At 36.5% G+C, this 142,021-nt stretch overlaps 9 protein-coding genes and 1 long non-coding RNA gene across 21 annotated transcripts in view; 4 read left to right on the forward strand and 6 right to left on the reverse strand.

The window, feature by feature from the left end:
- Positions 1 to 41,450: 41,450 nt before the first annotated feature.
- Positions 41,451 to 43,887, reverse strand: LOC110769957 (large ribosomal subunit protein uL1). Its single transcript, XM_021974019.2, has 6 exons — positions 43,780 to 43,887; positions 43,488 to 43,527; positions 42,682 to 42,901; positions 42,339 to 42,504; positions 41,867 to 42,072; positions 41,451 to 41,684 (listed from the first exon to the last, which is right to left on the reverse strand). The coding sequence occupies exons 2-6, from the start codon at positions 43,490 to 43,492 to the stop codon at positions 41,631 to 41,633; spliced, it is 651 nt and encodes a 216-aa protein (XP_021829711.1). The 5' UTR covers positions 43,493 to 43,527; positions 43,780 to 43,887; the 3' UTR covers positions 41,451 to 41,630.
- A 6,846-nt stretch (positions 43,888 to 50,733) lies between these two features.
- LOC110769961 (Endomembrane protein 70 protein family) lies at positions 50,734 to 55,429 on the reverse strand. Of its 3 annotated transcripts, none has more exons than XM_021974026.2 (8): positions 55,153 to 55,429; positions 54,635 to 54,845; positions 53,688 to 53,728; positions 52,764 to 53,352; positions 52,556 to 52,684; positions 52,030 to 52,186; positions 51,424 to 51,908; positions 50,734 to 51,079 (listed from the first exon to the last, which is right to left on the reverse strand). In XM_021974026.2, exons 2-8 carry the CDS (start codon positions 54,793 to 54,795, stop codon positions 50,863 to 50,865), a joined length of 1,779 nt encoding a protein of 592 aa, XP_021829718.1. In that variant the 5' UTR covers positions 54,796 to 54,845; positions 55,153 to 55,429; the 3' UTR covers positions 50,734 to 50,862. The 3 variants fall into 3 exon arrangements, with proteins under 3 accessions (XP_021829718.1, XP_021829716.1, XP_021829717.1); XM_021974024.2 differs by having other exon boundaries at positions 54,635 to 54,861; XM_021974025.2 differs by having other exon boundaries at positions 54,635 to 55,429.
- A 6,723-nt stretch (positions 55,430 to 62,152) lies between these two features.
- On the forward strand, positions 62,153 to 64,565 carry LOC110769950 (F-box/RNI-like superfamily protein). The gene is made up of 3 exons (XM_088254061.1): positions 62,153 to 62,382; positions 62,469 to 62,647; positions 63,000 to 64,565. The coding sequence occupies exon 3, from the start codon at positions 63,165 to 63,167 to the stop codon at positions 64,422 to 64,424; it is 1,260 nt and encodes a 419-aa protein (XP_088110187.1). The 5' UTR covers positions 62,153 to 62,382; positions 62,469 to 62,647; positions 63,000 to 63,164; the 3' UTR covers positions 64,425 to 64,565.
- Positions 64,566 to 69,696: 5,131 nt separating this feature from the next.
- Positions 69,697 to 76,882, forward strand: TGA9 (bZIP transcription factor family protein). Of its 5 annotated transcripts, none has more exons than XM_088255201.1 (13): positions 69,698 to 70,439; positions 70,589 to 70,750; positions 70,939 to 71,021; positions 71,401 to 71,477; positions 71,620 to 71,898; positions 72,747 to 72,794; positions 72,880 to 72,939; positions 73,078 to 73,155; positions 73,268 to 73,316; positions 73,736 to 74,007; positions 74,178 to 74,399; positions 76,088 to 76,230; positions 76,482 to 76,882. In XM_088255201.1, exons 2-13 carry the CDS (start codon positions 70,635 to 70,637, stop codon positions 76,567 to 76,569), a joined length of 1,515 nt encoding a protein of 504 aa, XP_088111327.1. In that variant the 5' UTR covers positions 69,698 to 70,439; positions 70,589 to 70,634; the 3' UTR covers positions 76,570 to 76,882. The 5 variants fall into 5 exon arrangements, with proteins under 5 accessions (XP_088111325.1, XP_088111326.1, XP_088111327.1 ...); XM_088255202.1 differs by having other exon boundaries at positions 69,698 to 70,333; positions 70,574 to 70,750; XM_088255199.1 differs by having other exon boundaries at positions 69,697 to 70,750.
- A 5,633-nt stretch (positions 76,883 to 82,515) lies between these two features.
- LOC110769952 (spectrin beta chain, brain) lies at positions 82,516 to 91,611 on the reverse strand. 2 transcript variants are annotated; one of them, XM_088255069.1, is made up of 16 exons: positions 91,358 to 91,611; positions 90,820 to 91,161; positions 89,630 to 89,867; positions 88,933 to 89,210; positions 88,584 to 88,754; positions 87,626 to 88,390; positions 87,435 to 87,529; positions 86,849 to 86,911; positions 86,631 to 86,719; positions 86,463 to 86,528; positions 85,670 to 86,299; positions 85,458 to 85,529; positions 85,243 to 85,313; positions 85,084 to 85,141; positions 83,583 to 83,847; positions 82,516 to 83,336 (listed from the first exon to the last, which is right to left on the reverse strand). In XM_088255069.1, exons 2-16 carry the CDS (start codon positions 91,092 to 91,094, stop codon positions 82,690 to 82,692), a joined length of 3,783 nt encoding a protein of 1,260 aa, XP_088111195.1. In that variant the 5' UTR covers positions 91,095 to 91,161; positions 91,358 to 91,611; the 3' UTR covers positions 82,516 to 82,689. The 2 variants fall into 2 exon arrangements, with proteins under 2 accessions (XP_088111195.1, XP_088111194.1); XM_088255068.1 differs by having other exon boundaries at positions 89,624 to 89,867.
- Positions 91,612 to 97,411: 5,800 nt separating this feature from the next.
- Positions 97,412 to 100,900, reverse strand: DPBF2 (Basic-leucine zipper (bZIP) transcription factor family protein). Of its 4 annotated transcripts, XM_088254312.1 has the most exons (6): positions 100,798 to 100,900; positions 99,461 to 100,145; positions 99,129 to 99,376; positions 98,232 to 98,303; positions 98,118 to 98,147; positions 97,412 to 97,787 (listed from the first exon to the last, which is right to left on the reverse strand). In XM_088254312.1, exons 2-6 carry the CDS (start codon positions 100,089 to 100,091, stop codon positions 97,701 to 97,703), a joined length of 1,068 nt encoding a protein of 355 aa, XP_088110438.1. In that variant the 5' UTR covers positions 100,092 to 100,145; positions 100,798 to 100,900; the 3' UTR covers positions 97,412 to 97,700. The 4 variants fall into 4 exon arrangements, with proteins under 4 accessions (XP_088110438.1, XP_088110437.1, XP_088110435.1 ...); XM_088254311.1 differs by having other exon boundaries at positions 98,235 to 98,303; positions 99,129 to 100,145; XM_088254309.1 differs by having other exon boundaries at positions 99,129 to 100,145.
- Positions 100,901 to 127,109: 26,209 nt separating this feature from the next.
- LOC148293976 (uncharacterized) lies at positions 127,110 to 128,209 on the forward strand. Its single transcript, XR_015836827.1, has 2 exons — positions 127,110 to 127,363; positions 127,969 to 128,209. It is a non-coding gene; the product is annotated as an uncharacterized LOC148293976 (long non-coding RNA).
- Positions 128,210 to 131,686: 3,477 nt separating this feature from the next.
- On the forward strand, positions 131,687 to 132,850 carry LOC110746768 (uncharacterized). Its single transcript, XM_021947009.2, has one exon. The coding sequence runs from the start codon at positions 131,794 to 131,796 to the stop codon at positions 132,745 to 132,747; it is 954 nt and encodes a 317-aa protein (XP_021802701.2). The 5' UTR covers positions 131,687 to 131,793; the 3' UTR covers positions 132,748 to 132,850.
- A 2,828-nt stretch (positions 132,851 to 135,678) lies between these two features.
- On the reverse strand, positions 135,679 to 137,921 carry LOC110746769 (uncharacterized). 2 transcript variants are annotated; one of them, XM_088255469.1, is made up of 5 exons: positions 137,664 to 137,921; positions 137,352 to 137,545; positions 136,675 to 136,958; positions 136,318 to 136,579; positions 135,679 to 136,130 (listed from the first exon to the last, which is right to left on the reverse strand). In XM_088255469.1, exons 1-5 carry the CDS (start codon positions 137,668 to 137,670, stop codon positions 135,795 to 135,797), a joined length of 1,083 nt encoding a protein of 360 aa, XP_088111595.1. In that variant the 5' UTR covers positions 137,671 to 137,921; the 3' UTR covers positions 135,679 to 135,794. The 2 variants fall into 2 exon arrangements, with proteins under 2 accessions (XP_088111595.1, XP_021829697.1); XM_021974005.2 differs by having other exon boundaries at positions 136,675 to 136,886; positions 137,664 to 137,908.
- Positions 137,922 to 140,739: 2,818 nt separating this feature from the next.
- The window catches only part of LOC110769959 (uncharacterized), a gene marked incomplete in the record, with an annotated part of 3,552 nt that continues 2,270 nt past the window's right edge, over positions 140,740 to 142,021 (reverse strand). The window contains 2 exon segments of the mRNA XM_088255471.1: positions 140,740 to 141,354; positions 141,736 to 142,003. Of these exon segments, the coding sequence (XP_088111597.1) occupies positions 141,061 to 141,354; positions 141,736 to 142,003 (562 nt within the window).

Genomic DNA, 142,021 nt, shown 5'->3' on the forward strand with positions numbered 1-142,021 from the left:
AATGAGCTAAAAGTGCATTATTGATTATATATTCTGATTTTTGTTCATTTTCGTAGGTCAACTTCGTGGCCTTGGATCAGCATGCTCCGGTGCTTGGATGAGGTGATGATCTTCATGAAACTTGTTCCAATGGATGTTGACTACAACATATCCAAATTTGAGCTCCATTGGACACTTGTAGCCTATCCAACTGATCTAACAATTGATGCTGGCTCTGGAAATCTGTTTTGGGCCAGTTTTACTTTCACTTGGTGCTACCTCATTTCTACTTGTTACCATGCCTTTTGGTAACAAGAAATCACTTTGGTTGAGTGGGATTTTCTGAGACATAGAGCATATTTACAATGACAAAACTTCATCATTGACAAGGACAATGGGTGAAGGCTTTGGAAAAAGAATGAGTTTTATATTAAAAGGGAAAGCTGGAAAGTGAGCTGGAAATGATGGGCAAAGGCAAAGGGAGTGCAATCTGAAATGGTTCAGCTTTTGAACGTGGGATTCATCCTTGGAGAGATTGAGCAGGTTTTGGAGAGCTTGGACCAAGAGAGGAAGGAGAGGTGCAGCAAGGAAAGAAGCAAAGGAAGACTTCCACCATTGAAGACTTCAAGCTTTCATCATTTCCAAATCTGTAAACTCTTTCTAGTTATATTTCGAATTTGTGTTTGAAAATGATTATGAGGAACTAAACTCCATAGCTAGGGCTTAGGTTGAAGCCCTAAACATGATTACTCTTTTGTTTTGGTGCTTGAGTGTATGAATTTCTAGATATTGTTGATGAATTTCTAGATATTGTTGATGAATTCCAATTCACCAAATTAATCTATCCTTGATGTGTGTTTTTCCTTGGTTGGCCATCTTTGAAAGCATGCTTCTTGAGATTGTTGGGATTATGTGTATCTTCATGTTATCCTAAGCAATAAATGGATGAAGTAAGAATCATCCATGTGAATTGGTTTCTTGAATACCTAATGTAAACACCATGCTATTAGGATTCTTGTGATGTTCATATTCTCTTTGAACTTAATGGGTTTTCCTTGTAATTGAATCGAAGTACGAACCATACCTAGGCTCGTTTATGGGGAGGGCACAAGTATTGTAGCACGAACCATGCACTTTACGTATATTAGAGAGAATCAATGTGTCTTGAGCCACGACCCATGGTCTTGATTGCGAACATCTTAATCAACCACTACTACAATAAAGTTAATAGACAACGGTTTTTAGCCGTTGTTGAAAGTCTTCTAAAACCGTTGAGGTTAAGCGTGTCGTCGTTTCTACCTATTTATGACAACGGTCAAAAACCGTTGTAATATGTCACTTTCAACAACAGTTTTTAAGAAAAACCGTTGTAAATTCTCACAAATAAAACATGTATACAAAAGCAACCGTTGTAAAATGGCCCTTTCAACAACGGTTATTGAGAAAAACCGTTGTAGTAAGTCACTTTCAACAACAGTTTTGTCTAATAACCGTTGTAGTAAGTCACTTTCCACAACGGTTATTGATAACTTTGCACAACGATTTTCAGAATAACTGTTGTAAATGTTCTTATTATACAATGGATATTGGTTCTAACCGTTGTAATAAGAGGATTTCTACAACGGTTTGAATGGGTAACCGTTGTAGTTAATGATATTCCTTCAGTACTGAATATGATTTAAAAATTAATTAATATTGTTGCATTCCAAAGTTAACGAATATAGGTAGAACAATGATGTATTCATATTTCAATACGAAAAGTATTCGAACCTGTTCAATTACAACAATTTGAGGTCTACATGCAATCTAAAGCTTTGAATTTAGTACATACATCCCAAAGCTACCAACCACAGAATCTAAAACTTTGTACATTCTATGTGAAAATTCTACCATTCACAAAATGACAATCAAAGTGATTGCCACGTAATCATGTTCAAAAGAAACCAAAACAGTGGTTGATAACCTTGTCCACTAGTCTAAGCCAAAAAACCTTGTCCACTTTGAGGTCTGAGCTACACATAATTGGTCATCACACAATCTGCCCACTCATGCCATACTTCATCAATTTGATTTTGTGTATCTGTACAATAATTTGTTTTACTCCGCTGTAACAAGATATCAAAAATAAGACTTAATGATTAAATAGATAAAATAATTTCATAAAACTTTCAATTGAAGTCGAATTAGTAGATATAGCCAACAATGCTTTTAGCAGATATAGCCAACATTCAATAGAGTTCTAGTGTATACATTTAAAGCTGCTTTTCAGACTGAGTAGAGTGGAATAAACTGATGGATGAGTTGGTGCTTCTAAAAGTTACAAAAATTAATTCGAATTTTATTGTAAAAAATTCTCTAGATGCAAATACTAACCTGCATTTCTTCAATAGGTATATACTTTATAAGTCCACACACAACTGTTCTAGTGAATCAGCATTAGGATGGTTCTGAGCTTTCGTAATGAGGCCACACACAACTGTTCTTGCTGAGTATATCAACTTCCAAATTCACCTTTTGCCCAACCTTCTTCAAAAGAATCACCAGGTTCTGCTAAGTATAAGCCACAGTCAAACTACAGAAAATTTCATTCATGACTTCGTTATAGTATATGCTGCTGCTAGAATTTATCTATACATATTTGGCATATGTACAAGTTACAAATCAAAAAATTTCTAACCTGTCTAATCCAGAAAACCTCATGCATTATAATTTTTTAGGTGTTTCTGTTTCACACCGAAAACCTCATGAATTACAAACCATCACCAAAAAAATAAAAATGCGTCAAAAAGGAAGATGGGAGCCATTAAAGTTACCTCAGGCCTATTAGTTAGCAAGTAATATCACCATACTTCAACAGGAATTTCTGTAAGTACTCCCTAACCATAGGAGCAATAAAACCATTTCAATATCCCCAATTTTTCCAAAAGAAAGAAAAAAACTAATATCCTAAATTTTATTTCAAGTACCAAACAGAAATAGCAGATGCGTAGAGGTACTAGTTTTCTGTATATAAGGTTCCTGACATGTTGGTTAGTGACCAATGTGCAATGTGCCATGACAGTAATCCCAGCAATATGTTCACTTATCTTATCCATTTCTAACAAGCTAGACATGATTATCACTATTGGTACAATACAATCATTAAATATTAATTGTTTATTTTTTCTTTAACATTTGAAACTAGCACTCAGATCTCTCTTTTATAGAAACAATTCCAAGCAACCCTTTTTTTTTTCTAGAAAAAATTACCCACCCCATTGTTCTTAGAAAAGAAAATACAAAATAACCCCTCCTGTATCCCTTGCATATCCATCATGTATCCATGTAGTCAACAAGATACAAATTCAGAGTATCTTATGCGTTTTGAGACATACTGGAAATTTAGTGACACAGATTATCTACAAAGCTTTGAAGGAAGACAGTTCCTGAAAGCCAAATAGCAGAAGATCACATTTCATCTAAATTGGTTTTGTGATGAGGCTCCTCCTTACAATTTTGTACTAAAAAAATTTCCATGTTTGAAATGTCACGGGATAGCTAAAACGTCCATTATTGACAACTCCAAATTCCATAAATAACAGGCTATACAACACATTATCAAAATTCAAAGCATGAAAGCAACAAATTCGCATACCAAAAAAAAAAGCAAAATAACCACATTTGAGAAACACAAATAATTAATTAATTAAAAATAAGGTATGGTCTCAAATCAAGAGAAGAATGCAAATTCATGCCGCTGGGGATTGAAATTGACTTGGTTAAATAAGATATGAAGCATTGGTCATATCTGAATCGAGTAAAGGAAGGGGCAAAACAGACAATTCAGATGAGAGGAGGCAGCCATCGTGATTGAGAAACAGGGAAACAATGGGAAAATAAGAGAAACATAAACAGAGAAAACAATGACAAGAATTAAAGACAATTTGAGACATACCGTGGATCAAGAAAGAGAACCCAAAATTAAAAAAAAGACAGAGATATCTCAAATGAAATTAAAATACACATATGAAATAGCTGCAGCATTAGCAAGACTCAACTGAGATTATCTGAACCCCAGCTTCAAATTTGCAAACCACAGTGTTCTTATGAAAGAAAGGGGACTGAGAAAGGGGACTGGCCAGAGTTCTTATGAAAGAAAAGCACTTCATAGTTCTTACCTATCAAAGCTTCAGAGTGAGCGCAACAGCCGTAGAGGGCAAGAGAGATGGAAAAGCTAAGCACCTGCAGAGGAAACAAAGAGAGATGGTTAACACCCAAATCACAACAGTGTCGAAATAAATTGAAACCCTAATTTTTTTTTTCTTTACCTTTGTTGATCGAGGTAGAGCGACTGCAAGCCAACACCCAAATGGTTAGATTAAAACCCAAATCAATAACCCCAAATCAGTAACCCTAAAATTACAACCCAAATCCCTCTGAACTAGAAGGAAGAGAGAGAGAGAGAGAGAAAGAGACGGGAGATGGAGAGAGAGAGAGAGAGAGAGAGAGAGAGAGAGAGCGTTGAGAGAGGGAGACACGAGAGACAGGGTCTCTCTGTCTATGGCCATGGCGAAGGCAAGGCGACGAGGTGGGAAGAACAAGACCGTGGAGAGAGGAGACGCGAGAGACAAGAGATAGAAGAGAAGAGAGAATGAGAACTATCGAGCCTTAAGAAAAAATATTGAGTCACTGTTCACTCCGTGTTTTTTTTTTTAAAGCTTCAATTACAACGGTTGAAACGAAAACCGTTGTGGAAAGTTGTGAAATAAAATTAGAAAACCACATACATTAAACCACAACGCTTAAAAACCACTTTTAACAACGGTTACGTAATAACCGTTGTGGAAGAAACAACTACAACGGTTTTGGAGCCAACCGTTGTGTATTCAGCGTTGTCTTTTTGAATATTTGTAGTAGTAAACACGTTTAGAGTTCATCACTTGAGTATCCATGTGTAGGAATTTCAAAACATTTTTCCAAAGTTCATTTGAATATTAAACATGCATTTAATCAAATTAATTGCAGCGGAAGTCTAAGGTGGTTGTTTAAATCCAAAAACAAAACTTCTTCCAAGTATCTTAAGCCATGAACATTGATATGTTTTTCATAAATGAAAATTCAAGAGAAAAGGATAAGATCTAATTACCCTTGAAGCAATTATATGAACCAATTTGTGTTTGGTCTTCTCTTGATGATTTCCTCTTTGTTGATCTCCTCCTTGATCTTTGATCTTTGCTCCTTGATCTTTCTCCTCCATGTGAGCCACAAAAGTATATGGCCTCTAAGTCTCCACAACCAATGGAACCTTGAAATGAGAAGAAGTATCTTGAGAATACTTGGATGCTAGTGCAAGATTCTCAAGATTGGTTTCAATCTAAACCACTTTGAAAGATGAAAGTATTTCACTCTTGAAAACTCTCTTTTATCTCTCTTTGATCTCCCAAACCCATTTGGTTGATGTTGGATTGTGTTTTTGTGTTAATGAGCTTATGGAAACAATTCCCATACACATTCACTTAAGCATTTTCGGCCAAACCCCATTGGGCTTCCAAAATTGGGCCTTATGACACTTAAACCATAATATTTAGTTGTCTTAAGCCCTTGGGCTTGATACCCAACCATTTGGGCTTTCCGTTAACTATTACTTAGCCCAAATACGGTTTTACACGTAGTAAATTATCCACATCAAATCAATCAAATTGATTTCCTCATTCTCATTTGTATTACTCAAAGTTAACCATTTAAGGTGTGCGATCCATTAGGTTCTAATTAGCAAGGCAGTGGGAAAATATTAGAACTCTTTCTAACCAACTGGAATTAAAACCCTCTTTTTAATTCTTCCTTTATTTGGATCGATCACAATCAATCCTAGGACTTCCACAAGCCAAGAGTGACATCTAGCAATATATCAAGGCTACCCAAGCTAACCAGAATAGATGAAGAACCTATTCAGTTGGAATTGCAATGCAATACGATCCTTCTCTTATACAATGTTTCAAATCATATTATTAGGGTACGGATTGTTTATGTCAAACCCCTAATATGATTTATAACCTCATGTGATTCAAAAGAACATGATTAAGAACAACTTTCTAAATCAAGCTCAAAATACTTTGGCCAAAGATTTACTGAATCACATCTTGAAACATTCTCCTTCTTTATCGAAAGTAGAGATTCCTTATTGTACATTCACATGCCCCTATGATGAATTAAGAGATCCCAACAACACTTAAGACAAATCTTTTACGGCTTGTTTTTAAGAGCTATCAAAGATCAATAACGCATCACAGGACAACCATGATGCCTCAGGTCTAAGGACTAATTTGCATTATTGCAACTATGAGTTCTCATTTGACATATAGATAAATACTCCATATGAGAACTACGGTTGATCGCGTTCAGTGTACTCATTCACTAATGAGCACCCACATACTTGTATTAGTGTCAACTACACAAATGGTTTGAGACTAACCATCCTCCCAATTGAGCATACATAATATGTGCTAATCTTGACGGTTTATCAATGCTCATTTGATAACCTATGATTAGGAACATTTTGGGATGCTACAGTTAGAGATTAAAGGTCTCCCGAATCTAATCTTCTTTAGATTACTTTATCTCTTATTTAGCATACCCGGGACATTTGTTTCTTTACACGATGTAAAAGATAACAAATAAGTTTGCCCTTTATATATCATATACGAAATGTGTTCTAAGGAGATTACATCAAATGTATTGGCTCTTAGGGCACATTTCTAACACCATGACCATGGGTAGAATTGTTTAGGGTGGATTCCGAAACCCTAGTGTTTGTTACTTGATACTTTCACTTTTTGATAATTCATCTCTGCCATTCTCATTTAAATTCAAAGTTCATTTACTTTCATGCATTAGAATTAGGTCACTTGAACCAAACCCCCCCAAGTGTGTTGTGTGTGTGTTTGAAACGTTGTATATATTTTTTATTGAATTCTGTTTATTTTCGTAACTGTTTTGGACTTTTGGGCCACATTGTGTTCTTCGTTTTTCTGTGCTGAATCCAACCGTATAAAGAACGTGAAATTTGGATAAACAGTTGGAAAGTTATAGGCAAAACACTGGACAGAGGTCGAAACTGGAAAAACAGAGAAACGAATCTGCCAAAAAACGACCGGTCATCACTGTTCACGACCGGTCGCACTGTTTATTTTCACTGTTCACGGCACTGTTCACAGTTGATAAATATGTGATAAAAGGGTGATAGAAAGTGCTGTTTCTGTTTTTCTTTGGTTTCTTATTTTGTTTCTTTTCTTTTACCTTCCTTTATTCATTTTTAGTTCCTAATTTGTACTGTGTTTGTGTGTTGTGTAAAATAAGTGTTCTTTATGTACTCAAATTAGAACTTATAGGAAGCCGACAAGTTCTTCGTGGGATCGACCTCGTACTTACATAATCTATACCTCAATAGATTCATGCACTTGCTGGTATTTTTAATTGGTTGTTTGCACATTAATTTGTGTCCTTTTACGAGTACAACAGACCAGCAGTTGAGGATTGCTCTTACTGAAGATTTGGTTCAAAAGATCACTGTTGTCCCTGTTGGGTTTGGGAACTCTGTACATGATGCTCAAATCTGGGGTATGTCTTCAAATGGCTTATTCTCTATTAAATCTGCATACTCTTTTTTTTTTTTTTTTTTTTATAGAATTGGGAGATGTTGATCCCTTTTGGAATGACTTGTGGAGAATGAAAATCCCTCCCAAAATTCATATATTCATTTGGTTGGCTTATCAAGGTAAAATCTTGTCCAATGAGCAAAGAACCAAAAGGAATCTAACTTCTGATCCTTCTTGTCTTCTGTGTGGTTGGCAAATTGAATCTGTTATTCATATTCTTAGGGACTGTCCCAGGGCTAGGATGGTATGGAATTCTGTTGTAAATTTACATTCCTCTCCTCACTTCTTCCTATCTGAGCTAAAACCTTGGTTCCTAGGCAACTCGCTCTCTAAGGTTAAAGGACCTGATGGTATTGGTTGGAATATTATTTTTGCCATTACTTGTTGGTATATCTGGAATTGGCGTAACAAGCAGATTTTTAACATTGAAGTGGATTTGCCTTTTAATCCTAGGAAAACCATCTTTACTGCGGTTGTTGAGTGGGTTAAAGCCACTAATGGTTTTGGCAAGAAACCTGATAGAGTACTTGTTTTTTTGGCTTGGGAACCTCCTACAATTGGTCAACTTAAGCTGAATGTGGATGGTTCTAGAAGGGTTGCCACTAATATTATTGGAGCAGGAGGTGTTATCCGTGACTCCTTAGGTGACTGGATTGCCAGGTTTGCTATGAATTTGGGCCAAGGTCATATCCTGGAGGCTGAGGTTTGGGGCCTATATTTTGGTCTAAAGCTTGCTGTTGAGAAAGGTGTCACTAACCTTGCTATTGAAATGGATGTTGCTGTTGCTGTCTCACTTGTTCAACAAAACAATTCATTGCAATGCCATCCTCTTGCTGCTTTGGTGCATAGTTGTTGTGATCTGATGAGACAAATTGGAAATTGTCACCTTGTCCACATTTACAAGGAAAAGAATTATGTTGCGGATTGTTTGGCAAACTGGAGTTATAATCTGGACTTGGGAATTTGCTTCTTTGATGAGGCTCCTGTCTAGGTTAGCTATCTGTTGATGGATGACTTACCTGGTCTTGCTAGGCCTCGACTCATGTGTGGGGTTTAGTTGTTTCCTGGGGGTTTCCCTTATTTCACCACAAAAAAAAGACTCATTTGACCCTCATTGAGTGGTCAAATGATATCGGATTCATGTGATTTTTTTTGCAGAGATGATCTTTGAATGAATATCTATAAAATACACGGTTTGTATTAGTAAAATAAAATACAGAGTGGGCCCTATAAGGGTGTCCCTCAAAAAAGTTATTTAAGGCATCCCTCAACTGAAGCTATATGTATATATATACAATGCCCTTCTATTGAGAGATCCCTGAAATTATTTAACAAATTTTTTTTAACGATCCAAACTGTCTATATATATACTTTAAGGAACTAACGATATTTTATACGATCGTGGTTTAGGTGTCATATCGAAATGGGCATGAGGTTTCAATTTCATCAATTTGGTATACAACGTTTTAAAATTTGACCAATTTACACTGTCCGTTAGATTTTCTATGGTGAGATGTTAAATGCTGATGTGGCAACTAGGACCCACTCTTTGTAAAAGAGTTAAAAGAAAAAGAAAATCACAAATTAAAAATAATTATTTTTAAAAATAAATAATAAATAAATAAATAAATAAACCCAGTCCCTCTCCTTTGACCAACATAGCCGCACGTTCCCCAGCCCCTCCTTCTCCAGAAAGGGATTGATCTTGTTTGGCTGGATCAAATAATAATCAGGAAATTTTTTGTATTAATTCACAAATATTTTAAACTTATGGGTCTTTTTAATTTTGTTAAGAAAGATGTTATAGGAAGTTTCCTCTTTCACGAAAATAAACAAAAATATATACGTAATGTATTTATCAAGTTAGAAAATAAATACGGAAATATATATTGAAACTTCCTTCCTTTCCTTTTTTTTTAAACTGAAAACAAGTAAGTAGATATTTGAAGTTGATCTCCTATTCCATATCTCATGCATGCAATCGAGTAAGAATGCTAGTCAACCTTTCTAGTTTTAAATTACGAAACTAATTAAATATTGAAAGTTTTGGGAAACTAGTTTTCTAAAGTCCTATATATATAGGAGCATAGTGCAAACCCTCTACCACAACAGTTCTCTCGCATACAATTAAGGTGTGTTGTGCTAGCTCAACCTCAAATCTTCAAAGATGGTGGACTTTGCATTGCCTGAGGATCTGAAGATGAGAATAGTAGAGTTAGTAGGCTCCAATGTGCAACCAACGCTCGTTCGCAATTTGACGTTTTGTGAGCACGATTTTGGGAATCGTTTGGTGCTAGTGCTACCTGAGTCTTTGTCTGGCGTGCCAATCAACCTTAAGAAAAGGCAGTCGCTTACCGTACGGATGATCGGACCCTCGCTTAATGTGTTTGATATGACTCTTAGTAGGAGTGCGGATGGTGGGCATGTTTTAAAAGATTGGAGCACAGTGATGCAAACGGAGAATTTCGAGGAAGGTGACACTGTGTATCTGTGGTCCTTCAAATGCCCTGACGAAATTCTGTGGTTTGTTATGCATGCGTAAAAGATCTACAATTAATTAGCTAGGGCTGATTATTATTTATTATTATTAGGGTTTTATATATTCCTTACCAGAGTTATGTGGGGCCTTTTGTTTTTTCTTCTTCCTATTAAATAATCCAGGGAGCTAGGTTGGGATGAGTTATCAATCATCCTTTCTTAATTGTTACTTTTGGTTCTTCAATATTAAGTGTTTGTATTGTTATTTAATTTTCTAATAAATTTCTATAAACTGTTACAATAAGTTTTACTATGTGATAACAAGTCCAATGATCAATGAATTTTGATAACACGCGCAGAAATATATACGATTTATTGTAAGGAGAGGAGTGAATTGTGCATTAAAATTCATAAGCTCATTAACGTAACAATGATCATCTTCCCAGTCATAGTCAAGCTGTCAAAATTAGCTCAGCATGTCAATTTCTCTTGGAGCTAAACAAAAGGCATTTGACTTCTGGGAAAGTCATAAGACTAAAAAGGTTATGAAGTAGTAAAGATTCAGAAAAAGATAGGCAGGTCCGCAACAACCTAATGAGATACTTCTTCATTATGGTTTTCAAACTCACAATTTGTTCTTAAGGGAGCATCAACTTCTCGAGGTGGCTAGTATACATGCTTCCTCTAATCATGTTTGCCTTCGACTCAAGAGAAGCGAAAATATTTTACTCCTGCCACCACTGGGACAGCTAGCCTTGCTCAGAGAGCTTGAAATTGATGGGTTAATTAATGGAGTGGTCGATTGACAATGAGTTTTATGCTGATGATACTTGTGCAATTAGGCCAGCGTCTTCAAGTGTTGAGAATAAAAGTTTTATTTACAACAGTGCCCATGAAATTATGGTCAAAGCCAAGGGCGGTACCAAGAGTTGGAGAGTTAGGGCTAAAGGCTAAGGGCTAAGGGCAGAACCACAAGAACAGTGGAGAGAAATCAATGAAAAAGATTAAAATTGGAGAGTTAGGGCATACCCTTACATTGGCGATGAAATCGATTTTGATAGCACAAAATACAAACTAATACTAGATACTTCCTTATAATTGAGGTCATATTAGAATATTTTATTATATGGGAACCTAAATTCATGCCAATTCCATGTAAATTGTTATCCTTTCTCACTCTCACTCCACTATCTATAAGAATTAAGAAATAAAATCTGTAAAATATTTTATTCATATATAGAATTTAACCAGACATTGAAAAAAAAAAAAAGGCCAACAACACCACAAAATGGATTAGGCCCAGCCACAAGTAGGGTGAGAGTAGAGGTGTCAAACGGGCTGTGTCGGGAATGGGCCGTGCCAGGCCCACCCATTTAGGAAAATCATCAATTCCAGCCTTAGCCATGGCCCGAGCCTACATGGGCTCGGGTCATGCTAGTATCGGGCCACTAAACGGGTCGATATGGGCCCACCCCAAATTTGACTGATGTATTGCATTTTTTTGTGTAATTTTTTTTTTACTACTTCATTTAAATCTCTTTTACAATTATGTATATACTAATAATATTTATTATTTGTTCTCCATCTCTCTCTCTTTTCCAAAACAGCTCCAGCGCCTCTCCACCTTCTCAGCAATGCCACACTGCCGTTGGGCTACCTTCTTTGATGAGACCAATAGGAAAATGACCGGCTACTTTCGGCGACCATGTCTGGGCTAAAATCCGTTCACCTAAGTCCAGCACGACACCGCTTTGAGCTCCAAAAGGCCGATGGTTTCCATGGTTTCAGTCGCAGTTTCCGACGACTCCGATGGCTGTTGACGTCAATCTAGGTATGGATCGATCCTCTCCTCGTGCTCTTGCTGATTGTGTACATGGTTTGGGTTGATTTTGAGATTGGAGAGTTTGATTTAGACATCCTTAGAGGCCAGTAGTTTTGGCCGTGTTTCAAGCACCTTCGGCCACTTTTTGACTATCAAACGGTTATTGCACCTATTATGCAATATTCGGGTTCGATAGGTTCGAACCCTTGGATCAGTTCCAATTTCAATGTTGTTTCATGTACCTCTAGGATCGTGTAGGAACTTATGTATCAGAAATCGGAGGTTGCGAGCCCGGTTGACCAATATGGAAAGTTTGACCGCTCGGTTAACCATGAGTCTTTCGAGACCGTGTCATCCTTCGGGAAGCACTAGAATGACCTTATAAACCTTCTTAAAGGGTGTGCACACTTCGAGACCCAGAAACTAGAGAATTGAGTTAAAGTTTGTTGTGGGGTACTTTTATTAACTAAGTCCGTTTATCTTCTCAAATAGGTGTTCATTCTTCACGTACTCCACCGGAAGAGCCCTTTTAGGGTTTAGCAACATTGGACTTGTTGTGAGTGGACATTTGTTTTTAAATGAGCTTTGTTTTTTAAATATGGAATTGCTTGCATAAATGTGATGTGATTGAAAATTGGTTTATTTTGGGTTATTGAGGTTATGAGATTTTATTATCGGGCTAGTCTCAGCTTTTACAATTTGATATGGGATTTCCAGGGATTATTATTATTATTATTATTGTAATTATTAAAGGATATGGTTTTGGGTTTCGGACTATGGTGATTTGGATTTGGTGATGTTGTGTTTATTTATGAATTTTGAACATGAGATTTTGGTTTATATGGTTTTGGAATTTTAAATATGGTGTATTGGATTTTATTATCGTTGTCCAATAGGATTCTTGAAAGTTGTTATATTTCCTAAGTATATGTAGTATTTTGGATATTATTGAAATCAAATCAGTTTATTTTAGTTTTGATGTTTTTCTTGATTAGGATTTTTTATGGTTTTCATAAAGAAATTACGGGTGTTATTTTATTTTATATATATATGTTATTTGGAAATGTAATTTTGGAAATTGGAATTATGGATTGCACCATTACATGTACCTCCCCTTGGATACGATGGATACTTGGATACATTTGACAGACGGTAACTCTTTGGAGGTGTGTCGGGGCTCGGGTACACTTGACGGGGCCGTATGCGTGCGCAAGACTTATTTCGTCCGCACATGTATTGAGGATTCTGCCGTGCGTGTCTAGGGAGCAATAGTCCCGCGGTTGGACTGCTCGTCCCTAGCCACATGTGTATTGAGGATTCTACCATGTGATCTAGTTAAAAGTTGTCCCCGTGTTGGATTGTTTTTCCCCTGTACATAATGATGGTGTAGTGACGATGGTGTAGTGAGTGAGTGTGTGTGTGTGGATATATGTGTGGAGTTATTTCCAAGTTGAGGTTTCTTGAGCATGTGCATTAAGAGTACTCTGCACAGGTATGAACATTTGAAATGAAGTTCGGAATTGAGATTGGATATTTGGAAATTTCTTGGCATATTGTATTTTTGCAAGGGTATGGTTGCAGGAAAAAAGAGTTTGAGTTTTTATGCTTATATTTTATATTAAAGGGTTTACTTTGGTGGTGTTGAATATACGGTTTTACAATAAGAATTAAATTAACAAATTTACATTGTTTTCCAAGAATTTGAGAAGTATTAATTAAATTATTTTCCTTATCGTATGTCATGATATGAAATTTTATTGAACTGGAATACTTTCTTTGGATGATGTTTTCATACGTTTACCGAAGAAATCTATTGCATGGTGTTTTGGGCATTATTTTCTAAAACGTAGGGGGTTATTTATGTTGAATATAAATTGTGTTTAATGCTTTGTTTTCGTCCACTCACATTTTCTGATGTGCGCCCCCCATGTTCTAGGCATTCGAGGTTGAGATCACCACGTCGAGGCATCATCGTTGTCGGCTTCGTAGGAGTGTGCTACTATCACTCTCCACCTTTTATTTTTCCCGAGTTGCAAACTAAATCTTTAGTTGCTCTTAGTTGCTCGTTTTTAAGTTTTGGTAGATAGCCTAAGGCCCATTTAAATAGTCTCAACTGTTGTGCATGCTGGAAGTTGGGTATGTTCTAGTGCTTGTTTGCAGGTACTTTAAATTCAGAATGTTCCAATTATAGGGGAGACTTTGCCGAAATTTCGATAAGAGTCGAATTGTCTTCAAGTTTAAATTAGGGCTTAAGGGGCTTCTTAGTAAAGTGGGTACGGCATTAGGTGGATGTCGGATGGGCAGTAGGGTTCATCACAGATTCCAAGGGGGAATCTGGGGCATGTCTTGTCACCCTTCTTCTCCAGCGAACCCAATCCCCCTCCTCTTCTGGCAAACCCAGCCACCCTCTCTCTCTCTCTCTCTCTCTCTCTCTCTCTCTCTCTCTCTCTCTCTCTCTCTTATGATCCGCACCAATGCTCCCCCCTCCTCCTCCTCCTCCTCCTCCTCCTCCAAACCCAGACACCTCCACCCACGTCCTAATCGCTGTCTCTGTCTCTCTCTCTCTCTCTGTGTGCATAACAAGATTAATTTCCCGAGTTTTTCTTTAGGACGGAGAAATCTCAAAAAAGATAAAACTCAATTTGGCCTCAATTTCAAAAGGATTAATTGAATAGAATATGGGCGGGAGACTCCCGAATATGTTGGTCCCTTCTCCTTCGGGATTGAGGGTGGATGATTGCGTCCTGTGACTTTCACAGAGGAGCTAAACTCGCCTAATCCTCTATTATTTTAATAAAATAATATTTACAAGACGGGCTGATTTACCTTGGAATATACAGTCAATTGCAAGGGATATCTGGTAGTTGATTTCAAGATTTTCTTAGATTTCCTACACTCACATCTTTTTGGAATCCAATAGGGTAGCAGATATTCTGGCTAAGAAAGAGCATCAGTATCAACACTCATGTATATGGTTTAGCCAATTTCCAGTATAAGTTAATTATACAATTTGTATGGATCTTTATGGAACAGAGAACCCTATGGGATCTCTTATCTAATGTTATTTTGTTTTTAAAAATAATATATATATATATATTTCAATGACAAAACACACATACATACACCTTGATCACCATAAATATAGAAAACGTGTATAAGCCCTTTCAAGGTTTGTTAGTTTTTCTCAGGGAGGTGTACAATTTCATGTCAACCTGATCGAACTGCTCAACCTGATCATTAGAGGGTTGGGTTGGCCTAATCATGAGCATGTCTTGGATTTTAAAAATTAAATCGTTATGTACGGGTTGGGTTGAATTGGACAACACACGTGGACAACCTTAAGAAAAGGCAGTCACTTACCGTACGGATGATCGAACCCTCATAGCCCATGCTGACCGAGACCTAGTGGGCCAACCCATTTCTATTCCATTTATTATATTATAGTTGTTTTTAGAGAAAAAAATATTACATAATAATAATATTATTATATATATCTTAAAATTTAACCTTTTTTTTTCTTTCTAATAATAAAATTTTAAAATATCTTTTTTATAAATAAAATAATAATTTTATTATTTAAGCTACAACTTTTTAAACCCAAACAATAGTAAAAAAAAAAATATATTCTTTTTTTTTCAATGACAAAACACACATACGTACACCTTGATTACCATAAATATAGAAAACATGTATAAGTCCTTTCAAGGTTTTTCAGTTTTTCTAAGGGAGGTGTGTACAATTTCATGTCAACCTGATCGAACCGCTCAACCCGATCATTAGAGGGTTGGGTTGGCCTAATAATGAGCAGGTCTCGGATTTTAAAAATTAAATCGTTATGTATACATTGGGTTATGGATTGGAACTAAAATTTAAATGTGGGCTTAATTTTGAGTTAACCTTATCAAACTGCCCAACCTGATCACAAAAAAAGTTGAGTTGGGTTGGGTTTCCCTAATAATGAGTGGGTCTTGAGTCCAAGAAATCATAAACCACTATGTATCGGGTTGGGGCCAAAATTGATCCAACCTAACCCATGCCCACCCCTAAGTTTTTCAATGTGGGTATTTTTGTCACCTTCACATTCTCACGTGCTGCCGCATGTGTGATGATTTTTCAAGCCTAACACGTGGACAACACATATTGGATGACTACCTCCAATCAAATGGTCATAAATTTTTTGATTTCGGTGATTTTTTAAAGAGATAATTCTATGAATTAAAACTTAAAAATTAGATAATCAGATTATTGAAATACAATGCAAAGTATGGCCCATAATGGTGTCCCTTAAATAAGCTTAGAGGGATCACTCAATTAAAACTCTGTCATAAATATCCATGTGCTTGATTCACAGACTAATGGTATGACATACAAGGAGTTAAGGACAACACATCTTCATTACTTGAGCCTTTAGGCTTATTGAATTAATTGTGGTGACTTAATTTTGTTTAGTAGGTACCCTTCTCGAACTTGACCTCTATTTGTGCTTTTGGAGGTGCTTGTATCCAGAACGCTGCTAGTACTATTCAACCCAATATGTTTAACACTCAAACCCAAATGACTTTGTTTGGTGGTAAACACGTTTACACGCACCAAAGCCTGTCTTTGGACGGATGCAGTAGTAATATGAACTTCTTTGTGCATCGAGAAAGGGATTGATCAAATAATAATCAGGAAAGTTTTTGTATTAATTTACAAATATTTTAAACTTATGGGTCTTTTTTCTTTGTTAAGAAAGATGTTATAGGAACTTTCCTCTTTCACGAAAATAAACAAAAATGTTTACGTAATGTATTTATCAAGTTAGAAAATAATTGCGGAAATACATATTGAAACTTCCTTCTTTTCCTTTTTTTCGAAACCGAAAACAAGTAAGCAGATATTTGAAGTTGATCTCCTATTCCATATCTCATGCATGCAATCCAGTAAGTATGCTAGTCAACCTTTCTAGTTTTAAGTTACGAAACTAATTAAATATTGAAAGTTTTGGGAAACTAGTTTTCTAAAGTCCTGTATATATATAGGAGCATAGTGCAAACCCTTTACCACAACAGTTCTCTCGCATACAATTAAGGTGTGTTGTGCTAGCTCAACCTCAAATCTTCAAAGATGGTGGACTTTGCATTGCCTGAGGATCTGAAGATGAGAATAGTAGAGTTAGTAGGTTCCAATGTGCAACCGACGCTCGTTCGCAATTTGACGTTTTGTGAGCACGATTTTGGCGATCGTTTGGTGCTAGTACTACCCGAGTCTTTGTCTGGCGTGCCAATCAACCTTAAGAAAAGGCAGTCGCTTACCGTACGGATGATCGGACCCTCGCTTAATGTGTTTGATATGACTCTTAGTAGGAGTGCAGATGGTGGGCATGTTTTAAAAGATTGGAGCACAGTGATGCAAACGGAGGATTTCGAGGAAGGTGACACTGTGTATGTATGGTCCTTCAAATGCCCAGACGACATTCTGTGGTTTGTTATGCATGCGTAAAAGATCTACAATTAATTAGCTAGGGATGATTATTATTTATTATTATTAGGGTTTTATATATTGCTTACCAGAGTTATGTGGTTGCTTTTTTTGTTTTTTCTTCTTCCCATTAAATAATCAAGGGAGCTAGGTAGGGATGAGTTATCAATCATCCTTTATTAATTGTTACTCTTTGGTTCTTCAATATTAAGTGTTAGTATTGTTATCTAATTTTCTAATAAATTTCTATAAACTGTTACAATAAGTTTTAGCTTCCACTCCAGTAACCTTTTTTTTCAATGTTGAAATTTTGTTGAAACAAATTAAGGGAAGGTGTCTTATTGTCTTCTTTTCTCTAATAAAGAAACATCTCTCTGTAGCATTCAAGCCAACCGAAAAATAAAAAATAAGAAAATAAGAAAATATGCGCTATATTAACTAATTTCCTTAATAATATTCTGACATGAAAAGTAATTTAACAAATCCAATGATCAATGAATTTTGAAGTCCAATAATAGACTTAAAATATCAAAAGCTAGACGCATATATATACACCTCACGTAGAAATATATAAGATTTATTGTACGGACTAAGGAGAAGAGTGAATTGTGCATGAAAAATTCATAAGCTCACAGCCAATTGACAACTTCAAGCCTCTGCATCATATATCTGCTTTGTCTCCAAAAATCATGCCTAGAGTATGTTCTCTGTTATATTATATGGGTAAATAGCGGAAAACCTCTCTGGACTATTTCGACTGTCGAAATGTCCACCTTGAATTATTTTTTCAGTCAATTTAACCATCATACTATTTTAAATGGTCAATTTAGCCCCTGCCGTTAGTTTCCATGTAGTTCCATTCAATTTTCTGTTAAAAGTAATTAAATCTTTAAAAACTAAAAAAACGAAAAAATAAAAAATAGAAAAAAAAAACCCTAGCAATCAACGTCTTCCCCACCCCATCCCCCAGACCCTCTCTCTGCAATCCCACATCCGCAAGGTTTTCCAGTGAAAAAGCAGCAGCGGAGGTGGAGAAGAAGGAGGACTTGAAGATATACCCACCTCTACAACACTGCCATGGACATTGCTATGTTTTTCTGAGCAAACCAATTTGGGTTTAGGGATTTCTTCTCTTTCCTCTTTCTGGGTTTTGGGTTTGGGTGATTTGAGTTTCAAAGGTTGGGGGCTAGAGTGAGTTTCTTGTAAAGGAGATAATCCCTTATTTAACAGGGCAATCAAGGAATAGAAGCTACCATCCTAGGGGGAGGATCTATTATCTCTCTACCCAGCTCCTCGTCTAGCAGCCAAGAACAAGAGAGCTACTTCGAACAACTTCTTCTATTGAATCCCCGAAAAGCCCTCTCCTTAGCCGACCCAGAACCCTCTATTTTGTCTTTATTATAAAAAGCCCAGAAGTCTTCATTCTATTGAGATGAGTTGCTGCGATGCCAAAATTGAGTTCCCAAAACCCTAACAACAAATAAGCTTAAACCCTAACCTCAAATCCAAATGAGGGTTTGCCATTCGGTGAGGACGCGAGATGGGGGGTTGGTGGGGGAGGACCTTACTTGGCTGTGGAGGGGATGGGGTTCTGCAGCATGCCCATGTTTACTTTTCTTCTTCTTTTTTCTATTTTTAATTTTGTTTGTTTACATTTTAAAAAAAAATTTGTATTAATTTGTATTTTGTAAAATGACAAACTTACCCTTATAATTGATGGAAAATTGGATGGAAGTGTAGAAACTTAACGGTAGGTGTTAAATTGGCGATAAAATTTATTATAAGGGCTAAATTGGCTGAAAAAATAATTCAAGGTGGACATTTCGACAGTCGAAATAGTACAGGGGGGTTTTCCGCCATTTACCCATATTATATTGTTCCAAGAATTCTCTATGTAACACAAACTGAAAATGACTATTCAATACAACTAGGAAGAGAGACCAAGAGAGAGCATTACCTACTTCGTTTTCTCTTTCTTTTAGATATAAATCTCCCCAATCTTATTCCTAATAAAAATTGGATTCACCAACCCTTAGGCTAGATGGCTTACTTTTGAATAATTGTTGAATTGAAAGGTTGAGGGAAGGTGTTGAGAGTGTTTGTCCCACATTGAAAAGTTCGGGATCTAGTCTGGGTTTGTAAGGAGTTGAGCTACTCCCCCCATTACCAATTTGTTTCGGGGTGGAAAGAATGGGACGGAAGAGTTGCTGCACTTCCTCCTCGTTGTTGATTCTTTTTCCTTTTTCTCTTTAATACCTACAAAGATATTTTGGCAACTTTAAAAATAGAGAATATTATGTGTTTTTTATTTTTGTGTAAGAAGAATTTATTTCTTTTTTCGTTGTTAAGAAAGATGTTGGGAACATGGATCTTGCACGTGTCTTGTGTTCTCTAACGTAATGGGGACAATAGGGACTCAAAATGGAAACACGCACCCTATTTTGCCCCAATAAGAACATTCCAATATTTATTTATTAACAAAAATTATATATGTTTGAGTTGGTAGAACTGGATTCCTTTGATCATGGGTGGTAATCGGCGCTACTGGCAAAGAGGAGCGGGTGGGTGGTTGCTGTCGAGTGGGTAAGATGCGTGTTGTTGTCGGGTTGTGAGATGGTTGCTGGGTTGTTTGATTTTCATTTGATTTTTTGTTTTTATTTATTTTCAATTATTTATATTGGAGTTAATTGTTTTTATCTTAATATTAAATATTTTTTAAAGAAAAATTAACGGAATGAGGCATTAGACTGAATTTGTTAACTACTACAAATACAGTGATGAAATCAAAAAAATTGAAATCACAGTGACCAAATTTGATTTTGAGCCAAAATCCAGTGACCAAAAATGTAATTAACCCTACTTATAAATTACAAGAATTACAAATATTTAATGCATAAGTTACATGAAATTCAAATAGTGAAGTAATAAAGATTAATGAACTAAATAGGGATAAATGTGATGCAGCTCACAAGTAGGAATCTGACTGAGGGTCGGTTCATTGATTTTGGAGGCCCTAGGCAAAAATGAAAAATGAGACCCTTTTGGTTTAACACTTACCTCATTTTGAACAAAAATTATAAGAAAAAATTTCAAACTTAGGTGGTAAGTAGTTTAATTTAAGTTTTTTTTTTTTAAAAGGCCCCATTATATGAAAAATAAAGAAAAAGTCCCAAAAAAATTCAAAATAAAACCCAAAGAGCATTAGTTTCAACACATCAAAGGCGTTTTTTGCTAGTATACTTAGCAAACTGGAGGTGTGTAGTAGGCCCCCATTTTCAGGGGCCATGTGCGGTCGCCCAGTCCTCGTACCTTGTGGGCCCAGCCTGATCTGACTCATTAGCTTATTAAGTTAAGGCCCGGAACAAAAAGAGCATAATTAAAGTTGGGTTCGACACGTTTTTATTTTTGAGCGAGTCGAACCAAGGTAATTCAGTCATTGCGAGCTCACCATCATAGCCCATGCTGACCGAGACCTAGTGGGCCAACCCATTTCTATTCCATTTATTATATTATAGTTGTTTTTAGAGAAAAAATATTACATAAAAATGTTATTATTATATATATCTTAAAATTTAACCCTTTTTTTTTCTTTCTAGTAATAAATTTTTAAAACATCTTTTTTATAAATAAAATAATAATTTTATTATTTAAGCTTCAACTTTTTAAACCCAAACAATAGTCTAACCATTGGCTTCGTTTTGAAAAAATATAAATGAAAAACTCCCTAACAGCTTCAAACGTCTGACAAGTACTATCATAAAGAATTAATTTGTTCTGGTCCAATCGGGTTACATGTCATAGTAAGCCGGTCCTTATTTATATTATTTTACAAGTTATATTCCAACTTTACCCTTATAGCACGGTCATGATCATCTTACCATGAAAACAATACACCCCAATGGACGCCATGTGGACGGTTTTTCAGTAAGGGTGGGTTACACGTGGCGTGGAGACCTTATAGATAAAGACTATGGCGGCTCCACCATGGATTGATAACCCAATACGTAAATTTTAAATTATTACAAAGTTATATTTTTTAGGTTTATAAGAAAATGACAAAAGGAATATTAGCAATATAACATTAAATCTATCACCACAACTACTAGAGGTTGTTTTACATATCAAAACCTATTTATATAACTATTGGCATGCTAACCTTATTTCTTTTTCTTTTTTTTAAATGGAAGAATAAGAATGCTAATCTTATGGTTGGAGTCCGCCTTTTGATGGTTATTGTAAAATCAATTTTGACGGTTATGTTTTATCAAATGGTGATTCGGCAGCAAGTCTTGTTATTAGGAATGCATAAGGTCGTCTAATTATTGCATGATCTTATCCATTAAGTTACTCCTCTATGTTACAACATTTTATTTTATGAACTTTGAAAGTAAAAACAAGTAGCACACGATTTATATTAAAAATAATGGAACCATATGAAAGTAAAAACAAGAATCAATGCGGTCATAGCATCAACAACATCTAAATCTATAGCCCCTAGAGCAGCTACTTCATAGAAGCCATTACCATAATTGTCTTCTATTTTTTCTTTATACTCTTCCAATGTTAAATGAATTGTGTCATTATCATGCTTACGAACTACAAATTTCCCTTTGATGATCTTGGTGTTGGACTTTGGATATAGCACAAAAATAATCCCAACTTTCAGCATACACAAGATAAGGGACACACAACAGTTAAGACTATTCAAATGAGCCTCAGGCCCTCTACCCAGACATAAAACGAGCAGGTAGAGCAACTAAAGATTAAACTTCCAACCCAAGAAGAAAGAATGCATAGGATGTTAAAAGAAAGTCCCTAAGGTGCAGATAGTGGTGATGCCTCAACATGGTGGTCTTCAAGATCTAAAATATCGATGGTTTCAGAAATATCTCCAAAAACACGGATATTTCGATGGAAATATTGGGATATTATCGATATCCTGATCTTCAAGAATCTGGATGCCTTAAGCGCATTTCCCTTAGTAGTTAGGTATAGATGTTTGCCCAAATTTTATTTGTTTTCCCGATGAAGGGTTACATGCACCCAACTTGACGAAGTTAGATTTCCGTCAATGTCTACTAAGGTCACTACCAGAACAAATGCCCACCCATTTCCCATCTCTACATACTATGTCTACATAAGATTGTCTAGACCTTCAATATTTTCCGAAAGAGGAATTGTCGTCAAATTAGAATCACTAGAGTTGTTTAATTGCAAAAACACTTGATGCATATCCTATGCAGTAGGGTCTACGAACACTCACTTCCTTAAGATAATTAAGTATCAGCTTCAAAGCATGTGAAGAAGTAGATTCATTTATGGAGGAGGGATGTTGCCCATACTCTCACTACTCCAATATTTTGAATATGAAGACCATGGATAACAAGTGCTTTAGACACCTTGCCTCTCTTCATTTATTGCTAAAGCTACAATGTTTAACAGTGCTCAGTTTATTAGGGTATAATATTAGGAAGTTGCCTAATTCAATTGGACTTTTTATACATGTTAGGCACTTGGATGTGCCTTGCACTTAAATCATAAAGTTAACTGATACATTATGTACTTTGTATAATTTGAAAACTTTATTGTTGTCGCGTTGTTATGTTCTTACTATGTCAACATACTTGGACAAGCTAATCAACTTGGATCATCTTGATGTTGAACAAATGAAGTTAGAAAAGATGCCCCTACATATGAGCAAATCGAAAGAGCAGCAAATATTAAGAGGTGAGTTTGTGTGGGACAAATACACTAGATATAACATATTGTTTTCTATCCAGATGATACTTTCAAGGTCAATATGAAGAACACCATGTATCTTAAGGAGCTTACTTTGGATTTGGGAAGTGATATGGAAGATTCACAAAATGATAGCTAAGTCCTTAACAACCTCCACCCGCATATAAACCTACAGAAACTCATTTTAAAATCTTACTATGGTACAACATTTCCAAGTTGGTTTTCAAATCATTCTTTCTCAAATCTAGTTTTTCTTTTACTTGAGTGTTGCAAGTACTATTTGTCCTTGCCAACACCAGGGAAGCTAATTGTAGAGCTTGAAATTAAGAAGTTAAATCAATTGGTGTTGATTGCTCATGAATTTTATGGTACATGAATGAAACCATTTAGATCTTTGCAAGTTTTGAAATTCTTCAATATGAAGGAATGGCAAGAGATGATGGGGTGGCAAGAGTGATTTGATATTAGAGGTAACAAAGAATAAGGTAGAGCTTTTCTTAATCTTTGTGATCTTAGTCTGGAGTTGTGTCCCAAGCTAACTGGAACATTACTGTTAGACTACTTTTTAAATCTTGAAAGGGTTGGATTGTGAGATACTAATCTAGAATCCTTTACTCTTTCACAAGAATCTGGATGCCTTACGCTCATATCCTTCAGTAGTTTGGTATAGATTTTTGCCCAAATTTTATTTGTTTTCCCGATGAAGGGTTGTATATATGCAAATAACTTGACAAAGTTAGATTTCCGTCAATATCTACTGAGGTCACTGCCAAAACAGATACACACCCTTTTCCCATCTTTGCATACTATGTTCCACATAAGATTGTCTAAACCTTCAATCATTTCCAAAAGGAGATTGTCATCAAAATGACAATCACTAGAGTTCTTTAATTGCAAAAATACTATGTGCATATCCTATGCAGTGGGGTCTATGAGCGCTCACCTCCCTAATACAGATAAGGGTCAGCTTCAAATGATGTGAACACAAATTCATTTCCGGAGGAGGGGATGTTGGCCACTACTCTCTACATGCACAATATTTGAAATCTTAAGACCATAGATATGTTTGTGCCTAATAAATCTCGATCGTGGACTGACCGAAAGAACTTCCTCTCAGCCCTCGCGCCAGCCCATGAACTGAAACATGACGTTTCGTTAGACATTTTGCCTTCCTAAAAACAAAAGAAAAATTGAGAAGGCGGAACCCTCTCGGCCTCGCGATCGCGGTATTATAGGCCGAGACCGAGGGGCAAAAGAGACACGGCCAGAGAGATTGAGGATAGATCGCCACATGGGCGACAGGGTCCCACACTTCATTTAATGAAGTAACGCCTCTGATTATTGCATCAAACCCACTAGCCGCAAAAAAGCATTTAATGCACAAGGGAAGATGGGAAGTGACTGAAGTCAGGGTTTTGGTGATGGAAATCAGAGTGGTTGGGCACAAACATTCTCACAAATATTCTTACAGCTTGAGAGATTAGGTCACTAGCTATCAGAGCATTAAATGCGTCTCCACGGCCAGGGGTGCAGAACCCACGATCAGGGCGGCGGCCGAGATTTACCAGGATTTATGGGGTCACACCACCATGCTTCACGATCCCAAATGCCGATTTGACTACCCACTTGCTCTGATCAGGCTCTACCATGCAGATTTTCAGCCTCGATTACTCCTCCAGAGCTCTTCCTATAAATACCAAGCTCGAACAACATTCAAAGGGTTCAAACACCAAACCAAAAGCCTCCCACGGAGCAATTTACATTTTCCTGTCATTTATCTTCTTGTAATGCACTTTCAATACCTTTACTTGCTTTCCTAGGAGTAGTGATAGATTGTAAGGAAAATACATTCATCAATATATCAGACGACCCTTGATCTTCAAGGCGCCGGAGCACCATCTATGTTACTCTCTCATCCACCCCATATATCATACGACCGTCGCTCTCTGAGCAACGCGCCGGAGCACCGCCCAAAACCCACCATCAACACCACCACTAAACGGCCTTGTAGCTCAGGCCGTGAACTTGACGGCCGAGATCAGTTCCTCTCTCGGCCACAATCGTTTGATTAGAAGTCGAACCCAAACAGGCGCACCACTTAACCATTTACCCAAACACATCACCCTCTCAACGCACGGTAGACCATGCTGGCACGCCCGTGCACAACCGCACCGCATCCAAAAGAAGGACGTCACGTGTCGTCGCATATCCCCCCGGCCCGGAGCACCAGGCCGTGAGATTTGCGATAGCCAAACAAGATAACAAGTGCTTTAGACACCTTACCTCGCTTAAGGACTTGATGATTCAGGCTTGCCCTGAGCTTTAGTGCTTGCCAAATGAAGGGTTCCTTGTTTCTCTCTCTAGTTTACCAGTTAATAGTTTTCCTTTGCTAGTAGAACCATGCCAGAATGATCAAGGGTAAAGGTAGCCTAAGATTGTTCACATCCATAACATATGGGTCGTGTTTGTGCCTGATAAATTACGGCCATGAGCAGGCCGAAGGAGCCCTTTATCTCGGCCCTGGCACTTGTTTGCAGAGGCTGAAACGCAGCGTTTCGCCAGGGTACTTCGCCTTCTTAAAAATAAAAGAAGGGAATGCTAAGGCACGATCATCTCGGCCTCAAGCATAGACCGAGGCCGAGGCCGAACAAATTTGCGGCCAAGGCATTAAAGGCAAATCATCACGTGACAGCAGGGTCCCAGGCTTCATTTAATGAAGTAGTGCCTGTTTAATGCAGCAAAACCCATTGGCCACAAAGTAGCATTTAATGCATGAGGGAAGGTGGGAAGTGACTGAAGTCAGGATTTGGTGATGAAGATCAGAGTGATTAGACGTGGACATTCTCACAAAGATTCTGACAGCTTGAGATGTTGGTTCACCAGCTATCCAGGCAATAAATGCGTCTCCAGGAGCAATCGGAACCTACGAGTGGGTGGTCATGCCACTAAAGAAGAGGGGGCAGCGGCCGTGAGGAAGATGTTCATAAAACGGCGTTCAGGTGTCCAGGAGCAATCGGAACCTACGAGTGGGTGGTCATGCCATTCGGCCTGAAAAATGCCGGCGCAACATATCAGAGAGCCATGAACCTTATTCTCCACGACCTTATAGGCCGAACCGTTGAAGTCTACATCGACGATGTGGTTGTAAAGTCCCCGTCCAGAGCTGACCACGTGGGACATCTTCGACAGGCTTTTGACCGAATGCGAGCGCACGGCCTAAAAATGGACCCGAAGAAATGTGCTTTTGGTGTCACCGCCGGGAATTTCCTCGGTTTCTTGGTTCACCAACGAGGAATCGAGGTCGATAAAAATAAGGCTACGGCCATTATGGCAACCCCTCCGCCGAGAACTAAGAAGGAGCTGCAGTCTTTCCTCGGTAAGGTGAACTTCTTACGACGCTTCATTTCTAATCTGGCGGGAAAAATTAGGCCGTTGTCTCCCTTGCTCAAACTCAAAGACACCGAGCGGTTCGTATGAGGAGCAGAGCATCAGGCGGCCCTCGACGACATCAAGAAATATTTGTCCCAACCGCCGATCCTGATGCCGCCGAAAAGGGGGAAACCATTAAGGCTTTACATTTCGGCTTCAGAGGGTTCTATCGGCTGTCTGCTGGCTCAGAACAACGAGTCTGGGCGAGAACAAGCAGTGCACTATCTGAGCCGCACCCTCAACACAGCCGAATTGAACTATTCGCCGATCGAAAAACTATGCCTAGCCCTCTATTTCGCGGCCACTAAATTGCGGCATTATATGCTTCCTTCGGTTGTTCAGATCATTTCTAAAACCGATCTCATCAAATATATGCTTACCCGGCCGATCATCCGCGGCCGCATTGGGAAATGGACGATGGCATTGTCCGAATTCACCTTTCAATACGTGGCTCAGAAATCGGTCAAGGGTCAGGCTTTAGCTGATTTTCTGGCTCATCACCCGGCCCAGGGACAAGAAGAGGAGTTGGAAGTCGAGATTGGTATGGCCCGCATGGAAAAGAATTTTTGGACCATGTTCTTTGACGGTTCCAGCACCGAGGCCAGGTCAGGAGCCGGAGTTGTGATTGAATCCCCTCAAGGGCAGAAGTGGCAGTTTGCTTTCCAACTCGATTTCAAATGCACTAATAATCAAGCTGAGTACGAAGCGCTCATCATTGGTCTCGAGATTTTAAGAGAAATGAAGGCAACACGTGTTTTGGTCTACGGCGACTCTCAGCTGGTGATTAACCAGCTAACTGGGGAATACCAATGTACGAGTGAGAATTTGGCCGTATATTATGTGACGGCCCTCAACACGGCCGATGGATTTTCTAGAATTTCTTTTGTTCATATACCGCGCGCCGAAAACGACGAGGCCAATGAGATGGCCCAGGTAGCGTCTGGCGTAAACATCCCAAGCACTGACCGTGATCGTGTGATAAGAATCGAGAGACGCACCTTGCTAGCCTTGACCGAGCGAGGAATGACAGCGCAAGTGTTTTCGGTCGACATCACCGACGAGATCGACACGGCCGAGGCCGATTGGCACTACCCCATAGTGAAGTATCTACGTAACCCTTCTGGCAGCCATGAAAGGACTACGCGGTTCCAAGCTCGGTGTTATTTGATTTATCAGAATGAGCTGTACCGAAAGGGATCAGACGGTTTGTTGCTCCTATGTCCTAGCGCCGAGGACATCAAGGTCATCATGAGTGAGTCTCACGAGGGGATTTTTGGTGCTCATCAGTCTGGGGTCAAGATGAGGTGGTTGGTCCGGAGGCACGGCTATTACTGGCCGACCATTCTGAAAGATTGCATAGAGTATGCAAGGGGATGTATCAAGTGTCAAATCTACGGCCCCATACAAAGGGTACCGGCCGAAGCCTTCCACCCGGTTACCAAACCATGGCCATTCAGAGGGTGGGCCGTGGATATCATCGGAAAAATCCATCCGGCCGCGTCCAACCAACACGCTTGGATTTTAGTGGCGACCGACTATTTCACCAAATGGGTCGAGGCCGAGTCCTATCGGTCAATATCCAGCGCACAGGTGGTCAAATTCTTTGATAAACACATCGTTCATCGGTTCGGTATTCCAGATACTATCACGGCCGACAACGGCCCGGTATTCGCATCGGCCGAGACGCGGGAATACACTGAAAGGATGGGGATCAAATTGATCCACTCAACACCTTACTACCCTCAATCCAACGGACAGGCCGAAGCAAGTAACAAAGTAATCAAGGGCATCCTAGAGAAGATGATCGAGGAAAAGCCTAGGGCGTGGCACGACTTACTCCCCGAAGCTCTTTGGGCTTATCGAACCTCAAAGCGGTCGGCCACGGGCACATCTCCTTACGCCTTAACCTACGGTCACGACGCCATCGTCCTGATGGAGTTAAAGGTTCGTTCTCTCCGCGTGGCCGAGCAGCCTCGGCATGAGAAGGAGCGTTATGCGCAAGCCATGGCTCAGGAGTTGGAAGATTTGGAGCAATCTAGACTCGATGCCTACAACTTGATGCAGGCGCAAAAGCAAATCGCGGCGAGGGCTTACAACAAAAGGGTTAAGCAAAAGGCTTTCGCCGAAGGCGACCTAGTTTGGCGAGCCGTACTTCCTATTGGGACAAAGGACCCTCGGTTTGGCAAATTCTCGCCCAACTGGGAAGGACCATTCATCATCGAGCGAATTCTTGGCCGAGGTGCATTTTAGTTGAAAGATAGGGATAGGGAGCGGCACAACTTGCCGATCAATGGCCAATATCTAAAGAGGTATATCCCGTCATTATGGGAGACGGCAGCGGAAGGGTTGTGAGATTTGCAAACGACGAAGCGGGGTATACAAAGTAACCAAGACAAATTAAAAGAAACCATACTTCATTTTATTCATTTAGGATGAAAAGAGGGTGCGTTTACAAAAAGACGGCCAGGTCCTGGCCGAGTACAAACACATAAGAAAGTCACACCCTAAATCTACGCGCTTCGGTTCCTCGGTCCTTTCTGCGAGACGATCAGACGTTTCCCCCGAGGCAGGACCTTCGCTACCTATGTCGGCATCATCCACGGCCAGCCTACGCCCAGGGCCTCACTCCAGGCCATGGGAGGCGCATGGGCCGTCACTCCGGACACGGATGGCCACTGCCATTCTAGCCGTGGTAAGCAGTCGCCATTCCTGCGGTAACAGCGGCCGTCGTTCAGACCGTGACTGCGGCCATCACTCCGGACATGGTAAGCGGTCGTCATTCCGGTTATAGTAGAAACCATCACTTCAGCCTTGATAAAGGTCGTCGCTCCGGCCATGGGTGCAATCCGAGTATTCGGCCGCACAGATTCGGCCACGTCGAGGTCATCGTCCCAGATCTTCTCGCCCTCATCAAACTGCCAAGTCATCTGGACCAGGCCAAATTGCCCAGTCATGCGACTCAGCAGGTTTGGCTCCTTGGTTTGGAGGAAGCTGCAATAAGGATCATTAAGACAGTTGGTAATAAGGGAGGGCGAAGCCTAGGCCGAAACCCAGGAGTCAAAAAAGGGTTCCAGAGCGATTGAAGCAAGAAAAAAGCTCGCTGGATAATAATGTTAAGTTTGAGGAACGAGGGTGAAGTAACTGGGGAAGGACAGTATGAACCTTCAAGGGAAAAAAATGATGAGTTCAGGAAGCCTGGGAGTGTGAAGGAAAATACAAAGGAGTTTGGGTTTTTATACTAGCACTGGAGCTCAAAACGGAGGTTTGATCTCAAAAGATGAAACGGCCTGACAGCGCACTCAGAGCACACGAAGTTATGACAGTGACCGTCGTTTCATTTGATGAGGCGACGCGACGCCCTGGGCAATGATGGTCTGCGCGACGTGCTTGAGGCATTAAATGCGCGGAATGCGCCGTCTGGCCTGCGCATTTAATGCCCCAGTTGTCAATCACTTCAGAAAGGAATGCAAAGGGTCCATCCCTTGGAATCCATTCGGCCCCTACCCATGCCAAGGCCGAAGAATCCAGGGATGTGGGGGCAATGTTTGTGCCTGATAAATCACGGCCATGGGCAGGCCGAAGGAGCCCTTTATCTCGGCCCTGGCACTTGTTTGCAGAGGCTGAAACGCAGCGTTTCGCCAGGGTACTTCGCCTTCTTAAAAATAAAAGAAGGGAATGCTAAGGCACGATCATCTCGGCCTCAAGCATAGACCGAGGCCGAGGCCGAACAAATTTGCGGCCAAGGCATTAAAGGCAAATCATCACGTGACAGCAGGGTCCCAGGCTTCATTTAATGAAGTAGTGCCTGTTTAATGCAGCAAAACCCATTGGCCACAAAGTAGCATTTAATGCATGAGGGAAGGTGGGAAGTGACTGAAGTCAGGATTTGGTGATGAAGATCAGAGTGATTAGACGTGGACATTCTCACAAAGATTCTGACAGCTTGAGATGTTGGTTCACCAGCTATCCAGGCAATAAATGCGTCTCCACGGCCAGAGGTTCAAAACCCACGATTGAGCGCGGCGGCCGAGATTCACTAGGATTTCTGGGGTCTCATCACCATGCTTCACGATCCCAAATGTCGATTGGATTGCCCACTTGCGCTAATCAGACTCCACTATGCGTAAATTCAGCCTCGATTACTCATCCAAGGACTCTTCCTATAAATACAAGACTCGAGCTACTTTCAAAAGGTTCAAACACCAAAACAAGCCTCCTACGGAGCAACTTATTTTCTTCTGTAATGCACTTTCAATATCTTTACTTGCTTTCCTAGGAGTAGTGTTAGGTTGTAAGCAGAATCCATTCATCAATATATCATACGACCCTTGATTTTCAAGGCGCCGGAGCACCATCTCTGTTTGTTCGCTCACTCACCCCATATATCACACGACCGTCGCTCCCTGAGCAGCGCGCCGGAGCACCGCCCAAAACCCACCACCAACACCACCACTCAACGGCCTTGTAGTTCAGGCCGTGAACCTAACAGCCGAGACCAATTCCTCTCTCGGCTACAATCGTTTGACCAAGAAGACAAATCAAACAGGCGCACCACTTATCCATCCAACACTCATCAACACATCGACGCACGGTAAACCGTGCTGGCACGCCCGCGCACAACCGCACCGCACCCAAAAGCAGGAAACCCCGTGTTAACGCACGTCCCCTCGTCCCCTCGACAACAAACGAATATGATGTGGTCCCATGTCTTCATCATGGGTCCGAGATTTTGTAATCTTTGTTATAAAACTAAAGAAATTGAAGAGAGAATTGAGACATAGAGAAAGCATTGAAATCTGATGTTTTCATTGAGTCATTTTCTATATATTACAAATGAGGAGGAAGCCTTATTTTGTAGGCAAAGGTTATTGCCTCTCGTGAATGTGTGTAATCATGTCTTCCACTTCCACAATACTTTCATCATTATATTCTTCATTTTTTCCAAATGTGTGGGCTCCACTCAAGATTTTACAACACTCCCCCATGGAGACCACTATGGAATATGCCTCGTTAAAAACATTGCCAGTAAAACCCAGTGGGACAAAAACTGGTCGAAAGGAAAAAGAGTACATAACCATTTGTAACATAAAATTCTGTGTATATTGACATGCATGCGACATTGCCTCGTTAAAATCTTACCAGGAAAAACCCAGTGGGATAAAAACCTGGACGAAGGAAAAAGAGTACAGTATGTGAAGGTCTTTATTGACAGCACGCTCCCCTTGACACTTGACAAAATATCTTTAAGCCATACTGCTGATCATCTTTCTGAATATCATGGTTGACACTGCTTTTGTGAGTCAATCTTGTAATATTGTTGGATACTCCCCCTAAAGAGTATCTCCCCCTGATATCTTCATGCCTATCTTTCCAGAGGAAAGATCTTTCGGATTGAGTGAATGATGTAGCCACCAACAATTCATGTAGTTGAGTAAGTAAATATATTTCCAGTGAACTATCTCTATGTAAATCATAGGAATTTCCAAAGTCCGCATATCTAACAAAACCTGGGCTACTTGTAAGTTCACTTGAAAAGAATATGTCCGTATATGGTGTTATGCGGAGATAGTATCACATATGCCTCACATCATCCGAAAGTGAGGGTGATGGAGCTGAGCTCTATCTGGAAAATACAATGTCCAGTCCAATATATTTCCGGAAAATCATTTAAGTGCCCAACGGATAATCCACATAAAATGTTTCAATACTTTCTTAGTATAAGCAAGAATCTCGTTGGCATAATGCTCGATCTTCAGGCCGAGACAAATGTTTCTTGAACTTTTCAGGAGTTTTAACCAAGTATTAACTCTTCAAGAGTTTTGATCAATTATCAACTCTTCGGGAGTTGTAATGTGTTGCAACCATATTATAATTAATGTACTCACTGAGGCAATTTATACATATTAGTATTGAGTACAGATTTTGTGGTTCAAGCACATGTCCTTCAGGGACTTACTTCATGCAATTTCAATCCTTCGGGGATTTTATTTAAGGGATTACAGTTCATGACACATTATATAGCTTTAAATCCAGCTATTAGTTCTGCTTGTACATCTTTAGGGAATCGCTTCTTGCGATATGCTCCGTGCATTTAATAACCCTTAAAGATAATATGTTGGTCTCCGTAAATGTGCAATAGGAAGGCACGATTGCGTCTGTAAATATGGAGAAACCCAACATTTCTTGTTTCTGCCAGAAACATTGTGTCATACAAAATGGGTATGTTACCTTTTATTCCGAACAACCAAGTATAACTTTCAGCATTAACATCTTTTTGGGGTTCGTACTATGGGTTTGTTCTTTTTACGTTCATTCTCATCTGTAATGGAATTTCCTCTTTCCATTTTGGCCAATGATATTGTCGACATTTAATAATAGAACGTGGTTCCAATCAACACAGCCCATTGATGATTTGAGTAGCTACTCCAAAACCAAAAGTTGTTATTCATCAATTCATGATCCCACCATTCTCATGTGCATGCGCATGCATCAATTATAAGCATTTCTTTGCTTTTGGGTACCCAAGCCACTTCAGGGGGCTTTTATTGTGTGAGAATGTGGATTATAACCTCCAATGGAGCGTTATTTTACAGTAGGGCGTGGATAATCTCCATTTAGGGAGTTGGAACATTTAGAACCCATATATCTGTCATGCTGCAGGCATGCCACAGATTAATACATACATGTGAATCAATTGTCCTTCTGGGACTTTAAATCATATAATTTGCTACGCATTAGGCGTGCACCGTATTAATATTGACATGTTAAATGATTGTCCTTCTGGGACTTCAATCCATATCATTTGCTACGCAACAGGCGTGCATCATATTGATCACTGCTATACCCATGTTCTGCCCTTATGGGACTTTAATCTGTGCAGTGTATTGTCAATGTATCCAACTTGCAATCTGTGAAATTTGCATTAATAATTCATGGATACATATTAGAATGATACAAGCCATTCTACTGGAATGGTCATAATACAAGTCGTTCTTCTGAGATGGTTCTTTGCATGGCGTTCTTCTAGAACGGTCTTGTCTCCCCTTTAGGTTACCTTTAAGGATGTAGTGCAAAATATCAAAATAAGAGTACAAGCATGAAATAACACAAGTATTTCTTACATCCTTAGGTGGGAGAAACTTTTCTCAAGTATCATTCAAGCTCGTATCGGCTCTGCAAATATAATATGACGCTTGATGATCTAGTTATATCCTGCAAGAGCAAAAATCACAATCCTTCTATCTCTGTCAAAAATATAACCCTCAGTGTTAGGATCACTACATGGATTCTTTCTTCGGATGTTCATTCTAAGGAAATAAAATCCCTTATGAACAAAGAGATATAAAAAGAAAGAAAAGATACAAAAATTGTGATATTGATTGCAAGGTAAGGTAAGCAATCAAAGAAGGAAGCTGGTGGGAGCAGACAACAAACTCTCATTTCTCCTAGCCTAGGAGAACTTCAGGAGATCAGAGCATATGGCCATCCTTACAGTTCCCTGATCTTGCAGAAACATAATCAGGGATAGTCTCACTTCCTGAATGGATGATCAGAGATAGTCTCGCTTCTCAAGCACATCGAGTGCTCACTGATAAGAAAAACAAGTGGATATTGCATCACTAGATATGGAGAAAGCTGGAGAAAACTGGATGTATTCTGCAAAGAAAATTTTGTTAGTAACATATTTATACACAAATAAGAGGAATAAGTAAGTCCGGTGAATTTCAAATTAACCACATAAATTTGCGAGGTTCTTAGCGTGCTTTTGAAAAAGTAGCTCCGTGAAATCCGCAAAGCAAGATTGGATTTGACGAAAATAATCCTGAAAACGCCGAAAGTGCCGACAGACATTAATGGAGGCCGCGTGAAGTTTTGGAACCTGGGAAAGAAAATGAGAATATGGGGATCCGGGGAAATATTGGGATCCTGGAAACGGTGCCACATTTCCGCCTATAGATATTGCCTGTGCAACATCTGATTGGAGTAACTGCGTTTCAACTCAACTCCTTTTCATTTTCTGAAAATTCAGCTTTTCTAAGACTTTCCCCAAAAACCTTCTTAAAATGGCTTCCTCTTCTTCTCGCCCAAAACATTTCGATTTAAATGTTGATCCCAAAACAACCTATGATGCCAAAGTCTGGCGGCCATCCTTTGTATCCCAAAACCGTCATCTCACGGTTAATGATTCTGTGATGATGAATGATTCGACTACTGTCACAGTAGCTAGGAATTTCCTTATTCCTATGGATGACATGTTGTTAACATGGAGGTCTGAAGAAGAGGCCATTGATGACTCACTGGCTTTTAGCATTCAGAGTGCTGCTTCTGTTTCTAACTTGGCTAGTCGTTTGTGTGTTAGAGCAAACGAGATTCAGGAGCTGAACACTGAAAATTCGTCTCTTCAGAGAAAACTTCATGAGTCTCAACAGGAGGTTGAGAAACTTAAAGAAGAGAATAATGCATTGTTGAAACTAGTGAGTTCATACTCCGCTGATACGCAGACAAGGCTTGACATGCTGTAGATTTCCAATGAAAAGATTCTGGAAGACTATGAGAGGCTCATGGCTAAGCTTAAGAGGCATCGTCCTCTTCCTGCAGAGGCTTCCAGAACATAATGGAATTTTATAGATTTTATAGAGCCTGCTCCTTTCTTGCAGGTGAAGAAAATCTATCTGTTGTATGCTCCTTTTCTGTTATAATAATTGGGCAAATTCTTAAACTTGCACCTGTGGTTTTTTACGTCTTTTCAAAATGACGGTTTGGAACCTTGTGCCTTATAGGTTCAAATAACCACAACAAATCTCTCAAGTTACATATTTCAATGCATGTGAGTCTGGAACTTTTGCCTCGGGCTAAAACACGACCTCAGAATTTATTTGCCCTTTTCAAATGGGCACGAAATATGAATTGAGTAAAAGCCATGATAATATTGCAATATAGTAGTGAAGAGCATTAACTACTATACACCCAAAACTTCAGGTTCAGAATCTCTCATATATTTGGATCCATGGGCTTCCGGCCCAAATCATATAAGATAACAAAATATGTGGAGAGCCTTAATTCATCCTTTGAGGTTTATCCTGATATTATCCATTTCACGGTGTATTCTTAATAACCGGAATTCACAAAATATATTTCTTTCTTGAGGTGTCGATTGTAACAGAATCGAACTTTATCAAATTATTTTCTTATGCCAAAGAGATATGTGGTGTTCCACATTTTGCAATAATACCTCAAGAGTTGTCCATTTAATTATTGGAACTTCAGGTTCTCAATATTGTCAGATTTTGAACTGCATGCCAAAATCACATATTCTCATGGTGTGGACATTTTTATAATTTCATGTACATATTTCGGAACTTTAGGTCCTTACATAATTGTCCATGTTTTGAGGAACTTTTGACATCTCATTTAATTGATCATCCATGAGTTTAAGGAACTACAAGTTCCCTTTTGTATATAGTGACAGTTTACCCAAAATGGTTAATATTAATGTATACGTCACTATTCATGTATACAGTACTATTCATCGAGTCATGAATTCGTGTCTTATTCAAGTGTACAGTACATTTGCCAATACAGTTACTATTTATGTGTATGGCACTATTAACCAATATGGTACAGTTACATTATCAAGGGACTCCAGGTCCTTATTTACAAGTCAAGGATCAATGATCTTCTAGTCCGATCTCTTGTTTACAAATATAGTACCGGAGAGACTGCAAGCTCTCATATCATTATCATCGTCCTGATGTAGTTGTATGATGAGGATCAAGGAACTTCTGGTCCTGATCTCTGTATGCTGGAAAAACTCATCATACTGCACAATTAATTCATAAAATAAATTGCTTGTAAATAAATTGCTGGTAAATAAATTGCTAGTATGGACGATAAACCCACACCATTCTTTAAATAAATGTAAATGTGTGGTAAAATAAATTCATAAATTAAATTGCCTCATGTATGGACGTTAATCCCGCACCATACTTTAAATAATAAAGTAAATGTGCGATAAAGTAAATGCGCTGGTATGGGCACTAATTCTGCTCCATAAAAAAATAAAGGCAGTTGTGTGGACGATAAACCCGCGCCACATTTTTAAATAAATATTGTTGTATGGGTAATAAACCTACACCATACAGTAAATAAATTGTACGGGTAATGAACCTACACCATACAGTAAATAAAGTAAATGTGGGGATAGAACCACCACTAAAAATATAGGAGGTGAAACCGTCCATAGAATTACTATATATATGGATAAAGTAAAGGCAATCATCGGTAGGTTCTTATCAACACCACAATTAAATAATAGGGGTTCTTAGATCTAAGTCCAAAACGATTAGCTGTCATTGGGTCTAGTCCTCGTGTTTTTGGTTTTAGATGTAGGTCCTTTAACATTTATTACTTTTTTGTTGTGTCGATTTTACCCTTTAAGGTAAATAAGGAAAACACATTGAAAATCTAAATTTAATGCATTATTTCCTTGAAATTGAATTCCAAATTTTGAATTTTGAATTTTTTTTCCTTTATAATATTCCTAATATATAGATAAAATACAATTTAATCAATAAAAAGTAAAGACTCACATATTATACCAATCGATCAAACAAACACCCACATTAAATTATGTACCTAACATACAGGTAAATAATGTTAATACATACAGGTATATATGTACCTACCTTACAGGTAAGTGTTTTTTCTTGAGTTTTCTTAAGCAGTTTTTTCTGGAGATTCATATTTATATACATACGTACATGTCTTCCATGTAATAGTTTTTTTTTTTTTTCCCAAAGAAATTTTGTATGGGTTTTTATCTCATTTGAGTTTAAAGATCCATACCAAGATATTATATGAGTTCAATTAGCTGGGCTAGAGGGTATAACTACCTAGATTAGAGGTAATTTATGGATTTAATTACCTAGACCAAAGGTAATTTATGGGTTTAATTACCTGCATACTGCATACGAGATGTATGCATAGGTACCTTACCTATTGTTAAGGTATGAAGTTTTTATGAACTCTTATTACAAATTTTGATGTCGGTATACCTTGGGAAAATTTCAGAATTCAATAAATAGATTTGCAATTAAATTCAAATCAAATATGATAATTAATATCCTACAAATCAATAACTTACCAGTTTTAGGAATTCATAATTTACCTTATTTATGTTTTAGGTGCATAACTGGAACAAAAAATAAAAAATACAAAAAAGTAAATATCAATAAATTGAAATAGGCATGTAATTTTATGTGGCACAAAAGTCAAAGGACTTGGATCAACAACAATTTCTGCGTGGATTGCACCCAAAATCTCTCTTTATAATTGGACTTTTGCCAAATTTTCTATAAATAATATAATATTATTATACCAATATGTTAGTGGAAAGCTAGATATATCACGTTGGCTTTTCTTCTTTCCACCTGCAATCTACACTAGCTTTGAATGTTAGTTAAGTATTAAATTGTGCAAATATTATAATAATATAATTAATGGAAGAGATAAAGTGAGAGGCAAAGAACTTATCCCCTTTTGGTGTTGTTTTTCTGATCAATTTTTTTTTTTTTTTTTCATATCGCAAGCAAAGTCCAAGTAAAGCCACCATGCATCTTCTTTTTCCCATCAGTACTTGTTGTCATCCATGAACTTGGCAGAGACCAAGGCGCTGGCAATTATGAAGCAAGAGGGGCTGCATCTATTGGGGGAATCGGCGCCGTGCTTGCTGATCGTGAGCTACAGAAGGACCAGGGGTTGAAGCCTCGAGGCTCGCTGCTCCAGGGGCCTCAGCCGGAGGCACAGGCGGGCTGTCCAAATCTGGAGTGGGAGCAGCTGCCGGAGACTTGTGCTTAGTGGGAGTTGCAGCTGATGGTGAAGTAGTGGGTGTTTGTTTCCTCAAATGGGTTGGCTTCAATTTTGGCTGGTTGAGTCTTTATGAAGCAGAGCAAGTTGGCGCATTTGCTCTGAAGCTGATGAAAAGGTTGAGGCTTTCTTGGTTAATTCAGTTTGAAATTTGAATTAATACAAGAAGAAGACGAAGTAGTAGTGGTAGTATGAGAAGCTTGAATTATGCTCAGGGCCCACTAGGAGATGGAGAAGAACTGAAGACCCATGAGAAGTTTTGTGAACCAAGTCTGGTTCTTGAATTTGTGAAGTGGGTTAGCAAAAGAAAATCCCACCAAGCCTCTGCTTGAGTTTTTGCAAGGTGGTCTGTTCTGGTGTTGATTAGAAGGACTCAGCTGGTAGTTGGGAGAAACTCGTGCTGATAACGTGTTATAAAACTAAAGAAATTGAAGAGAGAATTGAGATATAGAGAAAGCATAGAAATCTGATGTTTTCATTGAGTCATTTTCTATATATTACAAATGAGGAGGAAACCTAATTTTGTAGGCAAAGGTTATTGCCTCCCGTGAATGTGTGTAATCATCTTCCACTTCCACAATACTTTCATCATTATATTCTTCATTTTTTCCAAATGTGTAGGCTCCACTCAAGACTTTACAACAATCTTAACTATTTGATTCTTTATATGCTACTTAGTTTTGCAGTCTGTGTTTCAGTAGTGAATTTCAAAGTGCTTACTTCTAGATTTAATTTAAGTAGTGTATCCTTGATGAATGTGTTCTCTTAATCCTGATTTCCTCTCAACTGTTTCTATAATGTGTTTATATTCATTTAATATTATCCGCTTAACTTTATAAATGAATCTAAAGATTATCTCCTCCCAATAGATTCATGCCTCCCTTTTCTTTAGTTTATGATTCATGGTGATTGTTTAGTATTTTTGAGCTATTCCAAAAGAGGTAAAATCTTTATAAATTGTAAGAGCTTTCGGGCTCCATCATTAGTATATGGGATTGTTGTGTGCTACCCATTGGTAAATGATATATTAATGGGAAATATGATTTGGGCTTGTTATCATATAATAGGTGGACTCAATATCAATTACATGATGGGTTCTTATTATTAGGCTTGGATTATTCCTACTTGTGTTGGGATTAGATTTTTTCATGATGGGTGGGAAACCTAATTGACATAGTATATAAGTAAGGTCACACTCACTAGCAGTCACACGGTTTTATGCTATCTCCATTGTAGTCATACATACTGAATAGTGAGGAAGACTATATTTCTGCTTCAAACATACATTCAGATTGTCTACCACTTCACTTGTTAGAATCTTTGTTTATTTTTATGGATCTATGTTTATTGGGACTACATAAACTATCATAAAAGGATTTTACTATCCATGAGGATATTTGTTGCAAATGACTGAAGATGCAAGATGGATTGGAATTTTCGATTTCGATTTGAAAATTTCCGATTTTTGTGAGTTCAAATCAATTCCAACATCTGAAAGTTTCGAAATCTGAAAATTTTGAAGAAAAAAACGAAATTAGAATGTATCTCAAAAAATGAAATTAGAATGTATCTCAAGATTATGAAAACTTCCGAATTCTGAAATATATTGGGGTATGAAGCTTATATTACAAAAAATGACTAATTTTACGTTGGCTTAAAATTGACTAAATGACCAAATAGACATAGACGAGTAATTTCAAAAAGGATAACAACATATAATAGTTTTTTGACCTTTTTGTATGATTTTTCAATTTTGAGCCAATTAAATATTTTAAATAGTTGAACATGTTCAAAATTTTCAACTATTTTCCGAAATTTTCCACACAAAAAATCCGAAATATGTAACTTTCAAAAAATTTCGACAATTTCGAAAATTCCGTGTTTTCCTAATTAGAATGGATGTTGAAATTCTGAAATTTTTCGGATTGGAATTGGAATCCTTTGATTCCGATCCGATCTGTCTGAAAACTAACCCTAGATGACTCGCATGTTCTCATCATAATATTGTGATTGATAAGTTCTTAATGCATCTGTTTATTCATATGCAACAGCATAATGAACTTGTTAATTTATACTCTTCACAACATGCCACGTTCTCTTAGTTTTTGCAAGAATGCTTTTTACTAAAAGGAATTGTGGCACACATTTTGCCAAAGAATATTTGTTGAACATTTTGGCACATGTCAAGATTTCAAATGTGTTTACAAATTTGATGATTTTGTTTTCAACCACATGTTATGTTTTGGGTTTAATTTCTTCCATCCTTGCATTTCAGTCGACTTACACGCATTTAGAGGTTTTTAGCTATCGGTTTCTTCAAGCATCAAAATGCGTTATTCAAATCCTGGTACTGATCACTCTTACCAAATTTGCTATTCACATTTGGACAGGTTTCTCAAGTTGATTTCTTCATCATGGAACAAGTTAGACCATTTGAATGAACGAAGCAGTGATTGTCATTGAAAATCTAGTTGCAGATGGATAGCTCTAATTTGGGCACTGATTTCAATCTCACTTGTGGCTATATTCTCTTCTCTACAGACTTCGTTTTTCTTTCCCCTGTTGCTAAGAAATTCAGGTCGCTGCCAGAACAGATGCATACCTGTCTCCGATCGATTGAGTTTACATCCGTAAGAACTGGATTCGTCTCCAGAGGAGGAAGTGCTGCCCACCTACCTCTTCATCTCCAATGGATATAGAATGGGTTTTAACTCTCCTGAGGAGTTGGAAATTTGGATATCCCTTGAGCTCCAGTTTTTTTGGTGTTCCCTTTCGTGGTCTTACTGCTAGTTTAAGGCAGGAGGCGGCTCCAATATTTAGTCATGCATATGTAACGTAACAGTATAAAAAGGGTTCGGGCATCACCAAGTATTATAGCTTTTACCAACCCCCAACTTTTTATGCTCTAAAACACTACTACCGAAAGCCCTCTTTTTCCGGTCGAATTATGCAACGCATGGCTATCAGACGCAAGATATGTTACAATCAGCAAAGCAGTATATTTGCACGCATTTTCCACTTATGACATGCTGATGCAAAAGATATGCTCATGCCGAAAGATTTAGATATCAAGTCTACCATAACAATGTTGATAACCATCAAACAAAGTAAAACAGCCAACAAACACGAAAACTTGACCATTCAGATAAAAACACAATTCCTATTAAGTATCAGGCTTTCCACAACCTCCACCTACAAAACTCCAAAAATAAGTAAATGACTTCTTAATAGATGCGATATGGCTTCCCCATAGTAGTCTTCAGGTTCAAGCACTTGACCTGATAAAAAAAAATTTAAATATAATAAATTAGACGATGTTACTGCAAGATGTTCAAATAGTAAACAGCACACTACCGGCTTGATAACATTTTGAAAGAACTAGTTTAACAAAATGCAATACGAGAATTTCAAGCTTCGTAACAGAAACAAATATTCTTTTCACGAAAACTGTATTACTTACATTTTGCCAATTTTTCTTCAAAAGTGAAACAAGGAAGTTGACACTTAATTGCACATTTTGGAAGATCTGTTTCTCCTCCATGGAGGCATTCCCTACAGCAACTCCCATGCAAAGAACCTTCTTCAGTTGGAACTTAATGGTTGCTTTTGTCTCGGCAACCTTAGACTCAAGCGATTCTTGGTGAGTAACCAGGGTTGGAAATTTTCCTACATCGCATACAAGCATTAGTAAAACAAGAAAAGCAGATGCCACTACAGTTCACACACCGAAAGAAAACATCAGTACTCTAAAAGAAAATTCATTTGTACACTTTCATGAAAAACCCGATCACAAATTTTTTAACACCAAAACAAGAGACAAAAAGAAATCTGAAGGGCTCTAATTCAACAATCCATACAAAGCATAAATTAAAAGTAACAAAGCAAGCACCAATTATCCTAGACCCCTTCTGTAGACTGGATTAGATACACACCTGCCTTGTTGAGACCAGGACCCAAAAGACGGGGAATCTGCTTAATAACAGCTTCTGATGCCAAAAAGGCATGGTATTTCTTGGCCAGTTTCTTAACCAATTTCTTGTTCTTGTTTAGCTTCTTCAGCCCCTCAACATCCATATAATCCAACCCTATCTTTTCAGCCTGTAATTAAATCAATAAAGAAGAATTAAAGTTTGAAATTTTAATGGTGCAGGTGTACAAGAATTAAACTTTGAAAATTCTGGAAGAATTTGGAATAAAAACACAGAACAGTTCTATAAAGGCATTCCCTAAAATTTAATCTTCTTTGAATTCTTTACCGAGTGGAACAAACATTACCTCTTCAACATGCTGAGCATCTCCAAGCATGCAAACCTTCATCTTTGGACGAGGGATGTGCGGCAACCTAACAGAACCACTGAAACGTTTGTCTTTTTGGGGATCATAATTTTTCAGCCCAATCTGAAGTTCGATGGTCTCAGTGAACTTGCGGTTTTTTTCCTTGGACGCAGCCATGATGATGGAAATACCCTCTCTGAGAGTATCACTCTGAAGTTTACTGTGGAGACATAGAAAAAGTCAGAAATGATGAAATGGTAACACCCAATAACATCCATTTGGCATGTCATACATAAATGCATTAATTCTAATCAATAGACACTGTCATACACTAGATCAGTTATGGCTTTTGTATATAGTGATACTCAAATCAAAGTCAACGAGTTCTAACTACAGGAATGTACACCCACATAACCATAACTTTTCACTGAACAATCACTTAAAACACGTGAAATACATTTAAGATCTATGCATTGAATTGTATCTAGAAAACTCGAAAAAAGGAAAAAACACTGTAGCCTACAAACCCCGATCCACAGCCAAATTAAAACTATATGAAAACAACTAATCCTTGTCTAATTTAGACTCCAGAATAAAGTTTTCAATCAAACAATAAACTACACAGATTCCAGCAACTTTAGAACAACACTCCAAGTAGGTATAAACAATACAGGAAACAATTAATCTTCTCAACATTGGAGAAGCTAAATAAAAAATACACAATCTTTCAAAGAGCTATATGACACCAATCAATTAATTACAGCAAAAAAATCCCAATTATAATACAAAACTGTAAATAAACATACCTCATGGTTGAATCTTAAGCTGTCTGACCAAACAAAGAATCTGCAAATGAAGCCTCAATGATTAATTGAAGAATCCAAACAAACATAAATAATGAAAACACCAACACAAAAAAAAAAAAATTGAACCAAATCTAACAGAATAAAAAATTGCAAATTTTGTGCTTTTCTCGGGAAACAAACAGAGAATTAAAGATCTACGAATTCGACCGGAAGATCTAAATAAGAAAAACACTGAAGGCGAATTCAGAAATGAGATATGGCACAGAGGAAGAGCGAGAGAGAGACGAAATACCTGAGAGTAGAGGAAGCCCTCGTTAGGGGTTTCTGGCGGCTAAGGGAGCTTAATATAAGAAACAGAAGATTGTGAGGTGGTGACTGATAAACCCTAATGAAATGATTATCCACGTGTCTGATTTGTGGATGGATTGGGCCGGGTCAAAGTTTGCTCAACTTGGATCTTGGATTCCCGTGGAACCAATCTCGGCTCCTTCATTTGGGCTTAGATTTGATCTAAAAACTGTTTGTTGAGTTTGGACTGGATTTCATCTAAGAACTAATTTATAATTTTCACACGATTTTGGGAATCAACCTTTTCAATTATTTATTGACCAAAGAAAAAAAAAACTTTTTCAATTATTTGTACAATAAAAATGTTTATATACCAAGTCATAAAGAATCATTAAATTTAATTTTTTTGAAGTATATTTATGTTATGGGCAACTTTCAATTCAATTGGGCTTAGTCTTAACATATGGAGTTTCAATTTAATGCGTAACTCAGTCTCAACGGCATAAATCTCAATTCCATCAAAGCCTGTCTATTGAAGGCCAAATGGATCACCTATAATATTTTTTTTTGTAATAGGAGAAGAAAGATTGAAATTTGAGACCTCTTAAGAAAACAATTTTTGCGTTTCTTAGAAATAGACAACCACATTGCAACTTGTGTTATGATAACTTTGCATTAACAACAATAAATATGGAAAACGTTACTATTTGTTTAGTCTCAATAATATTGAAGTGTTGTTCGACTTATACAATCAAGTGTTCAATTCGAGAACACTATCATCCAGGCTACAAGTTAATTGCATCGATTTCTCGTTAGTTTTAATGCAAACCCTTTTCTTAGTCTAGTAAGTGTTAGGACTCAAGATCCCACATTGGAAAAATAGTATATCTTACAGTGATTTAAGAGCTCTCGAACACCGTTCCATTACAAGTCAATTTTTAGAGGCAAGTTCTACCTATAGGCTCTTAACAAAGAGTAGTCAATTTAACCTTTGCCATAATCTGCATCTTCATTTCTTTACTTTTCAAGCTAGAGAATTTAACTGACTTTTAAGTAGTGTGCAATTTTTTAAGGTTATCCTAGAGGCTTGTTTGCACATTATATATATATTCGTTCAAAATGAGGCATCATAGATTCATAGAACGTCTGTCTGCCTGTCTCTCTTCTTCTTGTTCAAATTACAAAAGTCTCTCTTGGCCACATTTTTGGATTAAAGTACTAGAAGCTTCACCTTATATATTGTTTTAATTAACGAAAATTATTATTAGCTCTCCAAAATAGTCATATCCCCCACTCATTTTTCCTTTAATTTTTTCATAGACATTGCATATAACCAAGTTCTAAAATATCGATGGTTTCGGAAATATCAGTGGTCCAAAAATATGGAAATTTTGATATAAATATCGGAAAACTATCGATATTGGTAAAAATTGAATAAAAACCACGGCAATTGTAAGAAAAACTTGAAATTTTTTATTGAAACTTTGGAGGATGTTTATTTAGTCAATTATCTATTAGTTTATCTCAAAAAAATTGGAAGGAAATGCTTTGCATGATGGGTTTAACTGATTTAAGTTCATTATATAGCAAGCTGACAAACACTTCAAGTGTATAAAATATGCAATAATTAATGAAAGAATATTAAACACGCCATAATAATTTTTTTATAATGATTTACTATAATTTTTTTTATACTTTATACATTGTATGGTAAGATACATGAGTGACTAATTAAGTACCACATAGAGTTCCTATGAGGTTCAAATTTTTTACTGTCTTCATCCTCTCTATGTGTAAAGTAAGTGTATTGTGAATAGTCATCAAATGATAAATCCCCAAAATAGTTTTGCATGACATGCCACCCATGTGGATCCGAGATTGGTTGACGCAGTGGCGGACCCACAGAGGCGCAAGGAGGTGCAGGTGCACCTCCTCTCGCCGGAAAATGCGTTGGAGATGCAGGAATTTGCCCCTTTGCTTGTGCCCACCAAGTGTTCGATGAAAAGCCTCAAAGAGGCTGTTTTGTTGCTGCTGTGTGAGACCCTGAATATTTACCTTAGATTGTTGAGCTCGATCTCACGATCACGTAGGAGAAAACGGTTCATTAATTGGACCTCCACAACCAAAGTTATAGATTTTAGAAGATTTTGAAAAAATTTCACTTAAGTTGCAGACACAACCAGTCGAAGAAGAAGATGACTCTTGTTTGTAGTTAGAATCCTGTGCTTCTCAACTTGCATTCCTTTTTAATGTGGTCCACTATCAGGGCGCCATGTGTCAAATTTTAATTAGACCAAATTTAGAAATTCATTAAAAATTCATATGTGCTCCAAAAAATTCACCGAAAAATACCCCAAACTCATAATCACATCTACTTTTATCTTGTGACCTCCAAATCACATGTACTTTGGGTTAGATTAATTGGTATTGATTTTGGTTAGATTAATGGATGATTTCATATGAATTTTGATAGACTAATTGTGTAATTCACATGCATTTTGTTCATATTTGATATTAATTTTGGTAAATAATTGTGTAACATGAATTTTGTGCATTTAATTTATATAAAAAATAGACTATAGTCGATTAGGCTTAGACGTAAAACTCTTATTTATTTTAATTATGAATAATATTAGTATTATTTAAATTGTAAGGTTATTTGGTTATTATTATTATTTTTTCTGATGTTTTAGCATTTTAAACATTGCCCCTTCCCTGAAAAATTCCTAGATCCGCCACTGGGTTGACGTAGTCCATATAGCGATATTTTCGATATTTATCGATATTATTGCGACATTTTGGCCAAATGTTGTTGAAGCGTGTGAGAAATCATCGACATCAATATTTTTCGATATTATTGATAATTATACAATATGTGTATATCTTCCAAAATATCCTAAACCCGAAAAAACGATAATATCCTCAATATTTTGTCGATATTATAGATATTTTAGACCTTGCATATAACCATATTAAGTGACAATATTACAACTCCCACGCTAATGTTAATTGTTAATTAACCCTTTGTTTTGAACTTAACTTAGAAATGTTAATTAATTTTCACACTCCTCACACCGATCTTAACTTTTTACACCCATTATGTTTAAATAAATTTAATTTCTTTTTGTATAGCTTATATTTTTTCTGTACTTTGATCAGAACTCCTTTAAACCCATTAGCAAAGATGATTCTCTATATAGATCCATGATTTCGTCGATATTATAAATATTTTAGACCTTGCATATAACTATGTTAAGTGACAATATTACAACTCCCACGCAAATGTTAATTGTTAATTAACCCTTTGTTTTGAACTCAACTTAGAAATGTTAATTAATTTTCACACTCCTCACACCGATCTTAACTCTTTACACCCAATATGTTTAAATAAATTTAATTTCTTTTTTTGTAGCTTATATTTTTTCTTTACTTCGATCTGAACTCTTTTACACCCATTAGCAAAGATGATTCTCTATATAGATCCATGATTACGTTGGAGGCTGAACCTAGAAAAAGAAAAACAATTTAAGATGTACATCATTTAAAATATTCAAGTATATAAAGGGAAGTTTATTCCAAGGAAGTTTAATTTGCGAACCAAACGAGCCCAAAATGGAAGATACGTAATCTCTTGATGAATCTAAGTTGCAGATGCAAACAAGAATTCACCTATAATATTTAGTTTCAAACAAGCTAGACTCACATGATAAGTAAGAAAGTATTTATTTTGAGTATTTCAATTTCCCCCAAAAAACAGGAGAGAGTATTTCTCTCTAATAACATCATATGTACATATAACACAGTACTATATATTCCAGAATTCCATGCATATCTTTGTTTTTCTTTATTCATACACATATGTCATAGCTACCTTGTACTGGGAAAGATATATATCATAGCTATAGACATTCCTTTTATTACACAAACTTAGAAATTAAAGAAAATGGTGATTCTGATTTACTGTCTAAATTATAAAATAAAATGCCCAAAAATTTTAAGTACTTTTTCAACACCTACTCTCTATTCTCAGCACTCCTTGAGAACCACTTGCTCGACGTCCCTCCATGGCAAGTGCTTCACGAGCTGAAGTGAGTCCTTTTGGAACCAACAGCGCATCAAACGGAGAATAATCGATCCAATCCTTGAGCAGCTCCTCCTGATCCCATGAATCGGGGATAGCCACACGGCCGGCCACCTCCTCTTGGTGCCTCTTCAGCCTCTCACGTCCCGACAAGTAGTGCACCTGATGATCACCACCATCACCATGAAATTCTACAGGCTGCTGCATGCTTTGAAATCCCACAAGATTGTTAGGGTCCTGGTGTTTGGTTCTTTTCCCGGAAAAAGCAGGAATCTGTTGGCTGCCCATGTTGATAATATTGTTGGGATTTTCTTCCAGAAATGAGAAATTGGTTCTCTTCATTTTGAGGCTAGAGCTGTTGAGGGGCTGTGTGGGTTTTTATGGAGGCTTGCTGGGGTTTGTGTTAGGGTGTGGGAAGAAAGGAAAACCAAAGAGAAAATGGGTGGGGGTTTACATTACACGTCATGAATATAGGGGTGTATGGCAAGTGAGTTATCTACGTCTCATGGTAGCTTTTGGGTTCATATTTGTGTGGTTTAGTTCTCATGAGAGAAAAGATTTGGAGTAGTATGCGTATTTTAGGGTTCGTGAGGTGGACATGTGTTGGGTGATGAAGTGTGTGATTTTTAAAGCAATTGGAGGTTTGTCCAGTGAGGTTGGTGGGTAAAATGGAAAGGGCATATATGAGGTGGAACCAGTGAGCATAAAGGAATTGATTTCTCATTAGGGCAAAGATGTGGACGTACTGAGAAATCAATTTCTCAATTCATATAATGTTAAACTTGGTTAGGTAAGTGAGTCTGCCCTTTCTTTATGTCCAAGTTCACACTCCTCTTTTCATAAATTAGATTAATACCGAGCAATTACTATCGCTTGGACTTAAAAACAAAAACGTAATTCCAGTAGAAATTAAACACATGCTCAGATGAATCAAATTGAAAATCATGTTAACCACTGAAAATTTTAGACCAAACTATGATTTTAGTTCTTATAATTAAGTAAGCGTAAATCAACATTGATACCTTTAATCTTTTTCTTTTTTTTTTTAGCATTAGTTAGGGAGGGGAGGAGGGGGAGTTTTTCCACACTAGATGCCAAGAACCCAGGACCTCCTGGGTGAGAGTTGAACTTGAGCACCAAACCAACTGCGCTACTAACCATCGACATTGATATGTTTAATTTTTAAGTTTGGTAATTTTATACATTTATTTATTAATTATTGTAATTTGAAGATGGTCATTTGATAATTTATTCAATCAATTTAAACATAAGAAGAAATAATGTTTGGCTCTTTGAAAGAAGAGGACCTCTTGAAAATGTGCGGTGGTCTGGTGTTAATTTACAAGTTTTTTATTATTATTATTTTTCATTGTTTAGACATGTGTTCATTTCCAATTGGCCACATCTTCATTTCACAAGAAGTTCTTTCTCTTCTTTGAGGAGAGAGAGGAGAGAAAGAGACGAGAGAGGGAGAAAAGAGATAGAGAGGACAGAGGGAGGACAGAGAGAGACGAGAGAAAGAGACGGGACAGGGAGTAGAGAGAGAAGAAAAAGGGTTGTCAAACATCAATTTTGTTGTAGCCTTTTTTAAGTTATTTTTTAGTTGGGCTTTTGAAAAATGGGCTTTACCATGCGCAAATTATGGACTTTGGACTCAAAAATTATTTTTAATTTTAAAAAATAAATTCAAATAGTATACCAAACGGCCCTTAGCTTTCTAGAGGGGCAAAACATTACCATGCGCAAATTATGGACTTTGGACTCAAAAATTATTTTTAATTTTAAAAAATAAATTCAAATAGTATACCAAACGGCCCTTAGCTTTCTAGAGGGGCAAAACACCTCGTACGTACCCCACATGTTCAATCATTGAACAAAAATTAAAAATCAAATTACAATATGACAAACAAAAGAATAAGTATATAATACAAATTGTTCTCCGAATTGGTGTTCTGATGTGTCTGTGGTCGACCATAAGAGGTCAGTTGAAACATTTTAGGCTACTGAGAACAAGGTGGTTACAATTGCTAATCTATCAAGTTCTTAAAAAAATAAAAATAAAATTGTTGATCTGATCCTGACACATTTGGTGGGTCGAACTATCTCAAATAAAATGAACAAGAGCTCTGACCATTATTTACAGTACGTTTGGATAAGGAAATTTCAAAGTACAAAGGACTTTATAAATTATGGAATTTAAAATGACGGAAATTAATGTTCTAGAATTTGTAAAGTTTTTTGTTTGGGTAACAGATTTAAAATACAAAATTTAACCTTTATTTTTAAAGTTATCCTTTTTAAAAACTCAATCTCACTTGGAAATTTAGAAAGACAACTTTTAGATATAATTTAAAGTTCGGATTTATGACCTTCAAATTCCATGTTTTTTCCCACGCAAAATTTCTAAATTTCTATGGTTTTTTATCCAAACACGGAAATTGGTTAATGTCAAATTAAAAATTCTGACTTTTGTCAAAATCCCAAGTTTATTTTCCTCATCTAAACGCATTGTTAGTGAACTTATAAATGTTGGGATTGAACATTTCAGCCCACGTTGCTGATGTAGAAACCGGCTTTTGATTGGCATTTTCTGGTGAAGACAATATTGAGCCATGATTTGTATTATTATCATAAATCCATCTTGATAGTTGCAAAGAACCAACAACTTGAGGAAGGGGAAGATATAGAGATAGAGAAGAATCTTCATTAACTCTGAATGCCAAACATGATATTTTCTTTTCCTTTTTTTTTTTATTTTTTTCCGGTTTTGCTAGAGCAATTAAGGCATGCGGCATAATCATTCAAAAACAACAGGACGCAAGCCAATTTGTCGGCATCTAAAAACTGCATTACAAACGAATACATTGAGAGCCACAGTTTTCAAATTCTATATCATGGTTTCGATTTCTTCAATCATGGATGTTACAAATCTAATTCACTACACATGCATTTCCTGTGCAAGAGTGAGGCAATGAGAAGCAGATTGGGCATTAAGGCCGGATTTGTTCATTCACTTTTAACAGCACCGTATATATGGCGAACAAATATCAAGGAAACACGGAAACTAATGGCACCAAGCATCAAGAAGAACGCATAACAAATGCAAGCATTATAGCCAATAAAGAAGGATAGCTGCATGAAACCCGTCATGTTTGATCTGGCATAGAAGTAAATGCTATAGGCAAACATAAAAATAGCCGTTGAACCCCCAGACAACACTGACCTGCATCAGACACACAAAAGACATGATAAACATTGCGCATTTGTGCAAATACCATCTCCAACTTAAAGAAAGTAGAAAAAAGCCGGTTTATAAATCAGCAACGTCTACAGGAAATGCCAATCAAAAAAGAAAAGAAAACGAAAGAGCTTGACTCAGAGCATCTACAAATTGATTATTAAGCTAGCAAATCCTTGTAGTTGTTAAGGATTCAAGATCACCATGAACATGGCAGCCAAATAATAGAAAGTAAAGCACATTCGAAATAAAAAAGCTTAGATACATGCAACTCTACACAACAACAGTATTAGATTCGTCAGTGTGAGTGCATGCTGAAGAGAACATACCTCCACCACCATTCATGGTCTTCAACAGAAAGCTGAATGTATGTCAAACCGACAGTCAAGATTGAAGTCATTATGATGAGGATGATGAATGTAAGAAACAAAATTCCGGGCAGAGTGTAAATTTTATAGCCCCACATGCTTGCATACAGGTGGTGTAACTGAAGGGCAATTGCACTAAACGGCAATAGACCACCAATAAACATTTGACAATGTGTTCTCCTGTACCAAGCTAATCGTTGGATCTCTCTTGGAAATTGCTTTGTAGCACAAGGTGCTTGAAATTCAGACCTTAAACAATATCCAATCACCCCACCCAAGGCAAGCAATGGGATGGCAAGAAATGCATATATAAGAAGAATTGCTAGGAGGGTGCCAAAAGGTATTGCAGCTGTTGCCCCATAAGATATAGCAACTGTATTAAGGATAGACGATATCACGAACAATGGGCCCAGGTAGAGAATCGCTGTTAGAAGAACACTCCTCTCCTGGATATTAACATCGTTTATGACAAAAATAAGGATAAGAAGTTAAAGGATATAGTGACCAATGACCATGGAACGATATGATAAAGAACTTTACTATAAAAAAAACAAAACAAAAAATTACCCATCCAATCACAGAAAATTGAGTGTGGAAAGCAGCAGCAGTGTACCCAGCGACAATCGAGGTAAGAGTACATATAAAGACAAGAGAAGTGAACAGAGCTCCACGATTGTAGGGATAGAGGACTCCAAAAAATGCCAGAAAAAATAAGATGCAGACCCTGACAAGAAAATAAATAACAAAAAGAATCAAACGTTGACACGTATAGTCCATACATTATAAAATATTACTGAATCACTCATACAGTTCATACATTATCAATTATTACTGAATCACAACATTTGAGTGCAGAATTCCATAGCTATATTTATATATGAACCTATGCATAAAACAACACATGGAAGAAATGCCACATTAAATTGTTCAACAAGGCATTTCAACACCTACATTGAGGCCCCACTATAGGTGTCCCATCATGGTAAAAAGAAAAAGGAAAAAAGAAAAAAAAATATCTATGATCATGCTACCTTCAGAATATAAATCCATGAAAGAAGAAGAGGATTAATTGAAGAACAATAAAGTAACTTACATGATGAGAAGTTGGGTACCCACGCCCAAGACAGCACAAAACAGGGGCATGTTGGATGGATATCTGAAAACATCACCGTGAATGTATTTCCAACCAACCTCCTTGTCTTCTTCTTCATCATTAGAGCACCTACAACAAATACGCATAACATTAGGCTGACCATTCCAATACATCATGTAGTTGAAAAAGGTTACAGATAATGTGTTACTTTCTCAGGTCATTCTTGAGGCGTCGCATTATTAGCAAGGTAAGCAATCCCATCAAAAGCACAATGATGACAATGGAGTTAATAAATGAGAACCAATGAATTTTCAGGTGGACTGGCAGTAATGAGGCCTTTGAGTATCTGTCCATCCTGTTCTGGAACTGAGTAGATGTTGCATTCCAGTTAACTGAATAAGTGAACTCAACGTCAATATCAACATCTTCTGTAATATCAACAACATGATTTGGATCACTAAAAGCACGTATTTCTATTATTTGGTTCCCATTGTAAAGAACATCAAACAGCACATGTTTGAATAGATAATACTTAGTCCCCTTGTCACTAATAGTCCAACTCTCATCTTCAACTTTCCCAATGAACCCCCACACTGGAAGATCATCATAATACATCTGGAAGTAAAAATCATTAACAATAGCATCCCTAAATTTTGCAACTTCAGCAACTTTAAGCTTTTTCTGGCACAACCTCTCCCCATTTTTGTCCTGCCTGAAATTCAACTGATATAAGGTGTTGGCCAAACGATCACCGTTCAAAACTTCCCCAATGGATTCTTTCTTTTGGATTACTGGATCTGCAAGCCATGATGATCAGCAATCACTTAGTCTTAGTAAGTTATCAAAAATAGCAATGCAACTCAGTTTCTGGACAAAACAAAACTTGAGAAACAACAAGATTTGAGTATTTGATGTTTAACTTTTTTCCCAACATTTTTTATGTTATACAAAGGGAATACAAGCCAACTGGTGTTATTGAACTATGGAAAACTAATTATTTTGAACTAGCATCTTATGTATTTGCAGAAAACCTAAGAATAACTACTATCCTTGATATCAGGTTACATTACTTCTTCAATAGTTCCACTAAGCATTGCACCATAAAATTGTCACTCCAACCCTAAAGGCTAACCTGGGCAGCAGAATGGCAAATCATAATATTGATAGGTCTCACTGCAAGAGAATAAAAAGGAGAAACAATATTAAATGTGGAAAAAAAAAAGGCAGAAAGTGAAATGATTATCTTCCAGATTATTCATCTTTAATTCCTAGCATGCAATGTGCCCACTATTATCAAGATCTGAAACCATACGTACATAATCACGGGGTCATGATCACAAACTTTTAAAATATATATATTTATAATTTAAAAAAATTAAAAAAGACGAAAATTTTACTTGCGAAAAAACAATAAATTTGCATAGAAAGTGGAAAAGATGGTCACTACAAAGACTAGGACCAAAGCAAAACCTCAAATAAGATTATTTGCAATTGAAGCTCCTGAATCAATTTAAAAGCACTCTTCTTGAAATTTTATTCAAAAGGTTAATCTCTAAACCTTGCAAATCGATAAGGAAACAGGCATAAGAAGTGAGAATTCAAACACGGATCATAGAACTACTAATTTCATCAAATATTCACAAACAATTCATATACTACAAAATTTATCTCCTGCCTTTCCTAAACCTCATTGTAGTTCTACTTACTGCTACCCCTCCTTCTGTGGCTCTTATTTTAATACTGTCAATCAAACCCCATTCCAAAGTTATCAAATTCCACAATTATGCCTCAGTCTTTAAAAAACCACACAGAACCATCAAATTCTAAGTGACCCATAAACAGTTTGCTGAAAATAATATCAGAAACGGTATAAAAAAGAAAGTCTTTAGGCACCCTTCCAAATGGGTATGCCATCCTCATTTTCATTGTTTCTGAAAATTAGGAAATATATTAATATAGAGTTTCTGGAAAACCATACCAAGCAGGACCTAAAAGGAGCTATCGTTTTCCTCTCACAAAAGTTACAGACAAGCAACACATAAACAAACTGCAATTTAGTTGGCAGTGAGGAGGATGTACCTGGGGTTGTTCAAGGGGCCAACTTTGTTGACGAACAAGGGAACATGATCTCCTACATTGTAGCTGCGATCGCTCGCTGAAGCTGTTGCTGAAGGAGCTGAGAATGTAAGGATCGTCAAGAGCACTAGCGGGAGACTCATTTGAAGGGCTTCGTTACCCATTTGACAAGAAATAACTATAAGCAGCAGAAGCAGCTTCGGATTCAGAAAGACTGCGTGGAAAGGGGGCTGTGGAGGGTTTAGTCAAAGGGGGCTCACCAATTTTTTATAACAAATATAACACTGTAATATTGACATTAATCGCTAAGAAAGTAGACAACCCAAATATTAACCTTTTGAAATTTCATTTAATTGCACTTGACATAAATTACTGAGATTTCATTAATAAAAACAAATCACCATTTTCAGTATTTTTTTTTAAAAAAAGGATGATTAACCTGAAGTCTGCATGAGAAAGAAGGATTAGAAAAGAAAAAGAAATAAATCAAAAATAAAAAAGTAAAAGGATTAGAAATGGACTTGGTCTTCCACGGAGATGATGGCAAGAGAGATTGTATTTCTGAATATTATTGATTGACGCCAGGGAAACAAGCCGTGCATAAGTGCAGGAGAGATTGGGGTTAGGGTTGAGGAGATAATAGAAAATTGGGTTTTGGAGGGAGGGTGAGTGAGTGAGTTTTGGGGATACTGGTTCTCTTTTTTCTTATTTTTTTTAAATTTGGTTCAAAAAGGTGTCGTTTTTTCCAGACATTTTTAAACGAAAAATTACAAGAAGCTGCGCAGCTTCTCTTTCTCCTCAGGCCTTTCATCGAGCAGATGGTGGGCATTGTAACCATGGATGAAAACATGAAGGAATAATAGAAAATGTACGGCGTTCGCACAATAATAATATTCTGATGTAGAAGAATTTCTGTGTGTGTATATATATATATATATTGAGAGATTCTTCAATAAGTATTTTATGTTGAGAATTGATTACGTACGTCTAATATTGGGTGTTGGATTGCATTCATTGAATGTGTTGGTAGTCTCTTAGATATAATTCAACAGCCAAAATTACAAGTATGCAACCAATTCTTAACTTAAATACTTATCGGAGAATCTCCTATATTTCATCTCAACCAATTAGATACATGAATAATGCTACTCTTACCACATTTGTATACCACTTTCTCATGTCATCTTAGGCCCTGTTTGGTGGGCTGGACTGGACTGGATGAGACTTTTTCAATTAAAATGGACATAGGTCCAATCTGTTGTTTGGTGGGCTTAATTGCATCACACACTGACTTGGACTTACATTTTTGTTTAGGATATGAATCCAGCATAAGCTGGATATCAAAACCTAAGGTGAGACACGGGTTTGGAAGCCGTCTCTTCGCGTCTTCTCCTCTTATCTTTCTCTTTTCTTCTTTTACTCTCTCTCTCTCTCTCTCTCTCTCTCTCTCTCTCCTATCATCAGCCCAATCTCGCTCATCTCTCTGTTCTACCGTCTTTGACCCTTCTCTAGAGTCATGGCTTCCAATGGTAAGTTCTCTCATGCGGCCGTTCGTTACTTCGAGACCAACTCGACGATGTCGTCGCTCAGAGATCCAAACTGTTAAAGCGAGGTCTCCTGCGACTTAAAACCTAACCAGTCCAAGCCAGCTCACCAAACGGGGCCTTATGTGACAACTAAAGTGGACAGCCACATCAATTAAAATTATTTAACTTTTTTTTTCTTTTATAACTTATTCCAGTTTTTGTTTTTCTAATTTTCTAATTAAATTATGCTTCATTGACTTAATTGATGTGGCATATGATATAGACATGCCACATCATGTAGTATAGAAATGTAGGATCAGCATGCTCCGGTGCTCGGATGAGGTGAAGATCTTCATGAAACTTGTTCCAATGGATGTTAACTACAACATATCCAAATTTGAGCTCAATTGGACAAGTATAGCTCCTCCAACCGATCCTACATGTTACAACAGCTCTGGAAATTTGTCTTGGGCCAGTTTTACCTCCATAATGTTATGTTGATTCTTCTTGTTACCATACCATTTGATAACAAGAAATTACTTTGATTGAGTGTAATTTCTGAGACAAAGAGCATCTTTGTGAAGACAAAAACTCATCATGGCAAGGAGACAAGGAAGAAACAAAGTCAAAAGTACCATGATGAAAGGAGGAGAGAGATGAGAGCATAGAGAAGGCATCTTCCTTTAGGCAATTGACTTGAGCAAATTGTAAGAAAGAGGAACGGATCATTCATTCAGAATTTTGCAGAGATTTTGAGAGCTAGAGAGAGCTAGAAGGAGGAGAGCAAGGAGCAACCAAGGAGGGGGGAGAATGGCATAACAATTGGAGAGAACCTTGGGGAGCCTTGAGGCAAGGATCCAAGGGGTTGAAGATGCAATTCTCTTTCCCCTCTTTGTTCTTAGTTTCTTTCATTTTATTTATTTCTTGTAATTTCTTAGTTTCAATGTAACTTCATATTTTTCTAGGGCTTAGGTTGAAGCCCTAAACATGAATACTCTATTGTTTTGATGCTTGAGTGTATGAATTTCTAGATATTGTTGATGAATTCCATTTCACTTTTATAATCTATCCTTTATGTATGTTTTTCTTTGATTGATCACCTTTGAAAGCATGCTTCTTGAGGTTGTTGGGATTGTGTGAATTCTTCATATTTTCCTAAGTAACAAATGGATGAAGTAAGAACCATCCATGTGAATTGGTTTCTTGAATGCCTAATGTAAACACCATGCTATTAGGATTCTTGTGATGTTCATATTCTCTTTGAACTTAATGGGTTTTCCTTGTAATTGAATCGAAGTACTAAGCACACCTAGGTTCGGTTATGGGGAGGGCACGAGTATTGTAGCACTAACCCTGCACTCTACTTATTTTAGAGAGAATCATGCATCTTGAGCCACTAAACCCGGTCTTGACTGCGAACATCTTCATCAACACGTTTAGAGTTCATCACTTGAGTATTCACGAACTTGAGTAGGATTGTTTAGGGTGGATTCCGAAACCCTAGTGTTTGTTACTTTGTACTTTCATGCTTTGATAACTCATCTCTGCCATTCTCATTTAAATTTAAAGTTCATTTACTTTCATGCATTAGAAATAGGTCACTCAAATCAACACAAACCCCTCTCCCCCTCCCCCCAAATGTGTGTGTGTGTGTTTGAAACATTGTGTGTCTTCTTCACTGAATTTTGTTTGTTTCCGTAATTGTTTTTCACTTTTGGTCCGCGCTGCGTTCTTTGTTTTTCTGTGCTGAATCCAACCATATAAAGAACATGAAATTTCGACAAATGGTTGGAAAGTTATAGGCCAAACACTGAACAAAGGTCAAAGCTGAAAAACAGAGAAACGAATCTGTCCAAATGGTGATAAAAGAGTGATATAAAGAGTTGTTTGTGTTTTTCTTTGGTTTCTTGTTTTGTTTATTTTCTTTTACCTTTCTTTACTCATTTTTAGTTTCCAATTTGTATTGTGCTTGTGTGGTGTGTTAAATAAGTGCTCTTTACGTACTTAAATTAGAACTTGTAAGAAGCCGATAGTTCTTCGTGGAATCGACCCCGTACTTACATAATCTATACCTCAATAGATTCGTGCACTTGCGGGTATTTTTATAATTGGTTGTTGTTTACCCGTTTTGATTTGTTTCCGGTAATAATAGGATAAAGTTCCCCATTAATTCAAAGACCATTGTTTGGTCAATAAATTAACTTTCTTTATGTGTTGAGCGTGCCACTGTTAGCAACTTTTTCAATTCTAACAGACTCGAGAATAAAAATAACTTGCGCCCCAAGCTATTGACTTTGAACAAACGATTGTGAATTTGGGTGAGGAATATCTCCCAAGTAAGTTCTTTTCTATGCCTTAGACTGTAAGGACTTTATAATTTTCCTCAATATAAAACCGGTAGTTCTGGCCAGAATAACTAATAACAGACTGAACTAATTCCAGGCAGAACTCCCCTTTTCAAGACTCAAAAAGGGAAAACTGACTATACAAAGACAAAAAGAGGGCTGTACTTCCATTTCTGGCTGGGTAGTTGCCTCTGTTCTGGACTGGACTGGATGTTAAACAACTTCAAGTGCTGGACTCCGGCTGCAAATCGATACCAAAGCTTGATTTTGGTAGAGCTTTAATTCATTTCAAACCCTGGTAGGCTTTTGGATGGGCAGAACTGGGACTTCTCCAGTCTGAAAGGGACAGAAGTGGCTGGACTTGAGCTGGATGCGTACTGTGGTACCTGTGCTGCTTAGTCAGGGCTCTCCATAAATTTGTTGAGTTTTTCGTTTTGAGAAAACTCAAATTCTGCTTGTCTTGGCTTTTGCTGAACCAAATTTGTAACGAGAGAAATCTCGTTATTGTTGACTTGTGAACTGAGATTCAAATCCGAAACAGTATTCTAACTGTCTTTGTTGGGAGAAAAAAAAAAGATGATTCTGCAAGCTTGTTGAGAAGCTTTGGAATTGAAGTGCTTCAGACTCTAAGTCTGCTGGACTTAGTTTGAAGTTTTTGTGATTAAGTGATCATTTGAATGTTTGTCCTTTGACTGAGTTTTTTGGTTGTGTTGATTGATTGTCATCTGTCTCTGTTCACCCTCTCTTGTATATATAAGAAATGTTCTTTGAGAGTGGGCGGCAAGTAAAAAAATCTTTTTTTTAATTTTTAATTGAAATAAACAGGGGTTCCATCCATTTTCTGGCAAGTAAACACTCAACGATCAGTTCCTGAAATGACTACTTCTCTGTTTTCTTTTGATGGGGTGCCATGCCCCTCTTTCATTTCAACTGCTTTCTGAGAGTCTAAGAGTCTTTTGAGATAGTAAGTTCTCAGTTTTTTGATCCCTGTTTCCCGCTTATCCACTTTTTACAGAGGCAGAGTCTGCTTATTCCTTGAAAATGGTGTTTTCTCCGGAACAGGAAATATCTTTTGAATAATTAAAACGGGATTTGATCTCCAGGCAACTGAGTTTTTTCAGAGACGTTCTTCTTTTACACCTGCCCCTGTTCAATCTTTTATTTCAGCCGATTTTGTTGACTTCTCTAAGTCAGGGATCACGTGGGACTGTTTTTGAAAGACCAGTTGGGTTTAGTTTGCTCTGAGCCCAATTCTAGTTCTTCCGAGGCCCAAGTCTCTTTTCTGATTTCCACTGTTTCTGGGCCTTCAACGTTTTGGGCCGAGTTCTTTGTTTTGGCCTGTTTATTCGTTTAACGGGCTGGGCGCTTTTGATGGATTGAGGGTGCCAATTTTTGGGCCAAAATAGGCGACTTTAGAAGAAATGATGTGGGCCTTTGCTTTTGAACTGGGCGTGCCAAATTTAAGCCCAAACAGTTGTTTGCACATTAATTTGTGTCAGTTATTAATACAACACATTACTCTAGATACATATACAAGACCTAAAAATGAGAACTTGTGAACACCAAATTCATCTAAATCATATGCTTATCTATATATATAAAGCAAAAGGTAGAGAATGGTGAAACATTCAAAATACCAGAAAATGTCCTTGGTTAATGCAAACATTAAAAATTGAAATTATTAATTAAATGAGGATAATATGGTAAATTCACACTTTTTCATATTAACAAAATTTAAAATTTAAAGAAAAATAAGATAATGGATCCTCTTTTTATGGAACACAACTACCCATTATCTATTTTAATTCTAAAATATTTTTTTTTTATATAAAAAAGCCTCTCGCAGGCGCGGAAGCGCGTGCGGAGAGGCTAGTATTATATTAAATTAGATCTAATGCTTTAAAACCTCCCACAACTTAAAGATTTAGGGACATATTCAAGAACAGGAACATATTCAAGATTTAGGGATGATGATAAGTCTTTATGTATGCAATCTCATTACATAGCTCTCTTATCCACTTGTGTATTCCTTGGACTATGGTTATTCTACATATTGAAAAATAATATAGGATGATTTAATGTATAAAACAACATTTATTGCTCATTGATAACATAATGTCTTTTATTAAAGATGTCCTTAACTCTAACTATTACATAATTAGTTAGCTTTAAGGGCATATTTCTAACAGCAAAAGCATGACTTAGATACATATTTACTAAATCCATGCATATTTCTTAATTTGAACAAAATCCCTTTGGAAAAAAAAAACCAATCATTGATATATATTGTAAAGGAATAATTGATAGAAGGCATATTACCTATAAAGGTATGTACATATCAATCTCTTAATTAAAAAGGATGTGGGTCCATTACACACAATCTCTATTTCTCAATAATGTTGGTATAGCCTTAAATTAGTGTGAATATAATTCTAAATAACCTCTTTTCTTTTATTCTTTTATTTATATAAATAAACACGATAGATTGCATTGAAGACGACTAGTCATACACATACAAGACGACTAGTCATACACATACAAGACGACTAGTCATAACCTAATGCATTCTACAATTAGAGACTAATAACTTTAGTCATGGACTCACATAACTCACAAGCTTACCCGTAAGGGTTTTTTTATATAAAATTTTTAGCTTCTTTGACAACTTTTTCTTTTAATATTTATTTTCCAAACATCCTTCTTGATTGTTGTATGATTTCTACGCTTGTTGTTCTGCGATTTCCCAATTGCGGGGTTTTTATGAAATAGTTTCTTTTGACAAAAGTCAAACAATCTTTTTTTCCCAAACACAACTAATTTATTTTTCCTGTTACGAGTCTAAATACAATGACATCGACGTTGCTTAACATCGACATCCAAGTCATTGTTCTTTAGTGACATCTTAAGAACAACATAAAAAAGGTACTTACACAAGAATCTTTTCTCTTTTTATTAAACACTAGCTTCTTCGCACGCACTTCCATGCCCGCGAGAGGTTTTTTTAATATTTTAAATGTTTAAATTTACCTAAAAAAGATAATGGGTAGTTGTGTTCCATAAAAATAGGATCCATTATTTGATTTTTCTTTTATTTTTATTTTTTTAAATATGAAAAAGTGTGTATTTACCATATTATCCTCATTTAATTAATAATTTCAATTCTTAATGTTTGTATTAACTAAGGGATTTTCTGGTATTTTGAATGTTTTACCATTCTGTGCCTTTTGCATTGTATATACTAGCCTCTCTGCATGTGCTTCCTCGCCTGCGAGAGACTTTTTATTTATTTTATTTTTAAATTTATTTTATTTTAAAATTAAAAAAGATAATGGGTAGTTGTGTTCCATAAAAATAGGATCCATTATCATATTTTTCTTAAATTTTTTTTTTTTAAATATGAAAAAGTGTGAATTTACCATATTATCCTCATTTAATTAATAATTTCAATTCTTAATGTTTGCATTAACTAAGGGCATTTTTTGGTATTTTGAATGTTTTACCATTTTCTGCCTTTTGCTTTATATAGATTTAATTAATAATTTCAATTCTTAATGTTTGCATTAACTAAGGGCATTTTTTGGTATTTTGAATGTTTTACCATTTTCTGCCTTTTGCTTTATATAGATAAGATATAGATTAATATAAATGTACAATAATTTCAAATAAAAAATTAATGTTTTATTTTTGGTCCAAAAATAAATAAATAAATAAATGTTGAGTATTTTAATTTGTTTACGTAAAATCCGGATATTTATTAATGTTTTCAAGTTACTATAGTGGTGTGTGTCTGACATGGCGATACCCTGTCAAATGTTCCAGCAAATGAGCCAACTCCGATGATCAACGACCAAAGAAAAGACCTTTTTGGATGACAAATTATGTAAGTAGGGATGAATTATCTGATGATGATACTATTTCTCACCTTGATTTAATTGATTATTGATTCTTCCTCTCTCTCGATATCAGAAGTAGCGGATCTCAAGCCTATGCTCGAGGCTTTTCTTCTTGATCCACTCTTCATCTTCATCAAGTTTCCATTTCATTACTATTTGTTCAATCATTCTTCAATCTGCAAATGCAGTCCATTTCCAATTGTTCTTCTGGTTACTAACAGCATCTTTCACCACCACCCTTTTGATCTCCAGGTAATCAATTTTTTTTATTTTTCGTTTCTGCAATTGGGTATGGTTAAATTCGTTCTAATGCTTTTTTTCTTTCGATGTTGTATTTATTTCCCACTATAATGTATACTATCAGAACTGAGTCGTTTTATTTGCTAGGAGTTTCTTCAATTCAGATTGATACCCTGATATTGGTTTTGTATGTATGGTTTTGATTTTTAGTTGGTTACAATTTTGCTTCTGTTGAGCATTTTAATTTCTTTAAGCAAAATCCGGATATTTATTAATGTTTTCAAGTTACTGTTGTGTGTTTGATTTTGGTTTAAGGATTCCATAAACTGTGGTGGACCAATTATTTTCTTTCTTTGTTGGCCAGTACTTCATTTTGTTGATTCCACCAGCCTTCTGCTATTAGAGAAGTACAGTCAGCGGGAACATCTATTGAATGGTTTTACAAGTTCCCCTTGATCTTTGAAGAGTATGACAATTTGCTTCTTGGGAGATTAAGGTATTTCGATAATGAGTTGATACTTTGAGGATTATGGAGCACCTGCCTGTTGAGGTCATTGGTAACATACTGTCCCGGCTCAGTGCTGCACGAGATGTGGTGGTAGCCTCCACAACATGTCAGAAATGGCGAGAAGCTTGCTGCAAACACCTTCACACGCTTTCATTCAATTCCAATGATTGGCCTGTGTATCGGGATTTAACAACTAGTCAATTGGAAATCTTAATAACGCAAACAATTTTTCAAACTACTGGATTACAAGGTCTATCAATCTTAATGGATGATGTTGAAGAATTCTTGGGTTCCACTGTTATTGCATGGCTCATGTACACCAGAGAAACGCTTCAGCAATTGTTTTATAATGTTCAGACTGCTCCAAATGTGAACATTCTAGAAATTTGTGGGAGGCAAAAGTTGGAAATGTTGGTCTTGGGCCATAATTCTATCACAGGAGTTGAACCCAAATTTCAGAGATTTCCTTGTTTGAAATCTCTTTCTTTGAGTTACGTTAGTATTTCAGCATTGGATCTGAGCCTTTTGCTAAGTGCATGCCCAAAGATTGAAACCTTAGAACTTGTCAGCCCAGAGATAGCAATGTCAGATGCACAAGTGACTTTTGAGCTGAGCAGTCCAACATTAAAGAGCATTTATGCAGAAAGAATCAGTTTGGAAAAGTTTATATTGGAGGCTGATAGCATTCAGCGTTTGCACATGAAAGCTTGTGCTGTTGAGGTCTTTGAACTCATTGGAAAGGGGACCTTGAAGCATTTCAAGATTGATGATGTTAGTGTCTTTCATCTTGATATCGGTGATACTGTTGAAAACCTTGAGATTGTAGATATTAGCAATTTTACAATTATATGGCCAAAATTTTACCAGATGATCTCGAGATCATCAAAATTGAGGAGGCTTCGGCTATGGGATGTGATTTTTTATGATGAGGATGAGATTGTGGATTTAGAAACGATTGCTGTCTGTTTCCCACAGCTGAGTCATTTGTCATTGAGTTATGATTTAAGAGATGGAGTGCTTCACTATGGTTTGCAAGGATCTTCTCATCTGGAGAATGTTACTTTCTTGGAGCTTGGGTGGACTCTAATCAATGATCTCTTCATACATTGGGTTGAAGGGCTGTTGAAACGATGCCCAAGTCTTAAGAAATTGGTTATTCATGGGGTTGTTTCAGAAGCCAAAACCCATGAAGAATGCCAAACATTAGCAAATTTCACCTCATCCATCGTCCAGTTCATGAGACAATACATGTATGTAGAGGTGCAGTTTGAGTATGAGTAGAAACATTGCAACAAATATGTGAAATTCCAGTTTTGTTCAATTGTAAATTGTGTATGCGCATATGCAGGTAAATTTTACAGCTTGTTGAGCATAAGCAGCTTTTTGCATTCTATATGATAGTTGATCTCTCTTCCCCTGATTGATTTAGTAGTTTCTTAAACAAAAAATGGCTCAAGATCTCTCTCTCTCTCTCTCTCACACACACACACACAGAGTTACATGCTCATGTGCAAATATAGGCGTGCACACACATCCACACATGCTAGTGCACACTGTTTTCTGTTGTTTTGCCTTGCTGATTTGCCTCCTTTTTCTTATGTCGCTTTTGTAATCTTTCTTTTTCTTATGTCGCTTTTGTAATCTTTCTTCAAGTGCCTTCGAGTGCCATTGATCAGAGTTACACAGTTTACCCCTGTTATTTGTCTCGATTGTCTTTTTTCCTTATTTTGTTGTAACTTATAGTTGTGGTAGCAATGCAGTTACAAATTTATTGTGATATTGCTGTTACTTCTCCCAAATTTGAATGTTATTACGCTTCCACTTCAAAAGGCATCTGTCTTTTATATGGTTGAGACTGTAGGTTTGAATACAGTTATTCACTGGAGCTACTCTGATACAGAAAGCTCTTATTGCTCTTTTAAATCTATTTTAAAATGACTGATTTTAGGAGAAGAAAGACTAAAATAAAGTGTGGGTGTAATTTTTCTGCCCGTTCACTTAAAGCGTTGAGTATTATTAATGGCTGGCAATTGGGGCTTTGATTACCTCATTCAATGAAAGGATCCTCACTCGTCAGCTATATGTTAGCAGATGGGTAGGAATTGCTGAGTTCTGAATTAGGGTAACATGTGAAAAAGGATTTTTTTTTCTCCACCGGAATCTTATGATTTCTATAACAGATGACCATTTCTAGTTATTTTGGTTTTGAAGGATTCTTAGTATTGGTCCTTATAAAGAGGAGTGTGCGACTAGGAATTAGCGCCAGGAGGAGTCATTATGTTTGAGAGCTTGAAATTCTTATAATTGGTTGGGGGCTGTTGAACAGTGAAAGATGTCAGCTTACCTGACTACTATCTTCACACCTATTTCATTTTTGTAATGACAACTTATTATAATTTATGCTACTGTTTACCTAATTGACCTCTGTGGCCAGTTAGCTAGTATTTCCAAATATTCTTCAAATGTAAATTAAAATATCTTTGTTGCATGTTGAATGTCACATCTCTGCCATCATTGATAGTTTTGTTCCTCTGCTACATTTTTTTTGGTGATGTGAAAAGTTTCTTGCCCTTGTTGTGATCAGTCCATCTTGGATTTTATGTCTCTTGTTTCTGCACCAGATGCTTTATCTAATAGAATTGATGATAGATAAACTGCATTCTCATAAATAGTCATATGTTGATGCATATGCCTGATTCATCAGCTAAGTCCACATCAGTGATCAATACGATCATTCCTTGATAAGGCTAATTTATGATAGCTGGAGCCTGGGTTTCTGGTTAGATAGGCAGCTGCAAAAGACAAATGCAATGGAAAGATATAGGAAAAAGAATGAAGAAATTTGTTTAAAGACTGTCATTTGATTATAGAAACAAGTGTAACGTTTAGTTGTGTGATAGATAATAGAGAATGTTGTCTGAATATAATGAAAAATTAGGCATCTTGCTTTTCCAGGTTTCTTTTAGTTATGGATTTTTAGCATGTTGTCCATTGGGATATCAGACACCAGATTGTGTCTTCTGGCCTTTTCACCTTGTATTCTAGGTGAGGATTTTTATCATTTTTGTTTTTCTGTGTTGGGGTATTGAGTGGTTGGCAACCTTGAGTCTTTGAGTATCTATGCTCCTCTGCTTTGATTGGATTTTCACATCTTGCATTAATTGTAGTGTGAAGCAGGAGCTATGCTGCTAAATTTCTTCACGAGAATACGTATACAGGCTATGATACATATCTACACATATATGGTTGAGAACTCTTATTCAAAGTTCTGTGGAAAACGGTAATGTCTGATCTTTTGGACTTGTTAATTAGGTATAAAAACGCCATATTAAGACACTAAATAAATTTTTTCCCTTAGACTATGTCCTTGCATGGCTCCTGGAAATGCTCATGGAGTCTTCGGCCTTGGCCACTGTATGTTATGGAAATGAACATAGTATTTGAGGCTATGTAGCATTCAAGTTAATATACCACGTTTAAGGCATACTTCGACCACTTGTTTATACTATCCCATTTTTGGTTTTTATATGAGACATTAGGGTCACCAATTTGTTCATCCAGAGGTTTATGGGATAAGGTGCTTCACTGATTTTCATGTTCTCTTCCTTCCCTGTTTTCAAACTTAATATTCTATGGCATTTTTTCTGAGTTTTGAACAGCCAGAAAACTTTTATGTGAAATGGTTATAGTTCTAAGACCATAGAGTGAAAGATTCCTACTCAAAATTATGGTGGTTAAGACTTTCTGAAAAAGTTAGGGTCTGTTGAGATATATTTTTGTTGTTCTCTGGCGATCTCTTTTCTATCATGGACAGGAATATAAAGACCACTAGGCCAGTGATGCCCACCGTTTCTGGAGTCTTTCTTGAGGTGCTAATTGCATAAAAAGTTGGCACTAGGCATTAGCGGAGTCCCACATTGCCTGGGTACCTTTGAGATGTGTTGTAAGGTGATTTTATGGATGTGTTCTATCGATAGATTTAACATGGTATTAGCTAAAGGGCAGGTGTACTGCAGGGATGGTGGGTTCTCATAGTTGCATTTCCTGCCCAAAGTAGAATGGGAGAGCTGAGTGGCTCCAGCCCTAGCTCTGAGATGAAGTGTTAGCCTACTTTGACATTGCCTTGGTACCTTTAAGATATGCAGCAACATATAAACACAAGACCCTCTTATAAGCGGGTCGTAAAGGATGAGTTCTACTTACAGGTTTTCTAGTCATTGTGGATCAGTCACATTTTTTAAGATATGTTTTGTTTGCAAAAATCTCTGAATTTCCAACCTACAATAGAAACAGCCTGATGGTCAAGTGCTTATTCTCAAGTTTCTTTCCGATCAAAGATATTCGGAGGCTGGGAAGACGCTCTGTTAAATCTGATCGTGGCCGAAGCCTGCCCTTGTCTTTGAAGTATGTTGATGATTATGGGTTTCATTTTTGTTGCACAGAAGTTTCACAGGTACTTGAGTATACAAGCATTGCATTGATTGCAGACTTATTTGTTGTTCCAACAAATACATTTTCAAACCGGGTTTCTAGATTTGAAAATTTCATTTCCTTAGCCGGTCAATGATTTGTGCACAGACTATGTAATCTACATAAGTAATTAGATTTTGGAAATAATCTACTCGAATAGATATTCATCGTATGCAAATCAATATCATTTTTCATTAGGCGAGATCTCGTTAGCTGTCTCTAGAGCCCTTAATGAGTGGGGTTGTGAGCAAGCTACCGCTCAGTGAGATAGGCTACTGGAGGGCCCATCGCGGGACTCACCACCCTGGCCCACTCTCCTAATCCTCATAAAAATTTCCCTTTTTATAATCCAAGGCTATTCCCCTCTGCAATAAATACAAAACCGTATGCGCATTTTCTCTCTCTTTTCTGGTGTGCAAATTTGGATTATGCATATGCCACCGCTGCACCTGATGACCACTGTAACAACATCTGGACTTCCAAGTCCTTCCAATCCCAATGGCAGCATGCATCACACACCACGGGATAAGAAAGTAACAATTAATTACAATTAGGAAACTTAATCAGTCACATGTTGCAATTAAGAAACATAATTACAGTTAGTTTCTCAGATTTGCTCATGAGTTTCGCTAATCATGATTGAGTTCATAATTACTATCTTAATTGGGTTCACTGCTAATCATTGGCCAACATAATAATCTTATTGTTCTTGGTAATAGGTCAACGCTAGGATCTATCTCAAACACAGATACCTTTCATGGCATCCCCTTCTAAATCTGTGCATTTTACCTATAAAGAAGCAAGAAGATGCATGTAGCCTTACAAATGTGGACACGCGTGCAATTAAATGATGTCTTAATAATAAAAATGCAAGTTGGGTCTGGTTCAATTCAAGCCAATAATACTATAATAAAACAACTACATTAATATATTTTAATCTAAGTCCTCTTATTGCTTAGGTGCCAAGCAATTATGACTAAATCCAGTTTTAACATAATCTACAAGGCCATAATTAAAGTTAGAATTTGAGCCCACCCAATCAGCTATTTCCACACAAGCAAAAGAACATATAAAGAACTACAATTAGAGGGAATGTAAGATCTATGCAATACATAATTATCCGACAATGTCTTCTCAAGAGATCTCTCATATGAAGAACATGTTGTGAGGTTTATTGAGAGCAAAAGCATGACTTAAATACATATTTACCTAATCCATGAATATTTCTCAATTTGAACCAAACCCCTCTTTTTTAAATAAAAAACCAATCATTGGTATATATCATAAGGGAATAATTGGTTGAAGGCATATTATACCTACAAAGGTAGTAGATAAGCAGAACATAAAATATTAATGCTAAATGTACATATCAATCTCTTAATTAAAAAGGTTATGGGTCCATTACAAACTCTCTCTCTCTCTCTCTCTCTCTCTCTCTATATATATATATATTTATATATTTTCCTCAATAATGTTGGTATAGCCTTAAATTAGTGTGAATATAATTCTTAATCACCTCTTTTCCTTTATTCTTTTTTGCGCTAAACTTCCTATTAATCTATAGTTATTTTCCTTCTAATGACAGTTTTAATTGGGTTTCTAGCTCCTCAAAGAAACTATAGGTTTGGTACAAACTGAAAAAAAAAAAAAATAAATAAAAAAAATACACCTAATGTTTTAATAAGGAGTAGTTTATGAAAGCAAACTCAATCAATCAGCCATGACATTAGACCCCCTGGCTAGAACTCAGATAAATATATTTCTATTAATAGTAAGGAATCTTAATGAGCCATGGTTTTAGGTAATGACAGGGAATGGATGTTGACCCATCAACAAAGGTGATAATACCAAACAAATCCATCTCAGAAGCAGGGATTAAATATACATAAGTGGGCTTTGCTTGTGGATTATTATTCTAATGTTTTAGTTGAAAATGGTATAAGCAAAACTTTACAAATACTTTTTTTTTAAAACCCTCTCTTTCTCAAGGGTCCCCCCCCCCCCATCCCTACCCCCTAGTTGTCAGAAATAATCTCCATCCCCTCTTTTGGGCTAGAAAAAAAGATCACAGAAAACCCATTTGCAGCTTTTCCTTTCCTCCTCAGTCCTCACCTTTTACCATCTTTTGTGAAAGAAAACCTTGTCTCATCTCATATAAAAATGATGAATTCATTGTTATTTATTTTGATTTATCCTGTAAGACTGTAAGTACTTGCATCTCTGAAGAAGCACAATAAAAAAGAACCAATGGCATAGCACAGGCGGTTAGAAGAGAGAGAGAGTGGAGTAGGAGTCAGTGATTCCAGTGGGTTCCTGCCAAAGACCCCACACTTGATTTTTCTTTTTTCTTTTTAAATTTTTTCCTCATTTAATATTATAATATATGTTTTTTTTTTCAATTTTCTGTTTTCAAACCCCACACACCCAAGAGGCCTGAGCTGAGAGACAGGTCTTGCAAGGACAAGATTTTCTGTACCATGGGATGAGTTTCAAAATATGATAATATTTACTATAGAGAGTGAGAAGGGTGATAAAGTAACCCCAAACACAGACAGTAATCAATTAGCTTTCTTCATAGAGAAGTAGAGAAAGAAGGAGACAGAGACACCCTCCTCACAGAGAGAGAGAGAGAGAGAGAGAGAGATCAAAAGTTGCAAACAGAGACATAAATGAGAGAGAGACTTACTGGACCCTCTCTCTCCTGTGGCTTCTTTTAGATTATATCCTTTGATCTTTGCTGCTTTGCTTTGCTTTGTGTATATGTCTCTTTCAAGTTCTTTGCTCCATATACACTTGGTCTAGGAATCTTAAAGCAAAACAATTGAGGTAAAGAGAGAAGTGAAATTCCTGGGAAATTGTTTTCCCATTCCCAAGTCCTCTGTTTCTTCTAGCTAACTGAAAAAAAAAAAACAAAACAAAAAAACAGAAGTTTTCTTAACTATGGCTTTCATTTCTGCTACATGTCCCGATTCCAGCTTCTTCTTGGAGTACAAAGATGAAAATGGTCTGAGAAAATCTTGCATGGCGAGTCATAGAGTTGGAGAGACTGCTACTGGTTTATCAGAATCAGGACCTTCAAATCACCATGTTCCTTATGCTGTTCTTCATGGGATGAATGCTCCGTCAACCAGTTTTCTGTATGATATCACATCAATTTCCAAACTTTCATTCAAATATTGCAATTTCAAGACTAATTTCCACTTGGGTTTCTTTTACTTTTCCAATTTGATTAATTCTTTTGCTGTTTGTTTTTCTCTGATCTGTTCATGTTTTTCTTTTGACATGGGCTATTAATTCTTTTTTTGCTTCTTTTGTTGGTTGCTAGCAATCAAGAAGGATCTGCCTTTGATTTTGGAGAGCTGGAAGAAGCAATTGCGCGGCAAGTTAGAAATGATGAAGCTCAAGCACGTATGTTTCTACACCTATCATCATTTCTGCTTTTGGTGACGTTTGATAAAGCATAACCAACCTCTTTAGAAAAGCAGAGAGAGAGAGAGAGAGAGAGAGAGAGAGAGAGAGAGGGGTTGAATATGTCTACTGGAAGCATAGAGAGGGTGGGGGGGTGGAGGTTACCATTTCCAATACAGTAATGATTCTGAGACAAGAGAGTTGAAGGGCGTGAGGCTACAAACTTAGAAAACTTTAGCATGATTTTTTACTGACTCCGTAACTGCAGAAAAGGAGGATTAGGTCCTCCCTCCCCCAACACCTTTTGATGCTTTGTAAAAATCTTGCAAGTCTTTATTTTGGCGATCCTCTGAGATTTGGCTTTTGTGATTCTTTGCAGCTTTATTCACAGGCAGGCCTGCTGCTACTCTGGAAATGTTCCCTTCTTGGCCAATGAGATTCCACCAAACCCCAAGGGTACAGCTTTGACCATCTCCATCCATAATTTATTCTCTCACAATTTTCAAATTGGGTTTTTCCTTTTTTTTAAATTTTGTTTTAGTGATTTTCATAATTACCCAGATGGAAATTTGATTAATTTTTGCTTTGGAAATGGCAGGGAAGTTCAAAGTCAGGAGGGGAAAGCACAGACTCAGGATCACAAGTGAACACTCTCACAAGCAAGGGAGAGGGTGGCCAGTTGGAGCCAGAATCTCCAATCAGTAAAAAGGCATCTTCCTCAGATCACCAACAGGCTTTTGATCAGAAGCATCTACAGTTTCAACAGCAGCAACAATTGCAGGCTCAAGACATGGCAATAAGTGACAGCTCAAGAGGAGGAGCAGGAGGAGGAGGAGCTTCACAAAGTCAATCAGCTGCCAAACCATCCCAGGAAAAGGTTCTTTAAATTAAACTCTTGTTTTGCAACTGTAATCTCTCATTTCTTTCTCATATCATATCATCCCATATCCCCACAACTGAGGAAAAAGTTGGCATCTTTATTGTTATTATTACTGTTTTCATCTCTCTCTCTCTCTCTCTCTCTCCAAATATTATAGCACAGATCCCAAAACTCAGAAAATCAAAAGAAAGACAGTTTACCTGATTTCTGAACGATTTTCTGATAAGATGTCTGACACAAGAAAGAGAGAGAGAGTTTGTACACAAAAACATATAAAAATAATAATAAAAGAAAAGGAAAGGTGAGAATCTTCACAGTAGTTACCACTGTTTTCAGCCTATAATAAATATGCCCCACTTTACTCACTATTTTTTGCCTATAACACAATCAAAACTCGTTGTTTCTTTCGCCTTCAAAAATCCACTTTGAAATTAGAAACCCAAATTTACTTGCCTCGAGAGCAGCACTCAAGTCATTAGCATCACAAATCAGAAATGCTTCCTGGAAATTCTGTGAGCTTTTCTAATCATTGTTGTGGTTTTGTTTCAATCAAATCATGGAATCTCCCCCTATAATTCTGCATATATGTCTAATCCAACTATCCAAGCATATATAAAAACACAACTTTTTTTCTTCTTCTTCTTTTTCCTTCCATTTCCATCTTTTAAAAAAAAACCAAATAGAGATGCCATGCCACCTTCCTCACGTCTCCTTGTTCCCAACCTAAAAACAATTTCTTAATTTATTTTGGTAATTTATTCCATGTGGGTATTTCCAGACTCAATCAAAACTCTCTCTCTCTCTCTCTCTCTCTCTCTCTCTCTCTCATGTTTTCAATGTTCCAGAGGAAGGGAGCTGGTTCTACATCAGAGAATAAACAACTTGATGCTAAGGTTTTCAACATAACAATATTCTTGCATTTCTTCGTTCACACTCTTTGACTTCAACTTTGAACTGAAGTACCTTTCATTGGTTCAGACATTGAGACGTCTAGCTCAAAACAGAGAAGCTGCAAGAAAAAGCCGTCTCAGAAAAAAGGTAAATGCATTTTTCTTTTTCTTTTTTTGGTGAAAAGGTAAATGCATTTTTCAAATTATCATTTTCCATAACTCAATTCCCAGCTACTTTATTTAGCTTAATTATTATTTTAATGGTCCATTCTCTCCTTGTCATTAGGCTTATGTGCAACAGCTAGAGACAAGCAGAATAAAGCTCACCCAGCTAGAACAAGACCTTCAAAGAGCGCGCGCTCAGGTTTAAAACTATGAAAATTTATTTTTGACTTCAAAAATTACAACAGTTAAGATTTATTGTTTATTTTGTTAATGGTATTGAAATATATATATTTTTTCAATTATTTTCTTAGGGTTTGTTCTTGGGTGGTTGTGGTGGCGGTCTTGGCAATATCAGCTCAGGTGAGTTTCTCGACAAAAACCTTTTTATGTATTTTTTTAGAAATAAAAATAAAAATATCTTTTGACATTGAAGCTTCCAGTCAAATATGGATAACAAATTTACAAATTTAATTTAATTTGGCAGAAAACTCGGAGTTTGGCCAAATTATTTAGAAAAATTGTATCATGTATTTTAAATGGAGCAGATCTTTCAGATGTATAAAGATGATTTTTTTAGTTGTTTGGCCTTTTCCGAACCTAAAAGCCATAACTGGGGTTTAACTTTTATCTGTGCATGCATTATTTAAATCCCCCCGTGCTATAACTTTTCAACTTTTAGCACAATAATGTACTCTTAAAACATGTGCTTTATTTTCTACGCAGTAAATTGGTCATGATCATGTATAAATTATTTATTTATTTCGTTATTGTTTTTTTAGGTGCTGCAATATTTGACATGGAATATGCAAGATGGCTAGAAGACGACCACCGGCACATGTCGGAGCTCCGAACAGGGTTGCAGGCACATTTATCCGATAGCGATCTTCGCGTAATTGTGGATGGATACATTTCACACTATGATGAAATTTTCCACCTGAAGGGAGTGGCTGCTAAATCTGATGTGTTTCACCTCATTACTGGAATGTGGACTACCCCAGCTGAGCGTTGCTTCCTCTGGATGGGTGGTTTTAGACCCTCTGAGCTCATCAAGGTTTGGGTTTATTTCCATGTTTATGCACGCAACTATTATTATCATATATATCAGAACTTATCTAGCTAGGACTAATCTTGTGGATTATGAATTATGGTTAAATAATCTTGTTGTACTTCCCTTTAATCACTTGTTTTACTTAATGGGTGTTTCTCTTTGTTACTAATCAGATGTTAACAGCACAGTTAGACCCACTAACAGAACAGCAATTCATGGGGATATATAGCCTCCAGCAGTCCTCGCAACAAGCAGAAGAGGCACTTACTCAAGGTCTAGAGCAGCTTCATCAGTCTCTGGTCGACACCATTGCCGGTGGGCCAGTCATCGACGGCATGCAACAGATGGCCGTGGCTTTGGGCAAGCTCACTAATCTTGAAGGCTTCGTTCGCCAGGTAAATAAAAGTAGTAACAAAACATGATCATCAGAAATAAATAATATAGCATTATTTTATTAATTTGACCGTGGAAAACCAAAGCTCATTTTGCATCCATCACGCAAGGTCATGCATGTACTTCATATATATAATTAATCTCTTTGTTAAGAATTGTTTTATAACATGCAGTAGTCATTTTGTTCTTCTTTCTATTGAACCCTAGGAGGTTATTTATATATAAAGCTATTATTTTATATATTTATTAGCAAGCTTGCCTGGTGCTTTTTGAAAATGAATTTGTGTCGGAGAGTAAAACGTGGTGTCTCGTTCAGTCGATTTCTGAAAAGCATATTAAAAAGTTGTTCTAGTTTCATATTGCATTTTCCAGATTTGACCGATACATATCGATGTCTAGGTAAAATCCGTTCTATAAAGTCCTAGACTAACCCACTTTTCAAAATATCCGAGGACTGATTAGATTTTGCGTGACGAATCAGCAAATAGTTGATGGAAAATGGAACCCACTTGAACAAGATTAAGATTATCTTCACGAAAAGGGCGGCGATTTTTTTATAGTTGTGGAGCATTATTATAGGCTTCACATCTATCAACGACTACCAGTCAGTCACGCTAATTACTGTTTTAACATTAAGAAGGTGTGTGATCTTTTCATCACACCACAAAGAGTTGAAGATAGTACTTGGGTAGGTGACATCAACATGGTAGTTGATCTGAATTCTTCTGACTAGTCCATTTTTTTCATTATATTCCTTCCTTCTGTCCTCTTGTTTTGCGCCGCCATTCTCTAACCTACACCTGAAGGGTAAGAATCCAAGGGCTTTCATTTTCACACACATCACCTTGATTTAACATTTTAATTGACTTTTAGTTCAAGCTCCTACTAATTAAAGAAATCAAAATGGAAGCATCCATGCTATAGTCAACTAAACATTGTATCTACATTTTTATAATTTCCATGTTCATCCAACCGTTCAATAAATATCTACTGTGATGGTCTTGATGATCATGAATATCCCAATTGACCATGAAGTTTTCCATTCATCAGGGCTGTCACTATCATGCTCTTGGTCAAATTTTCAGACAGATGATATATGATATTATACAGATAGATTGATCACATCCTCTACATGCTTGCCACGTATGTAGTTGGCTTTATTGGGTCATCATAATTTCATTAACCCCATAATTTTGGGGTGCACCAGTATTTCTTTTTAGCTAGGGTGTCAATCAAGTTGCTGAATGCTAGGGTTTTGGTGTAGTTTTTCCATCCCAAATGTTTCTTTCGGAGGTAGGTTTGAGTGTGATGTTTGTTGAAATGAAAACCGTAGCTGGACCTGTCGACCGAATATAAAATTCAGATGGCAAATATAGGTAATAAATTAATTGAGTATGTTGTATTATTTTTCTAAACCATGATTGGAACAGTCCAAATTCATAGATGGAGCAAGTTTTTCCAATTTCAACTTGTTTGAAATGTTGTTTAAAGGCTGTGCCCATGTGAGCTTGCACTAGGGACCCATTCCATGGTCTACATATGCATGATGGTTCTTGTTTAATCTTATATAATTATATACAAATCAAACATGCTTTTTCTCTTTTCCTTCTGTCTTTTGTGTCTCTTGTGCTCAATTTGGTCCTTCTAAGAATTAAGTAACTCATTATTTGCGTGTACCAATTCTACTTAGGCTGATAATTTGAGACAACAAACCCTTCATCAATTGCGCCGGATTTTGACAGTTCGTCAGGCAGCTCGTTGCTTTCTTGTAATCGGAGAGTACTATGGACGATTACGAGCACTTAGTTCTCTTTGGGCATCTCGACCGCGAGAGTAAGATCTTCATAACGCCTTCATTACTTACTAGTTTGTTACAGAAGATACTGTACAACTGCTCTTTTCCCATCATTATTTGTTCCTCTTTTCTTACAATAGGTCCTACCCCTATTGTGACTAGTGACAATGAATTTTTGTTCTTGCATTTGTTTTTAATGATTAACTTGTGAATTATGATGTACGGATATTCTGCTAAAAATGATTACTAATTATAACCACTAAATTAAATTATGTCCTCAACTCTGCAGGAGCATGATCAGCGATGACAACTCGTGCCAAACAACAACAGACTTGCAAATGGTTCAACCTTCGCAGAATCACTTCTCATCCTTTTGATCAAATCCCAATATAGCCAGAGAGCTGCCTCGTAATTAATGGATCAAGTTCTTAGATTTCTAGCTTTACTGGCTGTGCTGCTGGGTGTTCCTTGATCAAGCTACTACTTTAGAAGAGATAGGACATTATATATATATATTTTTCTTCTTCTTTGTATTTTCTGCTTTTTTTATTTTTTATTTTTCTAATGTCATTGTGTCACCACTACGTTATCTTGTAAATGTAATTCAATATTTTCTGTGCATGAGAAGCTTCTTCCACTTGCTTAAAGAAAAAGAAAAGAATATTAAACAATGAAACACAATTCTATAATTTATCGAGCATATTTATGAATGTTATCTTCATCTAACGGCTTTTGCATGATATACACAGAAAGGTGGCGAGAGAGAGAGAGTGAGAAAGAGGGGGAGGAGACTCGGTATGTTGTCATCGTCTAATGTCTTTATTGAAACAAGGGATTCTAGCAGAAACGAAAATGGTTGTGTTTGTATGAGAGAGAGAGAGAGAGAGAGAGAGAGAGAGAGAGGTGGGTTGTTACATGCACTTCATTTATAAGAAGTGGTTGCGATGAAGAAGATGAATATATTATAGTGCAGAAGGGACAAGGGTAGAGATAAAGGATATAAACTGAGTTGATTGTCTTCTTCCTAATTGTTTGTGGAGAAAAGTTGTAAGCATAGAGGGAAAGTTTGGTTGTTACCTTCATTTATATCAAGTGGTTGCAACTTATTTACAAAGGAGAGAATATTTAATTCACAAACGGACGCAGATGATGTGTGCGCATGCATGCCTGTCTACGGAGAGAGGGAGAGAGAGAGAGAGATTGTTTGTTTGTTTGTTTGACCTAGAAGTATATATATCAAGGAGCAATTTGCATAAAAGCTGGACATATGCACAGTTGTACCTTGCAGAAATAAATGTTCCTTAATTTGATGAACTTGTATGTGAGATATCCAGAATAAAAAAATATAAAAGAATTCCTTTTTTTATACGAAAAGATATTAAAATCATGAAACAGTACCGAGTGAGAACCAACATGTTAATGTGTGAGTTTTCAATAACAAGCGTGACTCCAAATAATAATGCAAAATCAAGGTGTAATAATATTCAAATTGAACAAGTTCTTAGCCTTTATCCAATTTTTCAAAATGGTAAAAAATCAGGGTTATATTGATTATCAAAGAGATGTTTGATATTTTTGTTCATTTAAAGACTATGAAGATGTGAAATTGACATTATTATTCCGAAACAATGAAGATGAAAAATGAACATTGTGGGTTAATAGTGAACCATGACATAGGTAGTATGGCTTAGGGTTACACATACGGGATGAGGCTTCGAGTTTGAATTCTAGATTTTCAGTAGACGATGTTTGAGACATAGGGCTCAAGAGCCTAGCTAGGTCTAGTTATTGGGGCTAGGAACTTGAGGTCAATCGCTAGAATTTCATGGCTAGGAGTCGGTTGTTCAAGTGTAATTGGTACTTGGGTGAATGGAGTAATTTAAAACCCCAATGGATAGATGTATGACAACAATGATCAAATAAACCTGGAGACAATATGACTTGTCAACAACTAGTTATAGACCTATGAACATATAAGCATAACATAAATGCACAACATATCAAATATTCAAATCCCTACTACGTGACAACCTAGGCACTCAGAAGGACTCGTCAATCTAGGCATCCCATGTGCTAGCAACAACTAGAGTGATAGGTGTGTGAACATTCATCAACATTTCAAATATAACACATACTGGCAGTAACGGATGACTAGTCATCACGATGACTCGATATGTCCTAATATATATACAATGCATGATTTATCTTTGAAGAGCTTGATTGCATCGTGCCACTATTGATCTCAGCCACAGTAATCATCTCCAACTAGACTATCTTAGTCTAATTAACCTAGAGCTTGATGAATTACATGTACAATTACAAAATTGTCAAGGGAAACTAAAAGACCTTAGGTAGACATAACCTAACATCGAGCCTCGGGACCTCGAGCATATTGCTCATTGCCATGGGCGGAACCAATGCAAGGGCTACCATGTCAGGATAATAGTGAGGATATTCGTTTGATAAAAGAGGTTTGGGAAAAAAAACAAATCAAACATATATATACCTTAATATTTTAAATTAAAAATAAATAAATAAAATATACAATTTCAAAATCAATAGGCATAGTCAGAGGCCTTCCACATTTGTATTTGGTGTCAAAGTTTGTCCCAACATCAATTTTAATCTTTTTCCATTATAATTTGTCTCCAAAAATGAAGCATTTTTCTAAATGAAATTCACACTTTCGTGAATAATATGGCTCTAATTCCATTTTTTTTCTTGTGTTTATAATTAGCGTGATTCATATGATTTAATGTATATTATTTCTAGAGAAAATGTGAGTATCAAAAAAAAATTATCATTAGATTTTAAGCTAAGAACTTTAGCTAGCCCACCCATTAAAAAATTTCTGGTTCTGCTATTGTTCATTGCTTAGAACCTAAGTCCAAAGCATAGAGATAATTAGGGACTTTAGGTCAAGTGTAAAGGCATGGACCCCAAACTATAATCACCCATGATATGTGTTTTCAGTTGACTCGTTTGACTGGGGGTCAACGTATACCTTGACCGTTTACTAAGGGGTAGGAAGTTGCTATGCCCTTCACTTTTCATCTCATGAATCTAAGAGCACCTCCACCCCAAAGGGCAAGGGTAAGGCAAAAGCAAGGCAAGGTTTGTCACTATTCACATGAATAGTGGCAGCCCTTGCTTTTTTTGTTTCCACCCCAAAGGGCAAGTGCAAGAGCAATTACTATTCATTTTAATTTATTTTCTATTTTTTATACTTAAACCATTAATTTTGGCGTGGAAAGTGAAAAATATGATTAGGTATTTATATATAAAACAATTCTGAAAATTTTGGTATTTTTTGTTGCTAACAGCAAACCCAGGCAAGATTTGCCTTTTGGCCTACCCAGGCATGTGGACCCCATGAATTGCCCAATCTTGACGTTATGCGCTGGAGCCAAATGCTGGGCCTAGGCCCCCTCTTGCCCGGGCAAAAGAGCAGCGCTAGAGGTGCTCTAATAGTATTACCTCAATATTTGTGAACCAAATCCAAATGCAAGATTTCATTCTAATACACAACCACCACAAGCCATGCAATTTACCAAGCATAGGCCGGCTCTATACAAGAAATATTTCTCCTTAATTAACGAGAGATTAGTTAATAAAAAGCTAGTGCCTAATACAACAAATATGTGCCATGGGAAATACCAACTCTTGGCCTCTAGCTCAACTGTAATGAATTAGTGCCATTACCAACTTATCAAAATAGAAGTTTTTTTTTTGGGGCCGAAGTTAGGAAGAGGGAGGGGGAAGTATCACACACACGGGTGCAAACCCTTCAAACCTACCAGTGCTCAAGTCAAGTAGAAATAGGGTGAGGGTCGATCCATCAATGGATCCTACAACAGATCAATCCCCAAGTAATCCACGGAGAAATAAAGTGGTATATGACTAAGATCTGTCTTTTGATGCTGGAAAATGAGGCAAAAAAGCTTTGCTACTTCTCAGTGCATGAGAAATGAAAAGTGGAAAGAGCTTATTTGTGAAAAGAAAATAATGGAGTTCTTTAGACTCTACTAAAAGAGAGCACACCAAAAGCCTGAACCAATCCAACCAACATCATATTGGTCAAAATAGAAGTATTTACCTTACCAAAATAAAGTAATAAACTTAAAGTTCTGCTAGTGCCCAAGGCACAAAAGGCTAGGCTTGCTTTCTAACTAGAAAACCTAGAAGAAAGCATACACTAGAAATGTCTTATATGACTGGTCAATAAAATAGTTAATTAATAGCCTACAAAGCTTGGTAGCCGAAAAGAAAATTTATTTTACAAATCTTTCTGTGGAGATTTGGAGTAGAAGAATATGGACGTCGAGTATGACATGCTCCTGTAGTTGATTGATCACTCCAAACCCCTTTTTTTTTGTGCGTAAATGAATAGTTTTTTGCATTCTAAATTATACCACTTTTCTTTTTTCTTCTCAATTGGCCTCAACTTTTCGGTCCATTAGGATCGACATGGAATAAATTAATTATGTATAAACAAAGGTTGGCATATCCATCATTATCAGCATGCCTTTACTATCCCCATTAGAAATCATAGGCTACAAATAATCCTATCTTCCCTTTACTTTAAAGCATTCGTCTTTTGTTCACCAAAAAAAAAAAAAGCATTCGTCTTTTTTTATTAGGTTTGATTTATCAAACACTAATGCTGCCTTCGTCATTACTTTTTCCAATTAAAAAAAGATATAAAGAGTGGGAGGCAAAATATTCTTACGAGCTTTACCCAATCAGAGTGCTGATCATGTTGTTGTGCGAAATTATATGAATGTGTTATATATAGAAAATTAGATATAAACCCAAAAGGTGAAGCATTCATTAGGAAAAACTCATGTGTTTTGTAGGGTGTAGGTACTAGAGCCCTTAACTGAGTATGTTATGTGCCATGCGTGCCCTCAACCACCCTATAGGTCTAGTCTTTAAGAGTGCATATGTTTGTTTTAATATGTCGCGTACGTCGTATGAAATTATCTGTCGTGTTCTTACTATTTTCATAAAAAATACTACGATAAATTGATATATCATGTCCTTCGTATTTCAAAAGAAAAACACCTTACTGATATCCAACCCGATTAAACAAATTTGCATTCAAAATTGGGACTTGAATTATGCAGCAATGAATATTGGATTTTAAATCATATCTTATATGTTTATGTATAAGAGTTTTTTTGTCATTTGATTGCTAAAGCTGACCTGATCTAGCATAAAACATGCATGAATATCAAGGGGCAAATGGTGGTAGACCAAACCCAATACTCTTGCCATTGTTTAACATTATCGTCTAACATTAATACTATTGACTTGTAGTTGGTGGATGGCGGTTTGTATTGTGCATATATTTTATATATATATATATATATATATATATATATATATATATAATATAGTTTTGTGGTCAACTGTTTTAGCTATATATAAACAAAAGTAATAATAACCATACAGGCATATTTGTTTATCCTAATGAGTTTTCAGGAAGAAACATACAGAACAGTACAAATTTCCAACAACCCCTTCATCCATGACAGCTGATTTGATTAAGTAGGAAATTACAAAGAAATTATGCAGGAAATGGGAAACTCATGAATCGGGAACTTAAGAATAAGGGAATAAAGAATCGAATCAACTACTCTCCTAATTGATCTAATTCTGAATTTTAAAGGTATTTAATTACAGATTTTAACATAAAAATAACCACATTTTTGCCATGAGTCATGACACAATAGTGTGGCAGGCTGCCCTAGGCCTACCTCTGGCAATTTCAGTTGATTTGGGCCATTAAGACCACCTTGCCCAACCATGCCCTTCTCGGAGAATTGAAAAGGAAGAGCCTCATCACACCATGGGCCATTGTGAATGCTTACTCTTCTTGAAAACAGCTCAACCACATAATTGCTAAAATGCTTTTATTCTATATAAGTTATAACCATCCTACAAGCTTTGTCTGTCGAGACTTTGTAAGAAGAATTTCAGGAAATTTACAAATCATTTTATAAATCAGTAGCACGCACAATTAACTATCAAATGTCTACAATAATTGGATTCACTAGCTTAAAGTTTAACAAAGTATGAACTACCTATGCACATGCAGCGGGTTACATCAGTTGATCGAGGCAATATGTTCGCCCCTTTACACTCAAGTTCAATCCCCCCCTCTCTACATTAGACTAATTTAGAGCATCGCTTTGTCAAAAACGTATAAACTACATATCAATTAGTTTTAGTTTTAGTGTGCCTCCATATATATGATCACACGTCACACTTTAGGAGGGGATATAAAGTACTTGAACAATAAAAGAAATACACATCGTAGGTAACACATTAAAAAATCTTCAATTACCTTGCGTAGAAAAAATTACAATGTGTAGTTAGGTGTGGTGTGGTGCATGCTCTGGCTATACTAACTTGGCTTCAATCTTAGAATTGGTTTTGGATTTTTGATATAACCACCAAAAGGGGATCGGGGTGAAATAAAAGTAAAAGCTGCCTTACATAAGCATCAACTCTGAGAGATCATCCATTGGTATTTCGAGACCAATGGAATCATGATCTTGCAGGCCGTCTTCATCGAAGTTCAACCATGAACTGAGATCTTGGTTCTCTTCCAGTGAATCTAATTCATGTAGTTGCAAATTTGCAATATCAGCGGGTTCATCTGCCTCTTTAGACGATGGCGGTGTATGAGCATCACTCCGCAATGGTGGGCCCGTCCTACTTTTCTTATTGCTGACATTAGGAACTGATTGACTTGATGAGTGAGTATTCTTTTGCTTGGATCTTCCTTTTGTTTTGCGTTCACTTCGGGAGCTGTCCAATGATGTGTTACCAACTCCACTAGGTGAAGTGTTTCTTAAGTTATCCAAGGTTTGGTCCTTATTTCTCTCACCTCTGTTTCCCTTTGGGTCATGAACAGTGCTGTCAAGAGCTGAAGTTAGCCTTGAGGAAGCACTTCCAAGTCCAACAACATCAGTAATCAGCACTTCCCTCTTTCTCCCCTTGTTCAAGTTCGACATCGATCCATGCTTGGAAGAAGCTTGACCAGACGAGTCAATGACAGCTTGAAGAACCCCTGATGAACCCCTGTCATGGTTATCACTAGGGGAATCATATCTCCCAGACGCACTGGATACTGCACCTGCAGAATCATGGAACAAATCTCGTATGGTTATTATCTTGGTACCCCACAACAATCACTAAATGACATTTTTATACGATATAGTTAAAAGATCTTTACCCTTACAACTTGAATCAGCTAAGAACACAAAAGGAAAGGGTAAAGAATGATAAAAGAAAAAGGATCTGCTCCTAAATTAAATTCTCAACTTTCATGGATATATATTGATATCAATAAACGAGCATTTACAGGTCTAAGTCGACATACCGGATCCTCTGACTTCTGCTTGATGGGAACCTTCATTGCATGTATTACTAGCAGTTCCAGAGCCAACACAGTCGACAGATTTTGCAGCATTGTTGCATGAAAGTTCAGAGAAGATAACATTCTGCAGTGCAGGATCAGTAAAGCAACTAATGCCCTTTTCTTCAAATTTTTGACATCTGGCAAGTGTGCGTTTGAGAAAACCCAATGCCACTTGTTTTGAAACCTTACGGACTGCACTTTTTGAACCACTACTCCCACGGCAAGCCTGTAAACATTAAGTTGATGGAAAATGTTCAGTAATCTATCATATGCTTTGGTTCACCATTAATCTGATTACAAATTCACCTTACATATTACCATTATAGCAGACATAAGTATTCCTCATAAACATTCACATATAGTGGTACTACTCCACCCACTTCTGTCTTCCAACTCCATCAATCAAAACACACCCACATCATAGACAATAATATTCGATCAAAGAGAACACCATGCCCATCTCTAATTATGCCGACTGAGAAAGATGGTATTGGCCAGCACATGCCTTGCCAGTGAGATAAATTGTAAGATGAAAGGAGAAAAAAGAAGGATTGCTCACTGTAAACGGGACATGAGTTGTTTTGGGGGCTGTTTGTCAGTACTTGAAGTTATTTCAGAACGGAAAGGATGGTTATCTTCATTGTAGGGATGGGGACAAATTTGAAACAAAATGGGATGGGAGTAGCATCACTTATCCAGGATTGCAGAACCTCTAAAATTAACTGATACAATATGTTTGCACATGACTGATAGTGCAAAGAATCATTGATAGCACAGTTTAGGACACAAGATACTCATTTGATCAGCAAGATATCAGAAAATTATCCACTGCTCCCACATTAATTAATTAATTTGTTTGTTAAACAGAAGCAGGTGTTGACTAATTTGATGTGTGCCTAACTTTATCAAAGTCCATGTTTTACTTTGCTCACATCTGTGGATGAAGGCAGATTAAGCTCCAAAATACTATATTAGTGAATTTCCGAGAAACAACCTAGGTTGATGGGAACACTACACATAACACTCAACACAGTGCATTCCACGCCTTAAATTAAAAAGAATCCCGCATTAACCTCTATCTGGATTCTGGAATAGACAAAGATACACACACTAATAACATAAAGACTGCTGTCCTTTCTTTTTTATCAATACATGCCTAGTTGTGGAAAGTGAAGTAATGGCAGGAAGAAGTGAATTCTAAAGAAACCTGTTCAAGTTCATGAATTTTTATCTAAGGACAAAGGCGCCCTAAGATAAGGGGAAGTTAAGAAGGATATGTTTTTGAGAGGATAAAAGCATGGCCACGAAAGGGTACCTTGTTCTATAATAGTATACAACAACCCCATAGGTACTAGTTTAATATCTTTGATCAAGAAGCATATCAAAGGCCAAAATATTTAAAGACAGATGAACAACTTGAAAATGAATAAATATAAAACCAAAATTGAAAATAACCAATTACCAGTTGTTTCCTGTAAGCAATCTCAATAAGCTGATCCATTGCAACTAGTTCAATTCTCCTGTGATATGAAACGACATTAATCTAAAACATCACGACTGAACAAAGAAAATAACTTAAATAGTACAATCAGTAAAATATCCAAAGCCTTGTGAACTCTACCGTCTTTCTGCAGCTCTTTCTTTCTGAATAATTTTATCAATTTTTGCCAAGTGTTTCTTCTTCGTCGCAATCTATTAGTTACATAAAAGAGATGTAAGAAATGGGAAACAGGAAGGTCAATGGAATATAAGAGGATAGTCGTTATGAAAATTCACTATGCATAGATACTGTGATCCATATAGCCTGTACAAACAGAATATTTAGGAAAATGCAACCTGTTGATGCAGCCCTTGCTTGAGTCCCATTATATCTTGATTAATCACTTCTTCTCCTTCTGTAAGATCAGGCTGGAGCAAGGCACCCAAAAAAAGAAAAAAAAATGGGGAGAAAGGTAAGAAGTATAGACAAAACACCACCAAAAAATTACTGGAATAAAACTTTTCCAGGAAGGTAATATTAAGGACCAATGTCTGAGATGAGTGCTTACCAATGTCTCCGGACATAAACCAATACTCTGCAGCTCCAGGAGAAGCCTGTCATCCAGGCACATCAATTGATATTGGCACTCTGAGGAAGGCAAGTTAGTAGTCTTGAGTTCCCTAGGTTGCAGATGACCAAGATCAGTAGGACATATTTCACAGGCATGCCCCACATCAGAATGTGAAACATCCTCATCTGCCTGCCACTGTTCATGATTGTGTACAGAACTGGGCATGCTTCTATTTCTAAATGTATTAGTTGCAGCACTTCTGTCACAAGAAAGTCTGTCCAGCAAGCTATTTTTCTGAGTCTGAAAATCCCCTTGCGACTCAACTTCAGATTCTATCCTGTCCCAATCTTTGGGTTCAACGTCAATCTGATTACATGAACCACAATGAGAATCATCACTCGCACACCGTAGGTGCAAATTTTTCCCTTCACTATGATGGTACAGTTCTTCACTTTCATCTTCTTCAATTAAAGCAGAAAGAACTCTTTGGTATAATGGAGTAGCCCTTTCCAACCTTCTCATGTCAAAATTTTCACATAAAGCATCAGTCTTCGATGAATCTTGATTAAAATGGTTCCCTTGTCTTTCCCCAGAACAATTAGGGAATTCTCTATGCATAAAAACACCCTGCAAGAATTAGTTCACAACTAATCAATATCCACACAAAAAAAGTTAAAACTTATTTACTATCCTTTTCTCCCTTGAGTTTAGTTTTGTGAAGATATGAATATAAAATGAAATGCATAAAAACAAATGAAAGTTCACAAGAACTAATGGCTAACTGTATTACCGAAACATTATATTCATCGCCAAACATCTGAGACAAACTCGCACCAAGCTCCTCTGCAAAACTTAGCTGATCCATCCAATATCAAAAAACGGGAAGAGGAAAAATTTGTAAGTGTCTGACCGAAGGATACTCATTAAATTTAGATGCATCAGGGGACCCATTTAATACCTGCTGCTGTAAGTAGGATATGTCCTCTGAGCTGAGAGAACCAAAAACTGATTCCATTTTCTTCCAAAATGGGCCAGAACTTGCAAGTTCTGCAGAAACCAGGCAGAACTTTAGTGATAAATGCATGGATGTGTAACAGAAATATGCTGCTTTTGTAGAGAACTGTTAAACTCTGTGTGCGCGTGCGTGTTTGTGCACTAAAAGGTCAAGAAGCATACTACTAGCATTCCGAGCAGAATTGGCAGCCACATATAGTTCTTCATGATCGTCATCAGATTCACCTGATAAGGATATGACAATACATATTAAAAAGTAATATTGCCAAATTCTACATCTAAGGCCTTTTAATACAAGTATTTCCACAATATTTCATAATAGACTTGGATAAATAAAACATGCATGCTAACAAACCAAACATATATAAAACAGAAAATGAAAGTAACGAAAAATATATTTTTTAAAATAGACACAGTAAAATTAAAATTGAAAAGTAAAATAACAAAAACTTCTCCCTAAAGACATGGAACCTCTACAGGACGACAAGCAAGTGTTTTAGTCTCCAACATTTCACATCCTTTAAAAAAAAAAAATTGAAGAGGAGGAGGAGGAGGAGGAGGGGGAGGGGGTTGGATTTCTATCAAGGAGAGAAGGGGAAATTAGTGTATTCCATGCAAACCTGAAATATCAATTCCAGATCTACAATGTTTATTAAAAGCCCATCAATATCAGTTAACTTTGAAGAACTTTAGATGCCAAAAGGAATTTGAAATTAACCTAGCTGAAGTTGCATTATTTTAACACTACCTGTGAAATCGGGTGAGTCATGATATGCTATTGGCCCAACACGAGTTGACCCCTTGCGATCTTTCAGCTTTTTCGAGGGTGGACGACCTGTTTTACTAAAAGACCATAAAGTATGATTAGATTTCAGTCAATACACATTGACGCAATAGTCAACAATACCAATGGGACAGATAAAAAAACAGTTTAGATACCTTCTATTCTTATCGGACATAGGTTTCATCCCTTGAAGAGGCTTTGTGGTTGGTAAAATCTCTGGTTTCTCCATAACTGGAGGAATCCCAGGCCTTGTCAAAGATGGGCCTCGTCCACTTCTTCCTTTTCTTCGCACACCATCTCCAATGTCATTAGTTGGTGATTTATTCTTCTTGATGGACAGTAAGTGATCCCCAACTTTTTCATCTGCAGCTAAGGCAATGTCACCGCGGTCCATTCCCTTCTCTTTCAACTTTTTTTCCCCAGCTCCCGATTCTTCACTTCCAGATAACCCATATGGAGATGAAACATTCTGAAGTTCTCTTTTAGATTTTGCGGTATGATTATCTAAACTGCTCGTAACTTGTGATCCATTGGTCCCAACATAAGAAGTTCTAGCACTAAAATCAGAAGTTGCAGCGCCTTGATAGGAAATCTGAGCCTCAGCATTGTTTGTTACAGGAGAAACTAAATTTGTTCTCCTTGTGCGAGAGCTTTTATGTGATCTCTGACCAACCCACTGGGCCATAGGATGTACAGAAGAACCATTTGATGTTGCACACTTCTGATTATTCATCACATTTGCTACTTGGACTTTGTTTTGACCAGTAGGCTGTTCCAAACCTTGAAAAGCTCCGGATGAAGGGTGAACATTAGGCGATGAGTCTATATTTGTAACGGAACCAGTTCGTGGTGCCCTAGAAACCTTTCCTTTTATCACAGGATTAGGACTTCCTGCACGGTTATCCTCCGGAGGATTTAGCCTGAGGCACAGATTCACGAACAAATTAACAGTCTCATTTTAACCACAAAAGTGAATTTTGAAATCCCAGTGTCAAGGTTATTAGGCGCAAACTGTGGTTGTCTTTAATCCAACAACTTCAAATGACTTTGAAACTCTACTAGGTATTGTAAAAATCATAGTATGAATAAGATAACTCAGAATGAAATACATACTTAATGTTTCCTTTCAACACAACCCTCTGCTCTAATACAGCTGAACGGTCTTTTGGAACAGGAGCACTTTCCAGCTCATTCTTGAGTACTGTACAGGTACTGAGATTAGAAGGTTCAAAAGATGGTTCAGCCGACTTATTGATTCCACCAACTCCAAGTGAAGATTTTAGTCTGCAACATATCAAAAGCTAAGTAATCATACTTGCCGAAAGTATGTCTATGCTCAATAAGTAATCATACTAAAGATATCATGAATGAACAGTAAGAAAGTGTGAACCTTAAGCAGAATTACACAAATTAGAAAATTCATTTTGATAGACAAATATATATATATATATTATATGAATACCTGAAACCTTGAGCATCACATATGCGTAGCTTAGAATCACCACTCAGCTTTGGATGCATAGCTCGTTTTATATCCCGTTCACCACCTATAATTCTATTACTCACTGCTCCCACCGAACGTTTCTTTTTTATTTTGTGATCCAACCCTTCACCTCCAGCAAGCAATCTGCGGGTCTTTTCTTCAATCCTAGCAGAAGCCCCACCAACAGCCTGAAGCTTATTTTCATCCTTGTCTGTGGTCACCTGCTGCCTTGAGGTGGCAGCTGACCTAACATCTGCCTGGTAGCATTTAGAAAATGTGTAAATCTTAGAAAGAAGCTTGCATTGATCACTTCAAGAAGCATGAAAGTAAATATTGAACTAAAAGAAAAGCTGCAAACAATCTAAATGCCTGAAAACTCGCCAATCAATTTAGTATAAAATTCTGATCCAAAAGTAGGCTTGATCTAAACTTCTCTTTTATTGTACTTGTCTGTGTTTTTTCCCTTGAAATATAAAGACTAAAGCAGGTTTATTTTTATTGCATAATGAAGCTACAGAAGAGTAACATTAAGAAAATAAGTGTTAAAGAAAATCCAAATTAAGGAATAGATTTTTCTGCATTGGATGCCATTTCAAAATAAAATTATTTTTTCTAAACCACAGGTACCTAGATTAAATTGAAAAAATTACAATTACTTCTGAATACGAACCCGCACATCAGCCACTGACGTCCGTACGCGTTTATTGAACCCAACGCTCTTGGCCCTGTCTTCCAATCTTTGAGTCATATTCTCTTGAGGGTTTTTATGAATTTGACTTCCCAATTTCACTAAACTTGCTCCACTGGACCTCTCACTCGATGAAAGATCGCTTCTCTGTCTCTTCTTTGAACTCAAAGCTTCTCTGTACTTATCCAATTTGAAAATGGATTCACGCAACATTTTTGCTCTGTCCCTGGTAGAAAAAAGCATGTTGTTAATATATGTCACGCAAATTCTAGTGAGTGCTCCATTAAGAGAAGATTACATCGACTACAATCTTACCATTGCATCAAGGTGCATTTGTTTAGAAGTTAAAATGAAAAGCGTAAGGCGGACGCTTTCCCACAAAATGTACTCTATTTGAACGAGGCTTAAACCTCTTTTGTGCAGCAGGTTTTTTAGTTTGTATTCTGATAGACTTTGAGAGTTGTCAGGAGACTTTGTATTATTTAGATGTTTTACTTATGCTCTAACTTCTTTAGATAGGAGACTTTGTAATTGTCTAGGTGTTTTACTTATGCTCTAACTTCTTTAGATAGACTTTGAGAGTTGTTAGGAGACTTCGTATTCTCTACTGTAATTATCTACATAATCAACTGCACCCCAAACTCCTCACGTCTGGAACAAAACCACCGACACCAGCAGCCATATTCCAACCCTAAATATCTAGAAGTTCACCAATCTAGCAAGAACCCATGAGATTAGCTTCAATATAATTAAGTTTGATGGTGATTTGTTTTTTTTTTTTTTGGATAAAGCGATATTGGGGGAGGGGGGAGGGGGCCATTGATCCTTACAAGACCAGAAGTTCTCTCTCTCTCTCTCTCTATCTCTCTCTCTCTCTCTCTCTCTCTCTCTCTCTCTCTCTCTCTCTCTCTCTCTCTCTCTCTCGTGCGAGTGTGTTGTTATCTCTAACTTAACTTTAAAGTCAGGTGTTCAAAGTATCGATGGAGATGATTTACTAAAATTGTACCGTTAAAAAACCAGCACCGCGATTTGCATGATCAAATGCCCCTTTTGATTCTAATTTAATGAACCACCAAGATCCTTAATTACTCACATGAACAATAGCTTCAAAGATAAAGAATTCTGTTGAGAAAACTGTCATAGTGAGAAGTAGTTGCTGTAGGGTGAATGGACTTTACCTGGCCTTTCTAGACGCATCTTGCACGCTTTCCTTGAAGTGCTTTAGCTCCTCTGTTGCCACCGGTGGTGGAGGTTTCGGATGGGCAACTCCAAAAGAATGGTCATCCGATATACTACCATGAGGAAAGCCCAAAACCCTTCTAAGTTCTCCTGAGCGTGTATATTTTTGATTGCCTAAGATAATGGGCTCCAAAGGCAAACACTGGGGCAAAGGAGGCATAGCTGATGATAGCGTTGCACTACCCCGGTTTACATTATTCCCAGAATTTAGCATTAGTCTCTCAGTTGCCTAATTGAGCAGCTTCTGAAACTGTCCAAAATCAACTTGAATTTGTTTGTACCTGTCATCACATAATGACCAACAAAAAGAGTAAGTTTCCTTTCAACTACTTACCTGCGTCAACAATCAACTATTCTGCAGTGAAGCTCAATTGAGCCAAAATTCAAAAATATTTGCTCAAAAAAAGTGCAAAATACTAAAGAAAACTTCTATTGGACAAGCATATAATGCCCTGCCGCTAGAACCAAAATTCAAACCTGCGAGAACCAAGAATACAAGCTCAATTGAGCATCAAATAGTTATTTGAGCCTTCGCGCGCGTCGGCGAGCGCGTCGGAGCGAGGCGGCAGGAAATCGCCCGAGGCGGTCAGCTGTTTCGCGAGTTGCACGTTTAGCGCGGGGAAGGCGTAAGGAGCGTTGCAAGGCGTGGCCAGGCGACCCAGATCTGGACACTTCTGAACCGGAAGAAATTTTGCGAGTCTGCAAATTTGCTGCGACTCTGCGAGGAAGACGACTCGCGTGTTTGTCTTTTAGGTTTATTGTTATGAAACGACGTCGTTTCGATTGCAGTGTTTTAACTTTAAATGAAACGGCGTCGTTTCGATTGCGTTTAAAAAAAAATTCTAACTGAAACGACGTCGTTTCACTTGGAGTGTTTTGAGAAAATAAACGCAAGTTTCTGTTTTTTTTTTTCTTACCTTAATTGTAATAAACTTAAGGCAAGAAGAATTAATATCTTTCTTGCCTTTTCTAAATCCATCCGGCTGTAGCTTTATTCTACTTACCTTTTTTTTTCTTTCTAAATTAATATATTAACATATGGACTTATCTATATATATAAAGGATTTTTGTAGACATGTCACTTGAACTTATATCTCAGTTTCAATTTGTCAACTTAAATAAAAATTTAAGAGAAATGTCACCTTAATTTTTCAAAATTCATGATTTGTCATTTGACTTTAACACCATCCCATTTTCCATCCATTTCAAGGGTATTTTAAAAATGGAAAAATCATTATAAAAAAAATTTATATATGGTTAGAGAGAGAGAGAGAAGAGGGGGAGGGGGGGTCCTGTGCGATGTGTTTTGGGGGCAGGTAGGGGAGAAAGGGAGAGAAAGGTCACCTTTTTCTTTATTTTTATTTTCTTGAAAATGAAAAGACTAAAATACCCTTAAAATTGATGGAAAATTGGATGGTGTTAAAGTCAAATGACAAATCATGGATTTTGAAAAATGGTTAATTACTGTAGACGTCCGTGAACTATGGCGCCAGTTGCAATTGGGTCCGTGAACTAAATTTTGTGGCAATTTAGTCCTTTAATTAGATAATAAGGTGCAATTGAGTCCTGCCGTAATTGAATCCGTCGAAATTGACCATGTGAGTGTCACGTGCTCTTGTTGTTCGGGGTATTTTTGACTTTTCGTCGTTTTGAACAAAACAAAATAGGAAGAACAAGAAAGAACAGAGACAACAATGGCACCCAAAACCCAGAAAAACCCACAATTCCATTTGATCATTCAATCCCCACATAGCAAAACCCAAAACCCAGAAACCAAAATCAACCGAAAGCAACCCTTCAAAAATAATAATGTCCATTTCTTATTTGATCACAGGATTGAGCCTTGTGCCTTGCAGTGCTGCTGGCTTCTTGTGTGAGCCAGAGGTTTTCGTTTTAACATATGCTTTTATTTACCAACAAGAAATGAAATTGTAGCAGCCTTGTTGGAGGGGCAGGGCACCTATATTATTCCCAAAACCATTTCTAACAAGAAAAACTTCGAGACCCATTTCCCACCATCAGCACCAGAGGCTTGGCATCAACAACAACAAAGATAAGCATCCAAAGAACATTCAAACCACCCATTTCCCACCATCAGCACCAGAGGCTTGGCATCAACAACAACAAAGATAAGCATCCAAAGAACATTCAAACCAACGGCGGGAGAGAGAACTTGCAAAACATGACAAAATGATTGCCAAGCCAGACCCTTTCCCCTGCTTTCCAGCCATCGAATGCCGCCGAGTGGTCACACCGAATCGAGTAGCAGCAACCGACGCAGATCGCTCGTCGTTGTGCCGTTCCTTCCCAAAAAAGCAGGCAAAGGCACTGAGCTCGGGGGTGGAGACGCGTAGAAGGCGCTCGATCCAGCGTAAATCACATCCATGACCTTGAATTCTGCAACCTTAATATGCTTCTGTACGGTCTCCGAGTCGGGGCCCAAACGGTCTGTCGATCCCAGTACCAAATCTAGAACATCTTCGCTCTTTGCCCTCGGCTTGCCAGCATCGCCGGAAACAACTCCGAGTCCTCGGTTAAAATCAACCGAAATGGCCAAGACTGGTGTGTTTCATTATGATCCGGCTATGGTGGTGATGCGAATGACGACTAGGCTTGCCTTGGATTGTCAGAGAGAGAGAGAGAGAGAGAGAGAGAGAGAGAGAGAGAGAGAGAGAGAGTGGTTGTCTGAGTTGGGGATTAGATGGGGTTGGGGTTGGAGTGGTGGTGGTGGGTGGCTTTGGGTTGGTTGTTGGTTGTGGTCTGATGGTAAATTGGGGGAGGACGAGAGTGAGAGGGAGACGAAGAAGTTTTTTTTTATTGTTTTTTTCATTCTACTTTTAAGTTTATTTATTTATTTTATTTATTTTTATTTTCTGTTTTTTTCTTAAGACTCGAAAGGACGCTTTTACCCCTCATTTTGACGGACAAAGTGACAGAGTTGGACGGCAGGACCTAATTGCACCTTATTATCTAGTTAAAGGACTAATGCCACAAAATTTAGTTCACGGACCCAATTGCAACTAGTGACATAGTTCACGGACGTCTACAGTAATTAACCCTTTTGAAAAATTAAGGTGACATTTCTCTTAATTTTTTCTTTAAGGTGACAAATTGAAACTGAGGTATAAGTTCAGGTGACATTTCGACAATTATCCCTATATATAAAGCAAAAGGCAGAGAATGGTGAAACATTCAAAATACCAGAAAATGCCCTTGGTTAATTCAAAAATTAAGAATTGAAATTATTAATTAAATGAGGATAATATGGTAAATTCATAATTTTTTTTATATTAAAAAAATTAAAATTAAAAACGAAATCAAATAATAATTACCCATGTTATCTTTTCTTAATACTAAAAATAAAAACATAAAAAAAACCAATTGGCACATGCGTGAGGAGCTAGTATATATATATATATATATATATATATATATATATATATTGTATAGTACAACCCAAATTTCTATCCTTACCAGATAATCTCCATCAATTTCAAGAATTCTCTTCATCTTTCGACTGCAAGTAAGCCATTTTATTTTTCTCTCTAATTCTTCGCAACTATAATTTGAAGGTTCGTATAATTTTTTTTCAATTTTTTTTTCAATATATTAGTTATCTTATTCGTTTATGTGATATAGTAGAAATTTGACGTACATGCATCATACTTGTATCTTAAAAATATTAATGATGTTGTTTTATAGCTATGAATCGAAAAGATCCTAAGTGGAAGTATGCAAAAGAAATAGAGGGGGGGAAATATTTGAGATGCACATTTTGTGATCGAAGATGCAGTGGAGAAATTTCTAGACTTAAGCATCATTTGGGTCAAACACATCATGGTATGCAACCATATAAGAAAGTTCATGAGCATGTGAAAAAAGAGTGTGTCGCAACTTTGAAAAAATTTCAGCTTGAAAAAAGAAAGAAAAATGAAATGCTTAGAGAGATTAGAGATGGTCCACCAGGAGGGGCTCAGAGTATGGAAACTTCATTGAATAAAGAATATGGAATCCCCGATACTAGGAGTGTTGCAGTTGATGAGGCTCTTAGAGCACAACCTAAATCAAAAGGACCAATGGATAGATTTATCACTTTAGAAACTCGGTAAAGTACATTAAATTCAGCATACAAATAAGAAGAAAGAAAGGAAGTTTGTCGAAAGATTGGTCGTTTTTTCTTTTCTGGAGCACTCTCATTTAATATTGTAAATGATCCATTTTGGCTACCTATGGTGGAAAGGATTGCTATATATGGTGTAGGATTTAAGCCTCCATCAATACATGAGCTGATGACTTGGATCCTTAAGGAAGAAGTTGGATACTTCATGTAGGGAAATATTGTTAGACGACGACACTAAAGCTAACACCCATCTCAATCATCCCATAATTTCCCCTTTTGTTAGTCAACTTGTCTAACTCCCTGTCGCCAGTCCCGAATCACCCAATAAAAACCATGTGCACTGTGGGATCCCTGAGACCTAGTACCTATCGAAAGTTAGACTCAACTACACAAAAGATCATTTCCATTACCCTCTCTCTCTCTCTCTCTCTCTCTCTCTCTCTCTCTCTCTAAATTTCTTTTCTAATTTCTTAAGTTTTGAAACTATAAGGTTATGCTCCTATTTATAATGTTTATAGGGATAGGATAAACTTAAATATTAAAAGGATAAGAACATCCAAGTTTATCCAAAAGATAAATATCTTAAAAAGATAATATCATCCAAGTTTATCCAAAAGATAAATATCTTAAGAAAATAATATCATTCAAGTTTATCCAAAAGATAAACATCTTAAAAAGATAATATCATTCAAGTTTATCCAAAAGATAAATATATTCTTTTATCCTTTTAAAATACGGGTCTTCACATGTGCTTTTTATTGGTATGTAACGAGATAAATATTTCGTCAGCACTCATTCATAAAAAAATAATTCATAATTTCGGAAGACAGGTGTATAATTTCGGAGGACAGTTGACCCCCATCCTCTCTGACAGGCATTCTAAACAAGGATGGCCTACTATGCCCACCGCCACAAAATGGTTAGACTGATGCTAGTTGGTTTGTGACGTCTTTAGGCTTTTTGAAGCAGCGTCTCTTTCTTTCCAATCTGTATTGTGAAATCTCGTATTTTTAAATAAATAAATAAATATTATATTTCGGGAAAATTAAATGATTTTGATGATTTTCTTAAAATTTGCTTTTAATATTAATATTACTTCATGGTAGAAGGATTTTGTGCATAGCTATCTAGGATCATGCATGGCTGTGTAAATTGAGTTCTTTTATGTACTCCACGTAGTTAGCATGTGTCAATCAATTATGCATTAGATGGTCTACTAGTTTTATTTGCTTACAAACTAATTAGATGTCAATGAATTAGATGATTGAGTCATCAATACGTGTCTTCATTGTATTTATTCTTATCCTTCTATTGACTTAGAGTGAAGGAAAAGCTACTTGAAATAAGGAGATGATCCTTATGCATTGAAGTTATCTCATAACTACCGCCCTTGAAATCTTATAAATACAACCATGGTTTCTTCAATTATCATTTCCCTCTTCAGAAAAGTAGAGGCAATAGAATGAGGAAATAAAATATATAGAGAGAGAGAGAGAGAGAGAGAGAGAGGTGATGAAACTCTTGGAGCTTGGTTTGAGTAGTAGTATATGAAGATAAGTAGATGGGTTGTCTTGCCAATTTATTTAAAGGGTTCTCGTTAGCGAGGTGAGTGGTTTATGTAATGTGTTCTAAAAGTTTTTATTTTGTGATAAAATATGAAAACTATGAATTATCGTGGATTTATTCTATTTACAAATATCTCTCCATTTCAAGTCAAGCATGTCTAATTTGGTGCAATCTTTCACACTATATATATATATTGATTGGAATATGAAGTATGTATTATTCATGGAACATGAGAACTTCAATGTTGGAGTATCCGAGGGATAGATGTACCACACGGGGACATAGGGCTGTGAGGCCAATAGGAGTCACGTGGTCGGTTACATGCTATGATGGATAACCGAGATATGAAGGGATGATGTGATATGATCTGGATTGGTGTATCTTTTCATGATATTTTCTAGTGTGTGTAAAACGGCTTTGCATGACTGGCATATTACATAATCTACTCACTGAGCGGTGGTTGCTCATCCCTCACCCTGTTAATTTTTCAGATGAATTAGTGGGTAAGACAAGGACTAAATCGGTTGAAGCTAAATTAGATGAGAGTGATAGAGCTTTATTTATTTCATGTAAAGTTGTAAGATTTTAAAACTATTTTTATAAGAGAAGTTTATTTTAAACCCATGTTTCGACTTCTTTTTATTTTACTTTTTATTTTCTCATGCACCGGGCGCTGGGTTTCCGCCTACCCCCGGGTCCGGGGCGTGACATGTATCCACAAGCTATGTTCACTTTGATGTTTCATTTGCTTGTAGTCCCCTGTCATTGGACTCCTGCATGCATGTTTGTATTTGGTGCTGTTCTTGAACCCTAGTTTTATTCAAGTACCAGTTTGTCCAAAAAAACAAAAACAAAAAATTAGGCACAAAGACCATAAATCATAAAAGCCAGTACAAGAACAAATTCAAATGCGGAAACGCAGCAACCACACAAGGTTATCCGCTTCATTTTATTGTTACATCATCATCCGCTTATTTCTAGGACCATATCCATTTACTCATTGCTACACATTACAAATACAATTTGCATTTCTGATGTCAAGACATGGGCTATTTACATACACACACACACACACAGAGGTATGCCCCTCACATTGCATGCATTGTTTGTCCTTTCTGCCACGTTGAATTCCGTTCACCATGCCAAGCTTGCTGCCCTTCTCATTGTCCTCAACTTTTCTGCCAATTTTTGTGCTCTTGTAGATTGTTTCTTTCCCAATAGCTGCCATGCCATACGTAAATGACACAAGGTAAATGATATGTTGATTAAATCATAAGGAGGCAGAACATTTTATATTTTTATTAGGGAAAAACTCTGATTTTGGTCCCGGTATTTCGGTCGATCGACGAAGTTCCACTTTGATACTTGTTGTTTCAATTTTTGCGATTTTAGACTTGTAGTATACTACTTGTTGCAATTCAAGAAGAGTAGCATCCTTGAATTAAGTTACCTTCCTTTGAATTGCAAGGATTGGTAAACTAACGTACCAAAATGAAACTTTGGCGAAACTACAGGGACCAAAATCATAAATAAGCCTCTTATATTAGTTACCTCTTGCTTCCTCTTCTGTTCAGATTCGGCCTGTTCCAAAAGGTGAAAACTGTTTCATTAGTGCACTTGGACAATTGTCTTTTAAAGCAAGAAATAAAATTTCTTGTGCAGTACCACATTTTGCTTCAGCTTTGTGTTCTCCTCTTTAAGTTGATTCAGCTCAGCTTCCAGTTCCACAGTATATGCCTATAAGCAGTAGAATAATTTGATTATAAACATTTCCCTTTTTAGGTTTTCTCTTAAGAATTAATATCTTTGCAAATAAAAACATAAGCTATAAACTGAAACTATCTAACCATATATGTTATTAATTACAATATTTTACCTGCTCAATCTTGTGTTCGTCCATTTATTTGATCACAACTAGACTACGCCCTTCTTTACTTTTTCTTTTCAAGTTTTTTTTTTAAATTTTTTTCTAATGATATGTTTTAGTTTAATTGAACTTTTAATGTATTTTTAAATTAATTCAACTTTTTTATTAACTTCAAAAAGCTTTATAGGTTTTCAAAATAAAATGAAAAAAGATTATCATGTTCATTTAGCGGCAACTTTAACGGAACATACCAAATTGACTAACGGTCTTAAATTCGCCAAATTGAAAACACATGGACTAAATTGGCCAACGTTATAAAACACAGAGACCATTTTGACATTTAAGCCAAAGAAATAATATAAAAGTGAAAATTAAAAGAAATTAATGTATGGCAAGGGTAGAATAGGAAAAAGAAAGAACGAAAAAGAAAAATATTGATTAAAAAATATTAGAAAGGAAAAGAGAGTGTAAGTGGAGAAAATGAGAGTGGAAAAATCAGCTCCCTTTTTGTTTCACACTTTTCTCGTACTTTCAAGTTGAAAAAAAAAGAAGAGAAAAATTGTGCATCGACAAGTTAACCGCATTGTGCCTATATGGTAACTTTCTATGATTTCTTTATAATATTACTTGCAAATTATTTGTAAAATTATTCAAAATTGGTAAAATCATAACAATAAATTTGATTGATAAATTACCTGTTTCCTGGCACGAGACCTTGCTGCTGACTCTCGATTCTTGATCATCCTGCGTTGCCTCCGCTCGACTACTACCTCCGGTGGACCATCTATTATCCTCTTCTTGTTCTTTGCTCCACCACCCCCACTGCTCGATTCCGGCAAGCTATGGCATTTCTCAATTGCACTAACACAAGATGGATTTCCCACAATCATTTTACTCTGTCTACCCAACATTGGGTATGTAGCACCAATTGCATATCCATTCCCTGACAAATTGCTTGAATCATTTGGGAGATTAAAAAATCCTGAACCAAAAAACTGTTCCCCAATTCCAAAACTTGCATCCAAACCTGTGCTGATCTCATTTCCCATATTAGTGTCACCACATTGCTGTTGAATTAGGGTACTTTCCATCCTCTTCAGAGAAGGTTTGGACTTGGGGGGAGATTCTTGAACAACCCCGGCTTTTATGAGGAAATCTTCTAGCGTAATTTCTCCGATTGTTTGCTGGCGCTGCGGGGGTACAGAATTGCTAATGTTGCTGTCAGGGTCATGGTGTTGTGGTCGACTTCTATCGATTTCCAACCAGACCTCGTCCACGGTTTTCTTGCAAAGCGGGATGGGGATGGAGAACGAGCCCTGCCGGGACAGAGTACTGGGGTTGATAGTTGTGTCTTTGTCACTGGCCTCTTGGTCACATTGGCTGGGTTCTTGTTGTGTTTGATTTTCTTCTTCAACACTCCAAATGTTGGCAAGGAACTCATCCATGTTCATGGACCCAAAATTCCTCCCACTCTTGCATTGAATTTCATCCAGAGTAAGGGAGAATATTGAATTCTGTTTGGTATTATTACCCATGGAATGATGTGAGTCGTCTTGGGATGATTCTTCTTGTGGTTCTAGTGGCTGTTGGGGTTCGAATTCGAATTCGGAATTGTCATTATCATAGCCGATGCTTCCAGATTCGTCAGAAGCTACCATTTTAGCATAAAATGGAGAATGTTGTTGCAAGAATAGATGCTCAATAATCAGCCCCTGCACTCCAAAGAACGGAGAAATCAGTTGAGTCTCTGCATGCAGAGGAGTTTTCAATCATAACTAATTTCCAACTTCACCAAGAAAAACAAATAAATAAATAAGAGGGAAAAAAACCAGATTTCATTTCATTTCATATAGGGATCAGAAGTTTGATTTGAGAAACAGAAAACTAGCCCATTTTCCGTTCTGTTCCAGCTAACATTACCTTCGGCAAGTTGCCTCTTCAGAAAAAAAAAATTAAAATTAAAAGAAGAAACACTACAACTCAATATGAACTCTGTTCTCGATGAACAGTTTTGTGCAGGCTGAAGACTTGTGTCAAAACTCAGATAAATGCAGAGACGTGTGCAAAAGCTAGGCTCTGCAGTTGCATGCATCACATCACATCACAAGAAGAAGACAAATTCATCTCACAAAAACAAAAATAAAAACAAAAACAAAAATATTGATCAACAACTAAGAGCAAAGAACGATTGGGGTGTTCATCTCAGAAAATAAGATCAAGTAATACCAGATTTCGCAGTGATCAAGCAGCCAAGAAGTAACGAAAATAAAAACTAGAGAGATATAAATAAGTGAAAAAATAATAATAAAAAAGAGAGAAATAAAAAAGAAAAAGAGAAAAGAAACATGCAAAATATAAAAATACCTGAGGTGAGGCTGATTATTTGCTTCAATGGAGGGGGGCAGAAGTGAGTGGAGCAGAGAGCATCTTATGAAGAGCAGGAGCAGTTTCTTGACATTGTAACTGCTGCCATTGTCAATTTTAAAGGTGGCTTTGTGTGGCCCCACATTGTTGTTCACTTTTTGGACACGTTTGGTGCCACATGCTTATTTTCTTATGGAAAAAAAAAAAAACGCCAAAATGAGATGCTCAGCAGCATTGATCATGTCACTGAGGTGCTTAAGTTTTGCTTTATATGGCAGTCAACATAAAGCAAGGCGTAAAGCAGTTGGGGTCACAGGCGTCATCAAAAAATAATTGGGCAGAAACATCGTTGAAACAAAAAAATGAATAGATGTTGTTAAATTATGTTTGATAATAAGGAAGGGTAGTTTTGTAAAACATACAAAAAAAAATAAGAGTTTTTCTTTTTAAACCCCGCACTTCTTTTGTTCACTCCAGGACGAACAGGGCAACAGTACGGGGCGCAGAAGTTTTGGGAGCGAAAAAAAAATTATAATCCTCCATATATATGTATTGTATATGCCAAAACGATATATATATTGTGTATTTTAAAGCCTATATCTATAAATATATTATATGAAAAGGAAAAGCATGTGCATCCCATTTTGTTTAAATTTTTTTCTTCTTGTCTGCTGGTGCAACCAAAAGCTTTGCTTCTTTTTTATTCCTATAGCTGAAGACGCGCATCTCTCACTTCTTTTTTTATTTATTCTTTATGCCCTATTTTTTTGAAAGAATTCTTTATGCCCTTTTGTTCCTTCCTTTTGCTGCTTCTTCTTGTCCACTTTTGCTTCTGTATTTTCTTTCATCTCAAATTCTCTTTGGTCTGCGTTTCATTTCCTCCTCCTTGTTGTAGTTTCCTGTGGTTTGTGGTGGCAAGGGGAAGAAAATCAATTGGAGTTGGAGTTCTTGTTCTTTGCTTCCAGTTGAAGAAAAAATGCACAAAATTCAGGTTTTATTGTTCTTTTTTCTTTGTTAAATTATTGATTTTATATGTAGTTGCATTATTGTTATTGTTTTGGTCTTATGTGTTGATTGTTGAGATTTTTATTTTGAAGAACAAATTGCTGAAAGTCAAGAGGATTTTTGCATCAATATTTTCTAGAAAAAAAAAAGCTTCACTGGAAAATGTAGTTGAAGATTTACCAAATAAATCTGAACAACGAATTCATTTTGAACAAAATGAAAATGACAAAAGTGTACATGAATGAAAACGAAAATGAAAGTGACCAAAGTGCAGGACATGATATTAAATTGAAGATACAGTGAATGAATTTGAATGCCCAAAATTTGGCATTTCGCGGAACAAATGAAAGCGAAAATCAAGAAAACTAAACCTGTCCTAGGCAGTGAAAATTACCAAAAAATTATAATTTTCATGATGAATTTGTCCATAAAGGGAAAGGGGTGCTCCAAAAAAAATTGAAAAAAGTGTCTATAAAGGGCACACTCTACACTTTGACCTTGGGCCTCAGATCACCCAGGACCGGCCTTGGTGCAAAGGATACTTCATGTTTCAAACTTTATAAAAGTTTACAAAACCTAATAAGTCGGATGAAAAAGAAGAGTAATTTGGTAATAGGATGTAGAGAAGTTTGTGTTTTTCTAAAACTTAATATGAAGAGTGGTGGGGTGTGTGTATAGATGTACTATGGTTAAGTATTGAGTTGGATGAGCTTTTTTTTTTGTCTTTTCACACAATAATTAAATTAAAGAGCTTAATGATTTAAGTATTGGAATGAAAAAAGAACAGTTTAGGATTTAAATAGAAAAACTCAAAAACAAAACAAAATACAACGCGGAAAGCGGGAGAGAAAGCATACGCATGTGAGAAAAGCACGACGACCCTTGAGTTATGTGATAAACCACTTGTCTTGTCCATGTGTTTGCTTGGACTTGAATTTGTTACCAATCTGATTACCACCATTCCATCTGGAGGTTAGTTTCTATTCCCTCACAAGACCAACGCTCGCACTTCAAATCCGACATATTTAACTATCGATTTATTTATTATAAATGATTTTGAAGTTGTGGATTTCCCTGATGCAGGGGATGTAAAGAGGAATTGGCGTTGGGATTCAATTAGTAAGGCCCCATTCGACAGAGAATTCTGGGGTTGTTTTCTGTTTTTATTTTCTAAAAACAACTTGGATTCGTGTTCCGTGGTCAAGTTGAGAAAACGCAAAAAAACATTTTCTAAAATCAAATTCAAAGTGTAGTTATAATTTAGACCGAAAATGCAGATTCAACATGCCAAAAAAGACCTCCACCAATGAAACCCACTACAGTTATAGCCATCTAGCCACTGTAACCATCACATATCCAACGGAATGACCAGAGACCGTCGTCAAATCTAGTCACTCGAACCAACCACCACCACCACATAATTGAACCACCACCAATTTAAACCGCGGAACCACAACCCAGTTGAGACCGAATTGAACCACCACTATCAAACCCAATTGAACTTTCCCAAAAATCATCCACCATCGACCATGGCTTAGTGGAACAAGATGGAGATTTGTGACTTCGAAGGGATGATCATCTATGACTTCAAAGGGGTATATATATATATATATGATTTTTCTCTTATCCGGATGTCCGGATTGTTTAGCATGCATAATAACTCAGATGAATAATAAGTGAGGGAAGGAAGAGAATGATTGAAAGATAGAATTGGAATAAATCAAAATAAAATTTAATTAAAGAGTATATGCATAAAATTCTTAACTCAAGAATGGCATGAATGAAAATATAATGAATCATCAAAATAATGCTTAAGAATGAAATTAGAATGTGAAGGACTATGTTAACTCAAAAAACTCTTTAACTTTATTTAACTTAGTGAAGCTTGAAAAACAATGTAAAAACTTACAGAAATCTTAGTTCCTAGTGAAAGTAATGCCACGCAGGACACTCACACTCTCACTCTTACAACAGTCGAGCAATGCCACGAAGGACACTCACGCTCCTAAGCTAATCTAGTGTTGTCTCAGATCTAGAATCCTGAGAGAACTTTGAAAACTGAAAGAAATTACAATGCTTACTAAATCAAGCTTGAAGATACAACTGACTTGGGACTTCAATTTAAAGGCTTGGCACATGAGAAAAGACAAAATAACTTTTGAAATCACTTCTACTTTAACTTGGATGAAAAACTTTAACTTTTGCTTTAACTTTCACTTTTGCTTTAACTCTGGAGAAAATGCTTTAACTCAGGGCATCTTTGCTTTCGGCTGCTTTTCTGGAGGCTTAGTCTTCATTGAGATCATAGGGGTCTTGACTGTTGGGCACATAGTCTGACCATCTTGGCTTAGGCTTTTGACTGAAAGGCTGGCTCGGGATTTGACTTGAAGAAGACTCAGACTTTGGACTGGCATCATTACTATCATCGTCTTTCATTTGTGTGACTTGGGCGAGAATCTGCTCAGCTAACTTTGTTAACTCTTTCTTGGACTTTCCTTTTAGGGAGGCATTGGAACTGCTGGGAGAGGCTTCTTTAACTGGATTGACTGGCGTATGGAGAGGTGGAAACTGTGCATTAACTTGGCATATTATGTTATCAATTCTGACTTTATCCCACCACTTAACTGCAAAATGGCAGCTTACAACTCTTGTTTCCCAATTAACTTGGTAATTTCATCTCATGATCCAAGGGACTTTGTACTTGGCAACAAAATGGAGGAGCATAGGGAAGGACTTTTCTGACTTTGTTAACTTGTGCTTTTGACTAAAGTAATTAACTGATTGTTGGAGCTCAACTGGGAAGATTTCCCAAATGGGGCCATGGATATTCCACCATTGGAGAAACCAGAAAGGGAACTGGGCTTTGAACTTGGCATCAAAATTGAGAAACCATGAATGACTAAAATCTGGGTGCTGATGATAAAAAATAGTATACCAAGCATCAATGTAATCACCGTAATTGTAAGTAAGGCCTAATTGGGGATCTGACTGAAGGGGTAACTGATCATAAAGGTTTTTACTCCACTGATTAGGCATAAGGATATGGTGTATGTAGAGAGAATGATAAATAGTGGCATTTGTTTCCTTGTCCTTGATTGGCCTAATGTCTATGGACTGGGTTTCATAGAGGATATCTCTGTAAAACTTAATGGACTTTGAAGGGTGATGTTGCGTAGATTTAGCTCCACCAAAATGGATTAAGCTGCATCCTCAACTTGTGATACTCGCAAGTGCACGAACCGTTGGTAGTATAGCATATGTAAGTGCGAGGTCGATTCCACAGGGATTGGTGATTGAATGATCCAATTTAGTTTCCCTACACAAAATAGAAACAAAAACAAAGAACATAAAACAAGGAAGAAAGAAATAAGTAACTCAAGCAAATAAGTTCCCAAGTTCAATTAGATTAACGGATTGATTCTAGCTAAAGTATGATTAAGCCATGGTGTGTGGTCATAACCTTGTGTTCCTAATTCCCTAATTTGATCATTTGTTGTCTAACCTAAAATTAAGCATTAGGAACCCATTAAGCATAGAAGAACATTTTAAACAACCAAGCATGTATCTAATCCCTGTTGTCGAATGTCCATACATACTCTTCCTATTCATAGTTCAATTCGAATTAAAGCATGGTGTATACTCTTAATTCAAACCAAGATAGCTAACATGCAAGCCTAAATGGTGATCAATCATTCAAACTAGCATATTAACTTATAAGCATAATGAATAAGAACAAAAACCATAATTGAAACTTGGAAACTAATTAAACTTGAATACTTAAGAAAGAATGTACATTACAAGAAAAATAAATTACAACTAAGAAAACATTAAAGAAAGCTAGAATTGAGAACTAGAAAGGAAAACTAAGAGAATTTGAGGGAGAGAAGGGAAGGGAGCTCTAGAGAAGTGTTTGAGAGCTCCCCCCCTTGGGGTGTGTTTACAAGCTTAGAGAACCTCCCTATTTATAGGCCTAGGGGAAGTGAAAATCTGAATTCAATATGGCTAATGCATACTGTTGCGTAGATACAGCTGCACCAAAATGGATTCAGTTGCATCCTCAACTTGTGATACTCGCAAGTGCACGAGCCGTTCGGTAGTATAGCGTATGTAAGTGCGAGGTCGATCCCACGAAGATTGGTGATTGAATGATTCAATTCATTTTCCCTACACAAAACAGAAATGAAAAAGAAGGGAAATAAATAAAACAAGGAAGAAAGAAATAACTAACTCAAGCAGATAAGTTCCCAAGTTCAATTAGATTAATGGATTGATTCTAGCTAAAGTATGATTAAGCCATGGTGTTTGGTCATAACCTTGTGTTCCTAATTCCCTAATTTGATCATTTGTTGTCTAACCTAAAATTAAGCATTAGGAACCCATTAAGCATAGAAGAACAATTTAAACAACCAAGCATGTATCTAATCCCTGTTGTCGAATGTCCATACATACTCTTCCTATTCATAGTTCAATTCGAATTAAAGTATGGTGTCTACTCTTAATTCAAACCAAGATAGCTAACATGCAAGCCTAAATGGTGATCAATCATTCAAACTAGCATATTAACTTATAAGCATAATGAATAAGAACAAAAATCATAATTGAAACTTGGAAACTAATCAAACTTGAAACTAAAGAAAAGAATTTACATAACAATGAAAATTAAAGTAGAACTTGGAAAGACTTAAAGGAAAATTTCAGCACAAAGATCTCATTATAACAATTGAAAACTAGAAAGAGAAACTAAGAGAATTTGAGGGAGAGAAGGGAAGGGAGCTCTAGAGAAGTGTTTGAGAGCTCCCCCTCTTGGGGTGTTTTTACAAGCTTAGAGAACTTCCCTATTTATAGGCCTAGGGGAAGTGAAAATCTGAATTCAATATGGCTAATGCATACAACACTTGTTTTATAAAATCTGAAATGGTTGATGCACTTATATTAGAAAATCTAAATTGGGTGATGCACTTGTATTAGAAAATCTTGAATTGGTTGATGCACTTCACCAATAGATCCCACCAGCAGCCCTGGCTCATCTTCATGTCACCATGACCAAGCTTCCAACCAGAAATGATAGCTCATACCTAGCTCACCATGACCAAGCATCCAACCAGCACATGCTGAGGTCAGCATGACCAGCAATTTCAAGGGCTTACGAATTGGGCTTCCCTTAAGCAAATTAAGACTTTAAGCACTCAAACTTGAAGTTCAGAATGTCTTCTTTCCAGCCATATATCATTTGGGCCAATCCAAGGTCGGAGGAGGAAGTTAAGGCCAAAACAAATTGCTAACTCATTTTGCGCGCTGATAAAATCCATCCTGAGCATGGCTCTGTGTTTGCTAGGTAACAGACTCCACAATTATCCAATGGGGCTGAATTTCGGATATGTTATAGTATACATCCATTGGAACAACTTTCATGAAGAATGTGGCCTCATCCGAGCTATGTAGGTTGCTGAAACAAAGCTTGCAATATGACCTACGAAACTGGGCTGGCAGGGGACTGTAGCCAAAATTGAGTTTGTCTTTAAGCTCTTCATCCATTCATCCAAATTAGGCCCTAACATGCATGGATTGCATCATTTACTATCCAAAGCCCTCATTATTACCTAAAGCTCAATGAACTGAAAGATAAACACAAAAAGGATTAAAAGCACAAGTTTAACTCAAAAACATAACCAAATCATAAGCTAGAAGGGTACAAAATGATATACAATTATGAACCGATCAAATACCCCCAAACTTAGATTTTGCTAGTCCTCGAGCAAAACAACACAAAACAAAGTTAAAAACAAAACAAGAAGTTAACTAGACCACTTTCGTAGGTAACTCGATTGCATTGAGCGAATGCAACAAGCCTTTAAACCTCTAGGCATCCCTAGTAGGAGGAGTTGTGTCTCCTGAGGGTTTAACAGTTACGATACCCACAAACGTTTTTCTAACTCTACAAAACAAAATGGTTAGAAAACTTATTAGATTTGTTAGTTCTTAAGCAAAACCAAAACCAAAAACAAACATAAAAATAAAAACAAAACACAAAACACAAAAAACAAAAAAAACAAAATCAAAATAAAAACTCAAAACAATCTTTCCAAACATTTTGTGAAGAGAAATGACTCATGCACATGACTTAAACGTTTTGACAATAAAAGCTCAATTTTAGACATTATTCACAAAGCGGCAAAGTTCAAAACATAATATGCTCAAAGTGTAGTAGTGTGATAGCCAAATGCAACAAATTCCCCAATCTTAGTTTCCACACAATTTCAAAAATCATACCAAGTACAAATGCAACTTCAAATCTCACCAAAGTTGTCCTCTCACAAATGAATCACTCGGAAGAGGGCTACAATGCAATACTCAGTTATAAACATGAGGTTAGAGTTAAACCATAAGGACTTAACTCGAAATAAAAAGATGAAGGACTTGCATTAATATGATCTCAAGAAGGATGCCAAACACTTAAAAGTAGAAAAATGAATGCAATTCAACCACATGACATTTAAGATCAATTTAGGTCTTTAGCATAGGTTGTAATGGGGCCAAGGGTGTAAGGTGAGTAAGAAATGAAGGGTATGGATAAAACAAAGTCCAAGAAACTCAAAATATAAGAGCATAAAACAATTGTTTACAAGACTTCGAATAATCACGATTAGATTTTTTCTTTTACGCGATCAAAACTCCTTATACCTTCATTTACAATGATTCATACTCCTTTCCTTAAACACCAATTTATTTTGAAGGCCCAAAAATGAAACCCAAAAATGAAATTTCATTCAACCACCACTTAATTACAACTTTTCTCTTTTCTTTCACCAATTGTGTGATTTTTTTTTTCTTTTTTGAAATGTAACACCCATTCCCAAACTTAGTATGAAAAACATATCCGAATTAGAGCTCATGAATTCCTTAGAAAGGTAAATATTTGTTTTTCAGGCTAAGGCGAGGAAATATAATTGGTAAAATGAAAGAAAAGGTTTACATGTAGGCTCAAAATGGTAAACAATGGAAAATCATGCTTAAGCATGCATAAGGTTAGCTTGAAAGGCACAAACGATCCAAAGAAGGCCTTAATATCACTTCTTAAAATGTCATGAAGTCAAATTGCATAAGAATGAATGACTTTTAAGTGATCAACCAAATCAATGAATAATGAGATCAAACAACAACTTTGATGACAAGAAAATAAGAGTATGTGTATAACACTCATGAAATGAAGCACAAGGCTCAAAAGCTCACATTATATGGTTATATAAGTCTAATTTATGCTTGATACAATTCTTTGGGTCATGCAAATCCTTTAATTGGAAAATTATGAAACAAATGGCAAGTGCAAAGAAGGTTTCGAACATGTCATGCTAGAACGATGCCAAATTAATTAATTAATTAATTTTTTTTTACAATAAAAATTTACAAGGAAAACAAAATAAATAATAAATAAAATTCAATTTTCATTTAAGTCATGCAAACATTTATCACAATCTCATCAAATGTGTTCGGAAAGTGAATAAAATCAAAATCAAAATCAAAATAAAAGCAAGACTTAACAAAATAAAATAAAAATAAAAACAAGCAAATAAATAAATATAAAAAAAAATTAAGGAAAAACCAAATTTACATGCTAAACTCCAATACCCCCAAACCTAGAAATGAACATTGTCCTCGATGTTTAAAAATTAGCCACAAACAATGTCATAACAACAAATGAAAGGTATTAAAGCAAATTATAAAAAAAAATCACAAAATCACAAAAGAAAACAAAAACAAAATAATTATAAAATAAAAATTACAACACAAACAAACAAACAAACAAAAAAAAAAAAAAATTGAAACAGTAAACCCTAATCACACAATTCTGAAATCCAAAAAAAATTTTGAAGCCCAAAGCCCACAATTTCGAAACACAAACCACGGTGAATTTAACACACTTTGAAACCCAAACTAAAGTGAAACCCGACCCACAATTTGTTTTCATTTTCGGCTTTTTATTATTATTTAGTTTTGTAAAAACAAACTATCGAACCGTGATTAGCAACACAAAGAGCGGGATTTTAACATGGGTCATGATGTCTCGGTTCAGTGTAAGGGACCAACAGACAGGGCGAGACACGTGTCGACGCATAGAGGTGCCGCAGACTCCACAAGCAAAAATTACGGGCTAATGTTAAGGCGCGAAGACTTTACTGAAAGCGTTCGTTCAGAAAAGACACGTCGTGATAAATGAGTTGGGTATGGTTGGAAGGCGAGAAGGTTGTGGGACTCAAGGAATGCTGGAGATTCAGAAAATGCTCAGATGCTGCAATGGCTAGGGTTTGTCAAAGACTAAGTCTATAAGAAAGGGTGAAAAAAAACGCAAACTCAGAAACACACAAAAGAGAAAAGAAAGAAAGAAGAAAAGAGAGTGAGAAATCAAATGGCCTCTAACTACCCATTTTCGTTGGATCTCAACCTAGCTCCACCGACTCAGACACGAGGCCAAGCAACGGCACCAGTATGGATGCCCTACTTTGCTTCCGCACGGGGGCCTGTGACAGTAACTGACTCAATACTCCTGGACAACGATGTTGCCATTGGAGTGGCTAGAAATTTAGTGACTCCTAAAGATATACGTGTTCTGGGGACAAGGGATGACAACCGGGTCGTGAGCGATGCCTTGGCACTGAGCGTGCAGAGTACGGCAACAGTCGCAAGTTTGGGTCATCGCCTACTTGCGAAGTCCCATGAGGTAGAGGTGCTAAAGGGTCAGTTGGCGGCGGAGCGAAGTATGGTTGAAGAGTGTCAGACTGCTATAAAAAGCTTGAAAAGGGAGAGGTCAAGGATAGTGGAGGTGAATCGACACCAGCTAGAAGTATTGCGGGACGAGAATAAAAACCTATCAAAAATGGTAGAGTTGTACTCTCGCGACATGCGAAAACAGCTGGAGGACCTAGACCGACCGGGTAAACGCAAACAAGCAGATCGCGAGAGTAGTTACGCTCAAGCTAAGATTGCGATCTTTGGGAGCTCAAGTGGTGAGCCCCAAGAGGCTGTGCATGAAGCCCAGGAAGAGGACAGCCAGAGGGCCAAACTCAAAGCTCCAATGGTCGAGACACCGAGCACTGTGAAGAAATGACTTCTACTGCATTATTGATGTTTTTATTTTATTTTATTTTATTTTTTTGGTTGTTTTTGTCTTTATTTTGTTTTGGAAATAAAAGAGTAAATTTGCAGAAGGAAAAAGAAAACGGAAAAGAAAGCACACTTTCCAAACTTAAATCAAACGAAGACGACAAACGGAAATGGAAGCACAGTTCCCTAACTAAAATAAAATAAAGAAGATAGCCGAAAGGGAAAGGCAAAAACACAAAGCTCTAGAAAATGAAAGTAACGGGCAAAACAATAAAACACCAGAAAACACGGAAAAAAGAAAAGTAAAGTGAAAGTAAAGGTGCTCCCCCTTGAAGCGATTAGGTCGAGCATGCCCGGGAAATCCGAAATGGTGTTGGCACCTTCATCAGCATATGTCTATTTAAAGCACGCCTCTGCAAGCGGATGATACCCAGCATTTCTTCCTGCAACTCAAGGAAAAACATCAAAAAATCCAGAAACAGAAAAAAAAAAAAAAAATGGCATCCTCATGCACTCACCTTGATGATCTCAACCTTGAGCTCTCACTTGCACCACCGAATGCCCAGACAAGGGCTCCTCCAAACACTGTCTTTCCAAACTCTTCATATCATCACGGCACGGCCTCAAACTTTGCTGAGGCAATACCGAACTTTTCTGAGGCACTGTCGAACAGAGCAGTGCTGCTAGGAGGCATGATTAGCAGCAAGCTCACTCCGACAGATCATCTGCATGTGGCACAGAGGTCTGATAAGGCAACGGTAGAGGAGTCCCACAATTTAACTGTGCTCCACGCGGTCTCCGCTACCAATTTGGGCATGCGATTACTGGCGAGGACAAGGGAGTGTGCCGCAATGAGCGAGGAAATAGCTTCCTTGAAGGCTATGGTGGCGGACTTGCAGAAGCGGCTCTACTGTGCCAATCAGCACGTGGAAGCACTGCAGAGAAAAAATGAGGACCATGTGGAGCTGCTGCAGATTCTACAAGTGCGAGAAAATAGAGTCAAGCCATGATGATGATGGAGATGAAGAAGATGAAGAAGATGATGAAGAAGATGATGATGTTGTTTTTTTTATTTTTATTGTTTTTTTTATTTTATTTATTTTATTGTTTTTATTTTTTTTATTTTTTTATGCAATGTTTGAAATAAAAAAAAGTGTTTTAACACTCAGAAATAAACTAACTAACCATACCACGTAAATAAATAAACTAACATAACAAAACAAAAACAGAAACAAAACAAAAACAAAGACTCAACAGAAAAGAAAACAAAGAAAATAAAGAAAACTTTAATTTAAAAACACACGAATATACAAGCAACTCACGGATGACCAGTTAAGGGCCTCAGAAAACACAGCCAGGGGATCCGGGAAGGTTGGAGGGGTCACAATGGTCCCGCTTAAAACCCAAACTTCTTAGACACCGAAGGTGTCGCCTAAAGAACTCCTAGACACTGTATTAACGGAAGTGCTCACTAGGGTTACCATAAGTCGGCTCATATGAAAAATCTTTTTTTTTTTAAAATTTTTTAAGATAAGAAACAAAAACAAATTAAGATAAAATGAAACAACAAACCACAAACAAAATGAACTAAGTACTGTAAACAAATTCAAACAAACAACATAAATTGTTGTACTAAAAGAAACAAACCAAGAAACCAAAGAAAAAAAACAAACAGCACTTTCTATCACCCGTTTATCACCATTTGGACAGATTCGTTTCTATGTTTTTCAGCTTCGACCTCTGTTCAGTTTTTAGGCTATAACTTTCCAACCGTAAGTCCAAATTTTACGTTCTTTATATGGTTGGATTCAGCACAGAAAAACAAAGAACTTAACGCGGACCAAAAGGTAAAAACAATGACGGAAATAAACATAATTCAAAGAAGAGAAAGGATTGAAATGCTCCCCCTTGAAGCGATTAGGTCGAATGTGATGCACTTGGAGGTCGCGACTTCTCCCATTGCTCCACACTTCCCATTCTTGTGATTGAGATTGCCATCTCTCTCCATTTTTATTGAGCTATAATAAATTGCTAAAACAAACACAGAAAACTTGAAATAGAATTAAAAGGATGAGGAAATAAAAACTAAAATGAAAAGGAAAATCAACACACATCCAATTCCATGCTTCAAAGCAACAAGCACCAATGGGTTGTGTAAGCTGGGACTTAAACCCAGTTCTCTTGCTTGTTGGGCAATTGTCCTTTTCTGTTGGACTACAAACACAACTTGTCCATTAACGTCATTAACTTTAAAACTTGAAATTGTCCAGTTAAGAAAAAAAAATTAAAGTAGGAAAGCCAAATAGAATCAAACAATGTTACCGATCCCCGGCAACGGCGCCAAAAACTTGGTTCCTAGATACAGCTGCACCAAAATGGATTCAGTTGCATCCTCAACTTGTGATACTCGCAAGTGCACGAGCCGTTCGGTAGTATAGCGTATGACTAATTCAACTTGAAAACTTAAGAAAAGAATTTACATTACAAAGAAAAATAAACTACAACTAAGAAGCAAAAGGAAAGCTAGAATTGAGAACTAGAAAGCAAAATTAAGAGAATTTGAGGGAGAGAAGGGAAGGGAGCTCTAGAGAAGTGTTTGAGAGCTCCCCCCCTTGGGGTGTTTTTACAAGCTTAGAGAACTTCCCTATTTATAGGCCTAGGGGAAGTGAAAATCTGAATTCAATATGGCTAATGCATACAACACTTGTTTTATAAAATCTGAAATGGTTGATGCACTTATATTAGAAAATCTAAATTGGGTGATGCACTTGTATTAGAAAATCTTGAATTGGTTGATGCACTTCACCAATAGATCCCACCAGCAGCCCTAGCTCATCTTCATGTCACCATGACCAAGCTTCCAACCAGAAATGATAGCTCATACCTAGCTCACCATGACCAAGCATCCAACCAGCACATGCTGAGGTCAGCATGACCAGCAATTTCAAGGGCTTACGAATTGGGCTTCCCTTAAGCAAATTAAGACTTTAAGCACTCAAACTTGAAGTTCAGAATGTCTTCTTTCCAGCCATATATCATTTGGGCCAATCCAAGGTCGGAGGAGGAAGTTAAGGCCAAAACAAATTGCTAACTCATTTTGCGCGCTGATAAAATCCATCCTGAGCATGGCTCTGTGTTTGCTAGGTAACAGACTCCACAATTATCCAATGGGGCTGAATTTCGGATATGTTATAGTATACATCCATTGGAACAACTTTCATGAAGAATGTGGCCTCATCCGAGCTATGTAGGTTGCTGAAACAAAGCTTGCAATATGACCTACGAAACTGGGCTGGCAGGGGACTGTAGCCAAAATTGAGTTTGTCTTTAAGCTCTTCATCCATTCATCCAAATTAGGCCCTAACATGCATGGATTGCATCATTTACTATCCAAAGCCCTCATTATTACCTAAAGCTCAATGAACTGAAAGATAAACACAAAAAGGATTAAAAGCACAAGTTTAACTCAAAAACATAACCAAATCATAAGCTAGAAGGGTACAAAATGATATACAATTATGAACCGATCACATACAACACTTGTTTTATAAAATCTGAAATGGTTGATGCACTTGTATTAGAAAATCTAAATTGGGTGATGCACTTGTATTAGAAAATCTAAATTGGGTGATGCACTTGTATTAGAAAATCTTGAATTGGTTGATGCACTTCACCAATAGATCCCACCAGCAGCCCTAGCTCATCTTCATGTCACCATGACCAAGCTTCCAACCAGAAATGATAGCTCATACCTAGCTCACCATGACCAAGCATCCAACCAGCACATGCTGAGGTCAGCATGACCAGCAACTTCAAGGGCTTACAACTTGGGCTTCCCTTAAGCAAATTAAGACTTTAAGCACTCAAACTTGAAGTTCAGAATGTCTTCTTTCCAGCCATATATCATTTGGGCCAATCCAAGGTCGGAGGAGGAAGTTAAGGCCGAAACAAATTGCTAACTCATTTTCCGCGCTGATAAGATCCATCCTGAGCATGGTTCTGTGTTTGCTAGGTAACGGACTCCAGATTTATTCAATGGGGCTGAATTTTGGATATGTTATAGTACACACCAATTGGAACAACTTTCATTAAGAATGTGGCCTCATTCGAGCTATGTAGGTTGTTGAAACAAAGCTTGCAATATGACCTACGGAACTGGACTGGCAGGGGGCTGTAGCCAAAATGAGTTTGTCTTTAAGCTCTTCATCCATTCATCCAAATTAGGCCTTAACATGCTTGAATTGCATGAATTATGCTCTCTAAAGCCATCATTCTTACCTAAAGCTCAATGAACTGAAAGATAAACACAAAAAGGATTAAAAGCACAAGTTTAACTCAAAAACACAACCAAATCATAAGCTAGAAGGGTACAAAATGATATACAATTATGAACCGATCAGGTGACTGGGAAAATAATGAAGATTTGGAGGGAAGAACTTCTTGGCAATTTTAACTGGGTCGCCTAACTCTTCAAGATAAGACTCTACAACAAAAAGATGAGTATGGCTTCTGGCAGCATAATTTGACCTTTTAACTGGGCTTTGGCTATGAGAAGGAACTGAAGCAGATGGGTTAACTATGAAAGGATCATACTGGAAAACTAAAGCTGACTGATAATTAGGGCATAAAGAAGGTTGGCTCAAGGGATTAAACCTATTATTAACTGGAATGGGAGAATAACCTGGGAAGGGCACAAGTTGGGTGGATGACTCTTGCTTGACTGGCATAGGCATCAAGGTAGCTGGGAGGATTCTGGCTTGACTTGGGCTTGGTTGACTCAGATGAGTGTACTGCATTTTTTGCTTTTCTTTTTCTTTTTATGTGCTGGACATGGCTCTGCTTGTTTGTCCTGCAGGAACTCTCTTGTAAGAAAATCAGGAATACTGTTTGCACTACCTCTCAAATATTCTAACTCAAAATCAAAAACACTCAAAATGGCCTGCCATCGTGCAAAAATCTGTTTACTAGCTATATTTTTAACATCTTTTTCTAAAACATGCTTTGCTGACTTGCAATCGACTCTCTAAAAACTTTTGATTTAATAAATCATCTTGAAATCTACTTATGCATAATACAATAGATAAAATTTCTTTTTTAATCGTACTAAAATTAACTTGAGATTGGCTCCATACTCTGGAATGAAAACGAACAATTTGCTCAGGGGACTCAGGGTTAACTCTTTGCTTTAGAATACCACCATAACCTGTTTCAGAGGCATTTGTTTCAACAATTTTAAAGGCATTTACTGAAGGAATACCTAGGCATGGAAGAGACTTGACATGAACTTTGATTTGTTTAACTATTTCTGTGTGACTCAGGGTCCAGGCAGGAGGATTGCTCTGGAGACGATCAAACAGGGGCTTACATAACTTTCTTAGATTTTGATAGAAATCAGAAACATAATTTAAAGATCCTAAAAATCTCTGAAGTTGGCTTTTCTCTAGAATTTGATCAGGAAACTTATCTGCAAACTGGATAACTCGATTGATTGGGCTTATTTGACTTTGACTTATATTGAAACCTAGAAACCTGACATTGACTTGGAATAACTTGATCTTCTTAGCTGAAATAACCAAACCATTAGTTTTTACTATTTGTAAGAACTTATGTAAATGCTTCCAGTGCTGCTCAATTGACTCAGAGAAAATTAACACATCATCAATATAAACTATGGAAAAATGACTGTAATTATTAAAAATTTCATTCATTATTTTCAGGAATTCACTAGGCGCATTTTTTAATCCAAAAGGCATAACATTCCACTCATAATGACCGAAAGGGGTCACAAATGCAATTTTGTATCTATCTGACTCCTTAACTTTGATTTGCCAAAAATCACTCTTCATATCAAATTTACTAAAAATTACTGCATTTTCCAGCTTGTTAACTAAATCTCTTTTATTAGGAATTGGGTATCTAATCCATTCTAAAACTGAATTAAGGGGCTTATAATTAATAACTAGGCGTGGGGCTCCCCTTTCTAACTCAGCATTTTTCTGAATGTAAAAGGCTGGACAAGACCAAGGCGACTTACTTTTTCTAACTATTCCTTTGTTGACTAAATCCGTGACTTCGGCTTTACACAATTCCATTAACTCTTGGCTCATTTGAATTGGACGAGCTTTAGTGGGAATATTCTTTTCACTGAATGACTTGACATAGGGTAAAGTAACTACATGTTGCTTACGGTGCCAAAAGGCATTGGGTAAATAAGAACAAACTTCATTTTTTAACTTTTCTTCAAATTTACTAATTTGTAACTGGAGTGACTTGTCGGCTAACTGTTGTTCTACTCGCTTAAACTTAATTTCTTCTTTTAAAAAGTTAACTTGATTTGTTTTATTCTAAATTAACTTAATTGACTTAGACACTGCTGACTTCTGGAGTAACTTAAGACTATGTAATTCTGGCTTAGTTAAAAACTCGAATATAACCTTTTCTCCTAATTGGCTTGAGGTGACTCCGTCATATTCTACCTGGAAAGGATAAAGCAGTGAAATAAAGGGTAAACCTAAAATTACTTCATCTGTGATATCCTGAATTAGAACAAAGGACGTCTTAAAGCATATTTTATTTTGGCATACATGGGGTTTAGGCAACTCATATTTTAATTTTAAAGCTTTACCAGATGCTGTTCCTAAGACTTCTTTTGACTTCTTGTAAAACTGGGTTGGAACTAAACCTCCCTGAATACAATTTAAATCGGCTCCTGAATCAAAAAGGGCAACTGTGTTTAATTCAAATTCATTAATAAAAATACTAACTCGAGAATACCATTTTCTAAAATTAATTTGCTTAATCAACTTAATTACTTTATCTTCTTTATCAGACGACTCAGGTTCTGACTCAGAACTAGACTTTCCAAAGGGATTACTAGACTCTGCTCTAGATTCTAATAGCTTAACTAAATCCTTTTTAATTTCGTAATTCTCAGTTTGTAACTTTTGGCTTATTTGTTTTAATTCTAAAATTTCCTTCTTAACTGTTTTGACTTCTAACTGGAGATCCTGAAGAGTGACATCTTTCTTTTTATTAAACCTTTCAAGCGTAGTATTAAGACTTATCTTAGGCTAACTATTAGAACTGGGTTCTTCTTGGCTTATGACTTTTCTAAGCTTTCTAAGATACTCAGATTTTAACTCGGGATCCTGGATTTTACTAATTAATTCAATTAACAACTCTTCTTGTTCTTCTTGCTTAGTAAGAACACAGATTGATTTACTTAGGACTTTGCAACACTTATCTTTACATCCTAACAGAATTCTTGGTGAACTAGACTGGGAACTATCTGAACTATAGTTAACCGAACTATCTGAGGGCATAGGATCTGACTCAGTGTTGGCTAACTCAAGTACTTTGATTAGTTTGGCTTCATCTTCAGATTTTAACTTTAACTGTTTAATTGTGTCTTTAACTTTGCACTCATTAGCGAAATGACCGAATCTTTTGCACTTAAAACATTTAACTTCTGTTTTATCTGAACTTTTCTTAAAGCTGCTCTGTTTACTCTGTCGGTAACCTTCTGACCATTTACTTTTCCTAGGGGTAAACTTCTTTTTACTATAAAACTCATCATTATTTCTGAAGGAATCTTTCTTACGGGAATAATGGCGTCTTTTACTAAAGCGTTTATCATGGCTTCTTTTGACTTGTCTAGACGGCGGGACCGGGGCTAGACCATACTGTTCGCAGAAATTACCTAACTCATATTTGGCATTTTTACTGTCGGCTTGGATTGATTTTCCTATTTTTAAATCTACACACATTTTCATACCGACCTAGTTAATTGTACTAATTATATTACCGTAGGTTAACTCATCATAATTAATTTGACCTTACTCATTGCTTAAGACTGTTCTAATCTTATGAGCAAACAAATTAGGGAGACCATTAATAAACTTTTCTTTCCAAAACGCTTGATTACTATCATCTCTTAACATAACTTTGGAAATGAAAACATCTTTATACCATCTAAAATCACTTAGCTTATAGGGCACCTGAGATTACTTAACTGGTCATGAATTCTAGCTGTTGTACTACTATGTGTACCAATAAAATGCTCAATTATTGTATATAAAAGGACATTGACTCCGTCTTCTATGCCTGTTCCTATACGCTCATCTAAAATGTGGAGACCATCTTCATTTATTTTAAAGGCATGAATTATACTTAATTTTGCTTCTTCTGTGAGATGTTTATCCCACCAGAAACGAAGTGTTCCTGTGAAGCCTGTTTCTAAAAGGGAAACTATTTCTGACTGTCTTAACTGGTGATTAGTGGCAAAACTATTGGCTACCATAGACATATGTTGTAACTTATTGAGTATCTCCTGTTCGGATAAACCATCGATATTCCACTCATATAGCTTATCAGAAGATACAGAGAACTGACTCTGGGTTCTTTCTTCAAACTGGACATCTGGAGGCGTAGGCTTAGGATACCAATTTTAGGTAAGGCTTGTGGGTTTAATTTTACCTGTTAAACGACTAACTTTAAGACTCTGTGCATCCTGGTTAACCTGGAGGGTACTAAAGGCTTGTTCAATTTTAGAAATATTACTAATTTCTGATTCTTGACTAGAAACTGAATCTAGAGACATAATTGACTCACTATCAGAATTAACTTCAAATTGTAAGACTTTAACTGAGGTCTCTTCTTCTTTTCCTTTATCCTTATTTGGCTTAGGTGTGACTGGGGTTAACTCCTTAAACATTTCTTCAATTTTCTTCATTGTTGGACTAACTTTAAGGGAAGATTCTGGTTTCAACTCTTGAAATTTAACTAAAGGCTTTTCATTCTTAGGCTTAACGGTGACTTCACTGGGAGTTAACTTATCAACTTTTGTTTCTATTTTGTCTAATTGTTTACCTATGACTATTAGGCTTGCGTTGGCATAATTATTCTATTCTATGACTCTTTTGTCTAAATCATCTTTTGACTCAGCAATTTTGTAAGGACTAGCAATGATTTTGGCATTCTTGTGGTTAATGACTATTGATTCGACTGGGGTACTGGGGGGTGAGTACTAATAACTTTGGTGTTATCTGCTTTTTCCCATTTTTCTTGAGATAAAGTAACTAACTTTTGACTCATGTATTTACTTTCTACATAATCAAGATAAGGTGACTCAGACCTAGTTACTTTTAGATATTCTTTCCACTCATTGAAAATTTCTTTTCTTTGAGCTTTGGGGAAGGAATCATGATACTTGGCTTTTCTTTCGGCATTTTCAGGGGCTTGGAAATGGGCATCTAACTTGGACCAATGAATTTTAAATGGTTTACTAAGAACTCTTAACTGGGCATCACAAAGTTCAAAGGTGGAACCTTCAAAATTTGTACGAGTAGGTGACTCTGGTTGAACTGGCTCAGGAGGAGCAGTAGGGGCTTTTCCGTATCTTGGTTGAACTACTTGCTTTTGTTTTTCTAAATCATTAATTTTAAGATCAATTAGGGCTCTATCAGCTTCTAAATCTCTTTCTGTTATTGAGGATGACTCAGCTGACGAATGTCTAGCTGGGAGCTTAAAACACTGACTAGGCATCGGTAACTGTTCTAATTGGACTATGGATTTAACTGGTCTATCAAAACTAATCTTAACTGTACCATCTAAATAAGGTTGAATGTAATCTAAATCGTTTAGACTACGTTGAACCGGCTTAGGGGGGCATTTAGTTGTTAAAACCCAATCTAGAAATAACTTTATATCAGACCATCTAACACTACTACAAAAAACACTTTGCGCGACGAAATAAGTTTGTTGCGCAAAGTACAATTTCATCGCGCAAACTTTGCCCGACGAAATTTTGGTCGCGCAAGCTCTGTTGCACAAAGATCGTCAAGAAAGGGTTTGCGCGACAAAAAATATTCTTTGTGCGACGAATACTAACGTCGCTCAAAGCTACTTTGCGCGACGAATCTTAACCACTTTGCGCGACGAATACTAACTACTTTGCGCGACGAATACTAACCACTTTGCGCGACGAATACTTACCACTTTGCGCGACGAATATTAACTACTCTGCGTGACGAATATTATTTACTTTGCGCAACGAATATTATCTACTTTGCGCGACGAATAATATAACTTTGCGAGACGAATCCTAGTGTCGCACAAATCTTTGCGCGACGAATTCTATTGTCGCGCAAATCTTTGCGCGACGAAATATTCAATTTTTTTAAAATTTTGTGTTAAAATTTTTTTTACTTAAAATAAACTAGTTTAATAGTTTGGGTGACTAAATATTTTGACATTTTGTTTTATTATTTCTCTTATATCAATTTCATTATATTAATTTTTTTCAAAATTTTACTTTTTAAATTTAATTTAATTGTATTATTTTATTTTTTTTAATTATTTTAATTTAAATTGACATATTCAAAATAAAATTACATATAAAAAATAGTGGTCAAATTATCCAATATATATAATATTCAAAATGTATACATAAATTAACAAAGTACAATAATAAAATCTACAAGCCTATTGTGGTGGTAGTGGCGGAGGATTCCCAAATTATCCTCAACTTTAGCCGTAAAAGTCTCGACGATTCCCTACAAAAAAAAAAAATTAAATATTGTCAAATAACATAAAAATAACATAAAATAATAACAAAAAATTGGCATAAACTCAAAACTAACTCCAAAAACACATACTAATGAAAAAAATTTAAAATTTGGAGAGAATATACCTTTTGGCAAGATTTTGAGTGAGTGAGAATGGGAGAGGGAGAAGTGAGTGAGAATGAGAGAGAATTTGAGAAGATAGTGAGAGAGAGAGAGATGAAAGAGTGAGTGAGAGTGAGAGATGATGAAAAGAGAGATAAGAGAGTGAGTGAGAGTGAGAGATAGTGAAGAGAGAGATGAGAGATTAAGTGAGAGGAGTGAGTGTGAGAGAAAGGGTAGGATTTGGGGAGAGGGAAAGAGAGAGGAGAGGTAAGAGTAGAAGACATTGAGAAAATGGTGGAGGAGTTATTTTGGTTTTAAAAGCCATATCACTTTGCGCGACGAAATAATATATTGGTCGCACAAAGTCTCGAAAAAAATTTAAAAAAAAATTTCCCATTTTTGGTGCGCGCCCAAATTTTTAGGGTTTTGCGCGACGAATTTTTGGTCGCTCAACGTTTTGCGCGACCAAAATATTCCCGCGTCCCATTTTTGGTGCCCGCCCAAAATTTTAGAGTATACTTTGCGAGACGAAACCTTATATATTGGTCGCGCAAAGTCGTATTTTTTTTATAAAAAATTTCCCATTTTTGGTACCCGCCCAAATTTTAGAGTATACTTTGCGCGACGAAACCTTATATTGGTCGCGCAAAGTCGTAATTTTTTTTTTTTAAATTTCCCATTTTTGGTACCCGCCCAAATTTTTAGAGTATACTTTGCGCGACGAAACCTTATATATTGGTCGCGCAAAGTCGTATTTTTTGTTATATTTAAATTTCCCATTTTTGGTACCCGCCCAAATTTTTAGAGTATACTTTGCGCGACGAAACCTTATATTGGTCCTGCAAAGTCGTAATTTTTTTTTTTTAATTTCCCATTTTTGGTACCCGCCCAAATTTTTAGAGTATACTTTGCGCGACGAAACCTTATATATTGGTCGCGCAAAGTCGTAATTTTTTATATATTTAAATTTCCCATTTTTGGTACCCGCCCAAATTTTTAGAGTATACTTTGCGTGACGAAACACTATATATTGGTCGCGCAAAGTTGTAATTTTTTTTTTTAAATTCTCATTTTTTGTACCCGCCCAAATTTTTAGAGTATACTTTGCGCGACGAAATACTATATATTGGTCGCGCAAAGTCTTAAAAAAAAATTAAAGCTACTAATAAATATATATACTATTCAATTTCTTAAGTGTTATACGTACAAAATAAACAAATTTAAAGCTACTCAACAATCCAATCATCAAACTTGTTTGTTTATAGTTCGAGATCATATACGCCAAAATTCAGAAAAAATAAACATTAAGAGATCAATTAATGGGACAAAACATTTCGACGGTTATAAAAGAAAAATCAAGATTTAATGGTTATTTCAACTCTGATTTTGATGATTTTTTACAGCTACACTCCTTGAACCTATATGAATACAATGACTGCATTCGATCGTCAATTTAAAATATTTACACTAGTAGATACCACAAAATCTTATGTTATATTTAATAAAAGTATAAATAAACTCTTAATTGTTAGTGAATATATTGTTTTGATGGCATATGTATTCTATGAAACTAGTTTCAACGATCCAACCGTCAAATTTGTTTGTTTATACTTCGAGATCGTATACCCCAAAAATCAGAAAAAATAAACATTCAGAGATCACGTAATGGGACAAAACTTTTCGATGGTTATAAACAAAAATCACGATTTAACGGTTATTTTAACTCCGATTTTGATGATTTTTTTACAGCTACACTCCTTGACCCTATATGAATACAATGACTCAATTTGATCTTCAATTTAAAATATTTACACTAGTGGATACAACAAAATCTTATGTTGTATTTAATGAAAGTATAAATAAACTCTTAATTGTTAGTGAATATATTGTTTTGATGGCTTACGCATTCTAAGAAACTAATTTCAACGATCCAACCGTTAAACTTGTTTGTTTACACTTCGAGATCATATACGCCAAAAATCGGAAAAAATAAACATTCAGAGATTAAGTAATATGACAAAACTTTTCGACGGTTATAAACGAAAAATCATGATTTAACGGTTATTTCAACTCTGATTTTGATGATTTTTTACAGGTACACTCCTTGACCCTATATGAATACAATGACTCAATTTGACCTTCAATTTAAAATATTTGCACTAGTGGATACCACAAAATCTTATGTTATATTTAACAAAAGTATAAATAAACTCTTAATTGTTAGTGAATATATTGTTTTGATGGCATATGTATTCTGTGAAACTAGTTTCAATGATCCAACCGTCAAATTTGTTTGTTTATACTTCGAGATCGTATACCCCAAAAATCAGAAAAAATAAACATTCAAAGATCACGTAATGGGACAAAACTTTTCGATGGTTATAAACAAAAATCACGATTTAACGGTTATTTTAACTCCGATTTTGATGATTTTTTTACAGCTACACTCCTTGACCCTATATGAATACAATGACTCAATTTGATCTTCAATTTAAAATATTTAGACTAGTGGATACCACAAAATCTTATGTTTTATTTAATGAAAGTATAAATAAACTCTTAATTGTTAGTGAATATATTGTTTTGATGGCATACGCATTCTACGAAATTAGTTTCAACGATCCGACCGTCAAACTTGTTTGTTTATACTTCGAGATCATATACGCCAAAAATCGGAAAAAATATACATTCAGAGATCAAGTAATAGGACAAAACTTTTCGACGGTTATAAACGAAAAATCACGATTTAACGGTTATTTCAATTTCGATTTTGATGATTTTTTACAGCTACACTCCTTGACCCTATATGAATACAATGACTCAATTTGACCTTCAATTTAAAATATTTGCACTAGTGGATACCACAAAATCTTATGTTATATTTAACAAAAGTATAAATAAACTCTTAATTGTTAGTGAATATATTGTTTTGATGGCATATGTATTCTATGAAACTAGTTTCAATGATCCAACCGTCAAATTTGTTTGTTTATACTTCGAGATCGTATACCCCAAAAATCAGAAAAAATAAACATTCAAAGATCACGTAATGGGACAAAACTTTTCGATGGTTATAAACAAAAATCACGATTTAACGGTTATTTTAACTCCGATTTTGATGATTTTTTACAGCTACACTCCTTGACCCTATATGAATACAATGACTCAATTTGATCTTCAATTTAAAATATTTAGACTAGTGGATACCACAAAATCTTATGTTTTATTTAATGAAAGTATAAATAAACTCTTAATTGTTAGTGAATATATTGTTTTGATGGCATACGCATTCTACGAAATTAGTTTCAACGATCCGACCGTCAAACTTGTTTGTTTATACTTCGAGATCATATACGCCACAAATCGGAAAAAATAAACATTCAGAGATCAAGTAATAGGACAAAACTTTTCGACGGTTATAAACGAAAAATCACGATTTAACGGTTATTTCAATTTCGATTTTGATGATTTTTTACAGCTACACTCCTTGACCCTATATGAATACAATGAACCAATTCGATCGTCAATTTAAAATATATATTTTCTAACAAAAACCCAATCCGAACTACAATAATATATTTTATTGATTTTTGTAAAGACTTTGCGAGACGAATATTATTATTTCGTCGCCCAAAGTCATCCAAAAAATTTTAAAAATAATTTTTATTTGATTTATTTTTGTAAACACTTTGCGAGACGAAGATTATGATTCCGTCACGCAAAGTCATCCAAAAATTTTTAAAAATAATTTTTTATTTTATTTATTTTTGTAAACACTTTGCGAGACGAATGACACTTCATCGCGCAAGACTTTGTGCACCGAATTTTTGTCTTTCGTCGCGCAAAGTCATGCATAGATTTTTAAAAATATTTTTTTATTTAATTTATTTTTGAAAAGACTTTACGAGACGAACCACGCTTCGTCGCGTAAGACTTTGTGCACCGAATTTAAGTGTTTCGTCATGCAAAGTTACTTTTCGCGACGATGCTTTGTCGTCGCGCAAAGTGACTTTGTGCGACGATGTGTGTTTAGTTGCGCAAAATTTAGTCACGTAATATTTTGTGCGACGAAGTTTAATTTTCATCGCGCAAAGGTTTTTTTTTACTAGTGTAATCATTTTGGGAACTGTGATATTAGCATTATACGTATGACTCTGAATTAAAAGCGTTTGATTCTTTGGGCTTTTACTAAGGGCTTGAAAATTCATATTTGTACCAGTGACTTTATAATAAATTCTATAAATTAAAGCTAGAGGTTGACTACCTGGTAAGATATTATAACCATGCGTTTTAATATTTAAAGTTAAAACTTTCAATATGTGAGGATCACTTAGGCTAACTTTGAAATCTGGAAAACAATCAAAATGATCTGGACCATGACTTAAGCTTGACTCAATAATTCCTAAAACACCATCTTCGAAATCATAAAATCTAGCATCTCTTAAACTTAAAAGAATTGCTGCATTAAGACCTAACTTAGTTAAAGGTTTAACTGCAACTTGAACTAATCCTATATGCAAGAAATTATTACCTTCTTTCCTATGTTTCTTAATTGACTCAAGATTAAGTAATTGACATGTTTCATGTTCTTTTCCTAAGGCATAGACTTGTTCTACTGTCTTCATATGCGTAGTTTCCTTAAATGCATTAATGGACCATTTTTGCTTATAGATTTCTTTACTAGGGACTCTAGGTATATTCCAATAATTACAGTGTAACTCACTACTAGTTGACTCAAATTCTAATTGTTCTTCATTAACTATGTCTGGCACTGGGCATAAACTGGTTCTAGAACTAGAAGAATTAACTGAATTGGTTCTAAATAAGTGACTCATTTTGCTTACGTGATTAATTTAAATCTACTTAATTAGAAAGACTCTTACATAACTTCTAAGTATAGAAAGACTCTTGGGTGACTCCTAAGACTGACTCTAAGGTACCTAAGACCTATGAGTTTCTCTCTGTCTCACCTTCTTGTGCCGCAACCGCTCACGCCGCTACCTGGGACTTACTGTTTGGTTCTGGACTTACCTTACGGACTCTTGAGAGGTAGAACCTAAGGAACTAGATAACTTGGAGGAGACTTAGAAGTAACTTGGGAGACTTACTAACTCTGAAGAGACTTGGGAGACTTGCTAACTCAGAAGACTTAAATCAGCCACTTGGGCGATATGAGTAGCAGACTTAGACTCAACTCTTTTAACTCTTACGGCTCTGATACCACAAGGGGATATATATATATAGGATTTTTCTCTTATCCGGATGTTCGGATTGTTTAGCATGTGGACCTCAATGTTTCTTCAGTTTTCTCCTCTTATAAATGCTGCCAAATCAAGCCACTACACTGCTATATAAAAATATCCAGTTGGTGCTGTAGAAGTATACATCTTCAAATCATTTTTTACAATGAAACACAGCTGCAAACATTGGAATTCGCACACTAAACAATCCGGATGTCTGGATAACAGAAAAATCATATATATATATATATATATATATATAGTCCCCTTCAGTTGAGGGATCCCTCAAATAATATTTGAGGGATGGGGCGCTCAACCATTGGATCTGTTTTAATGAGCTTGTGTGGTTGAGATTGATTCAAACCTTTTAACCCGTTTCCTTTCTAATGACCCGCTAGAAACCCGCGTACGCTGGGAAACCAAAAGACGCCCTAAGCAAGCACGCTTGGAGCAGAAACCAAGCTGAAGAGAAAAATCAAGAGACGCGAAGCAAGAGAATCAAACATCCAAGTTGAAGAGGAGGATCCTCCATCGCGAGATTTCTGTGCGAAATAGGTATGGGTATTCCTAGGTGTGGTTGTTTCAAAATCTGAGCCATGGGTTATTGATTTGGGGGTTCTGTGATAAGTTTTGATTTGAGTTCTAATGGGTAATTCTTAATATGGGTTCTAATGGGTAATTCTTTATTTCGGTTATAATGATGAATTCTGGATATAGGTTCTAATGGGTAGTTCTTGATTTGGGTTCCATTGATGAATTCTTGATATAAGTTATAATGGGAAATTTTTAATTTGTGTTCTAATGGTAAATTCTTGATTTGGGTTCTAATGATGAATTCTTTATATAAGTTCTAATGGGCAATTCTTGATTTGATCAAAATCTGATACTACACTTTTCTGCACTCCACAGAGTTGTTTATTCTAATTCTCAAACAAGCTGTACACATATAGAGATATTACACACTCATTTAATCAATAGAAACAGATACGTCATACGTCAACAACAAAAAAGAAAAGCAATTGCTGTTGTTGGTAGAAAAGAAAAATCCAGCTAATGAGCTATTCATTTGGTTTCTCAATTGTTCTTGTGGTTGTAGTGAAACCATACTAGAATTGTAGTCTCATTTTTTCTGTTTTGTTTTTTTTTTTCTTGCATTGCAGGTTTATAATGGAGTAATCTTGTTCGTTTATGTCAGTCTTGAAGTTGGACCATCTACTGTACTTTGGATTTAACATCTTTGGTGGTGTTTGTTTTGCTGTCATGGAACTTCTCATTCAAGTGATCATGTTTGCAGTACTTTTAGGGTTGGATATAAACTTTTATGTTTAGATGATAGTTCTTGGCGCCAACTTGTGCAATTTATTGAAGTTAATAATCAATTTAAGGAGCACCTGCTCTCAAGCAATTCTATGTGAAAAGGCTATTTGAATACAAGGCCAACCTCTTTATCTCAAAGCTTGTTCCATTTGATATATGACGGTTTATACCATTCAGTTTTATTTTTCATTAATGTTCTCCAAAATGATCATACCATTCACATTGTAGAATTTCTCATTGATAAACAGTTATGGGTACTGCTTTCCATTCTATATGTTTTTTCTCTATTGAATTGAATATTCCTTTTGGCTGTCGTGCTTTGCTTGTTTCTGCACAAGGGAGATGTGGCTGTGAAAGGAAGTTAGCAATCTTATAATCTACACATTGTGAAACTTAACTTGCTTCCAATTTTAGTGAGCAGGTTGCAGCAACCTGTAATGCCTCCATTTTTTTTTTCTTTCCAGTTTGTGCTAAGTCTAATATTCTTCTTCGGGTTCTCATGAAACTAACCCATTGACAATGATAGGAAAAACTCAACCTCTTCACAGCAGTTTAAAAACCTTTGAACAGATAATTACGAACAATTTATTGACACTTGAAAATTGAGTTTCGTTTTACATGTACATGATGACAAAAAACCTAAACACTTCCTTGTAGTGGAAGGAACAATATCCGAATTTGACCGAAAAAGAACACACACATCTTGTGTTGTTGCAGACACCTTTCTAGCCATGTCCTTGGTCGTCTGGGTTTCCTGCATTCACACCGTGAAATTAAACAACACCACAAGGCCCACAACCGATACATTTAAAGAAGGAAAAAAACATAGACTTGTAAAAGCAAACCTCATACTTCTACAAGCAAGAAGTTGTGAATATGAACCTTGAACTTTTTTTCTTGCTCTAACAAGAAATGCAAACTAGCACGCCTTTATATTTACCTTTACTGAAGAAAAAGAAACAAGGTACTGAACCTAACAAAATTCTTCTAACCAAAAAACTTCATACTGTCCAAGAAAAAACTTCATACTTCCAACAAAACTTCATTCTAAATTAAGCAAAGGGTACAAACTATTAATCACACATTATCAGAGCCACATCATTAAACTAGAAGCAACAAGGCTAACGGCTGACTTCACAACCTTCTTACACTTCTACATCTCCACAAAGTTTGTAACAACATTTATTCTAGAATTCTTAATCAATAGAAACATAAGAAATATTCCTATAATGATAAAATTCTTAGAAGCAGAGACGAATCAAATTCTTTTTTTTTTTCTCTCAAATCAATTAGGAGCAGAGACTTACCCATATCTATTTCGCACATAAATCTTGGGATGGAGGATCCTCTTCTTCAAAACTTATCACAGAACCCCCAAATCAATAACCCATGGCTCAGATTTTGAAACAACCACACCTAGGAATACCCATACCTATTTCGCACAGAAATCTCGCGATGGAGGATCCTCCTCTTCAACTTGGATGTTTGATTCTCTTGCTTCGCGTCTCTTGATTTTTCTCTTCAGCTTGGTTTCTGCTCCAAGCGTGCTTGCTTAGGGCGTCTTTTGGTTTCCCAGCGTACGCGGGTTTCTAGCGGGTCATTAGAAAGGAAACGGGTTAAAAGGTTTGAATCAATCTCAACCACACAAGCTCATTAAAACAGATCCAATGGTTGAGCGCCCCATCCCTCAAATAACACTATTTGAGAGATCCCTCAACTGAAGGGGACTATATATATATATTGCCGAATCGAAGGGGAATAAGGGAGATTAGGGGAGAGAGAAAATGAGAGGGAACTAGAGAAAGGTTGGGAGGGGGAGGGAGAAAATAAGAGACAAGGAGAGGGATATCAATATGGAGGAGAGAATAAAGGAGATAGAACCAGAGAGTGAGATCGGGAGGGAGAGAAAAAGAGAGTGGGTTGTGGTGTGGGGAGACTGAGAGCATCCACAATGGGTTTCCTAAATCACCTCCTTAGACAAATTTTAGGGAGGATTTGAAAACACATAACTCCAATTATGCTCCCTATCCATCTCCTAAAATAGAGAGACCTCTAGGAGCTCCTAAATCTGAGTAGAGAGAAAGGACTCCTAGTGGCTCCTATAATTTAATGTTGCTTTCTTTTATGAGTGTTTTAAACCTTTAATTAATGCTAATTATTTTTTATAGAGATTGACCAATTAAAAAAGAGTTATAGCATTTATGAGTCCCTAAACTAGAGAGTATGATTGGAGTTAAAATTTTATAGAGAGCTCCTAAAATAGTTTTTATATGTTTTTAGCTAAATTTTAACTAAAAAAATAGAGAGCATGATTGTAGATACTCTGAGTACCGTTATACCATAGTTTTAGATTTGTTTAAACTTTAGAATTGTATAATATTAATGAGATATTAACAAAAAGGATTATAAAAATTCATAATAATAACACGACTATGAAAAATCTATGATAAATCTCCTTAAAAAACAGGATTGAAAGAAAAATATCAATTGTTAGTTTCTCAACAAATACGCAAACATGAGAAACCTTTAAGCCACGTGGAGCGCGTCTATAACAAAAATGTTAGAATCTCACAATATAAGGGTAGATTAATAAGTCTTGACCAAAAAAAAAAGGGTAGATTAATAAAATTTGCTACATTACAAAAATAAAATAATAAATCACACCACTAAGTAATTAAGGGAAAGTAGTTACTGCTCACTCTGCTCACATTCCTCTCTCCCTCACTACGCCCTCATTCTTCTCTTTTTATTTTTAAAATTTTAAAATTTCTTTTTATCTTTCTATGTATATATACATGTATTGGTCAATTACATATACCCGAATTGTCATTTGAAATTTTCTTTAGAAGCAAAAAAAATTTCAATTGAAAAAATGGAAGAGAATGAAAAAAGAAGAAGAAGAAGTGATAATCTAAGAATGAAGCAACAATATTAAAGAGGGGGGATTCCAACCATGACTTCAGATACAAAAGAAAAGTCAAGCAAATCGAGTAAAAACAAGCAGAGGATCCGTGTTAGTAAAGTGTACTTGTTAAAATTAAATTTATTTCATAATTTAATATATTCTATTTGATCATTTTATATTAGAGTAAATTAGTAATTCAATAAATAATTTGATAATAAGGTGTACTCCATTAATTTTAGGATTCATTTAGCATTACTCGACAAAAATAACTACTTTTAATCACTTGAATTGAACTACAAATGCAATTTCATTATTTAAAAAATAAATAAATTTTGGTATTCGAACTTCGTTCGCAATTAACAAAACCATGATTAGATTGCCTTCCTACATCAAATGACAAACAAATTTGTTCAGCAAAAAGAAAACCACAAACAAATTAATTAATTAATTCAATTGCTAAAAGGAAAAAGAAAAGACTCTGCAAAATAAATATAAAAAAATACTGTATTTACGGGGGTTGCATTTAAAACGACAGCTTGCACTTATGTGATGACAGTACTTGACGCGTAACAGCTACTTTCCTTGTAATACCCATTATACCCTCATTCCTAGGTTCTCTATAAATACCGCCTACCCACCCCGTCTTAGCTAGCTCTGTTCATCTCATCACCATCGCTAGATTCGTTACTTTTTCTAGTGTCATTTTATTTCGTTGTTTTTATGAGTCTTTATCAATTAATTTCTGCTTGAAATTGATTCATTAATGGCTCCTCCTAAATCAAACCCTAAGATTTCAGTGTCCACGAAAACGAAGAGGGTCTCTAATGCTGTGAAGCCTCATAAAATTGCCATGGCCAAGAGAGGCTCTACTCGGAACGAGAAGGCGAGCGAGCTCTCGAAACTTTGTGATATCGCCGTTTACATGACCGCTGTTGGGGCTGACGGCAAGATTGACTCGTGGCCGGAAAACCAACAAGATTTGAAATCAGTTGCGCTCAAGTACAAGAATCTGAGGAGGGGTTTGATAGGTCAAGTCGAAAAGGGTTCGTTCTCAGCGGAAATTGTTGAGGATCGAGAAATTGGGGATTTGGGTTTTCAAGATAACTGCTTGGGGTCCAAGTTAGAAGCTTTGAACGAGAGGATTGGAAATGTGATGAGGAAGATGATGAAGATGAGGGATGATGGTAACTCCACTTTCATGGAACTGTACAAGAATATCACGGAGAGTAGTGTGGAACCGGATGCAGCATATCAACAACAACAAAAATCATATCTTAATTTGAATCTTGATCCTGTTGATCTCATCATACCCAAAGCCAAACCTAATTTCATTGGTCAATTTCAGCAAGAAAAAGATTATCTTTCATCAATTCATGATCTCCGAGTACCGTATAATGGTTTGGAATTCGATCATTATTCTGTGGATACTAATGATTATCTCAGTTTGGTGTTGGGTGATGATCATAATGATCTGCAACCTCAAAGCAGTAATTATATGGAGGGTTTGAAAATTGATGGGCATGATGTTGTTGCTGCTATGCCAAGTATGGATGCTACAGATGATGATATCAAGTTGCTGTTGAGTGATTGTGATATTGATATGATGCAAGATGATGTGCAATTTTGTGTCAATGACTTGATCGACATGTTGCTACAAGACCCACAACAGCAGACTCATTCCGAGTTTAAAAGTACAATCCTAGATCTTAATTTCTAGTCGTGATCTGTAAATTTGTTGTTTCCCTGTACCTAAATCCAAAATCTGATGTATATTCTGGAATATTTTTGGGATTTAATAGAATGCGACTACTGTTTGTTTATCTCTATTATGTGTTTTTATTTGTACAGCTCAAGTGAAGAGCTTCTGGTGTAGGTCCTTTTATTCAATCAACTTTCTCACCTTAAATGACAATGAAGAGCATAACCATTATTTTCATATTAAGACATCTTTTCTCAGTTTTGGCTAAAAAGAGCAAATGACAAGGCTTTTTATTGGATATCCAAGAATGAAATTGATTATACAAAGTAACAGGGAAAAGTTGTCCAAACCAATATGAGCAAAGAACACAGGGATTACAAAGTCATGTTCATAACCTAAATTATCCTTTAGGAGTATCAATTACAGTCTTAAGGTCTCCAAATGGAGATGCAAAGATGCCATAGATTGTCCAAGCAATTGGAGACCCCCAGTAGTACCACCTCCACCACACTGGGATTAGCTGCAAATTTCAGCATGAATTTTTATTATTATGGTTGCAATGATAAATTAAGACGACGATTATCAGACTTGAAAATATGAAGAATGACCGAGTTTCAAATGACATACTGGCCTGGGCAATGAGGAAACCAGAGAACAAGTTCCAGAAGCTCTTGCAGAAAGACGAAAGGCTTGCAGCAATTTGATGGCCAGGAGTTGTGCAATCACCATCATCCCTTAAATTGAGTAGGTAAAACACATGAATATGGTGTAATTCTTAAATCTATGCTTCTTACTTTAATTTCTGTTGAATTTATATCTGCCTGATTATTTGTCATGCTGGAAACATGCATGTTTAACACATAAGGATTCAACTATCTTCTCTTACTTGGCCAACATATATAGTTGAGCTATCATCAATCTTGATTTCCAATGTTTCGTTGCTGAGTTGGATACTAAGTCTGCTTAATCAATCACAATGGTTTTTACAAGCTTCTCTGTGATTTATTTATCATGGTCCAAGGTGAGAGTCTTTCAACATCACAACAATTTGTACTTGAGAAATTGATTGCTCATGCCTCTCCTCAGCACACATGAACCTCAACAAGCAGTTCAGGTACCTCAAATATCCTGGTAGAAAGCACAACGTGTACCCTTGAAAATTTCAAAGCTATTCTGTCAAGTTCTTCTCTGCCTCAAAATAACTGTGTTCATTTGCTGCGCGAAGCCACACTGCTACAAGCTATGATATGTACAATAGAGAATGATATTTCAATTGTATGTAAAGATAGTTATTCTCTCATTTCATATACAATAGGGAATAGTATCATGTTACTACTTCCGTTCCTGCAATTCTCCAATTAAAATATTCCGTTCCTGCAATTATCGCACCCTACGTTGTTCGTCAGCTCACCAATCCTTAGTAGATGTAATTCTTAAGCTCGTTTTTCTGTCTTCTTTATTCCTCTTTTAATTGCTTAAATGTTCTGGAAAACAGAAGAGTCGCGAATTCATTGTTCTCATTTACCCAATTCTCCCCTTACAAACCACATGTACATTACAACCCTTGAGCATTTCTTTAAACTTAAAGTTATTCTGGCTCGAAAAAAAAAATAACTGACTTCAATGTTCCAGGAAGCCAACCTGCTAGAATGTTAAATTATTGATTAATGCCCTTGTTGTGCTCTCGGATAAAATCAGCTCTGGTTTCTGTCAGTGAAAATGTGCTCGAGCGTGTTTTGTTAGAAACTTTTTTTTTTAATGTGTTCAGTTTTTAAGGCCTTTAAGAAGCCAAGTTGCTTCTTATCTGGTTTAGCTACTTAGAAGTAATTGCTTATAGATATAATCTGCTTTTACTTTAGTTCGTGAGAATTGGAGTGTGTGCCAATTGTGAACGTATCTCCTATATATGTATCTAAGAGAGGAAAACCTCTTAACAAGTTTTATCAATCAGAAATATCTGTGAGAACCAAGTCTGGAGTTTTCAGACCTCTGAGTTCAACTTATTCTTTGTATTTTCTCTTCACTTATATTTTACATAAATTTCAACATAGAAGCCATGATTCGTACAATAAAGCCTTTAAATTCCTGGTAGTGAAAGTTATGGATTGAATGTTGTTCTCTGGTATAGAGAGACAACGATCATCAACCTATAAAAGCATGCTGTGTGGTTGCATTTTTATGAGGGATTGAGAAAAGCTCTTGCCTTTTTGTTTCATTAAATATATGTTGCTTTTGCGCTTAATCACAAAATATGCGATTTTACGGAAGTAGAACAGTTTGATAATGGTATATAGCATCTACTAGCTCATTATGTTTAAAAGCCAATTATTTTGTTCTTGTTTCAATGTTTGTTTACTGTCTGTTTTCTTACAGTTAGTTAGATCTTATATGACAGGTTATGCATTAGTGTCCTATGGACTATGTTTTGAGTTTCATTATTAAGGTTGTCTTGGGTGAAAAAGATACTTGAAAAAAAAGAAGTCAAACTCTGCTGACGAGGACAGACAATTTTGAAGGGTGCCAAGGCAGTCACCAGGGTAACACAATTTTTCCTATCATGAAGTACCTTGTAGAGTGACGATCTTTCGAGTTTCGGTTAAGTTTGGAAGTTCTAGAATGAGGTCACATTACAGAGATTTAAAGTCAACTTTGTGAGCTCTAGTTTTAGAATTGTAGTGTTGTAAGACTAGATAAGTGCTTCATAACGTTATGTACTTCTGGTCTCTGTTTTCATGCATTAAGTGCTTCGATCTAGTTTGCCTGTTCGAGAAAGAGGTCACCACTGTACAGAGATTAAAAGTCAACTTTGTAGAAGTTGCTGAGTTTTCTTTCCGGAAATTGTTTTTGTCTTCAGAAGTAACATTTTGGTTCTTTGTGGAACGTGACTTGAAAGAAAGAACTGTCATAAAGTTTCAGAGAAGTCTCTTTGTTGCCCAATGTTGCAGCCTATAAAGAAAGAACTGTCTTGTATTCAAAGTTTCAAATGACAAAGCTAATGTACATGCTTGTAATTGTATGAAAGAATCAATCATCTACAATCAACAATTGAAGAATATTTGACGCACTTATGAAACAATTTTGGCTATAGTAGGTTTGTAATGAAGATGCTCTTCTCCAAGCAAGAGTGCCCTTAGAATGGCCTCACACAAACCAGCATAATGCACAATCAAATGCCCACCGTCAGGAACTTCATGATACTGAATCCACGGTAGCTTACATGAAATATATCTTTGAAGTTGAAATGGCACAACCTTATCTTCATAACCTTGCCAAATATGAACAGAGCTCTGGTTTTGGGGGAATGGATTGCTGAGATCCATGGGGTCGAAATCCCAACGGCTGAAAGCCAATTTGAAGTCATGATGCAGAGTATCAAAAACCCCTTTTTGTCGTAACTTTTCCTTTAGGTGCAAACATAAACATTGTTAAATCATGCGACAGAAGTTAATATATGAAAATGTTATTTATAGAAAGCAGCTTCTTACTACCATACAGCATTGAGTGAAATTTCCCACTTGGTGTCTCAGTTTCTATTACAGTATCAACCACCATACCATGAACAGATTTGGAGACAGAAGATATGGTTACCTGAGAAAGCATTGGGAAGCCTGGAATTGTTTTGAGGACTTCTATGTCTCTGCTGTTGAAGAATACCGGATTTCTTTCCAGGACAGAAGTTGAAGGGAGCCATTTCTGAGTCACCCACCACCGCAGTAGTCCAGGGGCAAATTCTGCAAAGAAGAGTCCCCATTTGATAAGTTTTCTCCTGTAATCATCCTTTATCAGATGGTCAGGAAGAGAAGGCCACCTATAATTGACAACTGGAACTACCAAAGCCACACCTGCTAGCCTACACAAACAAATTTGATATAAAAAGTTCGAAAACTCTTCGTTTTGAATCAAGTAGAAAGTTATGAACCTTGAATCTATAAGTGAGTGTTTTACCTGTGTGGTATATGTTTGATGCAACTCCAGGTGGGATATGATCCCATTGACACTCCAATCACATAAAATTTCAATCCTAACTCTAACTGATCAGCCAGTTCTTCGATGTCAAGGGCTTCACTCTTGACCGAACGCTTTGGATTTGGATCACTTTCTCCATATCCAGCACGATCATATAGCAGAAAATATATCCCCAATTCATCTATTAATTCCTGGAAACTGAAGCACTGTGAGTTCACCTTATTTTGACATTTTTCTCTGAACTGATGCTTTAGTACTGCTTCCTTAGCCATATTATATAATTTGAATTAGGATTTTTCTTGTAAACCAAGTGCAAATTTGAATTGATAGAGCTCCTAAACAAACAAAAGAAAACCACTTTACAAGCATAATTTTCTGAGTGTATGATAAAAGTTGCTTTTGCAGGTCTTTCAGCAGTTTCTTTCAGATTTATAAATGTTTCAATTCAGAAAGCTGTTTCACAACAGATTTTCAAATTTCAGATATTCCCTTTCCAAGGTTCTCATATGACTCCAGATTCCTAGTTTACATCATTTCTCAAAAAACATCCCTCATTTCCTCAAAATTATTATCTATGTTGAACTTGGATTTGAATACAACTTAATTTGATAAAGCTTCAGAGCAAAATAAGAAGATGGTTGGGAAAAGAGAGATACTTGGGGTGCCAGGAAACTCATTTCCTTGGAGCTTCCAAAGCCATGAACAATGATGATCTTGTAGTTTGCTTTGTTCTTGGGGACCCCACTTTCTCTATAAGCCAGATACCTTCCATCAGCAAGCCTGATTCTTGGTGAAGCTGGAGGAAGATCTTCAGAAACAGCAGCAGTCTGTGCAGTGTTTGAAACCATCCCTGAGAAAACAAAACAACAAAAGAAAAGGGTAGATCTAATTCATTCATTTCAATTTTCATGGACCCAAAAATTGAATGGGGAAGAGAAATGGAAGGAAAAAAATATTTGAAAACTCACCTGGCATGATGTTATTTGGGATTCTCTCTTGGCCTGATGGGATTTCAAATGTATAAGTTTTTCTTTTTCTTTGTGTTTGACTTGTAGATGCTTGTTGGGTTTTCACTTTCTATCAGCACAGTGGCAGCAGAGAAGGTTTTTTGACAGTTTGATGCTGAGGCATGTACCATTTGTTACGTGAATAAATTTTGACACACCTGGATATACTTTTGAATGTTCCGCTGATGGGGGTATCTTGCTACAATTGACCTTCTCCTGGTTATAAGACTTGAGAGGCGTCACGAAAGCAGGCCCATAAATAATGCCATCTGTAGTACACCCTAACAATTGCTATCTACACCCCTTGCTTCTAAATTTCTCCCATTTTCCCCCTCCCTCTACATCTATTCTTCTAAATTTCTCCTATTTTACGCCTCCCACGTCCCCTCTTAGGTTCGTGTTCATCCTCTATTTTTCTTTCTTTTTCCCTCTCTCCCACATCACACCCTTTTACCCCAGCCATCACCAACAATGACCACCCTAAATCCGGCGACTAACAGTCGTGAGTTTGGTGACCCACAACTTCAACTCTAATGACCCCAGCATAAACATTGTAGAGGTCAAAAGATGAGTCATTTTAAATTTTAGCTCTATTCTAGAAGAAGGTTTTGAGTGTTGCGGTCAGATTGTCATGTAGTATTACTAATCTACGAATATGGGTGGACGACAATGTTCAATGTAATCGACCTAGAGTATAGTATTAATAAATAAATATACGTATTATAATATGAGTGGATTGGTATTACCACGTGGTAGTGTGACAGTCACACTTAATCCTACTCTAATATTAATGAGTATTATAGATTCAACCAAAATTTGTTCTTTAATAGATGATCGAAATCAACTCTTGAATTCATTTAAGAAAAAGGAGTCGCTATAGTTGAGAAGATTTAGATCGTTGATTGAAAGAAAAAAGACTTTAACAAATGTAATAACCTCAGAGCGAGCGTTTGACACTACCTTATTGTCGTCGTGCATGTTAAATGTTAAAACTACAAAACGTTGCTACGTTTGTGGTGATATGCGGCCACCTCATGTCGACACACACTCGGAGTTGCTCCAAAACAACACCATTTACATTATTTGTATCTATAGATTTTCCCTTGGTTAGAATCTTAATAAGGTTATTCTTGCATCTTGAAGTCTCACTTAGAGCAAACAAAATCAATCATTTGTACTCTTTAAAAGTGATGAGTAAATTTCTTGGCATAGCTGGTTGATTGCGAGATTGAAGCAGATTGCCTGCTACAATTTGGTGCTCATGTCATGTATGTCCATGTGCCAGCGCACTTCCTCTGTTAGTCAATGAGGCAATCGAACCGACTGATGTAATAATAGCCCCTGCCTAACAGCACACGTTAGCTGGTTAAAGCTTGCAGGAAAAAACAGAAGCTTTACAAAACAAAAAAAGAACAAAATAATAATAATAATAATAACAAAAGAAAAGAAAATATTGAAAATAATGAAAATTTATTTTTTGAACAAATGATTAAAAATTGTTTATTCGTCCAAGATGCGTTAACAAATGATTGATACAAATGAGGGCATTCATGATTCTAGGTTTATACCCCGTCATCAGAATATTCTTGCATTTGTAGTTTCTTGCGGGACTCTGGTGGGGGTGGCCTCGCTTTGAGCGGGACCCTATAGTATTTACAACACTGTCACACTCAATAAAATATTTTGGTTTATAAAATTTATTTCTTAAATTTAAAAATGTATTTGCTCACCAGCTTAATCATGAGTGTAGCATCACCATTCCAATATTAAGTTGTCACTTGTCCTTCTAAAAGTTAGCCATAGTTATAAAAAATTTAAAATAATTTATACATGCAAACGTGAGTTAGGCTAGTTGATCAGGGCAGTGAGTTCACCCCATTGCATCCAAATTCAAATCTCTCACCCCATAAATTAGATTAATTTAGAGTAGTTAAATTTGTACTTATATTTAAAAAAAACCTTAATGAAGAATAGCAAGCAAATATTAAAAAACAAAAATTATAATTTCTACCATTATCCTCTTCTTCCCCTAAAGTTGGAATCCATGGCAGCTCTATAGAATATATCCTGTAAGAAAAAGGAAAGAAATTGAGATATTTATTCAAAAATTCATTTTAGCACGATATATTATACAAAAACTCATATAGAGAATATTTGGAGGAAAAAAAAAATCAAAACTAGCCACTTGTTATTTTTTAATTGGTTCTTAGTGTGTTAAAATTTATAAGAACCAATTAAAAAATAACAAGTGGCTAGTTTTGAGTTTTTCACTCTAAATAGGTTATTTTGTATATTATATCATACTATAATAGATTTATTAGTGGGATTCTCGAAATTCAGATATTTGCCGTTACTCATCATTCATTGTTGAAAGATTTATTTTGTTCATATGGGGGGTTGCAGGCCCGCTGGCACGAAGATACTTGAATCAGTAACCAAGTATACATCATACATTGGTGGCTAGCATTATTGATCCAAAAATTAATATTATATCTTGAAATTATCTTGCATTTTTAAATATTAGAAAGGAAATCTTGGGCTTGGCTTTGAAGATTAAAAATACTTTTAAGTCACACAAGAAATCAGATAAAACATAAAAAAAAATATACCCAAAAAAAGTCACATCAAAAAGTGACTCTCGGGCCAAAGAATAAAGGAAAAGGAAAGAAAAGAAAATTAAATTACTCGTGTGGGAGCTCCGTGTATTGTTTTTCTCTCTAAATAGATTATGTAAAGAGCTCTGTGTGGGATACGAAGGACTAGGGGTGGACATCGAAACCGAAAAACAAGACAACCAAATGAAACTGGGCCCAAAAATACTAAGTTGACCAAAACGTCAAACTCAATTCAAAATACCGAACCAAATCGATTTTGGCCGGTTACGATTCTACTAAGGACAAGGTAACCCTCAAAGTTATGTTGCAAAAAAAAAAAAAAAAAAAAAAAAAAAAAAACCTTCGATTACAGTAAAGGCAAACAACTTTTGGGTGGGTTTCTTTTTTGGGGTTAGAGGGAAAATTTATTACAAGAGGGAAAATACAATGGCAATTACACAAACATAAACTAAAAACAATGAGCCCAACAAAGACACAAAGAGGCTGAAGGCTCACAACAAAGCCAATCAGAGCCTACAGCCAGGCATAAAGCCCAATCCACACTTAAAGTTTTGTCAATTATCACAGTAGTAGTAAGCTGATAAATTTTTTATTTTGCGATGTAACCATGACTTTACACAGAAGAACTTTTCTACATATATATGAAGCACATTGCAGCATTCAAGAAATAGTTGCTCCAGAAACATCAACAGTTTACTCAACAACATACCTATAGATATTAGGCCTGCTATCAACGTAGGAGCTTATTCTCCAAGCAAAAGTGCTTTTAAAACAGCTTCACATCGATGACTCTCAAATATAAGAAAATGGCCATAATCAGGAACTTCATGATAACGAATCCAGGGAAGCTTCTCTGCAATATAGCGGTTTAGTTTATAAGGAATGATCTTGTCTTCAAGGCCTTGCCAAATGTGAACTGAGCCCTCATTTTCAGGGAAAGGATTTTTCAGGTCCGATGGGTCGAATTCCCATTTTGCATAGCCAGCCAGTATGTCTCGGAACAGAGATTCATGGTCTCCTTGCTGTGTTATCTTTTCCTGAATTTATAAACATACACAAAAGACACCGATGGTTAATGTTTTCAAAATTAAGTCAAACTAGTAAATCCTGCAGTAGAATATTTTTGTTCATATTATTTGATCCACTAACAAAACAAAGTACCCAAAACAGACCATCCTCCCACAGGTAATTTAACCTCATAAGCTATGAACTCAGATCCAGAAATGCAAGTATGTGAGGTATGATGTGTTAGTATATAAAGCAAATGTTTACTCACATTCCACTTAAGTTTAAACAGTCCTAAAACAACAAAATTTGACATTAAAAGATTCCAAAACCTCCAAATGTAATTGCAAGAAGCGAAAAGAAAACGGCCGATTTGGTACTGTGGGGGAGATAATGAGAAAATTTGAGTATACCTGACCAACACTTGTTGCTTCTGAGACTTTCTGCATCATCTCTAAATCTGCACGGCTGAAAATTGAGTTATTTCCAGACAACATACTTAGTGAAGGGAAAAATTTCTGAGTCATCCACCAATGGAATAACCAAGGGGCGTAATGTGCAACTCGGAACGCCCATTGATCTGATACCGGGAGACGGCTGAGGGTCTCTCTTGATAGATTAGCAGGAACACAAGGCCACCAGTAGTGCACAAAAGGAACTACCAGGGAAGCTCCAGACAATCTGCAAATGATGTATCGA

The sequence above is a fragment of the Prunus avium genome, chromosome 6 (genome assembly GCF_965620075.1).
Source record: "Prunus avium chromosome 6, drPruAviu1.hap1.1, whole genome shotgun sequence".
In the NCBI taxonomy this organism is placed as follows: Eukaryota; Viridiplantae; Streptophyta; class Magnoliopsida; order Rosales; family Rosaceae; genus Prunus; species Prunus avium.

Bases quoted from the DNA above. Each gene is read 5' to 3' on its own strand.
- LOC110769957 (XM_021974019.2), bottom strand. The intron at 42,073-42,338 runs GTGTGTATCTAA...TATGCGATGTAG, and splicing joins TCCTGGTCTCAACAAGGCAG to GAAAATTTCCAACCCTGGTT. The intron at 41,685-41,866 runs GTAAGTAATACA...TTTTTTTATCAG, and splicing joins TGAAGAAAAATTGGCAAAAT to GTCAAGTGCTTGAACCTGAA.
- LOC110769961 (XM_021974024.2), bottom strand. From the start codon at position 55,233: ATGCACGGCTTGTTTCCCTGGCGTCAATCAATAATATTCAGAAATACA. The intron at 53,353-53,687 runs GTTAGCCTTTAG...CATGGCTTGCAG, and splicing joins TTTGCCATTCTGCTGCCCAG to ATCCAGTAATCCAAAAGAAA. The intron at 52,685-52,763 runs GTAACACATTAT...TATTTGTTGTAG, and splicing joins CTCAAGAATGACCTGAGAAA to GTGCTCTAATGATGAAGAAG.
- LOC110769950 (XM_088254061.1), top strand. From the start codon at position 63,165: ATGGAGCACCTGCCTGTTGAGGTCATTGGTAACATACTGTCCCGGCTC.
- TGA9 (XM_088255199.1), top strand. From the start codon at position 70,554: ATGGCTTTCATTTCTGCTACATGTCCCGATTCCAGCTTCTTCTTGGAG. The intron at 71,022-71,400 runs GTATGTTTCTAC...GATTCTTTGCAG, and splicing joins AAATGATGAAGCTCAAGCAC to CTTTATTCACAGGCAGGCCT. The intron at 71,478-71,619 runs GTACAGCTTTGA...TGGAAATGGCAG, and splicing joins GATTCCACCAAACCCCAAGG to GGAAGTTCAAAGTCAGGAGG.
- LOC110769952 (XM_088255068.1), bottom strand. From the start codon at position 91,094: ATGCTAAATTCTGGGAATAATGTAAACCGGGGTAGTGCAACGCTATCA. The intron at 86,912-87,434 runs GTAGTGTTAAAA...TATCCTTATCAG, and splicing joins TGACTCACCCGATTTCACAG to GTGAATCTGATGACGATCAT. The intron at 86,300-86,462 runs GTAATACAGTTA...TAATTCTTGCAG, and splicing joins GCGATGAATATAATGTTTCG to GGTGTTTTTATGCATAGAGA.
- DPBF2 (XM_088254309.1), bottom strand. From the start codon at position 100,091: ATGGTAGCTTCTGACGAATCTGGAAGCATCGGCTATGATAATGACAAT. The intron at 98,304-99,128 runs GTAATTTATCAA...TACTGCTTATAG, and splicing joins GGTCTCGTGCCAGGAAACAG to GCATATACTGTGGAACTGGA. The intron at 97,788-98,117 runs GTAACTAATATA...ATGGCATGGCAG, and splicing joins AACAGAAGAGGAAGCAAGAG to CTATTGGGAAAGAAACAATC.
- LOC110746768 (XM_021947009.2), top strand. From the start codon at position 131,794: ATGGCTCCTCCTAAATCAAACCCTAAGATTTCAGTGTCCACGAAAACG.
- LOC110746769 (XM_088255469.1), bottom strand. The intron at 136,580-136,674 runs GTAAAACACTCA...TTGTTTGTGTAG, and splicing joins ATCAAACATATACCACACAG to GCTAGCAGGTGTGGCTTTGG. The intron at 136,131-136,317 runs GTAACCATATCT...TTGCACCTAAAG, and splicing joins GCTTCCCAATGCTTTCTCAG to GAAAAGTTACGACAAAAAGG.